This window comes from Phoenix dactylifera, chromosome 8 (assembly GCF_051530095.1).
Source record: "Phoenix dactylifera cultivar Ajwa chromosome 8, Ajwa_hap1_PhDact_Kaust_v1.1, whole genome shotgun sequence".
In the NCBI taxonomy this organism is placed as follows: Eukaryota; Viridiplantae; Streptophyta; class Magnoliopsida; order Arecales; family Arecaceae; genus Phoenix; species Phoenix dactylifera.
In genome coordinates, this window is record NC_143197.1 from 24,459,908 (window position 1) to 24,565,063 (window position 105,156).

The window sequence follows — 105,156 nt, forward strand, 5'->3', positions numbered from 1 at the left end:
ATTACATTAATATTTTTATGATCAAGATCATATGTAAAAGTACAACCACTAATGACTTTAGTAACGGCGATTAATCCCTGCCAACCTTAAGTTCCAAATGATGTCCATCCCAAAAATCTTCTGAACCAAAGGTAAGTTCCATTGGTTCTTCTACACAATAGTAGAAAAAACATTATCCACAGATCAAAAACAGTACAAACTATTAATATAAATAGGTTCATATTGAATCACAAATTTCAGACCATCATGCATAGCTTCACAAGTTGCTACAACAACTCGCCATGCCCAAGATGTAATTTGTGTAGCCAAGTTTCTTCAGGGATCAAGAGTGCCATACTTGCGTTGCACCAGCTTGACCCAAAGGGCATCATTGCATGTTTAACTCGCCATGCCCAAGATTTCTAAGACCCCAACCTCCTCCTTTCTTGGGCAAAAGAGCATTCTGCTAAGCCACCCAATGACCTCTTTCCTTCTCTCCTTTTAGACCAAATAAAATTTTTGATTACCTTAGATACTTCACCAATTGTACCATCATGAACCTAGTGGCAACTAACCGAAAATTAGGTATGGAGCTGAGAACTAACTGCACCAAGGTGATACTACCAGCTTAGGGGAGGGGGTTTTTTCTCCGATCAGAAAGCTTCCTATGCATTTTGTGAATATTATCATTTGCATCTTTCTAAGAAATATGATTAGTAGAGATGGTCGCTCCAACATAAGTAAAAGATTGATCAAAATTATTTAGTTTGGATTTTTTATAAGATTAGACTGAAAATCCTACAGAATTCGTAGATTGAGCCGCCCATTTAAGCATGGTTCGATTAATCAAAAATCTTCCAACCCAAATTCTATAAGAAAAAAAAAAGCCTAAAGGCTGGGATTTGGGCAGGCCCTTAGAAGATATGAGCTGGATAGACAAATAAGCCTAATTCTTATAGAATTTTCAACCAAAATCTGCATGAATATTCAAATAGAACCTTAAATTGAGATTTCTACAGACATATTAATCTTATTGCCATCTTCCTACGGAGTCCTGGAACAGAAAACTACATCAGCATAGAAAATGTGGCAAAACCTACTGATTAATTAACTAACTCAATCTCTTGAATTCTTCCATCCTCGGTCTTATGTTTAATAAGTGAGCACTTGACGGCAGAAAATAAAAATAAGGGCGGTAAGAGATCACCTTCTCTAATGCCCCTAGTATTAATCTCTTGGATAGACTTGCCATTGGTGATATGTGAGATGCAAGCCCACATCCACCAACCCAAACTTAGTGCGAGCTTGTTTAAATTTGTACCCTAAATCAAGAGGGTTACATGTCTATGCGAATCCATATTACACACATCAATAAGGAGTTTGTTTTATATTTCCATTGGATGTTCTCTCTTCTGTATGCCATGTACTTTGTATTTGTAATTACTCAAACTATAGTGCTTATTCTACATGTAAAGGGCTACATGATGTGGGTCTTGCCAGAATGGAAGCATGCTTGACTCAGAGAGAACTTTTAGTTACCTTTCAAGTCACGAGAACTTAGACCTAACCCATCAATAGATCGTGTTGAGTTATGTCGGACTGTAAAGATTTCTAGACTTGACCCGCGATCCAAGTCGCATTGGATCATGCAAGACCTAGATGCAATCTAGCTAGAATGAGGGAATCTTGGTTAGGACCAGGTTAGATTGAATTGCAATTCAGATGGAGTATTTAGCAATCATTTTATAGTCAAAAATAATAATCAATAATCATATACAAATTCATTAAAATGCTCGAATAAAACAAATTAGACGCCTATTTAAATGAAAACTCTTAAATATTCACAAACTACATTAGAATCAAAAAATGAATAATTGAGAAATTTACTCAAAAAATAATTGAGAAATTTGATGGCATCATAGATAACTTTCAATTGAAATGAATAATAGTTGTTTTCTTAAGAAAAAATGGATATTAAGAAATAATAGGAAATAGAATGAAAAAAGAGGCATGGTTGCATGAAGGAGAAGAATTAGTTTAACCAAGTATATTTGTTCGCCGAAATTGAATATGGAATTAGAAAGTAGACAGGAGTTTCTTTTATCAGGTTGGATCATGTCTAAACTACATTGCACATATTTTAGCTTGAACCAAATTAGACCTAAATAACCAATGAACCTAATAGGTCAAGTCAAATGGGATTGATAATTACAGAAACCAAATCTAATCCTATTTTAAGAAAATGGATCTAGACTTTGATAGGGATCAGAGCATGAGTCTTCAACTACAGCTTGGTTAGGCTATAGCGAAGGTGCAAATGAGCTGAACTAAGCCGAGTATCAGGTTGCTTAGCTTGGCTCAACATATTAATCGAAAAGTTTCATAGCTTTGCTCGAGATCAAGCTGCACTTTAGATGAACTGCTCGAGCTCGGCTTGACCAAGTTTTAACATGAATCTTCGTTCTCCAATAGAGTCATTATTCACACTTATTTACGAAGTCGAGCTAGCCCAAGTTGCAGTGAGTTTGTAGACCTGGACCGAAACGCATTCCCTAATGTACAACTTTTGCACATCATCCATCTTAGAGATGTGCAGCTCTCTCTTTTAACTTTCCCATATGCTATGTGTCGCATTGAAAAATGCACGGACATCTTCTAGAATATATGAGAACCGCCCATCTCTAAGATGAATGATATAATAGCTATCCATAATGGTACAAGACTCTGCGGTGCACCCTAATTAAAGGATCGGAACTCGGCCTTGGCAGTAGGTCGAGCCGGGTCCATTTAGGGTTCTGTTTTGAAATGTATCAGCTGACGGGAGGCCTCTCAAAACGTTATCCTGAGCCATGATACATGCACCATTTCCTGTTTAGGGCAAGTGCCAAGCAACGGTGATGACAAAAAGGCACGTTACAGAGGAAAGGAAGCAAAATTGGAGCACAGCGGACTTCCATATCTGCACCATCAATAATGGAGTACTCCCAGGCCAACGGCACCATCGTCTCCCCATTCTCTGACTTCCCCACTCACGAGCAGAACTAAATGGATTCCAGTCTGTTCGTCACCCAACTCCTCATCTCTCCCACCTACCCTCTCTCCTATATAAACCCCATTCTCCCCACCCATCCCTTCCTCATCACCCCAGAGACAACCCAACCCCTAATACCCATCTCATACTCATCATCACCATTCCCTCCCCATGTCCATGGCCATTCCACCACCCCCACTGCTTCCACTGCTACACCTGGTAGCACTCGCAGCAATGCTCTCCTTCTCGCTCCCCGCCGCCATTGCCATCGACCTCCGGATCCTCCATGCTTTCAATCCCTTCTCCAGCCTCCACCACCCTGATCCCTTCTCCCCCTCCTCCTTCGAGGCCACCCTCCTCTCCCTCACCTCCCACGACGAGTCCCGCCTCCTCGCCCTCGCCGCCACCACCACCTCCCATGCGCGCCGCAAAAAGGCCGCGCCCGGCGCCCCGATCGCCTCCGGTCGCCTCCTCCTCCAGACCCCCACCTACGTTGTCCGCGCCGGCGTCGGCACCCCTCCCCAGCCCCTCCTTCTCACTGTGGACACCAGCAACGACGCTGCATGGATCCCATGCACCGCCTGCGCCGGCTGCCCCTCGTCCTCCCCCTCCTTCTCCCCCGCCAACTCCTCCACCTTCCAACCCCTCCCCTGCGGCACCCCCCTCTGCTCCCAAGTCCCCAACCCTTCCTGCCCCTCCGCCACCGACGGCGCCGCCGCCTGCTCCTTCAGCCTCACCTACGGATCCTCCTCCCTCCAGGCCAGCCTCGTGCAAGACTCCCTCTCCCTCGCCGCCGACGTCATCTCCGGTTACAACTTCGGCTGCCTCCAGACGGTCACCGGCGCGTCCCTCCCGCCGCAGGGCCTCCTCGGACTCGGCCGCGGCCCCGCCTCCCTCCCCTCCCAGACCCGCCCCCGCTACGCCGCCACCTTCTCCTACTGCCTCCCCAACTTCCGCTCCCTCAACTTCTCCGGCTCCCTCCGCCTCGGTCCCGCGGCCAAGCCCCGTCGCATCCACTCGACCCCGCTTCTCGCCAACCCCCGCCGTCCCTCCCTCTACTACGTCAACATGACCCGCATCCGGGTCGGCGGTCGGCCGGTAAGAATCCCGCCGGAGGCTTTCGCCTTCGACCCGTCCACCGGCGGCGGCACCATCATCGACTCGGGGACCATGTTCACGAGGCTGGTGGCGCCGGCCTACGAGGCGGTGAGGGATGAGTTCCGGCGAAGGATTAAGGGAGGCGGGGCAGTGACGTTTCTTGGGGGCTTTGATACGTGTTATAGCGGAGCGGCGGTGAAGGTGCCGGCAGTGGAGCTGGAGTTCGAGGGGATGAGAGTGCGGCTGCCGGAGGAGAACGTGGTTATCCGGAGTAGCTCCGGGAGTACACTGTGCCTGGCGATGGCGGCGTCGCCGGGGAATGTGAACTCGGTGCTTAATGTGGTGGCCAGCATGGCGCAGCAGAACCACCGGGTGGTCTTCGACGGAGCCGGCGGCAGGCTCGGCATCGCCCGGGAACGCTGCACTTGACGGTGACTACCCCGTTTGCTGGTCCAGGGGGTTCTTCCAAGTATAAGGTGGGGAGAGCCTGGTTGCTTGCCCTGGCTCCTCTCTTCCATCTCCTCCTAAGCCAAAATAGTTTAGGTTAGGACTTGGGAGGGCTGCATTTTCTTTTACTTTCTCTTCCAGCGAGCGCTTCTACCGAGCTTTTTGGGAACTTCAAGCATGGGGCATCGTGCATGGTTTGGATCCACTTGAGAGTAGCCGTAGTTTAATGTTTCCATCAATGAATGATGTCCATGGTAGAGTTGGTGTGCTTTTATTTTAATTTAAATATTTTTTAAGATTTAGTGTTGGTGAGAAGGAGTTGTCTGATGCTCTCCGAGATGTATTGCTTTTTGATTTTTTTGGCTGTATTCGTACTCATATAGTATGATTCTTCTGATTTAGCAAAAAAAAAGTCTAAATTTTCAAAAATGTTCGTCTCAAAAAAAGCTCAGGGTGTATCCATCGCATCGCATGGAAGACTGTTTGTTCTTTCACGCCGTTGGATCATATCTTGCATAGATCTCGAAGCACTTTAAATATTTTTTTTATATATTTATATAAATCTTATAGCAGCGATGGTACAATTTGATGGTGTACGTATATTGCAAAAAGGAAGAACCTAGACCCTCCAAAGAATTATTAATTTATAGTTAATATAGTAGATGGCTAAAAAAGAAAAGTTTCGAAATCATCCAGAGCGTTGGTCTTCGACAGAGTTAGAGGTACAAAGATTCAAATCAATAACCTATATAGCAAACATATGGCAAACTAATATTGAGAAAACCTAAGCAAATATAAAGATTGATGAGATCTGGTATTAAATCTTAGATTTCAAAGTAAGCAAGTCCATGAATCAGAAATGCATCTTAATTTACTCGTATAAATTAAAATTTCCAACCAACTAAGAAGCTTTTATTTTTCATAATGATAATCTATAAATTAGAAGCAATAAATACTCTCTAGAAACACAAATTGAGAGGCGAATAGGGTGGTTGATTGGATCGTGTTAAAATCACCACTTATTCCAAAAGTTTAAGCTTATATAATAAGATAGATTTATTTATATATTTATATTTTTTTACACTCTTCCTCACATATGAGCTATACTTTTCTTTAATGGGCGAGCCCAACATGTAAATTTTTTTTTTTAATAATAGGGTTAAAGAGTGAGAGACAAGGTTCGAACTCAGGACCTCTACACTGATACCATGTTGAAATCACCACTTTTTCAAAAAAACTTAAGCTTTTGGGATAGACATTAAAAGAAAGAAAATCCGGCCCACATGTAAGGAGGAGTGTAAGAAAATTTAAAATATATAAATAAATCTACCTCATTCTATCAACTTAAGCTTTTAGGATAAATGGTGATTTCAGCAGATCGCCTCCTAAATGGCTCAGTATTCTGATGGTTGTTTGTGGGACAGACATGAGGCTACCCCTCTTCCTTTTCATCTTATTCTATCTTTTGACTTACATGAATATACTCATACTAGAGTTAATATGATCTATTCATCTTATCAAAAACACACATTGACCTCTGTGGAACCATGGCTTCCGTCCATATATGGAAAATCGTCCTCTCATCAACCTGATTGTCACACACCTTCCCCTCCTCCCAAATAACCTTTATTGATTGATGCAGCGCACATTTGCTATTCATTAGATAAATCTTGAATACTTATGCAAACCCGACTCATAATCTATATAAACTAAGAAACTATAACACAAATCTCTCAGGACTGACCACGAGCCAATCGTGATACTTATAATTAAATTTGAATAAATTTGAATCATAAACTTGATGAGGACGTCAGAGCTTGAACAGAGAGAATATAAGCACCGTGTGCATCATAAAGGAACCAAAAAAAAAAAAAAATTATGAAGGTTGAATCGCCAATAAAATTCAAGCATATTATGTTATTTTGTATGCTCCACCGCAAACATATGATGTTATTTTGCATGCTCCACTGCTTGATCAAGTAGAACGGGGAAAAATGGGGCGTTCAAAGGTGATGCAAAGAGGAGTATGGCAAAAAGGCGATCCAAAGAAATGAGTGTAGATTGGAAAAGCTTAAACTCCTGAGTACCTGCAATGTAACAATTCATATCAAAGTGCTGGATTCAAGAGGCAGCTGTAAATCATACTGGAAGCATTCGAGTAGGAAAAGTTGAGCACGGCACAAGCAGCAAAATAAGCTTCTCAGCAAACTGAACCTTTCAGAATAATTCTGAAATAAGCTATATACATTAATCTCCTTTTTCACTCGCAGCAAATTCCACCATGGACATGATGTTAATGGTTTACATTTCCCACCTAAAAAAACACATGCTTTAGATCCGAAGCTTCTTTCCAGGAATTGGGTCATCATCATAGTGCCCGGCATCATCACGACCCTCCTTCTCTGCCTTCTTCCTTGCAAGAAGTTTATTGATCTTGTGTAGCTCGTTGGTGAGCTTCTGGTCCTTGTTCTGCTTCCTGGTCTTCCGTCCATCTTGCATCTTCACGCCAAACTGGAAAGCAGCCTTTGGCATTGCCTCCTTTTGTTCATTGTAAGTAGCCCAGTCCTCTTCCGTGTCAAAGTCCCACCTATGAAGACGACCCTTGGCCTGTTTACAAAAGTGCAAGTCAGAAAGATGCCACTGTAGGTTTATTTCTTTAACACACTTGTATGCAAGTCGTTTGGCGATCCTCATCAAACAGCCAATATAATGCAGAAGGGATACAAAATTAGCAATGTTATTGGGAGAATCAGCATTTCTGAATGGATGCCGACATTACCCTACGAAGTGTCCGGGCTAAGCTTGGGGATTGCTTAAAACATTTTACAAAAAGGCCATGTCCAGTAATTTCAGGCAATATACAAGAAAGATGCTCTCAGGTTTGGCATGATGTAAAATTGAAACTAGAAAGAGAGTATATTCTTTAGCAAAAAAAAAAAGAGAGTATATTTGAAACATAAACAAAGAACAGTGCCATTGCCCCAGGCTATCTACCATGGTGGCAGTCATGGTATAAATCATCTAATTCAAATGAAATTATTAAAGTATAGCTGGTGATATTTGAGCTAAGTGGTAAACTTGCAACTCAGAGATAAATGCAAAAAAAATATCAAGTCATGATTGCATTAGCACCTGCTAAGCTACATATAGTACATGGATAGGAGTTACAAGTATTAATGAACAAACTGTGACTTGTGATTAGCTCAGAAAGTTCGTAATTACTAGAATATATAGGAAAATTTAACCGCTCTGAATTATTCAAAGAATCATAGGGCAACAGAAAAAGTTCATACCCTCCCACCCCACCCCCCACCCCAAAAAAAAAAACAAAAAATACCCTCCAAAAGTAATTTTTTTAAAAAAATTAAAGAGGTAAAAGAAAGAAATTTTATGACCATATCATGGAAATCATGAGTGTTCATCGTTAAAGAAAACTTTTACCTCTGATTATTCCATCTTGGCTTTACAAGATAATTAATCAATTAAAGTTTTACAGTCTATGAGCAACAAACACATTGAATATTTTGTATAACGTGCCAGAATCAGTTCCCCTAAGAATATCCACAGCAAATCCCTTCATCCTATATGCTCAAGTCAAGTTATCTTTCCAATTCTAGCGAACTTCTATAAGATCACTCTCATCTTTAGAATAGTAGTATGGACCTTGTTATTGTTCAAATAATGCAATGTCATCGTACTGTTGTCTCATCAATTTTACAGTCAAAGTTTAAAGAGGCTCGTAGTGATTTCGCAACTATCAGTACAGACCACATCATATCATTATCCATGTGATTATTTTAGAAATCTCCATTCTTATATATAATCAGAACAAGCTGCATATATGATCATGCTTTTTAATCTGCTGGTCATTTTGATTAATGCCTCATTTTCATCTTGTCCCCACTTTCATATACTCTGTAAATTTTATGAGATGTGAGTCACTAACCTCTTTAAGTGTCCTCCCTAATTTCAATACTAATTCAACCATGTCCTCATCCATCAATTCATCGAAAACAACATAAGACATGGAAGGCCAAATATAAATTAGTCATGCCTAATCAAAACTAACATAAAACCATTAATGTTCTTATATATCATATCAACATATATTTATTCCTTCACACAGCCAAAGTTAGCTATCATGTACCCTAATAATCATTACTCCAGTTCAATAAAAACCACATGCAAATTTGTTATTCTTGATACTTTCCAATACTAACCGAACAAAATGATCTCATGGTCGAACAATCTGACACTACAACAATTTAGGGTTAAAAAGTTCCCATTTGGTTCATAGCTGAAGTCCACCTCTTATATAACTTGTATTAGTTTATTATATACCAACAAAGTTGTTCTTGCATTATACTGTCCATTACAAAGTTAGGTTTCTATTTCTTAGTTCCTTTTCCCCCTGATAATCCAGCAAGAATGAGGGCACCAATTATTTTAACAAAATAGAACCACCTAGATACTAATAGAAGCATGATATCCACATTTTCCGGCAAGAACAGAGGAGGAGGATATTAAGTCAATTTAGTGCTAGATAGTTTAAATTTTGTTTATATCTAAAGTCCATCTATTCCAATTGTTTTAATACCAAACAAATAAAGTTGTTCTTGCATTAAATCGTTCATTATGAAGCTATGTTTCTATTTCTTATATCCAATTATCTAGGAAGAGTAAGGACATCAATCATTTTAAAAGAGAGAATGAATGGTCAAATTTCTCATGCTTATATTCAATTGCAACTTTTGCTGCACTTTTTCCCCATCCGTTCGTTGTCCATTTTGAAATCCCTGGATTTCTATATTTTTAGTTAATAATCTCATAATATCCATGCGAAACGGAAGTTTCTACTTGTCTGAGCTGTGGCATTGGAGATATCTCAACCAAGGTTCAAAAATTGTTGCAGTTTCAGGATTTCAGCTCTGGCTGAAAAAATGAGCTTCCATTTCACTGATTCAATGACTGGCCGTTTATTGCCATAGTTTCAGCAGTTCTACTTGAAAATTATAAAAGAACACAAGAACTATCAATTAAATTTTTTAAAAAAGAAAAGGTTATAGGCAACAATGAGTAATAGTATAAGACAAAAAGAAACAGAACATTTAAATAAAATATACAATTTGCAACCTTTGGGTAGTACACTTTACGTGATTTTGCATTGAAAAATGACCAAACATTTTTTAAAATTATTATGTTCAAAGAAATCATGCTTACCGTACATTAAATGATTACTATTTGACAACGATCTAGCATACAACAATCCCAGTATACATAAGGTTTGAGCTCTGGGATAAACTGTGTCAAAACATACTTTATTTATATCTATTTATGTAGTGTCTCTCAAAGTTTGGCAAAAGCTTAATTTAGAAAAAAAGCTTTCCAATGTTTAAGAACATTAAGGAATGGCAACATATTAGCATACAAAGCCATATACAAAATAAATTTGGTCACATAAGTTAGTTTTAAATGAAACTCCCAGACCAACCCCGATTTTAGATCGTTTCTGAAAACAAAACCTTTTGATTGATGAAACTTCGAATTATGATTTCAATCTCTGTAGCAGTAGTAAGACCTTACAGATTCTACCACCATCAATCATACAAGAGACAGAGGAGGTTACTCCAGATCAAAAGGTCAAGAAGAATTATTTTATATTAGAAAATTATAGCATTTTTAGCTTAAAAATAATTGCTTGGATAACTGCATTAAAAAGGCTTGCCTGAGTATTTAATAAGTGATTGTTATGATACCTTCTTACATATGAGCCAGAATTTGCATGTTCTTTATTGACATGTGTTGTATCCCACAAGCTTTCAACTGTCACCTCATTTATAGTGAAACAGCAAATGTAAAATAGTTACCAGACAAGATCTCTTATCTACATCTTTTTCCTGTTTCTTTTTGTGTTCTTGTTGATGAATCAAGCTTAGGAAAAACTAAAATATCTCATAATTAGATAACAAAAACTTTCTCCCAAGAAAATGTCCTTACTGTTGCACCAAAACTAAAATATCTATTATTTCTTTTTGTGTTCTTGTTATGATATCTTTTTTTTTGTTTCTTTTTGGGTGATAATCAGTTAGAAACAAAGAATTAATTAAATCTTGTAAATTATCATGATTAGCAAGGTTGTCAATTTACAATCAATGGTTACAACTGATGGTAAGTTCTGTAGATTTTTGCTCTTTCATTTCTTACGTACCTCAGCATATGGAAAATAAGCTAGTAGCTAATATCAGCATTCAAGTTTACTACCACCTATCAGATGTGGAGGCTTATAAAATCCTAACCATATTTTGCTCTTTTTTCATATTCATCTGCAAGTTTGATAGGTTAGCAGGATAAGACTATAAACTCCTAACCAAACTTAAAAAATGCTAGTGTCAAGCAAATGCAGTGCATATTAGGATTGATGCCTGCAATCCCCTATAAGTCATATTTTCATTTGATCTAACTATATTGATAGGTGTGCCTCGATTTTTCACATGATGCACTTCCCTTTCTTATTAAACAGTCTCCACAACCTCCTATAGAACTTCAATTTCAAAGGAAGAGTTCTCTTACCCGGCCACCCATGTCCATTTTTGACAAGTCGTCCTCATCATCACTGTCTATAACCTCGCGGTTATACTCTTGATAACCAGGGTAGCATTCAGAGTAACTTTCAGAGATAAAATTAGGATCTTTCTCCCGAGCATCCTTTTCCCTTAGTTGTTGGAGCCGCTGATCGTCACGCTTGAAAACCGACCCTAAACCCCGGTCTTTGTCTTCTTGAGTCATGAACCGTGGGTCCTGTAGTACATTTGTTCCAGCCAACACATCATATTCCTGGATATTTTGCTGGAGATACTGTTCAGGATAAGCCAACTGTTCAGCATACTGATAGTCTGGCCACTCTCCTTGGTATCCAGCAGCCACCATTTGAGCTTGAATGGCATCATACCCATTCTGCAACATGAAAGAATCATAGACATTTATTTGGACATGGAAGTAACAAAATTGTCTAGAGTAGCAAAGCATGTGGTATTTCTACTAAGCATGTAACAAGTTTGAAATTATATCAATCACAATTCACGAGTGCAAATGATCATTATGTGTGTGTGTGTACGATCAAAATTTTCATATACGTCAATCCTATATTTTAGCTGTCCACAGAATCAATAGATTATTATCTTAAAACAATGAATGCCTCACCACTTCTGACAATAAAGAATATCACATATAGTATTGTTATAAACTCACTGTTTGTTGCCAAGCCTGAGCAGGTTCAGAAGGTGGGACAGGACCATAAACAGGTTCGCTGAAGTAAGACTGCCTTTCTCGGCTATGTGGAGACTCTTCCATGTCATCCGAAACTGGGCTCTCGCTCATGTCCTTAGCAGGAACAGCATAGTCAATTCCATCTCCTAAAAATATGTCGTCTACTTCAGTTCTTGCAATAGGAGGGGGTGGTTTCTCTCTTCCATCAGCATTGCTCTTGCGAGGAGGTGGTGGTGGCATCTCTCTTTCTGGATCTCTCTTTGAAATGCGACCATCAGGTTGTCCAGGCTTCTCTTCATCATAATCATTGCCTACTGTTGAATTTTTCCCTGTCAAGGTAAAGAATAGTTGCAGAAAATGAAATTGATGATCTTAATCCCGCTGAAATTTTCCAATTTCTACATGAAAACATGCCACGCTTCAAAGTGCACCTTTCAGAAAAAGAGAATGCCCCTTGGTCATTCATATTTTACATTAACTCATTGTTTGCTAAGAATTACAAATTCTAGAATGTTCCCTGGTACTGGATAAGGCAATTTTTATGTTTTCTTACTGTGAATATGAAGCAAACCAAACAACAACAATAATCATTCGGCTTTACTCCACCTATTTGGATTGGCTTTATGAATCCTCATTTGCCAAGCAATTCTATCTAGGGCCACCTATGATGTTATTTCAAGTTTTTCCATATCTTTTCTCACACTTCCATACACATTACCTTAGATCTGAAATTCTTATGAAGCTAAACCATTAATTAATCCTTTCAGAAGCTAAATCATGGCACCTTTCTGTTAGCCATTAAGGCTAACAGAAAGGTAACACTGATTTTTCTTCTTGTTCCAACTCATCCCCATGAATCCTAATCTTTGCCTTATTCCATCTTCATTAGCCTACATCCAAGCAATTGAGGGACTTTCCAATGGGTCAGCATGAAGAACTAGAGATGGGGAAAAAGCATGGATGCTAAGCCTTAGGGTCTCTAAGAAAAACTTTATTCATATAAAGAAGGTACCAATATTAACTTCATAGGTATCCCCCCCACCCCTCGCAATATATAAGAACTTGTAAAAGAAGTTTACAGCAAGGTCATGTTACTTGAACTAGTAACTCAACTAGAAACCATGAAAAATACTCTAATCACACCAAAACCTGATGCCAGCTTTTGATCATCAGAACCACCAAACTAGGCTACCAGCAAAAACTCAACTTTGAAATAAGTACCTACATGTCTCAAAAGCATGGATTAGAAATGGGAAAAAAGACTGGATTAGGATCTCTAAGAAAAACTTTATTCATATAAAGAAGGTACCATATTAAATTCATAGGTATCCCCGCCACCCCTCTCAATATAAAAGAACTTGTAAAAGAAGTTTATAGCAAGGTCATGTTACTTGAACCACTAACTGAACTAGAAACCACGAAAAATACCATAATTTCACACTGAAACCTGAGGCCAGCTTTTGATCATCAGAACAACCAAACTAGGCTAACCAGCAAAACTCAACTTTGAAATGAGTATCTACACATGTCAACAGCAATGTTACTTGGAGCCTTGGACCCATGACCCAGGTGTCAAGTGTCCAGAAGAGTTGGACATGGAAGCCTCCAATTAATCAGACATGTGAGCACATCCGTATTAATGTGCCAGTAAATAGATATAGATGTGCGTATATAACAAATGATTTGATTTAATTGATAAAAGCATTTCTTAAATATTATCTTAGACTTGCAAACTTCTAGAAATAAGTGTGAAATGTCAATATCTAATCATGATGACATCATGGTCTGTTGACTTTTAGTGTCAGAGTTTCATTTAGTGTTCAGGTGTCCCAGTGCCAGACATGTCAAACAACCCAAATTTTGAAGGGTCCAATTTATACTGCTCAAAGGACTACTATAGTATGGCATTCAACTCATACATATGGCTTTCCCCATACCTAAACCCACTACAACACTAATCGATTCCTAAAGAAAATGAAATGGAAAACTTCTAAATCGAGTTACCAGCTAAGGTGCTCTACCTTGACCACTTTGAATAGAAAACAGCTAATGATCTTTCATCATTAGGCTCAATCTCAACTATAATTTCAAACTAAAATTTATGCCATCTTTTGAACATCACAAAGACTAAACTAGCAAAATCTTAAACTAGAAAACTTGAAGGACTTAATTGGGTTTGGAACAAGTATCCGCAAGCCTCAAACAGACTATCAGATTGTCAAACCTCAAAAAAAAAAAAAAAAGCCGGCTCGCAAGACTTCAAAGCCCTAATTCCAATAGTGTCCTTGGTAAATAATAAAGCTACTTCAGAGAAGCATCATGCAAGTTCATTTTCCTATATCTATTTAACTTATTACTTACAGATAGAGCGTATCTTGTGTACTTAGTTACTTACCATATCACCCTATGATTGCCATAAACATTTTAGCCTAGAAGTTAGAGTTGGCACCTCACTGACGAGATAGCAATTTTCTCGTCACTGACCAGATAGCAAAAGCGACCCAGTCCACAATACTTTAACTCAACATTACCCATATAGTGCTTTTCTCCTTTTCACCAACTAACAGTAATTAAGCAACAATTATTGCTACCATCATCCGATCACAATTAAGCTCTGGTCAATAACTTTGAACATGTTTCTGCAGTATCATACAAATTTCATAGGCAACGTATTTGAATATCCTACACCACCTTGCTAAAATAAAAAATCAGATATCCCTCGGTTTCACACCCGCTGACTCGTGAGAATTTTCTTTTTATAAACATCTACAGAAGAAATTAATGTCCGTCATATTAGAATTATAGCAAACATTTGTTTCTTATTTGTTATGCCATAAATGAGCTGTTATATGGTACAATCTAAGGGTGAGAGCTAAAGCAAAGCAAGTTTCTCTCCATGTTCCATGTGCTTTATTTTTTGGTGGGGTGTTGGATGGTGATGGATCACATATTCCTTTTTCTGTCAAATGGAGCATTGTTTTGAAGGGGGGTCAAATACATATGGGATAGATGTAATTTGTGAAAATGGTTAATATTGTACTAGTTGTTTTAATGGAGTGAGAACTATAAAAAAAAAAGCTTCTAGACAAATGTTCCCGCTTCAAGAACAACAAACTATGCCCATCTTTCATTCTTATCACAGTTTAAATACCTTGCAATGACCAGCATCATCAAATCCTTTTTAACACTCATGGTCTTCTTCTAAGGGTCCTTGCCCCAAATACAAGCCCCACCCTTATTATAAGGCATTTATGGCTTTTATCCTCCTTTGATTATCACAGATTAAAATTATTTTCACTTTTTCACTTTTATCATAAATAAAAATGCATACCTTTCATATCTTTCTCCTTTTTCTTCTTTTTGAGAACTTTTCCAGATGATCCAAGACGAAGATATTGCATGATTTTTGCAATCCTATCAAGAACAGAACCATCTACACTGACTGTAACCATTTCCTGCAGAATAAATCAAGTATGAAGCGTGAGTTGTTTAATCATAAAGAGAATATTAGCATGCAAAAACATGAACATATACCTCCAGAACTGGGCAGTCATCCTTGCTTCTATGAAGAGTAGTAGGGATATCATTAGTAAACCCATCCTCCTGGTAACAAAAAAACAAAGCACGCAAACAAATAAAAGAAAGCAAACACTTAAATTTACATGTATGTAAGAGATGATACAGTGCATGAAGCAAGACTTAGTTCCTAAGCTTTCTAGATATCAAAGGTGTGTCCACAAAGATTACACAAGCTGAAAGTCTAATGCATTGATATGAACAAAATCAACTAAATGTTTAACAAAGATGCTCAATTCATGAAATTATAAGAAACCCATTAAACAAAAGAATGAAAGGCCATTGCCAAACTGATGAAAACAGGAATGTGATCTTTAAGAATGAGAATAGAATAGACGCAAGTTTACCTAATCATGACTAAATTTACCTCTAACATTGATAAAAGGCAAATAATAGATGGAAATGAATTTGAATACAAAAGAACAAGAAAGATATTATGTAAAGGATAAATTAATCCCAAAGCTTCAAACAAAGCAAAAGGACAATTGGATGAGTTGAACCCCAATATAGTTGTGGAGTAGAGGGATAGATGAAGACAGAGGAAAGTAAAAAAGGACACTGTATTAGGGATGTTTAAAATTCATAAAAGGGCCAATTAAAACATTACAATCAGATACAAAGACAAAAGGCAAAAGTCAGTATTGGACGAAAGAGGGAAAAGTATTATGAGAAGAATTTAGGGGCTTGAGGAGTCCACCTCAAAAACTAGGGGAATCTAACATGATGCAACTAATATTACTATTTATTTCTCCAAATATCTCTACAGCAGACTGAGTTTGTAGATAACCCTTATGGTAAAGATGCGGTTTTCTATTAAATTAGAGATTAGAAAATGGTTACTAGCCAAACTTCAAGAGTAATATGAACTTCCATATAGAAATATTATCAAATTTACAGAACCATAACAATTCAAAGAACAAGACTGCAGCAGTGAAGATAGACTCATCAAATAGGAATATTAGTCCTAACGGAAATTATTTATTACAAATTCAAAGCTAAAACCAAATCACTGGAGAAATTAAACTTAACATGTAGGAAATTATGTGTCATGGAATACCATTACTCAAACATCAATATGAAGGTGATGTTTTACAAGTGCAGTGCTAGTAAAAGAACATCTGAAAAATGAAAAAGTGACTACAGTGATAATTGCCAGGCATTAAACGGGATACATGATGGTGGTGTCATATTTCAGTTAATAGCTAATATACGTGGTTCTTGAAAGTAAATGACTATATCAATGGTGACAACTTTTGTCATTGACGCCATAGAAGTCATTAAATTCCACCAGCAGCCAATCGAGAGAAATGCATGGATGTATCGTTGCTTAGGAGATAACAATCCAATCCAGCTGAAGAGACTGATAAGAATGGGCTGGTCCCACAAAAACATTAAATTCTCGAGGAGGGGTGAGAAGGGCTCTGATATGATACAACTTCAAGATTAGGACAGCAAAGATGCAAACAAGCTTGTTATCCTATCCATTATGGAATAAAATGGCCAATAGAAAGACAGAAATGATATGATCATCATAGTCATGAACATACCAATATGCAAAAAAAATGAAAGATACTACAACAAATGCAATACACAACATAACATGTATAGCAAATGAGTAGCAGCCTTTGAAATTTACAGACACTTCTTGATTGTGGGGAGAATCCTGTCAAGTGTAGTAAAGAATCCAATTTCTATCAAGTGCCCTCTATTGGAAGAACATGCCAAATGAAAACAAGCTAAGCACTTGTATGTCCATTACTAGAGATTTAACAATGAATCAGAGATATTACCAACATTTATGAATCCCATTACAAACGAAAAATAAAACAGACATGTCTACATCAAACTGCTTGCAGTAGTGGCTCATTCAACAACAGTGACAATCAAGAACACATGGTCAGTACTATGTAGAACTCTGATTGTTGAGAAACAATATGGTTGGAAGAACAGTGAGAAGATGGTAAAAAATTTCTAAACAAGGAAAATTAAAGGTCATACCATGTTAAAAATAAATGCCATCCGACCAGGAAGAAACATTTCATTTGCCTTGATAATGCTTTGCGGCTTAATAATCGATTGATATACTGACTGCAACAAGAAAATTAATTTTAAGTAGTCGCAAGGCTTAAGAAGATATTTTTGCTATCAAATTCTAACAAAGAGGCAAAACAAATTGATAAATTTCATTATTGTGTCAACGAACCTTTGCAATTGCAGTACGGAATGAAAGTGGTTGATCTTCCTTTGGTACCCTTTTACAAAAAGAATAAAAAGATTATCGATAGGTCTCTTCATGGTACAATAACTACATCAATTTTTAGGGAAGTGCAAATTAGAGATAGGACAACATAACATAGCAACAAGATTGCAAGAAAGCATGGGGTGCTGTGCTACAGCGAAATCAAATGGCATTTTACCCCACCACTGTTACAGATTGCTTCCTCACAAATTACCAATGCTATCAAAGAACACTAAAGTCATAAAAAAGAAGGGAAAAAAGGCAAAAAAGGAGCTCCAAGAGCATTATACAGAATCCAATTATAACCTAAACTAGAACATCATACCTAGACTTTCCATCCTTCCCATCTTCAGCATCTGGTTTCTTGTCAATTTCACTTCTTACCTTGTGAAGCAAAGCATAATCCAAACCTTTGACCAAATGTGTGTGCTCCAGATCGCCTAATAAAAATTTAATCAAGAAAAACAAGTTATTTCATAATTAAGAGTTTCAAAGCTGCAGTGATCCCATGAGAAACAAGATATCAAAACAAGTGGTACCCTGTTTCGAGCATGTAAACTAATTTATCCAAAAGATATTAGTGGACTAAATCAAGCTACAATCAACGTCAAAATGTTTTCATCAATCTTGATGGGAATCAAAAAATAGAAACTAAAATTTATCCAGATTTATGAAATTATCTACAACAGGATAAGTGATCAATATACTGATTTTCACAATTTCGGCCAACATCAACTTCACCTGGATATTCAAATTTTCAGAATTTCTGAAATGATAACACTTCTGGATAGTTAGATTCAATACTATCTAAGTTTCTCGCTCACAAAAAATAGAGCTGTCAACATTTCATTCGGGTTTCTGAATTTTCAATTGAATGTCTCTTTCGTGCACGCTATAATATTTCAAAAGCCGGACTATTTCTAGTGTTTAATAGTAATAGCTAAAGCATCAAGCAACTTTAGTGAAGCATCATTTCTAGTTCTTTATTTTCCATATGTGTGATATGATGTGAAAAGTGAGTTCTTGTTATGAAAAGTACCAACACCTAGAAATTATTCTAGTACTTTAACATGTTTCAGTACTTGTACAGTAATTGTCCAAATGTTGAGGGATTTAAGAGATTACGATGCCATACAGTCAGGTAACATAGATACTTGGTAGTCATACCAAATTTCTAGGTGTTGGTTAAAACATTGTGGTTTCACAGATATTCTTCAGTTTTGACAAAAAGTTTTCCAATCCAAGCTTTGAAAATATTTGAAAATCTAAGAGATATTCATATGCTTAGTTCATTTAAAGTGATTTCTACACCAACAACACGTGGTCAGATATGCGGTCATTATTCATCACCATTTCTTTTCTTTTTTTGTTTTTCTTTGATCTGTCCATCAACCTTTAGGCCTGACTATTTAAAACCCATTCATGGTGTAGGCTGTCTACCAATGTGAAAATGAGATGATGAAATCAGCAACTTTCCCTTTAAAAGTAATATAAAAGATGATGGGCACACAAACCTCCAAGATATTTGCTGTTCTCAATAGATATCTTGTGTGCATCAGCTAACCTGCAGAAGTAATGCAATAAGCACCACAAGTGCAAGAGGGTAAAAAAGAGGGGGGAAGGAGAGCGCAAGCAAGTGAAGAATGAAGGATCATGCATCATACATAAGAAAATGTAGAAATGATACCTTAAATCAACTGTCCCAGGAGGAGCCACTGCATGAAATGAACCAAGCTCAGTTGGCTCATAATCAGGGTTTTGATTTTCTCTGCGTTCCTTAGCACGATCTCGATACCTTGGTGTGTCTGGTTCTTCATGCTTCTCTTCTCTGATAAAAATAAGCTTAGTATAAACCTTTATAAGTACACCACATAAAAGTAGAAGGAAAAAAAATCCACAAGCATTAGTTTCTCAAATACCAAGGTATAAAGAAATCTGCAAATATAGATATGTTTATGAATTCATTGTAAAAAAAATCCAGAAATTGAGTTATTTTAGGCTACAGAATCACTTCATCAATCTGCAATATGTTTTCAAGCCTTGAAAATTCTCCGAAAACTAAAAAGTGATCTCCTCAACAGTGCCCATAAGAATCAATCAGACCTACCTTATAATACTACAAAAGAATGATATCTATGATGGAAAATAAACCTTAAATAGACAGAAGTAACTACAACCACACCTAAAAGCATGTGTGTGAATGATAAAAATCACCATGTGATAGTTGATGCATCCTGAATTTATTTAGAAAAGAAAAGTTAATCATAGGAAATTAAGGGAAGACAGTTAAAAAAAGTATGGTTTATCATTGGCCTACTAAATTCCCAAAAAAGTTCAGCATTTCAGTGCCTTTCTTAATGCACTAAGCCACTGTTTAGGAAATGCAGGCTTATGAACATGATTTACTTGTGTTAACATATCACAGATATTCGGATATCTATATACAATATGTATCCATATCCATCCATTTTTCTAGATCAGTGCCAGATTATTGATAAACTCCTCCCAACCTATCCAGAATAGAGTATAGACTAAAGAAACACACTGAAGGAACAATGCATCAGTATCTCAAAGTGTAAAGTTAAATGCATTAACCAGCTAGTGCATAATTGTAATATCAAACTGCCAATGTTTATCTTAGACTGCAAATTAGAAGGATCAAAGAATCAACAACAGTAAATGAAACATTTACAATTTAGAGAGAGAGACAGGAGAAAGTGCACATTAAGAGAAATGAGGAATGTAAGCCTTTTAATAACCAACAGTAGGATAGATTATCTGTATTAACCAAAAGCAAGTGTTTGAACACTTAAAACAATCTAATGCTATTCCAAGGTAGTTATGGTCAAAGTGTGTGACTTGGAAAGCATGTACTTATGAATCGAAAACCCTAAATTTATCCAATAATTCTTAACTAGTCAACACATGTTCCCTGACATCCCTCGTAGTGAAGTGTAAACTAGAAAAAATAACAACAAGCGATCCAACGATTAGAAGGTGGCAAAAGAATTAATACGAGACCAAAAATAAATTTTCTTTTCAGCTTTATACTAGCAAATAGAATACATATCATTCCATTTCCTAAGATAATTGCAAGTTTGCGATTTTCCTTCTCTGTAGCATAATAACGACCAATAAAAACCGCAGGTCGAGCAGAAGATTCCATAAAATGTTTCGAAGGAAAAAAAAAATTGAGAAGGTGAAGAAAAAGATAAATAGCATCGGAACAAAAATTAAAAAACAGGAGGACGACTTATGACTTACTTCCGACGCATCATCTTCTCCTTGTAATTCTTTCTTGAAGCCATTGCAAATTTCTAATCTCGAGATGCGAAACCCTTCTCTCCCTTCAGTTCAAAGCTCTCTTATAAGATGAAATTCATAATAATAATAATAATACAAAGAAAGGAACGAAGGAAGAAAAAAAATACCGACTTTTATGAGCGAAGTGAATAGCTCCTTAGACGGCACCTTGCTGCTAGGGTTTTCAATCTTTGTGTTTGAGCTACACTCGGGGTTAGCGAGATCGATTTGAGAGATCTGGAGTTAGGGTTGGAGAAGGAGAGGGCCTCGTGGGCTTTTCGCGTCCACGACGGAGAGGAGGAGATGAGATCCTTAAAACCTTTCGCGTGGAAGCCCCAAATCGGCGATCCGCGTGCGTCCGAACCGGAAGGGCGGTTCAGGTAATACGACCAGACTAACCGCCACATAGTTGGAATTTTTTACAGTTTTAGCGAAAACCATCGTTACCATCACCGTCGGATCAGACCTTATACGGACCGGGGGATACTTGGAGAGGTCAAAAATCTACTAACCTAAACCAAAATTCCGTAAGGTTGGACTGAATTTCTCATTAAATTACAAATTATATATTTTATTTAAATAAGCCCATATCAACTCAATTCATTTCCAATATAAATTTTACAGGAGGAAAAAAAAAACTATGAAGATTTTTTCTTTGTCATCCTACCGTCCAACAATTTCATAGATGAGATTTAGGTAGAAACTAGGACTAGCCTTTAGCAAAAGAAAAGAGTTGGATAGACCAACAGGCCCGATTTCTATAAAAAATCCAATCCAATTTTATTGAATTTTTCAAATAGGTAAGTTGAAAATCCAAATCTAAATCTAATTATTTTATAAAATAGGTAACCTAATCTGATCTACAATATGTTAAATCGAATTAAACAGATTAAACAGATTATGCATGGCTACCTCCTAATTTTAAAATATATCTTATATAATTTGCACTTATAAGCACTCTAGTAGTCTGACTGCTACCGTCTCATCCTCGATAGAATGATCAAGGGCTGGAAGGCAACAAGAGGGGAGGAGGGGGGCCAACATCTCAGGTGCCTTTTCATAAAGCTTTGGTGGGCCAATTCCGAAAGTAGAGACGATAGAAAACAGGCGAAACTCAAAGAAGAAGACGGAACTGCTAAACGACCTAAAAGAGGAGACTGACTCTGACCTTTCAAAGTCCTATCTCATCTGGTTGATAGTTGAAGGTACAGATGAAAACACGCCCTACATGCTTAGATGAGAACACGCAGTGCTTCGATGGAATTGTCCGATTGTAGCCCGACGCGCTGCTTCAATGGCTCGATATTGCCTATCTCACTTGTTTACAGCTCTTATTGGTCTTTTAGCGCTGCTTTCACATGATGCAATATCTAGGCCTCCTAGACCTGCTCTCTCGCCTAAGCCTCATAGCATTCATATTCCAAGCACGTTGATGGCCCCTCCCGAGTATGTAATCAACCTTGCTTTTTCAGTCCCGAGTTCTACTTCTCTTTTCCTACGGCACAGCTTTTGGCCTACCGAATTTTACCTAACCCAACATATATCTGCCTTCTTGTATGTATCAATTCTAGATCTCTACCTAGTGGCATGATCAAAGCCGATGATCGTAAGCTATGTCCTCCATCACGGTTCTTCCTTCTTTTCTTGCTTTGCTACCGTCTGTGGCATTTGTCCTGCAAACAAGCCTTTCTCTTCCTTGACTAGCAGCAGCTCCCGCTAAAGCACCCACCTTCCTTTTTTCTCGGGCATATCGAGAGGTTGGTCTAAATAGATATTTCTCATAAAAATGTGAAAGGCCAGGGGGAGAGGAAAGATAATTATTTAAAAAAAACAATATCGCGCGAAATTGAAATATAGTAAGATGCATGAATATATGAATCTTCGATGGAGGTGGATTTCGTGAGTCATAACTGGTGTTCTCTCTCTATAATATTACATATTTAAATTTAATTCTTTCAGAAAAAATATTTTTTATATATTTCTTTCGTAATAGGTATTTTTATATATCTTATACACAAGTAAAATTTATTATGTGCATATGCTTGTTAAATTTCAAAGACAGTAGCTTAACTTTAAACAATAAAATAACATGAACTACCAATCAAGATAAAATTAATCATTGTTCTATTACGACACAATTTAAAATTATAAAATTGCTTCCTGCCACATCATACATAATGCTCTGGATTTATCGGTGCAAATAATGTGGGAATCATCAAAGTTTACCTGACAATTTCTTTATATGAATGTTCTTTTTTTTTGCATAAAAGTTTATAGAACAAATTCCAATGATATAACAATCCATTATTTGGAAATTTGCACTGCCAAACCATATTAAGGCCTAAATAAATCATGCTCGGATTGAAGCGCCATATTCTAGGATAATTGGATATTGGGCAGCTTGGGTCATGAGAACAGTTTCGGGCATGGATTGTTGTTCCCTAATGAATACTATCCAATAGTAGATAAGATTTTTAAAACTGTGAGAAAAAGTTTTCCATGAGCACTCGATCTTAATATCATCTAGATTCAATGGGGAATGATGCTTGGTTCCATACTGGTGCTGAAATATTGACTTCCAAGTCTTTCTTTTCTTTCTTTATTTTTTCTCATACAAACTTTCTTAGGATCTTCCAACAAATGCGCCTACCAGTTCAAGACCTCTTCTTCCTCTTAGATGATGTGGAGAGGATGAAGGAGATAACCGAATCGGCAGCAAACCCCAAGTTACAAGGGGCAAGAATTTCATGGACCATGAGGCGCAGTTGAAGGCGAAGCCTAAAGAGAAGGGAAGGAAGAAGGGTAAAGACGCCTCCCTTGGATGACTGACTAAAGGAGTTTTTCTTGAAATTTGGATGGTTATGATAGTTTTTAACACAACCTTGGTCAAGATTGTCTCTTGACAGGAATTATTGGTACTTTTGTATGTAGTACAGTTGAAACACGGAGAGCGATATTAGGGGTGTTAATGGATCAGATTGGGTCGAGCTCCAAATTGAGTTAGGTTCTGAAAACCCATAACCCACCTCTAATTCATTCATATTGAAAAGAAACTAATCATTTATTTTGTATAGATTCATTTCCAGCTCACCAAACTGAGAAGGATTGCACTTATTAGTTGTATACCTGAGAACAGGGGTAATTGGATGTCTAAATAAAGTGAGAGAAAGAATTAATTAAAATGGAAAAGAAAACATGATGAATGTTGACACATGTTTTAGCTCCAATTTTTCTTTATTATGTTTTGATTTGTCTTCCTAATTCTGACGACAAATTCCCGGATAGGGCATAGAAAATTGTACTGTTGTTCCTATCCAAGCACATTTAAGAATTGATCTGGCCTATCATGACCTGTTGGTGAGGATGCAAGCAGACAAACAATCCAAATTAGGATAGTTTTTTGTATTCGAATCTATCTAGATATAGATGACATTTGAGCTTCCAATTAATATATGTAGCTGTATCTATAAAAAAAAAATAGATATAAATATGAATAGATAATTATCTGATGCCGGACCAATTTTAAAATGAAAGCAGGAGAAGAGGAGAGGAGAAGGAGGAAGAAGAAGAGGAGAAGGAGAAGGAAGGAGAAGAGAAGAAGAGGGAAACGTGGGGAAAGAAATTCTTTAATTCTGCATTAAAACCCTAATCAGCTTACAAGTTCCCTTTAAATAGGGCCCAAATACACAACTTGCATAAACCCCCCTTACACAGAAATAAATCCTAATGAACCCACAAATAACACAAATAAGCCCTAAAATGCAACTAAGCCCAGAAATAAAATAAACCACAAATAAACCCTAGAATGCAAATAAGCCCAAAAATAAAATAATAAAATAAATATGCAAATAAACGAGTCTGGCTCAATCCGGGGGCTCAGGATCATCTGGATGAAGGGCTTTGATGTCCCCATCAACTCCTCCCGGGTGGGAAAAACTCGACCCCGTCGAGTACAGGTCTGGCCGGCTGTCGTACTGCTCCAGAAGATCGGGGTCAATGCGCTGCAACTGTGCTTTGGAAATCCACGTCACATCAGACTTTGGTCGACCTTTCCACCGAACAAGGTAACGTTGGTAACCACCGTTCCTGCTTGAAATAACCTGCTCATCCAATATATGTTCTATTTGTTCTCTGCGTGCATGAAATTTGGGAGGTGGTGGCTCAACAGCAGGTAATAGGGCAGGGTATCCAACATAGGCAGGTATATCAATAAAGGGGTCAGAAGGCAGGAATATTATCTTGTTGTATGGGACTAAATCTTCAATATTAAATGTTGCACTAATCCCATAGTCATCAGGAAGATCCACAACATATGCATTCGAACTGATTTTCTTTAAGATGTTGAACGGTTCTGCACTACAAGTTTGCAATTTCTTAAACGTATCTGAAGAAAATCGTTCAAGCCTAATTCTTATCATGACGTAATCTTTTTCACTTAACTCTTTATAACGTCCGTGTAAATCAGCAAGGAATTTATATTTTAAATTATTAAAGTGACTACAGTTGCTGATTTCTCGATGCAATGAATGTGGATGTGATACAATTGATTGTGCAGACTCAAAGACTCTATACTGATGAGACATGAAAAATAGGTCTATGGGTTGCCTAAGTTTGTAATCATGCACTACTTCGAATGGACTCAAACCTATGGACTTGTTAACCGAACTATTACATGCAAACTCAACTGTCGGTAACATTAAATTCCAGGTCCTAGCATATGCATTCGGTCTGAGCCTATGATGTAGAAGGTTGGGCAGAGATGCTCCGGAAACTAGATCGATTGCGCGTTGGATATCATGCATTGGAGAAAGTGCATCCGGAAGATCATCAGGGAGTGCATCAGGAAACTCCTCTAGAAGGGAAACTACTACCGGGGAATGTTCAAGGTTGGACTCCGCATGGGTAACTTTAGCTACAAGTGCCAATTCAGATGATTGGCTCTCAATATCTGTCACTACCTCTTCCACAGTCGTGATGTGAAGTGGCTTGGTTGTACTTAGATCACTAGTCTCCCCTTGGGAATCATTTTGGACAAAGTCTAACTCTGTAGGTTCGTCTTCAAAGTCTTCTTCATAGTCTTCTATATTTGGTTCATAGACTTCTTCGACATATTCGGCCTCTTGGTTCCTAACTTCTGGTTCAGTAATCGGGTAGGTCTTAGTGGAACATTGGGGCGCTATATAGCCGAATTGTTGACACCTAGAGTATTGGGTTTGGTGCCTAGGAGAGTGGGGAAGGATTACAGGTGGTGCGACCAAACCGATTTTAGGTTGGGCTGTAACAGAGGTTGGCGATTTAGGGGTCCTAGAATGTTGCACGAGCTCACGGATCTCTTGTCTGAATTCTTTGTATCCAGCCCGTATGGCAACGATCTGTTCTAAGACAGACCTCAAAATGTCGGAATCCATGGTAGCTACAGGGGTTTTAGGTTGATTGAAATAGTAATCCATATCACTACAGGTTGGCATGCAATGATGACACTGGGTGAAGATGTGACATGCAGTGTCACTAATGAAACCCTAATAAATATGAAGCAAGATCAAATTTGATGCAGGACAACCTACTAATGCAATCTATTATGATTTCAGAAATCAGCAAGTCTTCACAATAATAACTTAAAATTTAAATGTTGCTGATTTTTTACTTCGGTTATTCAGAATTAAGGATTAAGATTATTCAATTTAAGAAATTAGATTGCAATCAAGTAGTACAGTTGTTCTGATCCTAAAGTAATCTGATCGAAGAATGCCGAGAAATGTCCAGATGCTAGGGTGTGCTAATTTAATATCTAGATTTTCAAAGGCGAATAGGATGGGTTTGAAAGTAGGGGCTAAATTTTGACAACAAAAGTAAGTTTTCAGAACGTGGCTATCATGCAAGAGAACTAGAACATAATTAAATGAACAAGCTCAAGAAAAAGTGGAAACCTATCACCTGTGGCGGATGCAGTCAACCGGAAGCGTCCGTTGTGGAGTCTCGAACACGAAGTTGGCGCCGGGCAGAGCTAGCTGGAACTGTGGATCCGGATCTGCAGCCAAAAGGGTTCTTGGGCTCCTGGAATGGACTGACGAAGGTGCTGGATCAGGCCTGAGATAGGGCCTGTGGCCGCTTGGGCCTGGGCCGCGCTCAAGGAGTAAAATGGGCTTTGGCCCGCAGCGGAGAGAAGTGTTGGCGGCCTATGGAGTGTGATCGGGCCTGAAGAACCTGCAGAAAACAATGGGCTGGGCGCGTGGGCGTGGGTCGGATGAAGCCCACAGTGGAATGGGAGACTTCAGAGGAGGGTTTGGTTTTTTTTTTTTTTTTTTTTTCCTTTGGTGGGTGGGTGAACGAAGATGATGAAGGGAGGGTGGTACACGGCGGAGGGAAGGGCGGGCTGCCGGCGAAGAAACGTCGGAGCACAGCGGAGACAGGGGAGGAGAGGTGGTGGGGCGCTCGGGTGGCGCGGGGTGCGGCGGAAGGGAGATGGGGGGCGGACTACCGGCGAAGAGACGTCGGAGCTCGGGTGGCGGGACGATGGCGGCCACAGAAGGAGGTGAAGCGGCACCGCGGGGAGACGAAGGGGCACCGCGGACTCGGCGACGGCGTAGCAGCGCAGGCGGCACGGCGGACACTATCAATTCGGAAACGGGGAAGAAGATGGTGGCGGCTTGGCTGCGACGGCTTCGACAAGGGCAGCGACGGCTAGGCGACGACGACGGCAGCGGCGGCGGGCGCCAGCAGCAGCGGCGGCGCAGCGACAGATCGTGGTGACGGCGGCGAAGACGGTGACGATGGCGGCGGCGGAAACCCTTTGGATTTCCTCTTGGCAGGACAGAGGTAAGTTTTTTTTTTTTTTTTTTTTTACTTTTTTTTTAACTCGGATCCGTTAGGATCCGGGTTATCGGGTTTGACCCGACCCTATACCCGTTATGGGTTTGTCACGTGAAATCACGTGTTTTTTTTTTTTTTCCTCCGGAACGGATCCGGGCTAGTGGGGCGGGCTAACGGGTCTGAGACTTACCCGTGGCCCTAACCTTCTTCAACCTCCCGATGGATTCGGGAGGGCGTCGATCTTCACGGCGGCGGCTGCGGGCCAAGGCAGGGATCACGACGGCGGCTCCGCGACCTGCGGCGGCGGCGAGATCACAGCCACAACTTCGTGGCCTGCGGCGAAGGTCTGCGGCAGTCCCCTCTATGGACCCGACGCCGTCGGTTGGTGGCAGACGCGAAGCACTCGGGGCGTCGGCGCTCTCGTGGGGACGCGACGATCTCCGGTGGCGAGTCGGTGGCGCTGCGAGGTGGAACGGCAGTTGGCGCAGACACGGTGATGGACAGAAGGGGAAATCTCTGGCGGGGCCCTTCCTTTGTTCTTTGTGACAACCCAGAGGGAGGATGGGGACCTGACCTCACTTCGAGGTGGTGACCGCAGGTGGCCTGCGGCGGCGAGCGGGAGTGATGGTGGTCGCGGGTGTGTCGGGCGGTGGAGGATCTCGCTGCAGGGGTTTCTTTTTTTTTTTTTTTTCTCTGGTGAAAACCGACAGAGGGGAGGGGGGGAGGGGTAGGGGCTGGTGAACACCGAGAGAGAAAGGAAGAGAGGAAACACTGGACCGTGGCTTTGGCAGCAGGGGCAAAATCAGCCTTGCTCTGATACCAAGTTGATGCCGGACCAATTTTAAAATGAAAGCAGGAGAAGAGGAGAGGAGAAGGAGGAAGAAGAAGAGGAGAAGGAGAAGGAAGGAGAAGAGAAGAAGAGGGAAACGTGGGGAAAGAAATTCTTTAATTCTGCATTAAAACCCTAATCAGCTTACAAGTTCCCTTTAAATAGGGCCCAAATACACAACTTGCATAAACCCCCCTTACACAGAAATAAATCCTAATGAACCCACAAATAACACAAATAAGCCCTAAAATGCAACTAAGCCCAGAAATAAAATAAACCACAAATAAACCCTAGAATGCAAATAAGTCCAAAAATAAAATAATAAAATAAATATGCAAATAAACGAGTCTGGCTCAATCCGGGGGCTCAGGATCATCTGGATGAAGGGCTTTGATGTCCCCATCATTATCTTATCTATATTCTAATATTATATTTGTAATCATGTTTTTATATAGCATTCATAAACTTTTAAAAAAATAAATGACCATCTTAATATACTATTGATTTAATTTATTTTCTATTCAATGATATACTCGATTTTATAGTCACGAAGTTTAACTAACTTATATTCAAATTTTCAATATCGTATTTGTCTTAAATAAATATGTATATGAATTTTGCATCCGATGCATCCACATCCATATTCCACCTGATGGATGGATGTGGATAACTAATATCTCTATATTCAATCCATTCCTCTCAGGCCCAGTGGCATAGCCATAAAAAACAAATCACTGAAACCTTTCATCCAAATCCGTTTATTTCATGTGGACTGGTGGCTGTCGATTAGAATTAGCACCCTTAATCTATATGACACTGAGAATGTGATTACTCTGAATTTATTAAGAAAGCACCTGTTAAATAATAATAAAACAATGGAACTAGAACCTGTCAACGTGTCAGCTTTCTTTGAAAAACAGAGATGGGGTCACAAATGTGTTTAGAAGTTTGAACAACGTCCATATCATAATCTTTAACCAAGACCAACCGAGATGACGACCAAATAGGATCAGGCCGAGTCACCAATTACAATCCATATGCAGCTGCATGAGATATGGTGATTAATGCATTTGCAAGATCCTTGAGGAGTCTTTTTTGAAGACGCTCTCTCTCTCTCTCTCTCTCTGCTACAAGGCCACCCAACGCAAACAAGACATCAGACATTGGAAGCTAGCCCATTGAATGTCTCATAGTAAAATTGTCTGAAAAGAAAGGAATAGAAAAACAAAGCCATCAGCATGCAATCTCAACCTTAGTGTTTTGGTGGATGACAGAAATAGCTGATTTGCAACAGGGTGCAAATGCAATTACAACCCCAACATTAGATGCTTACAATAAGCTCATAAGAATAAAACAGGATCAACTTGTTCTGTCAAGAATGCCAAACAAACCCAAGATCCGTAAATGACCTATATAATTTGCAGTAACTGCAGCTATAATGTTAAAATAGCGACTGTAGAACTCCTTAAGCTGGAGGAAATCTGGTGAAAGAGAACAAACATAAGTGAGAACCCAAGCCTATGACAATGGAATACGCCTATGTTCAATCAAATATGCCTGTTGTATCCAGAGTTGTTTGAGAAGCATGTGCGACAGATTATCAGGGATCTAAACACAAGATCCTCTTAGGAATATGTGCAGAATATGATGCATACACGAAAATGGATCAGCCCCAATGATGGTGTTGCAATCGGGTTTCTTTATTTCAATCTCACAGCCTGCCGAGTCTTGATCATTCTCTTTACCGATCCAAGCCAGAAGTTGCACTCTTCCCAATCACTTGTTGTTAATTGCACCTGCCACCATCAAAATTAGCATACAAGACTGAAAATTATACTTGCATCTAAGTGTGCAGACATGATCCATGGAGTTAAGCAGGAACCGTTGTTACCAAGCAGCAATAGACTTCAGGCTGCCGGTACCAGTAATACTGGACTTGGTCTACAATATAAACATTTTTTTCAAGAGAACTGAACCCATAAAAGAGCAATCTTGCTCTTAAATTTAACAAAATACTGGAAAAAAGACTTTCTAAAGTATTCTCAAGTACACATTAAGGCAAAAATCGTAATTAGATTCAGACATCAAAACAGAGTTCTCTTCAATATTTGAAACCACTGGCTTTTATTCATACCGAAAATTCTCGATAATAAAGACAGCTTTCTAGAGGCAAATTAAGTTGGAAAAGTTTAAAATCTAGAATCCAATATGCTAATAAGCTAATACCTGGCAGTAGGCAACTAATAGGAAGTTAATATCTTATATTTTATTTACAAATAAAGTGATTCTTCATTTTTCATCTTTACTAATATTATGAGGCAAACTCCAGATTGGACATCCTACCACTACACACCTTTTCAAGGGCATTTTTGTAAAATATCATTTTTTTTTCTTATACGCATCCGTATCAGGCTAGCACTCTCACGTCTTTGTTGAAGAGGAAAATAAGTTTAGCAACCAAAAAATGCAAGCCCATATATCAAGGTAAAAAGTTCTTGAATCCTGAGTTCACAGCCATCCATCCTATTACTCACATGCGTTGCATGTGCCACAGGAAGGCTGGTAGCATTTGGCAACATATTGAAGCTTGCATTTTTCAATAAGACACTGGAACTCCCATTTCTCTATGAAAAACATCAGTAAACCAACCAAACATATGTGAAGAAGAACACCACTTTGCAGCAAATAATTAATCTGAACACCTGATAAATCATATATTTTGCTTTCCTACTCCAATAAGTTTTGAAATAGTAATTCAGCAATTTAAAGCTCACCTGGATTTGCAAGGCCCCAACAAAGTCCCCAGAATCCAAAGCCTGGCAGAGCTGACGAAGCTTTGATGCAACATTAGGAGATAAATCTCCAGAATTAAGTTTCGCAAACAGAGACCCAATTTTCCTTGAATTATCCTCAATCTCCCGTTTTTTAGATGGATTTGCACGTGAACCTCCAAGAGCTTCTGATGTTTCATTGAATAGTCTTGTCAATGTTGTGACAACAGGTCTCAGCTCAGCTGCAGGTAAACAACCATGATGTGATAAAATGTAAGTTAACTTTACACTTATACAATCTATTTTTGTTATAAAAAGATGCCTTCATAAACAAGGTTCTCAGAAAGGCACCATGGATGGATAGTCAACCATCAAAACATCTGCATGAATTTTGTACAAATAGTGATGTTTGTATAAATATACATAATTGCATTGCCAATTAAAGATATAATGGAATTATCAGACATCATGGATAGTAATTTGAGGCTCTTGATTTCAATGAACTAACTATTGGTGACAAGAAATTGCCACAAATAACCCAACAAATGATTAGATTTTGGATACCAGGAATCATTTAGTAATTCTTCAACTACCTGATTGTTTAATATTTTCCATAGCAGAATTTTCAAAAAGATTTCTACATTCCATGCTACCTTCCTCCTACATCATTTACTTCTTCAACATGGTTTGTGGAATCACTAAGAGTATAGAGGATTATCATGAGCATTTAAGACACTAAATTCTACATAGATCATGTGGGCCATCTCCAGCCAGGCATTTTAGACTACTGAAGTAAGCAAATTTTAGGAGTTTTACATCTGAAACAACAAGCTAATATCAAGCTTGCCATGCTCTTCTGGGCCACACTTCCCAAGTAGGACAAGTCTCAAAAAGTAGTTTGGTTGATCATTTTTAATATTGGGGCTAACATGAGTTTGTACTTTGTACAAAAGGTCATGTCCCACGTTTGCAGCACCTTTTGAAAGAACTAAGCTGCTAGATAATTTTCCATTGCAGGCTGGGACTTGGACAGACCAGGTCTTCTGCAAGCCCTTCTGATGATCAGGCAGAATCTAATGTTTCTTCAGATAGTCATCATAATTGGTCACTCTAGTGCGACACTGATTAAAAATAAAACATAAAATGAAAAGGAAATTTACCGGTTACATTTGAAGTATCAACAGTTTGCACTGTAGGTGGAGGAGCTGGAGGCGCAGCAGCTGGTTGTACTTGTGATGGTTGGGCTGGACTTGAAGGTTGGACAGGACTCGCACTAGGCCTTGGAACAAAACCTGGAGTAGTAACTGGCATAAAACTCCCGGGCGCTGGGTTAGGTGCCATAACTTGAGCAAACTTGTTGCCAGGAAAATTGGCTGCTTGAGATGAACCAGGTTCTGGTGGTACAGATTGATATGCAAGGGAAGCAACTCCCTATAACAAACATGAAAAAAGAAAAAAAAAATCCAGTTAATGCAATATACCATAATTAATAGAAAGTGGAATTTGACATCAGAGTTATACAGACCGAGTATAGCTGAGCACCTAAGGTGGGTTGCTGATATTGTTCCACGTTTCTCATAGGTAGGGGGGCTGCAGGAACAAAGGGCTTCACTGCAGGCTGTGTACTGACAGGGGGAGGGGCCAAACTTGGCTGAAAATCATAACAAAGTCATTGGATAATTTAACGCAATATGCATAAAGCAAAAGTGTAGCACAACTTTAAAATAAAATAATCCCTGCTATTCTTAAAAATGATAATCCTGTGCCAACAATTTGTCAGATCCCATTTAGTTCTAATAAATATCAAAATTGTACTCTTTAGAATCAAACTAGTGAAGAAAGATAATCCTTGAAGATGTATAACCATGTGTTACATAAAAACAGGGCTGTTCACAGGCCACATCCATGTTAACTAGTTACTTAAGCTAAACTAGAAGTTGGATAGCAGAACCTACCAACAGCAACAAGCAAGAGGGGAGAAATATGCATAAATTATTAGAAGACCACTTTTTTCACGCTTTATATATGTTGTAGTACGAAATGCGACCAAGTCCAATCTCAAAGAACTTGTTCTGAGAGGGTTTAATCAACTGAGACCTTCACCTGACATGTCTAAGAAGATTGGTGTTGCTCCCAACAGGTCAGTATCCCTTTTGAGTCTCATTGTCATGAATTTCATCAAAAGTTCTTCAAAGAAATCCATGAAATGGAAGATCTCTCAATTGAAACCTCCCAATTGAGGATATACTCAATATAGAAAAGACCACCAAATTCCAATAGATCAACCATCACATCCAAGTTTTGATCTTACTTCTCCCTGTACAAGCAAAGCTTCACATCATGCAGTGAAGAAGGTACTCTCCTTATTCCCCATTGGTATCCTTGGTTGATAATTGACATTAAGGAATTAAACTCAGAGATGTTCACAAGCCAATAACTCTCATCTATTACAATCTTACAGATACAAGTTTAACAAGAGGCCCTGAACAGAATCACAAAATACTCTAAAACTCAAGCGGCAAAAAGAACCACGAAAAAATTACAAAAAACAATAATGAACTAGATACCATAAAATAAGCCTCAATGGTATCAGGGCTTCTACCTAATTTACAATAACAACTCTTAAAAAATTCTTTCCCCCTTTAACTCTCATTAGTTTCTATTAGATATGAAACTTGATCTAACTTCAAACATTTTTAATAAATTTAACTCTAAACAAACTTTTATCATGAATTGGACAAACAAGAAGAGCACTCTCATCACAAGTGTACCTTAAGTCAGACTGGGGAACACTTCTTTGCATAAAAGTCCTCCATATTAAAGTCTAGTGCAAAATTTGCTTAGTTTGAAGAAAAGCATAGGAAATATAAAACGTGATCACCTCATTCAATTTGAGGTATGGCTCTAAATGGTCCATATTTGGGTCTGATCCACATAATATCCAGGTCCCATATAGACAGGCTAATTTGGTTTCAGCTCGAAAGTTTATCAAGTTTGAATTCAAATTACCTGCACGTTGCATTATGGATAACTCATCCAGAGATCTTCCAAAATTATGGTTTTAAAATGATTCTCTCCATTTTGATGAAAAAAAGAAAATCCAAACTCATTACTAGAAGGTCGGCATCAGTAATTCCCCCTCTACTTACGGTTAATAACAGTACTAATTAAATAATTGGTTTAGATTATTTGGGTTTTGAAGTTGTCAACATGTTATAAGCTAACGGTGTATAAAAGACATATGGCATAGTATGATAATATGCTATGCATATGCCGATGCATAAAAATATTTGATACTTGTCCTAGCCTATATATATATATATATATATATATATATGCAAATATGCATGTAAAGGATGTCTTAAGATATTACCAGAATATTATAGAATTAATTCACATCAGACCAGATCCGAGTCTAACCCAGAAGACTTTACAAATCTAATTTGAGCATCCCAATAATTTAAATGACCCACACCACAAACATTGTCGTGACAAGAAACAAATTTAAAAAACTCAGAGAAAAAGGACATGCACTGAAATGAGAGGATAAATTAGTTAGCAAAACATTAAACTGAAAGACCATAAATTACACATTACTTGGCTTTAGTTGACAGTCTGCCATCTAAACCCAATATCAAAAAACCAATTATCACTATTATGTAATAATGAAAAAGATTTAATAGTAACTAATAAGCTTTCTTATTTGCTGGAGCACGACAGATAAAATACCTTCGGAACCTGTGGTGCCTGTGATGGTAGAAACATCTGTGGAGATTGTGCTGGTTGAAATGGCACAGGATTGATGTACTCTTGGAACTGCTGCGTTTGTTGCGTCGGCTGATACACCATATAAGAAGAACCAAAAGACTGCTGGTAACCTTGACCATATGGACTACCAGGAATGCTCTGCTGTTGTTGGGACTGCAACTTGTCCTGGTACAAAACATGAATGGTCCCATATTATGTCAAACAAGACATTGCCATTTTACTAAAAGAAGTCATGACCTGTTTCCCATGTCCCGCATGCCTCCCTGGGAAAGTTTTAATATTAATTGAATATAGTTTCCTTCAAACTGAGACTAGAAATTATGGCAACATGACATGGTAATAGAAGTAAAAATATTAGACCAGACATGTGGGAAACACTTGGGACAAAGTTTGTTCATGCCTTCCATAGACATCCCATGCATCCATGCTCCAATAATTTCCAGTGGCTTTCCTAAAGACACTCGATTTATAAAAATGGGAGAAATTATCCATTACCCATCTTCTATTTCCCTCTATTGTATTGCTTAACAGATTTGTATCATAACATGACAATTTCTATAATCAATGTTACAGAAAAAAACCTGATAGTAGTGTTGAGAACTGTCGACACTTCTGAAACTGGACTGTTCTGCACCATACATAGAATTCACTTGCTGTACACTGCTCTCATAAGGATAACATTTGGTTTCTCTCTCTGCTAAAGATCATCAGCATCAAAAAAGGACAGAGCATATAATTGCAAGTCAAAAACATGATAATATTATACAAAAAAATGCATGACAAATCTAGGTAAATAAACAAATATATTTCCATGGCACAATCAATGTAATCATACCAAAATGCAACATGTAAAATGCATGGAAGGACATCCAGGTTCTTATATACACGGTTCGCCATGCTCAACATATCTAAAAACAGGTATGTCAAAGCTCAAAGGTTTTTTGACTTTCTATTATTAGATCATAACAAATGATGGCTTACTCTTTCAAAAAAGCCGTTTATTTTGCAACCACTTGATGCATAACTTTTTTTGAATAAATTTTGAATGAGACTTATGGACAATGTGGATCATGATTCATCAATTTGGATGTTTTTCCATGCAATTTTGGCATCAAGCTATTGCTTCACAGCATTATGTATGCCATAGGAACGTTACAGAAACCCTCATAAATGGAGTGGACCAATTTAATTTCTGGTCCGGAAGAATCCAATTCTAGTAAATTTTACTCCGGAGTTTTCAGCCCCCGTATTGGCCCCCTAAACTCATGATTTCATAGTTGAAAGATGCACATCTAAGTGATCCTTAGCTTGGAGTTTAGTCTCGATCTAGATCTTAGTACTCCGAGTGCTGTAATTTAGTAGCATACTTGTCCTCCGGGTGCTGTAATTTAGTAGCGTACTTGTCCAGGCTTGACCCACCCACCGCCCTCCTTCCCATCTCTCCGGGGTGACCAGCTCTTGTGACTATGGCCAGATCCTTCCAAGGCCCCAAGCTAAGGCGGCTAAGTTAAGTCCTCTTCCCGCCCTAGTGTTGCCGCCCGGCTTGGAAATTTAAAAAAAACAATCATATAAAAAAAAAGTAAAGACAGTTGTCCCTTTCAAGGCATTATTACTTATTAACTTAACAAATCTTGGCTTAATTTGCGTTGGCTTATATGTATTCGACTTATCCCTCGTGGCTAGGAAGGAAATGCCACTCCTTCTACCTTCTAATAAATTTGGATTGTGAGACATTAAGATTCAATCTGAGTTACGAAAAAAAATTATATTGTTATTAATCGGATATAATGATAAGATTAAGATTATCTTAATTGAAATCTCACTGTACTTTACTATAGTATCTGACAACAATTATTAAGAGGGTTATATCATAATTAAAGGCGGCGAGGAAAAGAAAAAAACCTCTATAAAGCTCGCTTTTGATCTTTGGGCATTCAATTTTATACAACATGGTTAATAACGTGAATTCCCAATTTTGATGGTACAGAATGTATCCGGAACTGATGGTTATAACATTGTAGCTTGACTTTGTAACATGTATATATATATATAAACACATGAAAGACGAAAATTATTTCGTTTGATTTAAGGTCTGCAGATCCACTGTGTTTTGGTCCATAATGTATTAAAATGTTTACACATAATAAAAGATGTTAATAATTGATAACCATGGTTAACTATGCATTTTGGTTGTCCTAAATCTATTGATATTGTCCATCTGATTTGCATTCAATGAAAAGGAAAGGAACCTTGAAAACATTTTACATTGGTTTTCTACATCATTCCAAATATCATATTTCATGACTGTTAGTATGGACATTCAACACAAATAAGCCACCATATTCTTTTCATCAGAAGAATTCTGGCCATCTCCTATGGCAGAGTTGCAGCTCAAAATATATAAGTAGATAAATAGAGAGAAAATATTAGTTCCTTTGCTCTCTCTCTCTCTCTCGCTCTCTCTCTCTCTCTCTCTCATTCCTCTCTCTCTCACACATACCGGCAGATACAGACATTTAAACAAAGGAGAATCAAATATTAATAATACATTAGCTAAGCGAATCAAGTTTGTGAACCACTGTAAAGGTACCTCCTATCTCTCTCAAAAATGATTATTATGTTAGAGATAAGGAGAAGGCAAAATCAAAAAAATAGGAATCTTTTAATTTTCAAATGCACATAAGCATTTGGCACATTTATTTTATTAGTCTCTAGGTTAGAGTCTCTTATTCAATTTCAACCCTGATAGTCTCTCTCACCAGTAAGCATGCTCAAATATAAACAAACTGGTTGGATCCAATTTATTATGAAAAGAAAATCAATTAGATTTCTACATTTATGTCACTTAATGAAATAAAAGGCAGAATTTCTCAAAAACATCAAAAAAAATGAGATAAATATGACTTGTCAGACTCAGCAACTATTAGGTTAGGGGTGTGAGTTGCTGGGCATGGTTCGGAGGGCTATACCTTAAGAAGCATATAAAGATGATACAAGCATTAATCCTTATGTATCAATATCGGTCAAATTATGAATGAAAGATCTGCTTAAAGAAATCCTAACATTTTGTCAAAAGAATAATAATGTTGAACTGACCACCTTCATCAGAGAGTGCAATGCGATCCCGCAAGATGGCAAGCTCGTGTGAAGATTCATCTGACCCCAACAGTTTTAGGTATTCCATTGCAGTTGCAAGAAGCCCTTGACTGGCTAGCAGTTCAGCATAACTTTCAACAAGCTTAGATAAAGAAGCACTAACCCGTTTGTGTCCTGTTGCAAATACAAGGACTATGGTCTTCTCCATCAAATCCTAGATTAATTCATCAGACCTGTCAATATCCCAGTAAACATCGCATAAATTTCTTAGACATACGTTTCAAAGTAGGAACTCACCTGAAGAAGATCAACATAAGTTTTTCCTTCTTGTTCGGCTTTCAAGTTGCATGACCAAATTTCTACAGTTCTGTCAACATTTCCAGCACATATATAGCAGAGGGTTGCAGCAAGTGTGTTACCACCAGTCAATAGTCTTGTAGCAAGTTTATCACACAGGGCAGTCCATTCATCTCTCTGTGCAAACTGTAATGCAATTATAATTCCCATATTATCAGCATGGTGGATATGCGAACCATTTTCACAGACACCAAGCCTATCGCAATATTATAAAAACAAGAATGAAGTTTTTAATCGAAGTACTACACATTAGTTACAGCAAGTGTTTCAGTCAACTAGTCATATTAAGATGGATCCCTCTAATTCCAAAATCGATCACAAACTACATAACCCAGAAAAAAATTAAATAAGAAAAAGTTATGAATATCATAAAGAATTATGAATTTGAAAATAATAGCAACCAAAAGTAGTTTAGTCATATTCTAAACTTACTCATATTAAAGAATTGAGAGATACCAATTTCACAACCAAAATCAAACAAACATTCTTTTGATGGATCGCTACAATGACAGGATCTTTTCAGAGTCATGTACGGTCATGGCATGATTATGACAAGAAAGTGAAAAACTGCATGATTTTCAGAACTCTACCAAGAAAAAAACCTCCAGCTCAATTGAAATTGATTCTGCATAAATTGTGAAATTCCACTCAGCCTCATATACAAGAATTTAGTTTAAGCTTAATTCTACTTGAGATGGGGTTGTTCCACTATATGAAAGGAAGAATTTTAATGAACCGAAAGAGGATAAAACGCATGGACTTCCACCTGGTTCAAAGCCTTGACTGAAAGTAATTGTGAAAAAGGATCTGCACATTGATGCAAAGCCTATGCATGTTTCATCCATAACTAATGACTTTTGAACTGAAGCTGTCAACCAAGGTCTGGCGAACCATGCCGAACCAGCCAATTCGGGGGATAGCAAACCAGACCAGTGGTTACTGACACAGTTCGGTGGCTCGAATAAAGACGATAACCCTCCCTCTCCCTTCTGGCTCTCCTGACACTTTAAGGTTCGAACCCTCACCTCCCCTCTCTCTCCTCCTCCCGCCTCCTCCGACCTCTCTCTCTCTCTGTTAGGGTTGGCTCAAAACTCTCGTCGCTAGATCCAGCCTCTCTCCTATGTCGAAAAGCCCGTCGAAGCCCTCCAACGATCAATCTGGCATCTCACCCTCGAAGCCCGACAACATCCCGTCCAGGTGAGTCTCCTCTCTCTCTATCTCCCCCCTCCCTCTCTCTCCCTCTCCCCCCTCCCTCTCTCTCTCCCTCTCTCTCCCTCTCTTCATTCCTCTCATTCTCCCTCTCTCCCTCCCTCTTCTCGTTTTGGTATGGATGCTTCAACACAGTACGGTGGAGACCCGTACGTACTGAACAGGTCGCTAGCCGATACAAGCTTCAATACCGGTCCAGCAGGCCTTGTTGTCAACCACTCACATACTTTGCATTACTGATATACATATATGTTTCACCTAGAGTAAATAATAGGCCAAAAACTATACAAATGGTTCGAATTTTGGATTGATATAATCAAGGTTTAAAGACTTGACTTTGGTTGAATCCCCACATAAAAATTTGGTGGTTCAATTTCCAATATAAGTAATTAAGGATGAAGCTAATCAAATAATACAAAGATATGTTAACGCAAAAATGCGAAAAGAGAAAACGATAAGAGAAAAAATACAGAAACAGAATCATTGAAGAGCATAATATGTTACTTCGTGTGCATCATTTTACTATTTTCAAAACTTTGTCAATTAAATTTTTTTAAATATGAGAATTGAGAAAAGATATTAACAGAAAAAGAAAAATCGGAAGCAACACAAGTATGGAATATAGACGTCGTTTTTAAAGTATAGTAAAATGTTTGGTGGCAATATAAAGATAATTAGAGCCAAGCTGCCTTGCATTGAGTCTACCATCTACAGTAAATAATGAAACTGATAGATGACAAACAATAATGACTATGTAAGTACAACCGTTATTAACCATTAAGTATCACAAACCAATTCTGATTATAGAATTACTAATTGAAGTACAAAAAAAAGAAGCTATAAAAGATATTTCGTCACTAATAATTTGACTTGCTTATTTAGGTACTTATGTGGAAATATGTCCCCAATTACAGATTTTTTTTCCAAAGTAAGAAAAGATAATAAATTTTAAAAATCATTTTCCTAACACTATTTTTTCTGTGAATTTAGAGACTTAGAAAAAGTAACAAGATTTTGTGACCATAAATGTTAAAATGTAATAAATCTGCACTTTTACTAAAAAAAAGTAATGTTTTTATTTACCCTTACTCTTTTAGGCTGCATTTGGTTTAAGAATATGAAAAAGTGGAACAAAAATAGCTATTCCTTTGGAATAGTTGTGCCACAAGTTATTCCTATTTTTCTTTGGCTACAATTTCTGGAATGACTTAGCTAGGGTGTTGTTATCCAAAAAAAGGTAGGCATAAATAATGGCTTTCTGCTAGGATTAGACTTGAGCAAATTAGCCCCAACCCAATTTCGGTTAGGCCTACGCAGGGAATTTTGGCCTTGGGTCAGACTAGGCCTGATATTGCAGCCTAATTAATTTTCCTACTGGGTTGATAAAGAAATACACCTGGCCCAGCCTGACCTGAAGCTAAATATATCCAAATACTTATTATATTTATTAATATTAAATATAAGCATTTCTTTTACCTACTTCCAGTTCTCAAACTCTGCTTTTGCATTGCTGACATAGAACAACTTCCCCATTTCCATGTAAGATCCACCTCCTTCGCACTAAAACCCCCCAAACCCCCTCTTTCTCTCCAAGTCAGAAGAGAATGAACCGCCACATGTCCAACTTCTTTTACCACAAAATACTTACAACTTTTGCCCCTTCTCTAAAAAACAAAAAAGAATGTTTTAGGCAGACATAAAGCTCATTCCGAGTCTAATGCCTGCTTCACTCCCAAACCAAACACTGCCTTACAAAAGTCCATTCCTTAATCTTGCAGATTTAGTAACATGTAGGGCAATTTAACCATTAATACTCTACTCAAATAATAATAATAATAATAATAATAATAATACACAGAAATGTTTGGAAAGAAATTATCTTTAGCAAGTACCTAAATTCTTCTAAACCTATTTGGAAATCACAGATCCAAGTTTTACTTATAGAAAATGCATCAAGGAGACCCAATCTATCATCCTTATTCAAGACCTCCAACTACCCAAACCGAGGCCTACATGCCTTGTGCACGTTGGTTTTATCCAAAACCAACTAATATTTGACTGCAATCTATCGAATTTAGCAAGAAAAACCACCATAAAATTATTAACCATAAAACTGGAGCAAGATTCCAATTAGTTCTGGCCAACCAAAGCTCAGACCATGAAAATAAAATTGGTGAGACAACCACTATTATCATTCTCAGGGTCTTCCCAATATTTTGCTTGCCCCATAGTACACTAAATATAACTGATGAGCCACAAGACTCTGGTCTTTTGTCAATTCTTCAAGATCAAAATGAGAATTTGAAATATTCAAACATCTACATCTAAAGGAAGACAAAGAACTACCATCAATTATCTAGGGAATAAATATACAGTATCCTAAAGTGCTTTGTCTCTGGAGGATATGCTGCAAATTTCAACAGCATGGAAACACAGAGGACGCTTGTCTTGCTACCTCACATTCTCCACATATTACTATGAAGAGGTGCTTGTAGAAGTTATGGCCACATGCCAGTAGGTTGATTTCAAAGAAGCACTCATTAAATAATAAATCAACATGTATAGCATCTTTGCTCGAAGTGCCATTAAATTAATACTACCATTCCGTACAAACAATTTACTGTTTTACTAGCACTTTTTTCAATTTTATTAATGAACACCTTGGTTAAATGTATGATCGTGCTATTAAATTAATACTACCGCTCTATATAAACAATTTTCTATTTCACTAGCATATACTTTTCAAAATTATTAATGAACACCATGGTTAAACAATTATCAGTTTTCCTTTTCTATTTTCTTGAAAAGAAAAAAGATGTTGGCTTTTAAGATGAACAGATGATGTAGAATTTGTCAAGAATTAGCATCCAATAACCTAAAACCCAAGGAAACAACCGGGCATATAACAGGGAAACCATGAATTGTGTTAGTACAATATTAAATGCATTAATTAGTACCACTATAGAAACAATATACATCAGTTTCACTTTTCCTATCAAGGTTTTAAATATCATGGGATGGAGCCATCTCGGTTTCTCCATAGAACAGGAAGCCCCGCATCCCAACACTCAAGATGGTAGATATCCTATCGCATTACATTCCATTCCATTTCCCAACTCGTTCCATCCTGACACTCAGGACAATGCCCTATCGCAACATTCGGGATGGTGGGATGCCCACATACTACCAGTATTTCTACTTGATTCCTATCAACAACTTTGCCAATATAATAATACTAAAAGCATCTATTTACACTTTAATGGGCATGTCAGCAACTTGGAAGAATCCAAATGTGCAGTCATGTCAGGAATTATCTTATGGTGTATCAAACAGCTTACCGTGCACAGAAGAGCAAGTGTTTCTTTCCACAAACTCAGCGGCCTGGTGTTCACGAGGCTCATTAGATCATTACTCGCCATTGCAGAAACAATCTGCAAGTAACTGAAACCAGTGAGACAGATCACTGAGAGTAACATATCAATTTCTAGACAGAAAAATAAAATTTGCAATTGTTACCCTGGTGTGAGCACATCTATAATAATAAAGAAAAATAATAGAAAAAAAAAAGATAACCATGCAAACCTTTAAATATGGTAGATGACTCTTCTTAAGATACTGATCAAAAGTACTTTCCCATAGTGAAGGACTGCCCACATGAGCAATAACCAATGCATCAGCCATTCTATTTGCAGATATGCACTGTAGAACTGCTCCCTTGTAGTCTCCAACAACCAAAGCACGTTGAATATTTTCATCAAATGAAGAGTCAGAACTTTCCTGATGTTCTTCTGGTCCTGCTAGTACTTGTTTACCATTAGAAGAGTTGACTTCTTCAGTAACTAAACTATCCCCAGAAGGTTGGGGATTGCTGAAAAACTCCTCCCCATGATCCATAGTGAATGCACTTCCTTCTCCACCTTCCATCAGTCCACCTTTATTTGTTGTCTGCTCATCAAGACTGAGAGTGCATGTTAGTTTGCCAAGATCATCAAGTGCATTTAGACTGACTTCATTAGGTACACTGAAACCAAGATGAGCAAGCAATTTGGTCCTAGCTGTTCCTTCTTCCTCAAACATGACTTTTAAAAAACCCCAGATTTCTCTGTCATCCTCAGATCTGTTCAAGGAATTGAGAAGAATAGTAATATGCAATCTCTAAGTTTATCCACATATGAAATGCTCAAAGCACATCTTGAGTTCAATCTTTTAAAGTAACCTACTCAGAATCCTGAGACTTTTTATTGCATAAAGCTTGCAAAGAAGTTTTCTCTCCATTCTGCATTGCAGCTTGAAAATCAGTGGAGCGGCTAACCAGACTATGCTCAGTAACCAAATTATGCACATAAACCTGAAATTTTAGAAAGAATAAATTAAAGCTGCTAGTGGCATAATAAATACACAGAGCTAACTATTTTAGGCTTACCTGAGAAGTACAGGAGGATGCACCTAGTGTTGATGGACTAGGATGAAAAGAAACAAGCTTGCCTCCAAAACCAAAAGATGCACCAGCTGGACGCTTCAACCACTTTGGAGCTCTCAATTTTGCTGCAGAAATTTAAAAAAATAACATTAAGACAGACAAGAAATTCAGATAATAAAATAGTTCTATTCACCTTCCACATGAACGAAAAGATACAGAAAAGCTGAACTACAGACACACAAAAAAAATGATGAACCTATTTGGCTTTCTATCGGTCCATCAAGAGTCAAAGCTTATATTATTTGCCAAATCATGTCAGGCACTCCTCTTAGTGCCTCCAGATGACATAACACAGTATAGAAGTATATAGTTTACAGAAGAATCAGTGTGTAATAAGCTTTGCACAAAAAAGAGGAGGAACTCAAGATAGTGCAAGTAGGGGACATGGCCACCTTGTACTGACCTACGCTACAAGCCTACAAGTTTTCGTGAAAAATATAATGCCTGAATAACTGCTTGATGAAAAGAAATCCTTGAGCCGAGCAAGAGCGACATAAGTGAGGATTTCATTTATGAAAACTTAAAGAGGCTTCAGGATAAATAAGCTTTTCCATAAGGTTAGCCTTGTTCTGCTATTTGGTGGGGCTTATCCAGTAGGAATTTTAGAATTTCAATTACCATGCACCAAATGTCTACTACAGTAGTTTTAAATTTCTCTGCATTCTATGTGTCTGCAGCCCAATAAAATTTAAAAACATCAAGAATGAATGCTTGCAGAAGGAACAATAAAGCACCATGACAGCACAACTGACAATTATTGAAACAACCTAGTGTTAACTCTCCACCTGCATCCTCGCTTAGGTCCTTCACTAACAATGTTGGAATAACACATTGACTACAGCAATACTCGTGAATTATTGTGACAAGCATCATTTATAATCTAAATAGGATGTTAAATTAGTGATTTTTTTGATAGATAGTTTACCATGGAGACATGACAGGCAAACCAAGTATACCGTTGCATAAGATATGGATAATACTTTGAAAGTACCATTGTTTCAAATGCCAGCCATGCTAGCAGATATATAGTTATATACCAGATCAGCCACACTGGTACATCAGGCTCGCCCTGCCCTGGTTGTGGTAAAATGGGTGCCTGAACCACATATCATCCCATATCAGGGCGAACCGAGCCAGAATTATTCAGTACCAAGTGGGACTCCCTTTGGGCAGAGGCATTGGGGAGGTTGCCATGACAAAGACTTGTGCTTCCATAGCTTAAATTGCCGGAATAATCATTCATTAGAAGCTATTATGTTGTTTCCAAATAGGCAATGCCATCCCTACTTTACTTCTTTTATTTTTACAAAAAAAATGACCAAAAGCTAAGGGAAATTCGAATTTATTAGTAATGGATCATGTTTTATGTTCATTATATGGTGTATAATTCGAGATCATGAATCCCTTCATTTGTTAGATCAGTGTAGAAGTATACTATTTCATCTTGACAATCTTTAATATTATTCATTAGTTCACTGATTTAGTGTAAACTAATTATATCTCAACTGTTAATGCACAAATATATTTTTTTAGTGAACCATAAACATAGTTGTTCAATCTTTTTTTTATAATAAGTTATGTAATATTATTTATTAGACAATACGACATCAAATAAGAACAAAAAAGCATCAATGCACACAAAATAAGATGTACAACCATTTTTGTGCACAAAAATGGGCATTAAAACAATAAAACATAAAAAGGCAAATAAACATGGATTTGCCAAATTAGGCAGTACTAGGGGCATGCTAGCCAGCTCAAGTCATGATGACTGGTACATTGTGTTGGTGTGTACTTTACTGACTTCAAGATGGTACGCCCTCATACTTTAATATTTAGAACCTTGACTATGCATACATAAATACATATAGACATATAATATGAATGTATGAATGCAAGTATATGTGTGTATATATACACATATAAATACATACATATACATAGAGTTAGATTACATACTTCATCTTTCTAAATTCAAGATCCAAACTGTTGAATATGATCTATACTAAAAAAGAAAAAGCCAAGAAACCAAAATTCATGTATTTTTGGGATCTCTGACCTATCAAGTAGGTACAAAAATGGAAGCTTTTAATGACATGATACTATGTTTTACCATGACATAATGATCAAAACCTATTGAAATTAAATCTTCTCAAATTTTAAGATTTGTAAATCACGATTTATAAAGTGACTTCAATGCTCTATCATGTATTTTACTACACCAGTGCAATTGATACTCTTCATTTTTTTGTATGCATTTGATACATAGGTTAGAGACTGCCAAAATATATTAATTTTAACTTTTAGGCATTTTTTTCTAGTGTAGATCATGCTTGACATTTGGATCTTCAATTTGGATAGTCTATCGTTGATTTTAAAATCATCAACTCGTTGAAGGAGTTAACATAAATTATGTAGTCTAACTCACATGCATGTATAAATATATAATACATACATAAATATATAGGTAAATATATTTACATGTGAAAAGATGTGCATGGAAAAAAATGCGATTTGACTTCTTTTTTTATTGTCCACTATAATGTTCAATGTGGGAAGAACACATGCATCATATTCATACAAAGAAACACTACTTTCGAAATCAAATGAGAGATGTTTCAAGGATTAAATATTTAATCCAAAAAAGTTTTGCTAGATATAAAATGAATATAAATATGCAAGGAGCTTGCATACAGAAAACAACCCTTTGGAATATATTACAAGCAAAAATTACCATATATGGAGCAACAATATGATGAATTTGAAGTCTTGTATCAATTAGGCAAAAAATACTTGCCTGGCGCACCAAACTCGCCCTCCCCAACAACCAACCTGCTACAAGCCTGCATTAAAGAGATTTATGACTTGCAAATCATCATATGTATGATATTACATAGAACATGCCATGAAAGAAGGGGAGTCAATGAATGTGCTTAAAGCCAAATAATCAATTGCATGTATCCTATAACCAGACCCCAAGACTCTTTTTGCATGAAATACATGAATCATGATGCATAATCATATTTAGGACATAGAAAACAAGAAAGAGAAAATAGATATTGGTAAAATTAATGATTTTCTAGCAAATGCAATTGCCAATCAACTAACATTAGTTTTTGTTTATTTTATACGTAAACAAGGTTGAGCATCAGATGAACACAAGGTCTCAAATTCAGAAAAATTGTTCTACTTTATTAGGTTATGGAAGCATGTCCTTGATGGGAACTAGTATTTTGGTTAGGATTGTTATAATGAATCCTGATGAGCAAAGCGTTTGCTTTCCCTATTTTAGTTAGAAATCAAAATGAATACTTTGGAGAACCAGAATACAACTTGTTCCCTGCCTGCGCTTGTAATGCTAACTGGCCTAGATGGTTGCATAAATTGATGAAATAAAATTTCTAGCCCAAGCAAGATTTATTAGCCTTTGTTACATCTCATATGAAGAAGGACCTTCAAACTCCAATACCAGGCAGAAGATAAGAATATCCAAAGGGATTGTAGAAGCCTAGAAGGAAAACAATGACAAAGATAAGAGATTATGAGGGAAGAGGAAGGGACGATGCAGAAGTTCTTGACCATCATTGATGAACAGTGAAAAACTCCACCCAAATGCTACAAATGTTTTACTAATCCAGTAGTAAAAACCAACTACTTGCTTGTAGTCATCACATGCTCCTCATATGCTCCTCATTAGAGCTTATGACGAGAAGAAAATGATAAACCGTCATATCTATATCCTTGGAAGTTGGAACAAATTCCAGCTACGCTTGGCTCAGAAGCAATCTAATAAAACTTCAAGCTTAATATCAAATTCATAGTGGTGTGATTATGAAGAATAAGCGGCAAATCTGACCTGAGTCAAGAAAAGAAGGCATATTTAGCCACATAAATGACCTAAAATCATCTACTACAGCTAACACTACTACTCCCACTGTGTGCCATGGTGACGTTTCAAACCTGTGCAGTCCTCTAAGCATTAGGCAAATTCACCTTATTCAGACTTTGATTTTGATGATTATGAATTGTTGGAAAGCTTATCCAGTACACAGTGACAAACAAAGTCATCTTCAGATCTAAAATGTGCTTTTTCTTGGTGAAACTTCTTTCTCAGCCATTGTTATTTTTAGAGTAATGGATCCCACTTCATGGGCCAAAAAACAACCACTTCTATTTCATCACATCCTCACTGCTTGAAACAGTTCCCCATATGCTGGTGTAGCTGACATGGGTCATTGATACAGAGATATTGTGAAAAATGAAACCTAGCTGATGCTATCTTTTCTTGAATTTGCAGCTCTCTAGAACCATAGAAGAAGAGTGCCATACCTCCAGCCTAAGAATAGGTGTTTTCCAGTGCTAGGTGGGCTGAAAAACAATCATATACAATCATACAACCATGACATATCAAAGACATGCACAACATCTAAAAGAGTTATGCCAGACTACAGATTGTCCTTATGATGATCCATGGAGAATAAGGGAAAAAAAGTGGCTCCTGCCTTGTCCTTTTATGCAACAAAATTAACAGTAATTGGGACGCTATCAAGTTAAGTCAGACCAAGTGCCTACAATTCTGAACCTAAATCGTTTAGGGGTTTGGGTCTAGATTTTGACCCAAAAAAATACTGATCCAAGAATCGGGATTCTGGACAGGTCAAGGCCCAACTTGCAGAGATTTCACCAGATTCATCAGGCCTATGGGTTAGACTGTGGCATGTTAAGACCCATACCCTACCAACATTGTTCGTATTTGGTTCAAGTACAGATTGCCTGTGCCCCAAGTATTGATAAGATTTGGGATATAAATGATCATCATACACATAACAAACTCGAAATGATCAGCCCTAAAGCTTGCATAAATAAGGAGCTATACGTGGCATGCCACCTTGGAGGGAAGAAAGGGAGATATTCTTTGGCACAAGCTATGTGAGGAATGACTGCAATAAGGAGGAGGCAATATGCTACACTTTAGTTTGTTTATCATACGCTCTCTACATAGAATTCTCATTTATCATGTGGAATGAAAGTTAGAGGAATAACTGACTAGAGCTAGGGTGATACTATAGTAACCTGGAATAAGGAAGGCAGGAGATGGCATTACCTCAATGTTGTATATGCCAATTTTTACATCAAAAGATGATGCTGATATGACACCGGGGATTTTTGGATACCAGTGAATATCAAAGTTCCAGTTGTTGCTGGCAGGCAATTCACATACAGCCTATCAAAAAAAAAAAAAAGAAAAAAAGAAAAGGGTTAATATTTATCAAAAGAATGCAACATCAATAGATGTCTGTCTTCAGAACAACAATAAAGATGAAAAAAGACAACCATTGCAAGAGTTCATTTGAAGTGTGTTTGACAAAATAAAATTTCTCCCTACCTCCCCAGTAACCGTATCCCAACAAATAGTCCTATTGTCCTTGGCACATGTGAGCAAAAATCCACTGTCATTAGGACACCATGACATAGCAATGACACCTGGTTTATTCAAGATAACAAGAGATGGTATCAAAACCTGCATCGTCCAGTCCACTTGTGTATGTGTTCTGCATATATTTGTGAATGCATGCATATGTACGTATATATGCATATGTTCTAAAATTGGCATTTAATATGAAAGATAAAGAATAAGCATGAGGGAAGAAAGTCTTAAGCACAAATTAACATAATTGTATAAGCCATATAGACAAGCTTACACAACAAACCATTATTTTGAATGAAGTGAGAAAATGCAGCCCAGAACAGAAAAGATTCAGAAAATGTAGCCAGATGGTTCATTATCATGCATTCTCTTATTCTCATCTAGTACCCCATTCAAAGACTACTAAATTATGGGTCTTCCAGAAAACATTTTTATTCAGAGAAATGACATTGATGCTGTAAAAATTTCTAGCCTTTCTTCAATTATGCTTCTATTAGTGAGTCATTTTCTGAGATGAATTAAGCATGTTGAACTTTTTTCAAAATCAAAATTATTGAGATTTTCTCAAAGTATAAAAATTGTCATACATGTTCGACAGACAATCTAGGGAGACTTGCTGTGTTTTTGTTTTTGAGGACGATGGCAGGGGAAATATTAGAATAAATTAAACAAATTCAAGAAAGCTGGAAAAGAATCATATCATCATAAAGAATATATAGCAGAATAGTTTTTGCAGAACCAATGGTGAGGTAAAATATACAAAGGATATCGTTTCAAAACAAAGAAGAAAAGAGACAATGCAACTGCATCCATTTTTATCATTTTATTTAGCACCAGATCCTAGTTGAAATAATTGTAAATAGATCAAATTACAAAAAGAGGGTTTTACAAAATGACAAGGATGGGATCGTCTGACCTTTTGTATGTCCCACAAACTCTCTTAATGGTGATATTGTTTTTCTCACATCCCAAACCTGTAAAGAATGGTTGGATCAACCAATTAAATGCAACATAATGCAGAAACCAAATCAATACTTAAAATAATAACTGGTAGTAATGGTATCTATTGAAAAGAAATAATACTCTCAAAGATGGTGAACTGTCATCATCAGATGACAGAATTAGTTGGGTGGAAATGTCAGGATTCCATTGTAAAACAGAGCATCTCCTTCTACTTGAATCTGAAAAACTGTTATGAAAGCATAGAAGACATTAGCTGATGATGATCAACTACAGAAAATTAGGGCCTTGGTGCAAATTAGAATGATATAGATCTGTCAAATGACCATCCACTTTATGACCATAAAACTTGCCTTGTAACTGGTTTCTGCTGCCTCAAGTCCCAGACAACTGAAAATGCAGAAGATAGGGTGATGCTTAATTCAAAAAATTTAATTGAAGATATGCACGTGATTTTCAGTATATCGCAACAGTATACAATACGAGGGTCAAAAGAAGAAATAAATAAAAATATCTTCTTCATTACCTGATATCCCATTGTAAGAAGTGGATGCTAATATATGTTGAAACTTGGGATTCCATGACACAAAAGAAACTTCAGTTTGAGCACCAGAGCCAACACTCTGCAAGAAAATAAGAATTGGAATTAACTTTTTTAGAAAAAGAACTACAGTTGCCTTCCCCACTAACTTTTTTAGAAAATGAACTACAGTGCCTTCCAAACTACTTGTACTTTTAACTCACATAGGCATGATAGCAGAATCATGCAGATAACAGAACAGCCACAATTTCCATGTAAAGATTCATTTTTGGATGATCATTGAATAATGGACTTCATCTTAATACCACACTTCTAACAAGGCATGCTTATCTGTAATTCCCCTAGAATGCATTTTTACCCCTTTACATGCAAAATAAGGCCTTCTATCGACAGAAGTGACTGCCACAATTTAGGAAAATACGCTGCTCAGTTGTCTATAGTACTGATTGGATACACCACGATGGTTCATATGCCATAATTCTCCAAAACAGACTTTAGGCTTACTTCATACCTTATGCAAGATGTCAGCTTGGTTCAACCCTCCATAGATCAAGAGTTTTAAATACGCATTACTATTAAAATCAAATTGACTATTACTGATTCATATCAGACTGATGACTTCCAGCATGCAACATCATATAAATGCATTATCTGCCTCAATGTTTTTCTAAAATGCTGAACCTAATTCATATCGTTTATTTTGTTTAAGGTCAAGAACAAATACATTTCTGCATTTCAATGTACGTGTTGCTTTTTGCTTCTAAAGAAAATGGAAACAAAGAAGAGCATAGAAAGGTAAAAGTTAAAATTTTTAAATACGCTTAAGAAAGCAGAGAAGAAAAGAGAATTGTTGGTGTTGGGTGGTGTTCTGTTTTAGTGGTAATTTGGGGGTGGGTCAGCAATCTAGGTGATGTGAGTTGGCAGTTGAACCAGTGATAGCAAAGACCAATCAACCTAGTTTTTGACCATGTTGTTTTGGCCTTTGTTAGGAAGTGACAAACTTGGTAGTCATTATGGCACCAAAGCTAAGAATGTCCATGGTGACAAGAAAGGTGGTGGTAACAGTGCCGACATTCATGGCAGTGCTGGCAGTGACAATATTGGAAGTAATGCCATTGATGTGACTATGGCGATGCCAACAATTATAATGGTACAGTGGCATTAGTGATGGTGTTGGTGGAGAAAGCATTGGCATTGTCAGTGATAGCATTGGTGGTCAGGGTCGGTATATGTGCTAGGAGATGTATGTTCTTATGCTATCCAGCTTAATTTAGTAAAATTTCCCCTCAAAATCTCATCCTGTTCTGAAAAGAAAATCAATGCCTAAGAATTACCTAATGTACAATTTTTGTTCTATTTTTTTTGTCTTCTATATACAATTTTGGAAACTTGTTTTGACTTATTTTCTTTTCTTTGCTAAAAGACATAGTGAGAAGGACTTTCAAGTAGAAATGTAAAAATCTTCTTTCAAATATTCTTATATTAATATCTTGTACATGTGAAAATTCTCCAGGTTTGAATCTTATCTACTCAAATCTCCAGAGATGACCTAAGAACATAAAGAACATCATACGTCATCTCCTTTAAAAGTCATTTAGCATCTTATACAAAAAGCTCATAGTTAGCATATTACTATTTAACTTTATAACATTGTTGAGAAATGAAGATCCTCAAGAGATTCCCACACGTGTAAGTGGAGGGGCTGAATAAAACTCTGTTTGCACTGATTTGTCGAAATGGCATTCAGTTGGTAACACTATAAATTTATCATTCGTTAGACAAAATATAACATTTCTTTTCTCTCAGCATATCAACTGATACTTAAAAAGGAAAGAACAGTCACATATAATAATTAATATTGTATAGAGGGCAAAATTAATGTTTAATTGTTATAATTCTATTAGGAAGATCTAAAGTATTGTGCAATTTAAAAATAAAAAGGGTAAAATTATACATTTTATGAAAGAATAAAGATTAAGAATGCAAAATTATTATTCTGCAGAAGCTTGATATCATCATAGGTCACAAAACTAGCAGAGTATTGTGGCTGAAGGATGAAGCATATGCTAATACACTAACAGCCTCGCTAAATAAAAAAGTTGACGTGAAAACTTGCCTTCAGAGGTGGGAAGAGATTAGGCTCTGTAGGATTCACCAGATCCCATATGCAAAGTTGCCCTTCATCAGCCCCAGAAGCAAGCATATTTGGTGCATGCACACTGAATTCAAGGCCCCGGACCTGCTCTTAAAAGCCCAGGTCCAAAAGAATACAAAATCAGAGTTCAAAGACAAATAACAATAATAGGAGCATGGTAGAGAAACTATTTTACTTACTGGTCCTGTGTGCTTCTCAAGCCTTGCAACGAAAGCATTATCTGGACTGTCTGAACTGCAATGCAAGTTTAACTTCTTATATTATCAAAATATGTGTGATTGTCAAAGCTCATTGGTTGGATCCTTTTTTTCCTTTGAAACCAAGAAAAAAAATGAAACTAAAAAAAAAATGAAATTTATGAATTCAAAGTTGAAGCAAAACAAGAAAAATTCTCAAAGTAGACGACTAACCGACATTATACATAAACCCTACCAGAGAATTAGTCACCATAATAACATCAAACTCCGCCGCAACAAGAATTAATAAGCAAAGTGTGTTTTTTATCAAAAAGAAGTAAAAGATCGGCATAATTTACAAGCAAACACCCTCTGAGTCTATCACCCAATTTGCCAAACATGACAATACGCAACAAAAAAGAAAGATGAACTAATCATAATAGTCTGATCTTAGTCGATTTTTGTCCATCCAACGGGCTAGGAACTGTAAAGAAGATCGATCTTGAAGCAAATCTGAACGAGAACTTACAGTGACTTGTTCAAATACCTAATCAATTTGAGGGGATTCCAAACACCGATGCTGCCATCACAAAGGCCGCCGGCCACGAGACCCAAGGAGTACTCCTCGGAGGCGAATCCCGGCCTGCCCCAGGAGAGGCGGTTGAAGCGCTCGCTGCTGGGGCAGGCGCCGACGACGGGGAGCTCCTGGGCTTCGGACTGGAAGTCCAGCTTGAAGATCTCGAGGTTGGCGGAGGAGCTGAAAGAGAGATCGACGGCGCCGGCCATGGTGCCCGCCGCCAGGTACGGCGCGTCGGGGGCGAAGGCCGCCAGGGCGGATCGCGGGGCGCTCTTGATGCACGCCATGGCGAGCGGGGAGAAACCCTAGCTCGGCTCGGATCTTTCGTTTCTTCTTCTTCCTCCCGATCGGTCCGGCGGTGAGGGAAAAGAGGAGAAGCGAGATAGAGAAAAAGGAAGGATGGACGACAGGCGAACAAAAAGGCTTGACGGTTTTTGGACGGTGACGGGACTCTGTTCCGAGTTCGGGCGTTGGCGCTCGTCTTCCAGTCTTTCTCTCCCATGCGCATGCAGTTTATACGTTCATATTTGGGCAAGGAAGAATTGGGAATTGCACGGCCACAAATGGAACCCAGGCCTTGGCCCAAATTGATAAGGCTTAGCTTTTCAAGTACTGGGCCAGGCCGAGCTTGAACTAGATAATAATAAGGATGAGTAGGTGATTTTCCAGAGTGTTTAAACCTAAATAAGCATTACTATAAAGAGCATTGTTTTCGATATAAAAAATAGAGAAAATCAACCACAAAAGAGAAATAGATTTATTTTCTCAGATTGCTGTTTAAGGAAACAAAAAAATTATATTAACTCTTGATCGAATAAAAATATTATCTTTAGTCAAATATTTTTATTTTATTTAGGTGATAGTGGAGAAACTAAGTAACAGTCGTAATAAAATTAATAGTTAAACAGATTAAAAATGATTGTTGTTAAAAAAATGTTATTAGTGCGTATAACATAATGGACCTACCGCAAGACTGCTATCATCATTGTTATTTAAACGATGCTTCTAATCAATATCTTAAAACCCAATTAGGGCTGACCCATTTTGGCATTCAAATTATGGATTTGTGGCTCCACTACAAATTGATTGACTGAGCCATGATATCATAAATAAATATGATAAAACTTAAATTCATAAAAGTTTAAAATCTAATGCTAACTTTATGAATCAAGTATGAGGTCCTTAATTAATAATGAGTGACATGTATTTTTTGTAATTCATAATCTTGAGTATTATATATTTTAAAATTTAGCAATCTTTTTTTTTATTTGCACAAGTATATAATTTAATAGTAATACAAACCGATACAAGATTTTTAGTGATTATACAAAGTCTAAGCATCCTATTCAAGGTTAGCTCATATATTATAAATTTTCTTAAATTGTAGTTTGATATTTTACTGTTAAACTATTTTTCATCGTACCTGAGTAATAGTACATATTTAGATGTTTTTCTTTGCTTGTATCAAAACTATATTATTAGTACAATTAATGATATTACATTCCTACTATTTTTTTGGTAAAAATATTACACTCCTGTTATTCATATATGTTATAAATTTCTATAGGTTGTATTACAATATTTTATAGTTACACTAGGATTTTTTTAAATTATACGAGACTAATAATATGAACTTAGATATATTTTTACTTGTACAAAAATTGTAATTGGTAGAATAATGATACTGTGCGTCATATAACAGAACTCAAGTTTCTTGGAGATTGTCAGCTCGAATCCCTTTCATATTTAATTATCATATTATTATCTTGACTAGTTTTTGTTTTTGTATCTCTACCATGCTAATTATTTATTTAAGATTATTTTCTTGATTCATGTAAGTTATTGTTATCCCTCCATGTATGTCGTTTGAGCTACATGCGAGACTGATATATTAAGTTTGATATACATTACTGGCTCTTGTTTGACCCTTATAGATATTTTATTGGACGGATAATGATGAATTAATCGGCATGCTTTGGATTTTATTGCTTAAATCACTTTGACTGATTACTATAATAAGATGATGCATCTCATAACAATACAATCCCGAAGAATTATACTATTTTCAAAATCAAAATGAAAAATTGACCTATTAAATTTTATTAGTTTTATTTTGCTCTTCAAAGGAGTAGATTAAATGACGAAGTCCATCCCAACTTGCAGGAGTCAGCTATTTTGTCTCAATCATCCATAACAAAAAGAAAGTTTATCATGTTTTTGAACATCAACAAAGTCTTTCTTACGTGTTAATTAAAGTCAACTAATACCAAATAACAATATTCGTATTGTTTCTAACTCAATGAAGTACAATCAGTACTTGGACTCTGGCCATTGACAAGCTTGCATGTCACAGATGGCTTTCTGTTGATCTCGTAGTACTCACACTAAAAAATTTTCCAAACAAGATTAAACTGAATTTTCCGTATCCTATCTACCTAGATCAAATCATCCCATGGAATAAGATCTTCGAATGAACAATTGGATTCATCTGAGAAGAAAGTTTGCAGGACTGTATATGACACAACCACCATCCTCAATCCAAAATCAGAACAGTTTCGATTAAGTACACTGGTTTTTCTCTTTATATATAAGATTTAAAAGGTGAAAAAATACGTGTGTGATTACAAAAAAAATAAATAAATTGAATCATGTTATAGATTGTCTCTTCCGCTTCAAGTTGATGGATGTCTTCCTCGAGAGTACGTACCGATGAGCTCGAAATAAACGCTTTCGAAATCGAGCCAACTCCACCATCACATTCTGCCCATCCAAATATACCTCCTTGGTCACCTGCCACCCCTTGGCATTCATACTCTCTGGGTCTTGCAGCACTGGATCGCCCTTTCCATACTCCCTATACAATGAGCTCTCCCTCGGCAGGATCTTATACGGAAGATATCGCAGCCCCATCTTCTTCGCCGGCTCGCCGTAGTATGTCTCCGCCGCCCAGTCGGTCCCCAGCGGCACTATTTGGATGAACACCGATCCTGGCCTCATGAACAAGAAGTGCGTCATCGCCGCCCCATGGACTCCCACCATGGCGTCGCACGAATTCAGCGTTTGATAAATCTTAGCAAGCTCGGTGGTGCGTTCAGGTCTCAATACCTTCACCTCGAAACCGACCCCTTCGGCCAGTTTCACCAATTCCCTCTCGTTCTCGATCGCTCTCGATCCATTTCGCGACACAACTACCAGCTTTGGCTTCTCTTTTGCCGAAGGAACATTCCGTTCTGTCGCTGGTTTGAGCGACGGCGCGCTCGTCTGCTCTTCCGCCCTCACAATTGTTCTGATTCGAGGTGTGTAGGCCTCGTCGAGCAGCTGGCGGAAATCGATTATGGTCTTGTTGTTTTCCATTCTATCGGAATCCACCGTGAGCTCATCATGGATGCGGAGTCCGACGATGACTTCCGGGAAGCAGTGGGTTCTCCGATCGTTGGAGTAGTCGATGGGAGGATGGTCGGAGAGCCGAGAGACTACATCGCCGTGCTTGGTCATCCACCAGTCGTGGTACTCGAGCATGACGAAGACCACCTGCCGGTTGAAGTGCTGGGAGGTGATGTAGAGAGGGATGATGCCATCATTGAACTCATGGTAGACGTTGCCGGTGTACCCACCGGTGGAGAAGACAACGGCGGGAACGTCATGGCGGACATCGCAGCGGTGGTTCTCCAAGTCGTCGGCGCAGGCGGTTCGTAGGCGGAGCTCATCGATGGTGTCCATGATGCTGGTCTCCCACTTCCTCGTATAAGGCCTGATCTTTTCCTCCATGGAAGGGGCGGCGGCGGAGCTATTGCCGAAGAGGAGGATGGAGTTGGAGGGCGAATGAGTCCGAACGTCGCCTCGCATGAAGCAAACGTCGGTCCGAAAGGCGGTGCGATCGCAGCAGATGGTGTTGTTGGCAATCGAAGAACAGGGGACCGGTCCCCTGTTCTCTTCTTCCCTTCTCGCTTGGAGTACCGGCTCATATTCCGTCCCTAAAGAATCTGTGCGACAAGAGAGAAAGACATGGAGGTTAAAGACGAGCTGACAAAGGGAATAAAGTCAAGGGAGAGGGACAGGGAGAGGGAGGGGGAGCTTACAGAAGAGGAGTCGAGGCCCGAAGAAGCAGCTGCAGGAAAGGAGGGAGAAGAGGAAGAGGACACGGAGGGCGGCAAGCTTCGACTTCCTGAGATTAAAGTAGTCGTGGTACATGAACGAAGGGAAGTGGTGAGACTCCATGAAATCTGGCTGCTGCTGCTGCTGCTGCGCTTCGCCTTTTCTTAGCTGCTGGAAATAGCTGCGGTGGTGGTGCACCATCATGTATTTGTTCGACCTTCGAAGAAGAGAAGATGGCGAAGGGAGTAATGGTGGAAGAAGAAGGGAGGAGAGTATGCTTGGAGCGTTGGTGGTTTGGTTTTAGACTTCTTGTTTGGGTGATGAGGGGGTTTCAATGGAGTAGAAGAGGAGGAAGGGAAAGAGAGATGGAAACAAACCCGCGTCTGGGTTGGTATCAGGAAGAAAGTAGGGGGTGGCGTGGGCGACTGGAAACGGTCAGGGATAGATGGGATTATGTATGGGGTGCAAGGCTAGAATAAGAAAGCCGCGGATAAGGTAGGCGGTGACGCCGAAGGTGTGTATTGGGCGGGCGTCGTCCTTGTTTGGCTGAGTCATTGACAGCAGCTGGTGGGGAGAACGGTTGATTTGTCAAGGGGAAAAGAAAGGCATCCAGAAACCCAGAACGCAGAGAGAAAAGGGCTCTCCGCGTGGAGAAGTATTTCTGTGGACCACGGAGATGGGAACCGCCGAGCTAACTCAGCGAAGCACGTGGATTGTGACGTGACCCAAAGCCCTGGCCAGAGTTGGCGGCTAGTGCCAGCCGTCGGGAACCTCAACTAGCCGTTGAATCGTATGGATGAAGGCAGTGGAAAGTTCCTATTTTTATATCCAGGTTCTATTTCTTACGGGCTGAAGCGGTTTGGTAAAGTAGGAATAAATACCCAGATAAGTTCAAGAAAAGTGGAGTTGAGTAGAAAATGATTATGAGTTTAGATCCGGCTCGATCCAGGCTAGAACTAGAGAGGTTTCGTTCTAAAACTATTCCGCATTCATGTATTATGGAACAACAAGTGAAAGTTATATTCTTTTTATTATTATTATTTAAGAAAATTTATTGGAGATGATTGAGTGGATTCTACAGGAGGGGGTCAAGGTTGTTCAACCATCCGCTTTTAGAGGATGTTCGGGGATGGGACGACTACTATAGAAGTGTGATGTCTTATAGGTTATGCATATGTTCCGAAAGACGAAAAGAACTGCTGATTGGATCGCCTCCTTTGCCGCTAATTATTCTGAAAAGATTTTCTGAACCCGCTTTGTATCTGATTCTCCACCTCCGTTGAGTATTTTGTCCCTTGACTCTAAAGGTAGTGCTATATAGTAATGTGATGTCTTACATGTTGTGCATGTGTTCCAAAAGACGAACAAAACTGCTGACTGGATTGCCTTCTTTGCCGCTCATCATTCTGAAAAGATTTTCTGAACCCGCTTTGTATCTGTTTCTCCACCTCCGTTGAATATTTTGTCCCTTGACTTTGAAGGTAGTGCTATATAGTAGTGTGATGTCTTATAGGTTGTGCATGTGTTCCGAAAGACGAACAGAACTGCTGACTGGATCGCCTTCTTTGCCGCTCATCATTCTGAAAAGATTTTCTGAACCCGCTTTGTATCTGTTTCTCCACCTCCGTTGAGTATTTTGTCCCTTGACTATGAAAGTAGTGCTATAAAGTAGTGTGATGTCTTACAAGTTGTGCATGTGTTCCGAAAGACGAACAGAACTGCTGACTGGATCGCCTTCTTTGCCGCTCATCATTCTGAAAAGATTTTCTGAACCCGCTTTGTATCTGTTTCTCCACCTCTGTTGAGTATTTTGTCCCTTGACTCTGAAGGTAGTGCTATATAGTAGTGTGATGTCTTATAGGTTGTGCATGTATTCCGAAAGACGAACAGAACTGCTGACTGATCGCCTTATTTGCCGCTCATCATTCTGAAAAGATTTTTTGAACCTGCTTTGTATCTGTTTCTCCACTTCTGTTGAGTATTTTGTCCCTTGACTCTGAAGGTAGTGCTATATAGTAGTGTGATGTGTTACAGGTTGTGCATGTGTTCCGAAAGACGAACAGAACTGCTGACTGGATCGCTTTCTTTGTCGCTAATAATTCTGAAAAGATTTTTTGAACCCGCTTTGTATCTGTCTCTCCACCTCCATTGAGTATTTTGTCCTTTGACTCTGAAGGTAGTGCTATATAGTAGTGTGATGTGTTACAGGTTGTGCATGTGTTCCGAAAGACGAACAGAACTGCTGACTGGATCGCCTTCTTTGCCGCTCATCATTCTGAAAAGATTTTCTGAACCCGCTTTGTATCTATTTCTCCACCTCCGTTGAGTATTTTGTTCCTTGACTCTGAAGGTAGTGCTATATAGTAGTGTGATGTCTTACAGGTTGTGCATGTGTTCCAAAAGACGAACAGAACTGTTGATTGGATCGCCTTATTTGCCGCTCATCATTTTGAAAAGATTTTTCGAACCTGCTTTGTATATGTTTCTCCACCTCCGTTGAGTATTTTGTCCCTTGACTATGAAAGTAGTGCTATAAAGTAGTGTGATGTCTTACAAGTTGTGCATGTGTTCCAAAAGACGAACAGAACTGCTGATTGGATCGCCTTATTTGCCGCTCATCATTTTGAAAAGATTTTTCGAACCTGCTTTGTATATGTTTCTCCACCTCCGTTGAGTATTTTGTTCCTTGACTCTGAAGGTAGTGCTATATAGTAGTGTGATGTCTTACAGGTTGTACATGTGTTCCGAAAGACGAACAGAACTGCTGACTGGATCGTCTTCTTTGCCGCTCATAATTCTGAAAAAATTTTCTGAACCCGCTTTGTATCTGTTTCTCCACCTCCGTTGAGTGTTTTGTCCGTTGACTCTGAAGGTAGTGCTATATAGTAGTGTGATGTCTTACAGGTTGTGCATGTGTTCTGAAAGACGAACAAAATTGCTGACTGGATCGCCTTCTCTGCCGCTCATAATTCTGAAAAGATTTTCTGAACCCACTTTGTATCTGTCTCTCCACCTCCGTTGAGTATTTTGTCCCTTAACTCTGAAGGTAGTGCTATATAGTAGTGTGATGTGTTACAGGCTGTGCATGTGTTCCGAAAGACGAACAGAACTGCTGACTGGATCGTCTTCTTTGCCGCTCATCATTCTGAAAAGATTTTCTGAACCCGCTTTGTATCTGTTTCTCCACCTCCGTTGAGTATTTTGTCCCTTGACTCTGAAGGTAGTGCTATATAGTAGTGTGATGTGTTACAGGTTGTGCATGTGTTCTGAAAGACGAACAGAACTGCTGACTGGATCGCTTTCTTTGTCGCTCATAATTCTGAAAAGATTTTCTGAACCCGCTTTGTATCTGTCTCTCCACCTCCATTGAGTATTTTGTCCCTTGACTCTGAAGATAGTGCTATATAGTAGTGTGATGTGTTACAGGTTGTGCATGTGTTCCGAAAGACGAACAGAACTGCTGACTGGATCGCCTTCTTTGCCGCTCATCATTCTGAAAAGATTTTCTGAACCCGCTTTGTATCTATTTCTCCACCTCCGTTGAGTATTTTGTTCCTTGACTCTGAAGGTAGTGCTATATAGTAGTGTGATGTCTTACAGGTTGTGCATGTGTTCCGAAAGACGAACAGAACTGCTGACTGGATCACCTTCTTTGCCGCTCATCATTCTGAAAAGATTTTCTGAACCCGCTTTGTATCTGTTTTTTCACCTCCGTTAAGTGTTTTGTCTCGACTCTGAAAGTAGTGCTCATGCAAAACTAGTGTGAACTGTCAGTGTAAAAAAAAATTATATTTGCTTAAAAAAAATAAGGACTTTTTGTCGTGGAATCATGTTCTCTTTCTTTCTTTCTTTATGAAGTATGGGCAAATTAAAGAAGTTAGTCGTAGGGATGTTTCCGTCAGGAACAAGCAAAAGATACAAAGGAAAGAGTGAGATGAAGAGGCGTGACTATTACAAATTCAACTTTTTAATATTTTGGAACCAAATGCAGTAATGGGATATGAAAAGATTTTGAAGGCCAATTCACGGCACTTTTTTGGTTTATCAATGGATGCCTCGGATTCCTTGGGGTGCACCCCTTGATCAGGTGCTCCACATGGTGAGATCCCTTGGGGAGCACCCTACTACATTAGGAGATGAGAATTAGGACCTTTTCTCCTCGGTCAAGAAAACACCTTCGAAGGAACGGCCTTTTAGGAATTTCAGTTATTTTAGACTCTCAAAACAAGCTTTTTTAAATAATACACGATACGGCGAATTGGCCTCTACATCGGACGTATCAACATAATAGCAGAATCACACCGAATATAGAATCCAGTACTAAAATAGTGTACCTCAATTCTTATAACCTTATCTATTCCATTTATAGCACATATCTTAAATAATATGCATTAATATGGAATTTTAGACCATCCAGAATAAACTTAGTGGAATCTTCGTCCTGAGCCCTCTTCATAATTCCATGAGCAAAATACTATTCTATGCATTGACATTAGAACATCTAGAGACGCGGGAACTATGAAATTTTTCATGCGAAGACCTTCTACAGTATATACTTTGCCATTAAGTCTTCAATGAGCTCTTTTTTGAACTTTGAACTCAAAAAAAAAAGGGAGAATTTTAAGCATTTTTTAAGGAGATGTCTGACGAAACGTGTCATTAAAACCAAAAAAGCTTTTTAAGCTTTTCAGTATCAGATGATCGTGGCAGGTGTTTCATATTATTGTTCTTCTTTCCATAGAGGATCCTCCACAACCCAAGTTGTAGGGATCTCCTACAACCGGGGTTGTGCAGCATTTGCACTTCCGTCCTCCCTTCTCATATTACAGGTCATTCAACCTCCTTTTCACGATGCGCAACTTGGCATCTATTGCTCCTAATGTTTACAAGCCAACAGCATTTTTGCCTCAATTTTTGATATCTCGATTTTTGAAGTAGAATTGGGTGCGGTCTGGGCAAGCATCATCTATGCTAGGCGGGTTCTGAGGGCTAACAGTATTGCAGCTGAGGGTGACTCAGTCGCAGTTGTTGGTTGGATCAAGTGTCAGGTTAGGACGGTAGATTCTCACCGTCTCTTGTATAACATTTGAAAGAGCTCAAGAAAGTTCACTTTATTTGCAGCCAGACACACCTACCAAGAGACAAATAGAGTAGCGGATTAAATTTTTTGCTATGTAGTGAAGCACTCGAAAGACTTTTTGTAAACTACTATGTCAGCCATCTCGATCGCACTCCTTACTGTTTTATTTTTTAATTTTTTTTAGATGTATTTATATTAAGCATAAATGATCCATCCGTCTTATTAATGTGTGTAGTTTTGATCTTTCCATGCTTTTACCACTGTGATTGTCACCTTCAAGCGTCACATCTGGAGAAGATTTTGATCGTCGACGTGCTGTAGAGAACGACGAAAACCGAATAAAAAAAAAAAGATAAGAGAGAAGCTTTGCGTCAAGGGCATGTCTACAGTGATTCTTTGGAATATCTTCTCTAAAGAAGAGGTGGAATAGATGATTCCAGACATAGTAGCTAGCATCAATGTCACAATCTGAAAGGCATTTCATGCACAAATGATAAACAAGCACTAAAAAGTAGCATTTATCTTTGTGACACCAGGCAGCTGCAGCATCTTTCTGGCTTCTAAGTGAAATCAGATGAAGGACTTGAAAAAGGATTTCTACTTTTAATATTGCTCCAGAAAGCAACAGGTTCAGACCATCTAGTTGATAAAAATTCAATCAAACTAGGTGTTTTGTCAGCTCAATCTTGATCGACACAAGAATGCAAGCATTATTGGATGAACTAGAAGGGGCATGTCGGTATCATAATGCAAGAGTGAATTTTTCAAGCGTAATAGTTTTCACTTCGAGGCGTTTAATCCGTTTTTTTTAATATTGATTTATCTAAATTGAGTTCAACAAATCGAATTCAAGGAACAGACTCCCCTTTTGCAATAGATGTATATATATTATACCTTTGTCCATTGTTTAGATAGATAAATACAAGGCGTGGTATCTAGTGTAAATGTAATAATTAAAAATAGTTTTGAGGTGATGCTTCTAGTTTCCTTGGAAAGTATAGTCAATAACAATTATGATCAGAAATATATTATGATATTTGTTTTTAAGAGAATTGAGCAAAGAATGCATGATGCTATCTGAAGTGTAAAGTTGTATGTTAAACAAAATATTCTGAAACTGATTAAAAGATCATCAGCATGTTTGCTTTATGTAGTAAGTAGTAACCCTAATTATATTTTAATCTTAGAGTTGAAATACATGATATTCTATATAATTAATATTAAAAAAATTACAAGGACAACCCAAGCCTATCCTAGAGACACTGCTTCGACTTTAAAAAGTTTCAAACAGATTCTTCAAGTTTCCAAACTATTCTAAATTGAACCTCCAGCTCTCCGACCAGTACACAACGTTAGCTTGCTGTTACATATGACCAAAATATCCCCGCTCGCTTTAGAACGCGGATAAATAAAGTGGTTTGGAGTGCTTTGAGATTTATGTGACAAGTGATCTTTAACTATGAGCCATATACCCAAGGTGCTTTGAGATTTATGCAGTGCATGAATGAAGAGGTCAGAGTACTTTGAGATTTGCACAATAGGTGATCCAAAAAATTTATTGATCCTACGAGTGTTTGACCAAACCAAGCAAGTTGGTTGATATTAGAAAACAGCAAGATCAATCAGAAAAAGCCTTTTTGTTTTCATCTGCTTGAAACTATACCAAAGAATAACTATCTCAAGTGTTCTACAATACATTCTTTTCTTTTTGTTTTTTTCAGAAAAGGAAGAGCTTGAGCTCCGCATGACTTCATTAAGCTTATGAACTTATAAAAGTGACAGTATTCTAAAATAGAGTGGCTCGCAAAGATTGCATTATAGTTTTAGCAAAAAAAAAAGGATTGCATTATAGTAGGTAGCATGTTAAATTCAGCAAAATACTTCTCGGGTGCTACTCTTCTCTCGGTCTGGTGAAAGAATAGTCCTTTCTTGATGCATTCTTGTCGAGGATGATCCAATTGTTCCTCTCCACCAATATATTCTATGGAACAACAATGACTACTAAAGCTTTGACCTATAAGTATAGCAAATTATATCCTACACCGTATGTACCAATGTGGCTATGTATGGTGCCAATCAGACCGTTTCATTCCCATAGGCCAATCACCAAGATGAATATATGATGAATGGAGACTACAAAAATGAGATGACCTTGTTGGCGTGGTGCATGACCGCATGGTGTGTGCGGTTTGGAATATAATTTCTTCGGAAGTATCCTCCGAAACCATATGGAAAAGGTAGAAGCCTCCACCTTTGAAACCATCTAGAAAAGGGCTCCACTTGGTCATTGGGACCCTAGGTTGGGGACCGTTGAGAAGGAAAACCCCGCGACAAGCATACAAAGGTTGCACAGCATGCGGATTGAGACATTAAAAGCTGCGTCGAGAGTTCGCATGAATTTGGAGACATCGGCAAGAGCATGGGCTAGCCGTTGAATCGTTTTCATGAAGGGAAGGGAGAGTTTTAATGTTATTTTTAAAGGATGTGGAACGTCTTTTTAGAGTTATGCCATGGCTTCCGGTTTACAGGTTCAAGTCTCGGATTCATTCTGTATACCGTAATTAAACAACAGTTGTGGTGATCCACATTAATGAGGTGCACCTAATAAGACCGACATTGAGGAACGTGGCAATCATCAAGGATTTTTTTTTTTATGCTAAAGCAGGTATTTCATTCATTTTGTATGCGAATACACCCAATAAAGTCAGAAAACAAAAGATCGCGAAGTGCTCGAGGCAACTCTCTCTCTCCGGCCCACATAGTACTTTCGGAATGACTGGCCACGTAGGCAGCCACCCAATTCATATTTCCGTTAGCCTCTCTAAATACATGCTTGGCCTCGAAGGCTCTTCCATCCCATACCATTACCCAGATGTCTCGAAACAAGGGGTGATCCAAGCCAGCACCCCTCGGACCTCCCTAGATCCAGCTGATCATAGTGGCCAAATCCTCCTTTAGGATGATTGAGCTAGCATGTAACACTTGTTGTGCATGTTGAAGGCCCATCTAGACAGCCCTCAACTCCGTATTAGAGACCGAAATGTTGAATAACGAACAGCCGCCTACTGCCACCACCCAACCATCAAGTTTCTGAATAGCAAAATAAATTAAGAAGTCAGTCTTTTTAGTTAATATAAAAGATGGTAACATATTTTTGTCATCAGCAAAAAGGATAACTCCTTATTAGTTGATATTCGTCGCTATGAAGCAACATGCGCTTCTTTCATTTCTAACATCGTAGGAGTTTAAGAGGTTGGTGTGATCAAACGATGGTTGGGTGAATCATTAAGTACCAGACAAGTGCAATGATACCAAGTCAATGAAATAGCGAACAGCCTTTACTCATTTTTTTTGAAAAAAATGTAGTGAATAGAAAGGAAATGAATAGAAGGGTTGCTTTTCTCACCTACTCAAGTTTTCCTCGAGGTCAGAATCCAGCTTTCTACGCTATTTAGAAAAGTAAAAGACTTTGAATGATTCATTATTTTGGACAAATATTTGAATGAAACTTTTTCCTTTTTAATCTTTTAAATGTGGGTGTGGTAGGTCTTTGAGTTATAAACATGGCCACCCTCACATCACAGGCCAAATCTTTCTGCTTTGGCTGCGTCACCCTTTTTTTTTTTTTTTTTTCTTCTGTAATTTAAACGTTTTAACTTGGCATCACGGTTAGGACCCTTTTGGTTGTAATTTATGGAAGCATTCTGGGCGTGCTCGTCCTTTCCTATGTCCAAATTAATAAATTCTAACCACTTGATCAGCACCTTTAAGTGCATCCAGAGGAGTTATTGATTGTTTGTGTCATGTTGAAGACATATTCTTTAGAGAAATATATAAACATTACCTGAAAAAAAATGATAATGGAGTGAAGTCTTATGTCAAACGAACAACAGCTTCCTCAAGTGATGACCTTAAAATGCCGCAGGCACAGAAGAACAAAGAGGGGCATCCATTACATCATTTATTAAAATAAGACATATACATAGATCATGGTTGCTATCAGCATCAGCATCACAACCTAGAAATTTTGTTTATTTATATATTGAACAAAGCATTCAAGCAGTAATGTTTATAATGGTGACACCTAAACCATCTTTTGACTTTGCTTCATCAATTTTGATGAAAGGCTAATAGAAATTCGACTTCTATATCAATCTAGATAATGCCGTCACAATAAGTTCTCAATCATATTAGGTGCGTTGTCAATTTAGCTTACAATGACCAAAGAATATCAGCAATATTTTTTGAACCTGAAGGGTTTGAAACGTATTCACCATCTCCATTGGTCTTTAAGCAACTAATTTTTAATTTAAAGAGATTTTCAACCAAATTTTATAATTGACAAAATTTCTCAAACACTTTTGACTTTTCTCTAACAAAATAAATCTAGGTATATCTAAAAAAATCATCAATAAAGATAACTGTATACTTCAAATGCATGAGTGTGGAAGCATAATTGTTTTCTTGACCTATGCATTTAGTCCATATGTTTTCAGTAGTTGCAAAGTATTTTATTACATCGGTCCATTTTTTCAATTTCAAGAAATTGAAAAAATGAATCCATTTCACTCTCATAATGCATGCATTTCCATTATGTCTCTCAATTATTTAGAGAGACTATTCTTGAAAAGAAAAGAATTCTAAGACAAGCACAAAGGAGCTTTTCCAAAAGAATAAAAAAGCCTATATACAAATTAGTTGTAAATTGTGGACTAGTCCACTTCTCATATGGAAGCACCCATTCTCTCTGAAAAAGAGTGGATTAAGAGTTATCATCCTTTGGTAGATATTTAAGCTTACAGTGCAATATTTTAAAAGAGCATTAAACACCTTATCTATCATAACTCTCAAGATTGTCAAGCTGGGGCTCTTATGATTCCTCAAATTAGAAAATGGTAAAACAATACAAAAATCTCACACAAGAAAGTTACACAACTGACATGTAGCGAATTTGAGAACAAAGTTTGTTGTATGATGACTAAGCTTACAAGAATGAACACATATAGAGATCTAGATTTGGAAAAGACTGAGCTTGCAAAAAAAAAAAAATTACAATTGGCTTTTGATTGTAGAATGGTCAGGCTTGATATGGGACACCTGTAGATTGGTACGGGAGTTGACCTCCTGCCAGATAGCATAAGTATATCGAAAGGCGAATAGTGCAACAGATTGGGTTGCCTCTTATGTTGCCTGATATTTCGAAAAAGTTATTTGGACAAGCTTAGCTTGCATCCCATGCCCATTGTATTGTTTACTTTCACTTAATCTGGTAGATTGTACTCACGTTAGAGTTATATAAAATGAAATGCCGATTTAACCAAAAAAAAAAACAGTATTCTATTTGCTCTCTCAATGATTATCTGTATTGTGTTATATAATAGTTGTCAGTTGGAACTCTCATTGAAAGAGTATATCACAGCATGACATTTCCATCATGGTAGCACTACTCTTCTCTAGTATATAGAAGCCTTTCTTTATTTCTTTTCCTTCATTCATGGTTTTCAAGCTTGGCCAAGCTGTTACTTTGTATCAGAATTAGCTGATCAGCAATATGGCATAGATAAAAAGAACTTAAACTCCTATTCTCTCTATTGATATAAAGTGATATATCCATGATATACTAGCCAAAATGATATCAAGGGTTGGAAGTTTTGCAAAATATAAAAATAAAACTATTTTTGTTATTTGCAACTTTAATATAATTTTTTAGCACACTCAACTATGCTCTTGCTCCAGTGATCAAAATAAAAACTGTACAATTGATATTAAAATCATCCAAATGATGTTTAAAACTCTCTCTCACACACACATATATACACACACACACATATAATATATATATATATATATATATATATATATATATATATATATATATATATATATATATATATATATATATATATATATATATATATATATATATATATATATATAAAATTTATAAAACTAATAATCAGAGCTTCTAGAGGAGCTTTTTACCAATTTGTGCAAACTTTTTTTATGGAATTTTGCAAGTTTGTGGGATGGTCAAGCTAGCATTGTAGAGGCTTGACATTTCTGTCATAGTGAAACAGAGATACACATTTTCATAACAAAGTTTATACTAATTCTAAAAATTAAGTTAACTATATAGTTCAATATAAAAACTGCATGAGTTTTAAACTTGTTTTTGAAAGTTCTAAAAATAAGTTGCAATGCTTTTGATCCATGGATCTAGAGCAAAAGCTCATGCTACTTATAGGGTCAAGGGCATTTTCATCTATCAAACAAGTCCCATCTTGCAAAAGGAAAATAGGGTGTATCAAAATTGCAAATAGCAAAACCTTTTTTCCGCATTAAATTCCTTAATGGCTTTTACATTACTATAACTTCATATTAATGCTAAAATCCATAATCAATGTTACCTGCACTTTGTCTTGGTCTATGAATATTAATTATCATGACATCTGGATGCTTTTAAGCTTTCTTCAGCCTTCGGCATCGTCATAGAACAATTTATGATTCATCTTGCTATGGAATGCTGATTGAGGTGGCCAAAATTTTAGCTTTTAAAACTTTGCATTTTGTGGACCACCACATCCATTAAGTACTCCCATATTGTATTTGCGCATTCTAAGTACCAAGTTCTAGTTAAAATTACATTGCCAAGATGATATTGAATGCTCAAATACAAAAGAATGGATGTCTATTTGGATTTTGAGCTTTTGGCTCTTGATGCAAATCAAAAGAATAGGCTCCCAAGATACTTGAAGGTTGCTAGGGATATATTGCGCGCTTAAGAAGAAACAAATTCAAACACTAATGATTTGGCAACATTGATTGATGCTTAGATATTCCGATGTATATGATGTATTCTTGAAGGATTCGACATCTTTGACATAATATCTTGCCACAATGGGACAATGCTAGTGAGCTATTTGATATTTCAGTGAAAATGCCCATTAGCCTTACTTCTTCCAAAAGAAAAGAGGAAAAAAAGCTTGAGGTTGGATGCTAAAGACTCATGGATTAGTTATCTTCGGATCATGAAATGACCATGTAACATTATTTAGATTCAATGGCAAAAATTTATACATTGAAGATGGAATCCATGGCTGCAAATCGAACACCAAAATCTACTACTATAGATGTTAGGCTATTGGCCAACTGAACAACTGGTTTTGATCATTGAGAGGCTGAAGAAATGAAAGCTATACTAAAAGAAAAAAGAAAAAAAAGAGGACATTTTCTCTATCACACTTGTTGTAGATTTGAACAATGACAAACAAATGGATAAAGGACAAATTTTAAAATAATCGATATAAATCGTGCTGAAGAGATCTCTCTCTCTTTTCTTTTCTTTTTTTTTTTTTTTTTTTTGTGCAGACGTCTACCGTCACCCGCTTTCTTAATTTTTTTTGATGATATATCAAAGGTAGAGCTGGTGCTGGGCCTGGGAGTCGAGCGGGGACTTCTTTACGACGAAGGAGAATGGAGAGGATGTCGACAAGATTCCGATCCATCAAAAATCCCCACCCACCTTCTTCCCCGGCCGATAAAAGGAAGGAAGAGACCGCTTCCTCTTCCTCCTCCCCTGCTCTTCCTCAAAAGCAGAACGGAGGAACAAAAGATCCCGAGACGAAACGAGCATCCGCGTGGTCCGTCTATTTGATCGTTTCTTCTCGACTGCCCAAGACCTATGTGGGGGTCACCACCAATATCATTCGCCGGTAATCCAATTCCCCTCATTCCCTCGTCTTTTCTTTCTTTCTCCGTGCTGATTTGTGATCTTGACGCAGATTATTTGACAATTGACCGTTATACTTTAGTTCTTCTGATTCAGAGAAATCGATTTCTTAGAAATAACACCATGAGTTGTAGAATTATATGTATCGTTTTGATGATTTGATTCGGAGATTTTTTTTTTTTTTTTTGAATTAGCATCATGATTGTAGCTTAAATGTGACTCAACTTTTACCGCCACGGTTGTAGAAAAAAGGATTTTACAGTGCATAGATTACAAATAATGAAGGATCGAAATTCCTTGAAGCGAAAAAACATAGTTTGTATACCCATGGGAAGGTGAATGGCCTTATGGAAGCTTATCTTAGGAAGAGACAGTCTTTGTGAAAGTTATCCTAATCCCATCTTGCAATTCAATGCTCTGTAATGTTTGATTCCTAGAGGCTTGGATATTCTCTGTTAAGATCTGTATGAACATGTTTTTAAGGATATTCTACAGCTACCTCAGTCCTATGTTTCGTGTTTTTTTTTGTTCTTTTCTTTCTGAGAATATTGATGAGAGTGCTGCAAATCATTTGATAAAAATGATTTTCAAAATGATGTAATAAGTATCCATGCCAAACATTTGGGGGAACACCTACTGAGGTTTGAGTAGAGGACCTCCTCCTAATGGATGCAACAATCGGGTTACAGTGTTACATGGACATGGACACATGACCAGATCTGAAAATATGTCCAATTGTTTGACTCGGCATGAGGGGACAAGAGTAAAACATTATCTAAGGATGAACTTGCATTTATAATTTACAAACTCAATTAAGATCTCCAACTAACCAAATGGCAGTTAACGAGTTGTAGAAAGCCACATGTTTGGAAGAGGAATGTTACCTAGATAATGAAACAAACCACCCATGACATGATTTAGTTGATCGTGTATGATCTTAAAATTGGAAAAAAAAGTTTATCACTACAATGAGCATCAGGGAAAAATAGTTAAGATTTGCTTTTACTAGGGAATCTAATAAAATAAGCAGAGATGAAAATTAGATATAGAAGTGGATATCTCTTCTTGAGTTGTAGCCTAATAAGTTGCCATGTGATGAATTATAGATGTCTTTAAATGCTATTTTGGTTGGGATGATCTCATACGCCTTTTATAGGTTTTATTAGTTCAGGCTTTTACTTGTTGGTCTTGGCAGTTGGCTCACTATATAACTTCTTAGCTTTTACTAGATGGGCCTGCCTAATTGGGTATTTGATTTGGCTTTGCTACTTGCACTTGCTTGTTTGATCCAAACACCAAAGTTAATTGAATTTGATTGTTTAATTTATCTGCTTTAATTTGGATGCGATTATGATTATGGGAATGAGAAATTAAAAAAGACCTGCAATAATTCAAGTATTGAGTAATGGTACCAATGGACAGCCAGTATGGCAGCAAATAACAAAGGGAATGAACTGTATGCTTTTATACAGTCAATACAATTTTGGAATTGAAATTTTCTACAAATAAGAAGATAGAAGCATGCCCAGTAGACCTAGAAGGCTAAACTTGATCTTGTTCCATGAAATCATAAAAAGCCTTGTGAAAATGGCCTAGAAGGCACTTAGATGATCAACTAGGGACTCTTTCATTTCTTGAAAGAATGTCATATATAATTTCTGAAGGACAAGATTCTAAATGTTGGCTATTCTTAATTAATTAGTAAATTCTTGTATATTGATTGAGAATTGACATTGAACTTGCTCTAAAGGACTGGTTGCGCTAGAAACAGGAACACGAGTAATGAGAATCTAGAAGATATGGATGTTAACCAGCTGCTATGAAGGCCTAAATGGACTGGTTGTGGGCTGATTGATGAGTCGGCACTTAATTAGCTATAGGGTCGGCTGGATAATGGTTAGCAGGCTGCATCTGGCAACTTAGTTAGTAGCTGTATTAATCTGCAATCATGTAAAAAAAAGAAGAAGAAGAAAAGAAAATCTTAAAGGAAGTTGAACGTAAGAATTGAGACTACTCAAACCTTTAATAAGAACTACAAGAAATACTTAATAGTTTAAGTTAAAACTCATTTTCTCAGATGTAAGGTATTAGTCAAATATCTGACCCACACATTTATTAGATGTATTGCTTGTTGAAGTTCAAGTCTCTGTCTGCACCGCAGTCATCAGATTCTCAATGCCATAAGATATAATTTGCATACACATTTTCTTTTAACATTGTTCTTAGATGAGAATTTGACGTCATTAGTTCAGTTATTGAATATAGATGTTCATATACAACACAGTGCTTTTTCTTGAACTTTCATTCTTCAATCTAAATGAAAATTTGATGTTCCTGTAGTTTGAAACAACATAATGGTGAATTAAGGGGTGGGGCAAAAGCATCTTCTTCAGGAAGGCCTTGGGTTCTTGCATGTATCATCCAAGGATTTAAGGACCAAAGTGAAGGTAACTGATTGTGCTTTCCCTGCTTTTCTTTTGTCTTCTATGAATGATCTATCATTTCTTTCTTAAAGATAGGAAGTATTGGAAAATCATTACTCCAGATTTTAGTTAGGTAGATATTATGGTCTTATCAAGGAAAGATGTTGTTTATTTGTTGAGATGGATGTATGGTGATACAAGAAAAAATAGAATAAGAAATGCAGCCATCCATAAAAAGGTAGGTGTAGCACCAATTGAGGACAACTTGAGCGATGGACGATTTAGATTGTTTTTATATGTACAATATAGGTCGACGGATGCACAATACGAAGAAGTGATTTGATGCATGTAAAAGAAATGAAGAGGGGCAAAGGTAGACTGAAAATCATATAGGATGAAGTAGTAAGCAGGGACTTGATATCTCAACATCTTACAAAAAAATCCCTAAAGTGAGCAGAATGGAGGAAAATGATTCATGTAGCTAAAGGCACTAGTTTGGGATTAATGCTTAGTAGAGTAAATTTTATGGATTTTTTGATGCATGGCAAGGCAGAAATTCCTATTCTTTTCTATAATCTGCATTGCAATTGCATTGGTGCTAGAGAATGTATCATAGAAAGCATGTCACCATTTGTAATTCACTATGACTGTTTTTTTCACTGCTATTTGCCATAGAAGCAGATCCCTGTGGTTGATATGAACATATATGATTCTTAGACTTGTCTACCATTGGGTTTTGGGCCAAATATTAACCAAATATGCATGGCAACATTGAACCGGTGGTTTCCAAAGTCATAACATGGCCGTTTAAAGTAGTTATGGATGCTCTGCTGCATGTGATAAACTAACAAATTATTCAGTAAGTTGAATATAATAACCAGTGAATGGACCAAATATAATAGAAGAAGCAGGTGTATTTAGGAGATCCTAGAGGAATAATGAAATAATGGGCACAAGTTCAAACTGCATCCATGCAAGATCCTAGGGTGACAAGTTGATTGTTTCTTCTGGAATAATATAAAAACTAGTCTTTTAAGAGTCAAAAATCAGATGCCACAATTGATAAAGCCTTTGAGAATGCTGAATGCCTCAACATGCCAGCAAGTGTTTCAACTTTCAACTGTTTTATTAACAACTGGAAAGGGATGGTGGCTCTTATAAGGTAAGGTGTTCCTAATTGGTTGTCGAATTTGACCGTAACCATTGAATAATTACCCGCAAGTTGATGTCATTCAGTCATTCTAATGAGGTACCTATCATTTCTAGCTGCTTTATATGTTTGAGTTTCAATATGAGTTGCTTAAATTTTCTTGTTTTGCTTCTGCTGTTATATTTGGATGGTAGAAATTGCTAGCATGATTATTTTAAATTATATTTTTTTTTAAAGTTACACCAATAAACTAGTAAAAACTAGTTATGTGTGATCCAGCTAAAAATCTAAGTGTAAGGTGCTTTGGGGCATCTTCACTGTATTTTTTTGAGTCTGATGTGAGTGGTTCAGTTCCCAAGATGAGCTAAAGTAGATGTCGAGCATGTTATCCATATACTTGAACCTACAATCAAACACCAACCTCAATTTGGATGCATAACCTACACATAAAAAACAATAAGACTCCAAATCGTAACAGTGTTATCAAATAGCAACAACCTCATGATGTAAGAATATTAAGCAACGGCTTTATGCTCAATATTATTATAATATGAAATCTCCCAAGACCCAACCAAGAAAGGCTAGCCTAAAGGTTATAAATTATGGTCCTTTGCCCTGCTTAAGTACCCAAGACTTCCCCAGCATACAACCGATGTGGGACCAAATATACGCCTACATGGGTCCTCACATATTAGATGCATTCAGCATGAATAAACTTGAAAAAGGAAAAGGGATGTCAAAACTTTATATGTTCATTGAGGATAAGGTGCTCATAACTGAAGCATATATAGTTCTTTCAGTCCCATTTAAACGAAAATAGGGGGCTCAAGAACAAACCATTTGATCCTGCAATTAAGTACTGTTAGTTGAAGGAAAAAATGAGGATGCGTATTCTTTGTTTCTGTTAACTTTTCCAGGTAATGAATTATCTGTATATCTGCTCTCTTTTAGGAAGAAAGCTGATTCTGTGACAGAATAATTGATAGGTTTCCTCTTCACTTCCCCTTGCTTTTCTTAATTTCTACGCCTTACTTTTGTTGCTGCTTAACCTTATGCTATTTATTAGCATTTGTTTTGTGCTTTATCATTTTCCCATCAAAGATTGCTCACTGGTTCTGTCTTCGTTTTCATCTATATTTAGCTTGTGTATTTGAATCAAAATGGAAGGGCATTTCACGAAAAATGCCACGGAAAAAGAAGGAAGGCTGTGCCTTAAATTCATTGTTGGAACACCGTGAAGCAGCTTTGAACAGACTACGAGCATCATTTGATTGCAGCTTCTTACAAGTCGAATGGCAATCTATCTCATCTTGATTTACTGCTGCACTGAGCAATACATGGAATTTTTCTGGAAAGAATTTGTTAATATTTATTTAATAGAGTACCTGGGAGAGTCTCAATTTGCTCCATTTGCATTGGGAACGGAAATGGCACTAAGATGCAAAAAGGAGTCCAAAAAAGAAATGTGCAACTCTTAAATTATTTTTTGCGAGAGAGAATATGTAATTGTATCAACAAAGATTTCTTCAACTGAGCTAAAATTTTATGCGCTACAATTGTGTCATTGTGGAGGATCCTTGTTGATTTCTGTTAATTGTGCTTGCCTAATTGTTTTATATGAGGGGCCTTCTTGATTTCCCAGTCTTTGCTAGAACTGAGAGAATGCATTAGCTAATAGCTTGGTGGAACAATTTAAAGGATTGCTGTCCATTATGTATTTGAGAACTTGAATTTCTTCTTATATGCGTCCCTTCATCTAATAAAGCAAGTTGCTTTGGAACATCTTTACTGAAAACAAAGCTGCAACATGGAGGTCATGTCAAGATTGTTGCCAACAACAGCAAACAAGGTCATCAGGAATAAAATTTACGTGGGCATTACCCGGAAATATTTTTTCATTTCTTCTTCCATAACCAAAAGGTAAATACTTCAGCTTTCATTTTTAAATGCAAAAAGGTTTTCTGACTTTAGTCATTTGATATATATCTTGATTAAAATCTGCGACAACCTTATGAAACGAAACTACTGCAGAAACCTAGTGCATGGCCTGACTTAGTCCACAAATAAATTGTTGATGCACGCCATATTAAGTTCCACAGAAACCTTATGAAACCAAACTAAGCCTTGCAGAAACCTAGTGCATGGCCTGACTTAGTCCACAAATAAATTGTTAGGTGCATGGCATATTAAGTTCTACCCCAAAAAAAATGCATTATCTAGTTATCCTTTGTTTAACTATGCAGTATTCTATGATCTCGGTGCTTATGGTGTTCCTTGTATGATGTTTTAAGCTTGATGCATCTGCATGACTCTTTGATTATAAATGCATCTTTTATGGATCATCCAAACTTAAGGGTCTTATAAATTCTACAGTGTCTTCATTAGTTACATGATCAACGTAAATTTTCTGGAATGAAGATTGCTCTTCCACTCCTGTAAGTTACATGAGATATTTGATATTTCATGCATTGATTGCAGTTAGAAGAATGATCTTCTTATGCTGGACATGGGAAAGGCTAGTTGTACCAGTTAGTTGGAACACCATAAGGGAAAGATTTTGTATACAGCAGGACCAGTAATGGAGTCACAGTTTTGGGACAGACATCCTTAGTCAAAATTAATTTTAGATTGAGGTCCATATTTAAGCTCAAAGCAAGGATGGTATGTTATTTGGCATGAAATCTCGAGAATGTATACAAATGAACGTAAATATTTTGCAGAACATGTTTTCATTTTTTTTCCTTTTCTTTTATTTTTTTCCCAGAGTGCAGAAAAGTTGGAGTTCAAGTAGACTGAGCAATGTCAGAATGTTAGTACTCTATATTGTGGGAGGCTAATCATTGATGTTTTAAGAGTGAGGCTTTGCTAGTTCATCTTGCCCAAGAGGTACTTTGCTTTCTCTTTATATCATTTTCACATGGCTACCCATATTTGTTGGGTGTCAAATTCTTTAAATTATTCTTGTTCATTAATTTGACCTTCTATTGCTTATAAAGTGTCAAAATCATCGAGGAAGATTTACCATGGTGGCCTGGTCACAATTTTTTTCCTTTTGACCACAAGAAACCTGGATTATGTCAAATGGTAGAAGGATAGCATTCTATAAGAAGCTCAATAATATGAGTTTGCAAGAGCCTTTTGTTCTCTGGCAGATACTGGCATGAGAAAGATAAAGAAAAAAATTGTCATTGCCATCAAACTATTGCACTGGATTTTCAAATATTTAGTATTTCCAGAATTTACTTACAACAAAGATATCCTCAAAAATTATGATTGGGGAACCAGGTATAAACTTCTATTCAACACTTTGTCTAAGGCATTCTATTAAACTCCTCTCTTCCCTGAGTCTTCTTAGTGCACTGCAATGAATTTGTCGAATTCTCTCCCTAGAAAGGTTTAATAATCTCCCAATCTCATCACATGATCGAGCTGTCTCACCATTTAATCCATAGTGCAACCTTATGATGTATTGTTCCCTTCCATTCAGTATCTTGAGAAGCTTCCCCATGTTTTGTAACATCTCTTGTCGATTGACTATAACTTCTGGTCTTATTTCATCTGGCCCTGGGATGATATCCTGCTTTCAGCCCAATTAAGAAAGTTAGAATCCAATTTGTAAAAATTTCTTGCTTTTACAATGCATGAATGCAACAAAATGTTAAGCAAATATGACCTTTAGAGTCAATCCTTGTTTGTTCACAGGTTGATCAACAGAGATCGGATGTCTGCTTCTCTCACTTATAATTCGTACACTAGAGACACCTATGCCGGCGAAGTCTGCAATTTCATCATAAGTGGGGTTTCTCCCTAACTGCCTTCTTAACAAAGACTTAGATTCCATAATCTTGTTCATTGCCTCACACAAATTCCCCTGCACAAATGCTAATACTGCATTAAGCAATATTTTACTTGCGTGAATCACAAAGATAGCAGCACAGAGGCATGGAACACAGTACTATAAGGTAATTTATGAAAAAGGTGATAATTACACCAAACGAAGCCCATCAAAAACTCAATTAGCCATTTCAGTTCTGTAGAAAACTTACTTACAAGTTGAACCCACTAGTGACCCAACTACAAAACCCGACTAGTAAAAGATAACAACTTAAAGAACCTACATATAGGCTGTAAGTCATGCTAAGTAAAATATATCAAATGGGGCTGCTTTATAGATCATTGCGTGGTCACCTTATTAGCCTACAACAAGAAAAGAGCTCCATTTCTATACCTAAAAATCATGCACCTTCATTTTATTAGTTTCAATCATAAAATCAAAGGTCTCTTATTCCCTGATGCTTATTATAGGAGTAGAACTTCCCAAATTTGAAGTCCAAATGTCCTTTTTTTCTTTTCTTGTTTTTGAGAGAGAGAGGGAGAGAGAGACTTGGTTAAATCATACCATGATTGTCTTGTCTCCTCTTTCAAACATGTTGAGTGCGTTACTAAATCACTACTTGGTTTCTTGAAGAGTTGGAGTACTTGATTGTACTAGTAAACTATCAAAGTAAGATCATCCTCTCATAAGATTCTAAATTTGAGGCACGAATAAATGCAAGTCTGATCCCAACCATAAACCACATAGGTTCAGTCAAATTGATTAGCAGATTTTCTTTAAGAGTGGAAGTTCATCCCCTAATTGATATTGGAGGATGCCTCCAAGGCTCCAAAGTTTATACTTTTCATATTGCAGTTCCTTTTAATCCAATCTGAAAGATTCAGCGCCATCTAATGTTCTAGAATATACCCGTGGTTGAATAGATCCAGCAGCTAGAGCAATAGAGAGTACATCTCACCTAATTTTGCTGGTTGTACTTTGTGTTAGTTTCAACATATTTCACTATTGTTTTCATTATTATGCCATTTACTTGTAAGTTGTTATTAGAAGTATGCCAGTTTTCTCATTTTAAATAGGCCATTGGGTGGTATCATATGAGCAATCATGGTCATATTCAATAACAATAACAAAAGGCATTGGTAAGGCCCACCAGCCACCACCCTTGTGCCAGGTTGGTTATAAAACTGACTTAAGAATTGCCAAGAGTCTGAGGTCGGCACTTGATATGGCAGCTTGTAAACAGGGATTAAAAGAGGTATTCTTAAGTAGCTCCTTTTTTGAATGATACAGATAAATTTTTAAGTCGGTAACTATTGAATTACCAGAATCATTAAAATTATTTTTCTGTTAAATATTTTCTTCCATCAAATATATATTAGAATTCAATAGCTTGGAGTTGGGCCAGGAGGACCAACTCCAAAGCCATCCAGATACAATTCATCACCTCCGCATACAATTTATCACCTGAGACTTCGAGCAACCCCCACCCACTTTTCCCAAAAAATTAAAAAAAGAGAGAGAAAATCAGGCTTATCTTGCATTGGCAATTTGGAGATAGACCAACCTTGGTAACAAAACCATAACTTTGTTTCCTTCAGTTCTTACGTTTCTTATTTTTGCAAATTGTTAAGGTACCAAAAGAAAAATATTGTTATAATTACATACCGGCATTCTCACCATCCTTGATTTGTTCGCTATAGCTTTGAGAATTGCTTGCCTGATCCACCAGTAAGCATATGTTGAAAGTTTATATCCTTTCTTGGAGTCAAATCTCCGTGCACCTCGAAGAAGTCCTATGCATCCTTCCTGAAATAGCTCTCCATAATCATATGAATAAAATAACAGTATAAGGTATGTCCAGACTTTTCTTTTATCTACGGTGAAATGCCCTAACCGTCATGAGTCTTGTCATTTAAGCAAGGAAAAGACTTTCAAAGATTTCTTTGAAAATGCTTTCCCCCCAGACGTTAGTTCTCTAACCTTTCCAAGATTTGACATTAGTTAGACAAGGACTTTGAATGGTTTATGTAAGACGAGGTTTTAGATTAGGTTATCAGGTTTCTTCTATTCTTGCTTTTCTCATGACGGCTATTTCGCATTGGAGTGTTATATGTTACTCTTTAGTGAAAGGGATACTAGCTCCGTGATCTAGGATTTGTTCCAACCTTTTCACAATGTAAATATTACATTGATAATTCATTTCAGAACTGTTTGCTTGTCTAAGTTGTGGTATAATTCTGGCTATGATTATGGTTATGATTATGATGGGTTCCAAATTCTCATTTGTTAGACATACCGACATCAATACTAATTAATCTCCATGATCTGACAATTTTCAGGACAGGGAATACTCTTTAGCAATCAGATATGCCACCTCTCTGTCCAGCAACTGTCAGACAAAGTTTGAGGTCTTGGTCAGCTTTGTAGACGCTGGGACCATCAGACCCAGAACGTGTTCCCCTACCTGAGATTTTTAAGAGAAGCATGGGGTTCAACCTGGATGAGGTCCTGGAGGCCCAGTCCTTTGCCTTGATACGGAGTTGCAATGGAGACAACTAGCCGCTTATAGCTGAGGGTGATCCTCTCTCTACACTCCCTGGCCTTCAGCAATGTCCTTTCACTGTTTCTCCTCTTCATGCTAGCAGAAATGGCAGCACATCCTGAGTCCAGAGGACTGCAGTCTCTGATCTGCTTGCCTGCAGTCTCTAGCATGGCCTCTTGCTGTACATTTTAAAGAAAATATGTTAATCAGTTAATTCACATTAAGTACACATTTTGATAAATAGGGCGGTATCTCATTTTTTTGATGGTCTGGTAACAAATGATGTGTTTATTTCAGAATTTAGTGGTTATATCTTGGGTCCTCAAATTTTTCGATAAATTAGCAATTGTCTCTCTACACTTGTGACTGGTTGACTTTCTCTGTCCATGTTAAAAGGCTGCTAGATTAAACATTGACAATGCTAAGGCCTAAGAAACTCTAACTAGGGACTCCTGATTAAAGTTTTAAGTACTCCAGAAAATGATACCTTGAGATAGTGAGAGAACTCAGCCTCTTCCCTTGGTGTAAGATATCTCGATCGCTCTGACCTGGATGAGCATCCTTCCATCAAGTACCTGCTGGAATACTCATCAGCTTCATCATCGTCATTGATTGATAACTTTCGGTTCTTTCTTCTCTTCCTTCTCCGCCTCCTCCATGCAGCCATGGCATTTTTCTTGAAAGCCCCTTCATACTGTTCTAGTTCCATTTGCTGCTTCTCGTGGTTAGCCTGCATCGATGACGTGATCTCACCGAGTGCTAGAGCCAAAGACATGGCATCCCTGGCAGCCTGGAGCGCAGAATTTGCAAGCTTCACTGCTTCAGTTATGGCAGCAATTGTTGGAGGCTCCTCAGACACTGAATGGGAACCATTTCCGATGGTGGAAGAATAAAGTGAGGGTGAGGAGACTGGGATTTGAGCTGAGGGCTTTGGAAGCACAGCATGGGGTGGAGGGAGCGCAGTGTTCAAGGAGCATGCACGTACAACCATCGGGTGCGAAGGTGGTATGGACTGGGTAGAATGTGAGGCTCGTCCAGAACACTATCCTTCCTCCCCTCTCCATAGCTAAGATATTTTGTGACTTGCGATGGAGGACCGTTTGTTTCTTTGTGGAATAAGATAAGGCAATTGAGCTGAGAATTTAAAGCCCACCTTTTTTTGCCTTTTCTTTTCCCTATTTTGTAGGACGAAGCTGTCATCAATCCTGCCACATCAACTGAAACCTCCAAAATTCTCTACGAGTCCAAGAGATACAGGTTATGGTAAAAATTATTCTTATTAAAAGGCACAAAAAAAAAACTCAAGACTATGAAAACTAATAACCATTAAGTTCCTATGATGTTGGATTCCCAGTCTTGTAACTGTTGCTCGTAATACACAGCAAGAGATCTATAGTTTGAGCAAGTACCCTGATCAAGGCTTGTTACATGGCCAGTACGACAGATCCGAAACCAATCCTATTAGATTGTAAACCATCTGTCTTCAGCTTTAAATAAACAATAAAAAGAATAAAAACTGAGAACCCACTTACGGGATACCCCCGCCCCTTTTTTTTTTGATATGTCAGAGCTACAACCAGCGAGGAACAAAGCTGAGCGCTAGGCACAGATCCCAGTATGCAATGACATGCTCATTCGTACTTGTTAAGGTCACGCTTTGGATGCAGTCACATCTGAAGTGGACTCACTGTGGAAAACATGCATATGGTTTCCTGCACCCTTGGTATATAGATGTAGTTCATGGAACACAAATAAGTTACATTCATGAACAAGCTTAAATAATTTTCCTTTGAAAAAATATATATAGTAGCATCAACTTAATGTTCAGCCGCCAGTTAACAAGTTCAAAACTAAAGACTACATATTTCAGTTCATAGTCTCTCCCACGAGTGAAAAAAAAAAAAACTGAAAGAAGAGATGGTTAATTTGTTTTTTCTGCAACACCATTCTCCATAGGACCTTCAATCTTACCATCATATCCGTGATAAGGAACCTCAATCATAGGGTGTGGTATCGGTCGTTCACCAAAATCTTGAGGAAAGAACTCAAAATCAGGCCCAAAATTAAATCTTACTTCACAGTTAGGTTGGTTAGGGAGTGTGTACATAGAAGCGGCAGGGTAGTATCTTCCACCAAACAGGTCCGCAAAGGCAACCCCTTGACATACTCCATTCTTGAAGAAGGATATCTCACTGCCTGCATAGATACATATAACAATTAGACAGCAATTATGATGGCATCACATTACAAGCAGCAGCGCACTGATTTCCAATTGCTTGAATGCATGTTCCGGACATTATTGCAGTGACCACAATTAGATGATTTTATAATCCAAAAATATACATATCAAAATTTTGTTCTCTTTTGGAAAAAACAGGAGTTACTTGGGAAAATGGAAAAGCACAACAATAAAAGTGTTAGTTACTGTTGTTATGACCGTGCTGTGACACAAGAAATCAAAATAGGAAGATATCCTTAAATGCTTATACCCTACCCAGCAAACATATATCAAATCCTAACGTATTTCTCTGACAAAGGCAAATTTTTGACACTTAACAAGAATAATGAAACAACTACATGAGAAACTTGAAACGGAGGAAGCTAGAAAACAAAGCTCAGCAGAAGGTTAAACAGCAAGACAAGGTTTTTGAGCAAGGCTAAAGAGAAGAAAACAAAGCATCTCCGAAGCAATTAAAGGAAACAATTAAAAGAGCAAGCCTAAAGAACTTTTTGAGTAACTACTACCAAGGTTTGTCATATTGACCTGGACCAACCATACCATAATGTACCGGTATGGTATTGACGTTCAATTTAGTATATGAGCTGAATTAATTCATCCCAGTCTAAACTAAGCGGAACCATCCGGCACCGATTTGCAGTGCCCGGTTGGGGCTAGACCATAGCTGGGAATTAAAAAAAAGTGTTCAAAACCTGTGTTGATACGGAATGCTTATCATGTTGTACTGAACTAATAATGTACCGGTATGGTTAGTACCGGTTTTGCGGATCTTGGATGCTACACACTAGGCAAAAGATTTCAACTATTATGAAGGTCCATCAAGACAAGCAAGAAATTAATCAGGATATGTGCATGTATATGTGTGTGTGTCTCTGAGAAAACAATATATACAAGCAAGCCACGGTTTGTTGAGAAGCATACATGATGCCAATTAAGAAATATACTAATTAATCTATGACTCAAATTTCAACAAGCTTAGGCCTTACAGTTTGCTGACAATGCTACATCAGATCTTGACAGGGTTGATTAGAACTTTAGAAGACAACTGGAACTTTTGGCTCTGCTGAAGATTGTGTAAAACTGGGTCATAATGTTCTCAATCATCCCCACTAGGGACACTAGATTGATTGTTGTTAGATGCTTAGAGCACCTAATCTTACTCTTAATTCATTGAATAATCATCCCCATAAAGGATGAGAAAAAGTGGCCGATAAGTTAATAAGCCATCTGGAAAAGGAGTGGTGCTTGAGATTGTCTTTAAAGAAATTTCTAGGAATTCTGAGCATGGCATGATAGGGAAATTGAGTCGAATTGGGCAGATTGATTGGTCCTATTGAAGGTCTTTTTCCATGCATCAAGATGAGTACTTCATACTCACGATATGAACAAAGTGGCAAATGCAACGACTAATCAAATTATGAGCAAAATAACAGTCAAATGAACCTAGCTGGTATAGACAATCATACTTGTGCAAGCTAAAGAAACTATATAGGATGAACTACTTGAGAAACTGCATCTGGTGTAATCTGAGAAAAAAAAAAGACACAAAAAATGTTAAGAAACCTTGTTGATGTGGAACTAATCCAGGACAGAGACCTCTAGAAGTAGTTTCTTTAGAGTTTTACCACAACGTGCTCCTGCAGATTTGATAATAGTCCCTTGTATAACATCTACTGCATCGGAAACACCTATCAAATCTCAGACTTGATAATTATTCTCTTGCATAACCGGCAACATTTCTCCATCATTTGTTCAGTATTTTTTCTTGTAGATATATATATATATATATATATATATATATATATATATGTATGTATGTATGTATATATATGTATATGTATGTATGTATGTATATTGCATGAGTGAAACTTGTCCATGACTCATATTACATGCAAAATAATTTATCACATACTTAAGCCATGCTTTGGTACATAAAACAACCACAGAGTTACCAACCCACAATGCATTACCAAAGCAACATTAACTTTATTATTTTTGAAATAAACTAACTAACAATCTATCTAAAATCTTCTAACAGGCAGTTCCTATGGAAGTATGAGCAGTCAACTTTCAAAAACAGTGCTGCTCAAGAATGCTTGATGTTCCCATAGAATGAAAAAAAAATGAAAACATCGAAATATATACAAGCATGTAATTAGATGTCATTTCTACCCCTATGTGATAATTATCAAAAGAAAGGAAGCCCCCTAAAACAACTTAGCAAGTTAATATGCTCTTATGTTGCATTATCCCTTTAACTAAACAATTATTAGATTATCAAACTACTTAAGTTTATCACTATTACAGATCAAATTATCCTCCAAGAATTTGTCCAACCCCACGGTGCACCAACATATAGACCTAAAGCAATAAAAGGATGCAAGTTAAGCAGTGAAAAGTCGAACCTGTTTTCTCATTGTTGATTATTCAAAGACCATCCATTAGTCATCATTAACAGGCTCTTTCCCAGGTTGAGACAATTCAAACTAACATGCACTCGAGATACACAACACCTTGGCAGCAACATGGACACAATTACATGAAAAACATAAAAGCACTATCCATTTAAATAGTTAATAATCTCCATTTTCTATTGTTGCTTATTAGCATGTGAAAATAAAGAAGGTTGTGATTCCCATGAATCTTTTAGAAGGATAAGTTAATTAAAAGCAATGACTTTTATAATAACTGGTTAATCTTCTTTTAGAAAAATTCATCCCATGAATATTAAGCAGGTTGTGCTAACAGCATGAAGTGATCCTCACAGGCCTATCCATATTTTAAAAAATCACTTTTTATAGAAACTAAAATTGCCGAGAATAAGTATCAAAAAGTATCCAAATGAACAAGATGGACTGCAAGAATTCCTCATTTTATTGTAATATCATCATGAAAACCATGACCTTAACTAGAAACCTTATTTTATGTAATTGGAGTTGGCTTTAGGCTCATTCCACCAACAACCACTAGCATCATCTTATCTGCATCAGCAGACCCTTCCTAAGTCTCTTTTTCCTCCAAAGATCCTTTCACGGCTCACCTGGCTACCTCTAGACTCGATGGCAAGCGACACCATTTTCATTCACATTCTATCATCTTATAATAATGCTACTTTTATGTACTATCAAAAGTATACACATTCGTCTCCTATTACTGTTGGTGCATGTCTGCCTTATCATTATATACCTTAATGCTTTTTATCTCAAGCATGAAAAATATATAAGCATCATATATGATATACCATAATACAAACCACAAATAAGCATTACCAAAGCATAACCATGAACGGATAATGTTAAGCACTAACACTTACCATACAACACATGTCAGAAGTCTCTTCTAAAGTAAATGTTTACACAGACTATATAACTAGTAAAAGGTATTGCTATTAACATCATCTTTTTTAACAAATGTAACAAAGTCTGGTGCTTTCTGACCTTACAATAACTGCAAATCCTTATCTTTGAAACTTGATACCAAAAAAAGCAAGAGAGTTTTTCAATCAACTGAATTGGCATTGCAAGCAAAAGACAAAAGTCATTATTTGAACGTTAAAGCAGTTATGAGAAGATATAAAAATAAGAAAAGGCTAAAAAAGATCCTTATCTTTGAAACTTGGTGCTAAAAAAAAGCAAGAAAGTTTTTCAATCAACTGAATTGGCATCGCAAGCAAAAGGTAAAAGTCATTATTTGAACGTTAAAGCAATTATGAGAAGATATATAAATAAAAAAAGCCGAAAAAAAGGCCCACTTATACTACCAAGAGTTCCTCCTACTTTCCTAAAGCTATCAAAACAGATATAATTAAAAACCCTTATCCCATCTCTTTGGGATTGGCTTCATGAATTTTGCTTCGCACTGACCCCTTTTTAAGTCATTTGTTTCTCATAATACCTAATCAGAACTTTTCCTGAGACTCACCTTCCCCCCTATCTGCCTACAAGTTACAGCCAAAGTACCATACACCTCTTCCTTGCTGAGAAACTGTCTGCTTCATTGCAAGTAACATATAAGATCCATATCCTAAATTACCAACAGCATCTGCTAATGAAAAACTAACAAAAATAGGCAGTATAGGAGAACATCTGATTTCAAACGAGGTCAAAAATAATCTAATAATTGGAGACGAGGACTTCAGCAATAGCCACTTATATTCTGTAGATAATAATAAGAATATATTTCATTCTCATATATCATTAATAGAAAATACAACTAAACACAAAAACCTCCACAGATATACTTCAACAAAGTTTAATCTACAAAAGAACAGATACTAAATAGCGAAAAAGAGAACTCTATAGCAAACAAAGACAACAATGAGACCAGGATGATTATTCAGAGACAACATAATTCAGTTCAGGGAATAATCGCCAAAGCAAAACCTTTCCAACCAATCCAATTCTGCACAATGAGAAAAGAAAAGAAAAGAAAAGAAAATAAGAATCTCATTTCAGAGAGGAAGGACTCACCAGGAATAACTTTGGGAGGTTCATCCTTCCCATCCGCCGAGTAGACATATCTCTGTCCCTTGTACCAAATCAAATGCGGCGGCTTTGGAGCATACGAAGCTCCATCGGGAAGGTTAATGTAGAACCCAATCACATCCCCCTCACCGTACCCTTCCTCTCCATACTTCTCCCTCAGGGCCTTGTGAATCTTAGTCCCATCCATATCCCTGTAACCGAAGCTATTCCCGTCGTACCCCACGGGGGCCTGGAGGTCCCCCTTCTCCATGGTCCAACCGAGCCTGGTGTGCCCCGTCTCCCCGAGCCTCACCACCTTGATCTCGAAGTACCAGGCACCCTCCATGACTCCTCGGGTGGCACGGACCATGCGGTAGCCCTTGGTGCTGCCGGCGGAGAGGCGGTCATCGCTGAGCTCGACCTTCTCGGCCTTGTAGACGCGGGAGAGGCAGATCTTAGCCTCGGAGGAATCGTCGGACTTGTCGGGGAAGCGGGGCATGGGGGTCATGAGGACGGTGTCCTCGGGGCCGGCGTGGGTGATGGCCTTGCTCTTCTTCTTGCCCTTCCGGGAGGTGGATTTGGTCCAGACGTTGTTGTTCTTCTTCTTGGGCTTCTTGGCGGCGACGGCGGAGGCGGTGGGGGGAGCGGCGGCAGGGGAGGGGGAGGTGAAGGAGGAGAGGGGCTTCTGCTTCTTTCGGGCCGAGGCGGCGCCGTCGACGTCGTCGTCGTCGTCGGTGTCATCGGAGGGCAGGGGTTCGGCGGCGGAAAGGTGGGGGTTTTCGGTATCGAGGAGTACGCCGTTCTCTTTGGCTTCGCGATCTTCTTCTTCTACCAGGGGTAGATGCGGTGGGGGCAGTGGAGATGGCAGCGGAGGGAAGGAGGAGGCGGGGAAGTCGGCGGCCAGCGGCGGCGGCGGAGAACAGGGAGGAGATGGCATTGGAGGATGATGGGAGGGGATGTGGTCGAGGGCGTCGCTCCACTCCTCCTCCTCTTCCTTATCAGAGGCTCGAAGGTTGTCCATCGGAGACAGAGAAAGAATTGGAGTATATGAGGGAGAGAGAACAGGAGAATTTGTAATGGGATTAGGAGAGACGGAAGAACGGCACTCTCACAGGGACCAGTCGCCGACGGCAATGTCTATTGCCGGACGATCTCAAATGGCGATTGAGAAACCCTGCCGGTTTGGCTCACGCGAGAGAGGCTTGCTCGTTCTATGTTTGCGAAAAATCCATCCGATCTAAATTGGATGGTTGAGATTCCATATCGGTGATCTAGATCTTGATTTAGATTAGACTATCGATTATTTAAGCTATTAGATATTATCTATTATTTTTTAAACTATATATATATATATGTGCCAAAAATTATATCATTTAGAGATAGCAAATTACATATTATTTAAAACCATCCAATTCTTTCATTGTTTGCTGCGTAAGCAAAAAGTCAAAAAATTATATAACTTTTGGTGTGTGTGTGTATAATTTAGAGATAGTAAATCGTATCAAATGGCTCAGATTATTGATGTGGGATATTTGATCTAAGCCTTACCAAATCGAAGTGAAGATCCACCGCAACCAACTCAGTTTTTCTATCTACTTTTCTCAAGTTCAAAATCAATAATGGAGCACTCAAATTAATCTGATATATTCCATCAAAATATTTGGAAACCAAAATTCATAAATTTTGATATTGTCTGATCTATGCATCAAGTAGACACAAAAATAGATAGTTTTTATTGTACTACTATGATAAAGTGGTTATACCGAGAATATATTTGGTTGATCAAGATCTATATATAGATTGAAAATTAATAAAATTTGATACTTAGATTATAAGAAAATATAGCCTCATATCATTTAATAGTATATTTTTGCGTCCACTCGATGTGTAGGTTAAGGACCGCAAAATACATGACGCTTGTTTTCTAGGTATCTCTAGCGCATCTCATTGTCTGATTATTAATTTTTTATCTGAGATAAGTAGATACTTATCCTCTTGATAAGGCCATAATTGATCCCATAAATATATTATATATAATTTATTTTAAAAAATAATTTTAAGTATCAGAGAAGGAACGCTAATCTTTATATTTTTATAGTTTATGATTAACATAAACATACTTTAATCAACTAAGATTGTGTACATAGTTTTGAAAAAATGGATACAGTTTTATCCAAATATATATATTTATAAGACAAGAAATGTAAATATAGAAAAGGGGGCACGGCGTGCCTCATAAAGGAGCATATCCTAAGAGAACATGAGAAGAAAATATAAATACAAAGAAATTGACTTTATATACCTTTAGTTCTCTTCTACTATTATAATGTCTATTCTTTTTTACTATTATTATTTCAACTCTATCTATGCTTCAGAATTTATAGAGGATATGGGTTACATGACATTTCAAAAGAAAAATAGGTTATTGTAGAGGTATTACAGGAGGGGTGCATATTAATCACCATAAAGGTATTACAGGAGGGATGTATGTTGGAAATAGGAAAGTTTTCATATTAAATATTGGCACACTTATATATCTTCTAAGATTTATTTCCTGTATCCTTTTGTAAAATTAGTTCCATTTATACACACAACCATATATATTTTGTGCAGCTACTAGAGATTAAGAACAAAATGGCTATCCAAAATCAAAGATTAGGTATTCCAGTAACAAGACCGGATATAAATACCTGCAATTCTCGGTATTGGACTTTAATTTTTCTTAAAATATATTTGGGACTGTGAAATAGAGAGTGTTTGAAGTTGGATTGTTTGAGAAAATAATTAGTGTACTAAAAATCATGGCATATATTACTGTAATGGAAAGTGTGGCTATTCAGATAAACCCTCACAATGGTATTTACATAACATGTTACATTTTGTTCTAGAGAAAGATGGGCAAGGGCCATTTTTTTCATTTCATATGAATATTAAATAAAAACAAATAATATGTTACAAAGACATTTGCAACAATAGAAATAATGATAGGTCACTTAAGATCCGACCCATTTGCACTCTTAATAGGTGAATGATATGAAATAAACGATAAAGGCCTCCAAAGCTAAACGGAACCCTGGGATCGCAGATCATCAATGGGCCAAGCCCGAATCAAAAAGAAATCTGAGCCTCAGGATTCGGCCCCTGTTTGAATCCCCGCAACGGGACGGCAGAAGCCCATGGAGAGGGACTGTGTCCAGGAATTTATCCTCGGGGGATCTGTGTTCGTAGAAATATATGTGGACGGTCCAGATTGGTGAACCCTCGACTCCGATGGGGTGAAGAAGAGCTCCGCTTTAACGCTTTTATATCTCACCTGCACATTGGCGGAGAAAACCGGAACTCCAAGGTAGGGCTCCATTTAGGTCAATTCATCTTCGCGAGCGAGAGAAGGGGCGACGCTGCCGAGCTCGGCACCAGGATTTGGGACCCCATAAGAAGGTCAGCTCTCCCCATCTCCTTCTCCTTCGCTCTCAAAGTATATGGGCTGTGTGGATTTGAGTTGTTCTTAGGTTTTCTAATTCTGCTTCTATGAGCATCGATTCCATGTTCGCGGGTTGTGATATGATCTTTTGCTTTTTGCTTGGATTTTAGATGAATTATTGAAGAAAACTTAGATCTTGGATGCTCCATTGGGTGAATGATTGGATTGTGATAGCTGCCCTATTAAAACTTGTAGTTTTTAATTCGAAGCATTAGCGAATCACCTGTAGTCAATTTTTGTTCATCCAAACGCATTTCTTGTGATTCGATCGTAATCGGTTCCCTATTTGTTTGATGCATTGGTGAATCACATGAAATCAATTTTTTTGTTATCCAAACACGCCTGTGGTGACCTTGACACCCAGCATTGCCTTCTTAATCAATAATCGCATAGTGCCCTTCGAAGCAATTCGTAGTTACCCTACTTTGCTGTCAGAATAAGTTGAAAATATGTTTGGACGCGCACTTCTGAAGTTTAAACTCGCCTCGTCTTTGGCCGTTCATAGTCAGGACTTATTTTTATGAGACCCATTTTCTTAATTAGTATCGGTACGAAAACCCCCTTGTGTCTTGTAGTTTTCCTTGACATGCTCAACACTTGATAAGTTTCATAGAGCATTCTGCTTACATGCCATTTGTTGATTTCTGATGCTCTAATGGCCATATGCAGTATTTACTCTCTCTGTCTCTCCCACAGATGGGCTTAAGCTTAGCTCTTCCAGCCAACTCAATGTAGGGGTTACTAAAGTACTTATCTTCTTCTTCTTCTTAAATTTAATGATTTCTTTCAGTTTTAATATTACTAAACTTGATAGTTCTCTTGATGATTTCAACCCTCTAATTGTCAAATTATTGCTTGATGAATTTAGAACTCTTGTCGCCAATATTTTTTATTCTTTCTTTATTAGGAATATTATGGGAATTCAAAGATATGCAATGATTGTAAAAAGATGTTAATTTTGTTTGATCTCTCTTCCATGACTTATTACTGGCTTTTAGGAATGATCCGGGATATTGGACAAAAATGATGCAGGTGCGAGTTGTTTGGTGTTCTCTCTAGATGGCAAGGAAATCAAGCCCTGAGATAGATGATGAACTTTTTAATGAAGTTTATGGCAAAGAGTATACTGGGCCACCAGGATCAGCTGCCAAGAATGTGTCAACAAAGGGAAATACAAACAAGAGGCCTTCTGCTGGTACTCAGTCTGACGAGGAAGATGAGCCTCGAGATCCTAATGCTGTTCCAACTGATTTTACTAGCAGAGAGGCTAAGGTATGGGAGGCTAAAGCTAAGGCGACCGAAAGGAACTGGAAGAAAAGAAAAGAAGAAGAAATGATCTGCAAAATTTGTGGAGAATCAGGTCATTTTACTCAGGTATGGCGATACTGTTGCTGTTGAAAGCCTTTTGTGAGAAATATAAGATTGTCATGGAACTATAGTAGCGATCAAACTGCATTGCCTTCTTACATGTGCTATCACTTTGTCCATACATATGAGTCATTATGTATGTTCTTTGCTTTACCCAACTTTATCATGTGTAGTATTAGAAGTTTTTGACAGTTTGTTAATCATCTTGATCGTGTTATTATGAGTGACAGGGCCATTGAAATGTTTGCCCAGATGCTCAAACAGCTTAATGATGTTGAATTGTTTGAGTGCCCATTTAAACTGTCTAGCCTTTTCATCTGCTTAACTTCCTTTTTAAATGATTAAACAGCTTCTTAATTTGCTGAAGAGTTTAACAAATGAAAGAGTGAGCAAATGCAGTGTCTGATAGAGCTGATGTTAATTCTTCTGCTGCATATGTAATTTTAGTGTACTACCTAGTGCGGTGTTTTGATGTTGTTTTGTTGCATGTATGTATGTTTAAGAATATTTCATTACTTAAGTATGAATTACTTGATATATGAAGGCTGCTAACCACATTAATGACTCATTACTGCTTGAGGTTTAATTACTTGTTTTCTCTCCATTTCCTTCAAAGATGATGATAAAGCAATGATCTTGTCAATAAAAAAAGAAATTCCAATTGATTTGCCATTTACATGCTTAGTAATGCATGCATAAAGTTTTTTTTTTTGTAATTTAATTTAGTCTTTGTATCTACTCAACCTTTTAGCTATTTATGTAAATGCTGAAGAAATATATAGAAAAATCTGGTATGCTGAAGAAATATATAGAAAAATCTGGTATGCTGAAAATTATAGGGATTGTCATCATAAGAGAGTGCAGGCGCATAAGATGAGTGTAGAAGAGATAGTAATGCTTTGGTGAATCTGTTGCCGAACTAGGAAGGATGAAGTTAAAAAAAAGCACACATATTGGAACATAATCTAGTTTAAGGATGCAATTTGAGAAGAAGATCTATGGTCTTTGAAACAAGGAACGCAGGAAAATGTCTGGAAGGATTGATACCGAAGCTGGAAGTGCAAATCAAGATGGACCAATGTAATGATGAAATGTTTGAAAAAGCTTGTACTTTATCATAAAAAAATGTTGGAAGGAATGCAATGATGGAATGTAATGATTGGAATGTCTTCTCATATAGGTTCACTGTGGAATTTATGTATATAATTTCATTGTGCAACAGCTTGTTCTCAGCAGTTTTTGTACATCATCATTATACATTTATTGTTTTTGCTTTTGATTTCACCTATTCCTTGCCTTCTGTTACAGGGATGTCCATCTACTCTTGGAGCTAACCGTAAGTCAGCAGATTTTTTTGAAAGAGTGCCAGCAAGAGACAAGAATGTAAGAGCCCTTTTCTCTGAAAAGGTGATAAGTCAAATTGAAAGGGATGTTGGTTGTAAGATAAAAATGGATGAAAAGTTTCTGATTGTCAGTGGGAAAGATAGACTAATACTGGCTAAAGGTGTAGATGCTGTGCACAAAGTGATTCAAGAAGATAAGGGTAAAAGTAGAAGCCCTACTAGTTCAAATAGGATGCGATCTAGATCTCCTGATGAAAGTCTCAGGGGTGCTGAAATAAGACGTTCTGAATCTCAAAGGTCTCATTCTAGTCCGAGAAATACATCACGCTTTCAAAGCAGGGGTTTCAATCAGGACAGGCATGTTCAAGATCATGTACGTGAAGGTTCACAGAAATTTTTGAGGGGTTCTTCTCAAGGTAGGGTCTCCATGCATAATGACAGTTGCGCAAGTTTTTAAGATGTGAAAATATGTAATGATGCTTTTTCCTAGTTTCTCTTTTTATGTGATATATCTTTGATAAATTACATGTTGAGATGTCCTTTTTTGCAGCAAGAGGTAAGTCCAAGCTTTATGTGTTCGAATATGAAGTGATTTTCTCCATGGTTCTGGGTCAGACAGATTTTGATTATGAAATTTTTTACTGAAAGCATATCCCGACTTTTATGGGTTGGATGAGCTCACAATTTCTGTATACTATCTGGCATCATCCCTCCTTGAATATAAGATAGACTCTAGTTAAAGCATCAATCTATCTTAGACATCTGGAATTAAAGTGCGATATCGCTTACATATTCTTCGTTTCGCGAAGCTTATGCTAATGATGGAGGAAAAGGCCGTCCAGCCCGTTCAAAATCTCCACTACGCTCCTCTTTTGGTGGTGATGTGTATAGACCTTACGGTGGGCACAGTCATAACACTGGGTTGCACAAGAGTAGTAACTGGGATATTGAGAGGCATGGAATAGATTCTCATTCTGAACACAAATTTGACTTCCCTAATTACCCGCAGACCTTAGAAGAACTAGAAATGGAGTTTAAGAGGGAGGTGATGGAATTGGGAAGGGTCCATGACCAAGAAGAGGATGAAGAAAACTACAAACATCGTGAGGTATGATTCTAAACAGTTTCTGAACTGTAACTTGATGGATGCTTTTGGATTGATTCTTTTCAGCTTGATTTTTTTATAAAAGAAGGTATTCAGTGGTATGCAGCTGGATGCTAACTTTTGCTATCTCGTACATGTATTCCATATAATTACATACATAAACATCTGCGTTAATATATAAATGTACAAATATTTGTGTGCATATGTTTGTTCATACATATACACGAACACTAATATGAAATGATTGAATCGTGTGAGATGATTTGCATCAGACATGGATGCGTGTATTCAGCCTTCATATACACAATTTATTTACACAAATGTCACCATATACATATTGCTGTTTATGTATGCAATCTTCCTCCGTACATCAACACACATTGAATACAAGCTTAGATATGCTAAGGTCATAATAAAGATGCATAACTTAGAGTTCTGCACATGCCATACAATCCTTAACATCCTCAATGCATCAAATGTTCACTGATGTCCCATTTGTTGGGCTTGGATTATTTTTTTAATGGATGAAATGAATGTTGTACTTCTCCCTTTTGTTTATAGGTCACTCATAGGGGGCTGCTTGCTCCATGAGGTGTGTGCAAACTCTAACTCTGGAAAAACATATATTATCCTAGCATGTATGTGCTCGTGAGGAGACGTAATTTGTTTGGAGGAGTGCACACAAACACTTGCTTTCTGACAGATGGGCGAATATTGACGCACTAATGCCACTCATATTGATAGCGACCATAAAAGTGACAGGGGAGACTAACGATCAAAACTAAAAAATTGCATTTTGATGAATAATTTTATGGGGAAATTTATGCATTCAAAAATATCTCTAATTGATGTTATAACTGACATGAAAAAATTCAAGTTCTAGAAAAGGGTATTAAAAGAACTTTTCAAAGTAACTAGAGAGCACCCTTCACTCCCATAGGGAAGAATACAAAAATGAATCCCAAATCATATGATTTTACAATAACATTAGTAATTATTATGATTTTCCATTATAATTTTTTTAGATAGTTTTGCTTGACAGATTTATGTGCTTTGTTAAAAGTTTATTTGAAGACAGTTATGTGCTCTAAATTTTAACTCTTCACTGCTGACCGCTATTGTAGAGTTGCTAATGTCATCAGGTGTACTGTGACTTTTAATTGGTAATATGGGGAAGAGGTTCATAATCAGTCTGCAGTCCAGATAAACTCATTGAGTTTCTCATATAGCTACATTATATTTTGGAGATGTCCAAAGATTTTAGTGAGGAATACTTTTTTTGAGTACAAAGCTTAGAAAGGTCATGTTCTGTTGAAGTTAATCAGTTACGGTGTGTAAGAGGTGCTATTTGGAACTCTGTTATTCCTTCAAATTGTTACACCCTATGTTCAGAGTTCTGCTCCATAGCTGATCCCATTTTGATGAGAATATGCTTGGATGCAGATGACTTGTGCTTGCATTGTTCTTTTGTGTCAGGAATATCTTTTATTGGTTTGTAGATGGGCATACCCTAAGTGCTAACTGGCTCTAGTTTGGAATTTGGTGAAGTGGCAGTGAATTTCAATGTCAGGCTCAGAAGTCAGAACCAGTTGCAATTATATTTTTCAATAATTAAATGAAATTTCAATGCCAGGCTCAGAAGTCGGAACCAGTTGCAATTATATTTTTCAATAATTAAATGAATTTTAACTAGCAGACCTCTATATAGGTTAGTTAAGTCTTCTTACTGTTATGTTATTAGAACTTTTTTTGTTTTCTTGCTAACTAAAATTTGAAGCAAAAAAGGCTCGCCTACCTCAGGACATTCATTGAGTAATAGAATATTTCTACTTTGGTTTCTTAGGCAGGTCAAACACTGTTAATATTCTATTGTATTGTCATTTGATGCTTAACCTGGACTCTGAAACTTCTGGAAATTCTCCAAAACAACACTAAACTCTTGTTGAGCCTTGTATAAATACATTAACCTCATATTTAGTTAAGTAATCCTCCCTCCTAAACTGCGAGGCCCATGAAAAACTGTGATATTTTTGGTTGTGAGCCATTATGTCCTGCTGCACAAAGCTCATTAAAAAAATGTTGTTATAGCCATCATATGCTTGTTCATTTATGCACTGTCCATCTAAGTATTGTAGGAAGGCTATTACTGCAGTTTTCGGACAAGGTGGCATTATAAGGTGCTATTATTTAAGATAAGAAGTAATTGACATGGAGGAGGAAGAAGAAATAAAATGGTTAATATGTTTTAAGTTCACAAAGCAAGACTAATTAATACTTAACCACTTATAAATTAATATAAAAAGTCATGTTCACTTGAACCCTAAGTGATGCAGGAAAAATAGATCAACCATGTTGGGTCACCTCATTTTTGTTCAACCTATCTTGGAACGCCATAATTAGTCAAAGTCAAATGTCAAATAACATATATTAGTTAATAAGTTGTTATACTTTAATTATGCATTCATAAATGTAGAGTGTGTCTCCTAGGTTTGTTAATTGTGGTTCATGCATGTGTCTTTTAGAGTTAATGGAAGTATTTATTTATTGGTCTTTTGGGAAGTTGAGTGGTATTAATTAAGGGATATGAAGGGTTGTGTGTTGTTTATATAATTGATATCTATTAAAGATAGTGAATAATGAAAAATTAGATTTTGCATGTCATTGTTTATTAAATTTAGTGGTGGATTCCACTTGTTATCGCCTTTCCTTCTACTTCCTTCTCCTTTATCTTGATCTCTTTCCCCTCGTTTGCTTAATTTTCTACCGTTTCCGGTGTCATTAAATGGGGACAATTACAATAAGTTAGCCTATTAGTATTGTAACTAAATTTAAAAAAGCAACTATTATAAATCAGGGAAAATTAGAGGGGCACCCCCTCAACTAAAGGTTTGTTCCAAAGACACTCCCTCAACTTTAAAAAGTTCCAAATGGGTCCTTCAAATTTTCAAATTGCTCCACACCGGTGCTTTAGCTTTCTGACTAGCGGACAATGTTAGCCTGCCGTTACATATGATCAAAATATCCTCGCCCTCTTCAGAGCATGGATGAGTGAAGGGTTTGGAGTGCTTTGAGATTTGTGTAGCGGTTGATCTTTAACTATAAGCCATATACTAAGAATGCTTTGAGATCTGTGCAAATGGATGAATGAAGTAGTTCAGAGTGCTTTGAGATATATGCGATGAGTGATCCTTAACTATGGGCCATATACTAAGGATGCTTTGAGATCTATGCAGGTCGATGAATGAAGAGGTTTAGCGTGCTTTGATTTTTGCACGCTTTGATATGTGCACGGCGGGTGATTAGTAACTATGGATATACTAAGTATGCTTTGAAATCTGTGCAGGCATATGAATGAAGAGATTCAGAGTGCTTTAAAATCTGTGCAGTTGGTGATCCTTCACTATAGGCCATGTACTAAGGATGCTCTAAGATGATGAATGAAGGAGGTTCAGAGTGCTTTGCGATCTGTGCGGTGGGTGATCCTTAACTATGGATCATATACTAAGAGTTCTTTGAGATCTATACCAGGACTTTACCCCACAAACAACTAATATGTAGGAATTTTGGTCATAATACAATTTTATGCTACTAGATGATGGTCATATGGTACTATTTTGTTAATGGAGATGAACGGCAGGATCAGTTTGGAAACTTGAAGGATCCGTTTGGAACTTTTTAAAGCCGAGGTAGTCTCTAGGATGGGCCCTAAGTTGAGGGGGTCTCCTTATAATTTTTCCTATAAATTAACCTACTGGCACTGTAACTAAATTGTGACAAAGGGTTCTCTTCACTAGGCTCTGGCAAATTATATCTAACTAAACATAGAACAATGCTTCTCACAAGCATTTGTAGTCCTAACTCAATATTATGTACTTATAAAAATTGTCAGTACTGATCATAATCTCTTCTTATTTCAACTTTAGGGCAACTCTACTTCTAAATGGAGAAAAGTAACTGATTCAAAAAATCTCACTTCATGTCGCAGCTGATTAGGTTGACTATGTTACACAATTCCAGTTGCACTTTATTAAAACTGATGTTAATCTGTTTGCATAGCCTACACATCAGCCACTCTAATTGTTTAATGGTTTTCTTCTTATCAATATGATGATATGATATCAAACTGACAAGTTTTAGATATTCTTATTCTGTAAACCTGTTACCTGTATAACCATTTATTCTCTTTTATTTAAAATCACCATGGTATATAATTTTAATTGTCTTGATAGGCCTAATAGACAAGATCCTTACTTCTCAGCATGTTGAAACAGGATAAGGATGTGAAGGTTACTGGTAATAACCTTAAAATTCACTTTTTTGTTCTTGTTCTACTGAGGAAACTTATTATAAACATAGAGAGGCATATCATTATGAAGTGTTAGGGAGGTGTGGAAAGGTGTTTAATTTTCCATGCAGATGATGCTCTTGGTGGCTGAAGTTTGATGAATGAACCTGAACCCATTATACAGCTGGGAGCCATTAACAACAAAATAACATTCAGAAGGCACAAATTAATGGCCTGATAAATTTGAAACCAGATTTTAGTTTCATTACCTGATTCCTGACAGTAAAGAGATATTTTATTTGAAGAGCATAGATGACCAACCTTGTGGAGAGTGCCTGGATCGAATATAGGAGACTCATGACAATTGTGAAAAAATATTTGTTACATATTTCCTTGCTTGCATGCTTTTTGCAATGTAGACAATTTCATGCAAGTTTCTAAAACCTGAAGCTAAGCGCAACCATAACCATTAAGCCTTCACCTACCATATAACCTGATTTGTAGCTGGTGGATCAAAACACAACTCTGTTCCATTTTGTATTATTTTCTGTTCCATGGATGAAGATGATCTGGTTAAACTAACGTCCTTGTTTAAAGGAGACACATCATAGTTCCATCTCTTCTGTGATTGCACAACCTTGCAAATTAACACAGTTTCGTTTGCTTTCCTAAAATGATGCATAATGTCAACAGTTTTTCAGTTTTTTCTCCCTCCCTACTTCTTTATAGACCATAACTTTTACCTTTCTAATTCACGAATAACCTTATCAATTTAGAGAATCTGAAGATAAGGCTTTTGATCGTGAGTGGTTGCATAGTCCTTGTCATCAACTACTGCCATATCTTTCCTGGACTGGTTGTGCAGTAACTGCATCATTCCTGATGATGACAATTACTGATATTATTTTGTTTTTGGCCTACCAGATTCTTACGTCCATTTCCATTTCTTATTTTTTGGTAAATGCAGTGCATAAGAGAACTGAGTGAGAATTACATGAAGAAGCTGGTAATCATGAGGGGCATGCACAAAAGACAGTGGGAAGAATTTCTTCAGCTTGATATCCAAATGCGGCAGCAAGCACAGCAGACAGCTTATAACCAGCAAACTTACCCAGGTTATGATCAGGCCTCACGGAATGTGCAATACATGGGATCTGCTTTACCTATGGATTCAAGAAGCAGATACCCATACCCTGGTGAGAACTATTCAGCTCCCAGGCCTCATGATGCTTATAGTGAGTTCCAGCATCAGAGGCACGAAAGTTTTGGGAAGGCATATGGACGATATTAAGTAGTATCGGATCTGGTGGTGAGTTAATCTATGTCATTTTAGCTCTTCCTTAGTAGGAGTCCTACATTTGTCATTGCTTCCCCCTATTCTCAATGGATTAGACACAACGTATCTTGAGAAGTTAAGAGGTCATTGGTGGCTTTTGGAAATCACTGACCTAATCTATTCCTGGAAACTTGAATTCCTTAGAGGCCAGTAGTATGAATTTTGTCTGCAAGTTTGTTAGAGAATGAACTTTGATGGGTATTGTCCGTTTCCTTTCTCTGCTTTGTACCTAAAACACTTCCCCAAATTTTCAGGGTGCATCTATGGGGATTCAACATCAATGCAGGATGCTGGTTTCATGGTAAGTACTTGTCCTCTACGTTTGAGTTTTTAAGGAGAAATTAGTCATAAGTCTTGCTACTTTTCTCTCGAACAGAAGTGCATTTCAGAGGACTTTTGGAGTAGGGGAAAAATGGTTTGCATTGGATGTTATTCGATAACTTCTCCTTCCATTGGCATGAGATATGGGTCTGTCTTGTTCCTAGGGATATCACATGTAGTTGGAAAAATGTTGGGTACAGTGATATGTTCTTTTCCTTCTTAGATTGTAAACAGTAGCAGATTGATCTTGAATTCTATATGATCCATGTGCCATATGTGGACTTTCATAAGGTTTCTTGCTTACGCTCTCGAAGCAAAATATGCGAAATCTGTAGGTATGTTGGTTTTCTGACTGATAAAGGGTAATCTTGGTAGGGAAACGGTGTGAACTGTGAAGTCTCGAACTCATTCAGAGTGTTAGTCATGCATGCTGAATTCCCATCTCTCGACTTCCCTGGTATTGCTCACTTAATGACCCTGTGCATCATATCAAAACAGGCACATCTCACTACCGAGCAAAATATATCATTCAAATGTTGACACGAGCAGAGCTTGTGGGATTTTTTCTGGGATTAACTGGTCGAGCCTTCCTCTGTAGCCAATGGTTGCGATAAAAGTTCGCGCGCGTGTGTGTATATATATATATATTATGGATTCATGGTAATGAATTGCCAAATCCTGATGCCTTTGAAGTAGCAATGTTAGGCATGTTGGAGGTGGGAGGTTGTGAACCCTGAGTCCTTGGATATTGTGAAATGTTAGTGGCCCAAAGTGGGTATTGGTAATTGCTTTTCTACCTTTTATTAGTGGTGTATCCTTGAGATGATATCCAATCAAAATTCACAAGCTACTTCTGGATGTTATGCGTAGAAAGAAGACAAGCTGTTTCTGCTGAGGCAGGTATTGCATGTTTCTGCTTGTGATATCTTATATTGGCTTCCCCTGTATTCGTGCTATTGCCTAAAAGCTGTGGGGCATGCATGGTCCTGGAAGGCATCAAGGACTTGAGCACATCTCTCCTTAGGGAGGCGTTAGATCACATTGATGCTTGATAGCAGGTGACGCTTGGCTCTGAGGAGGGATATTCATCTGAAGTTTCAGCTGTGGCGACGAGCAACCGCTCTCGGTATTTACTTTGATCATGACATGGTTGAATAACTATTTAGATTTGTTTTGGGTGTATTCTATGAGCTTTCATGAGAAATGTGTTGCCGTCTCATTCTCTCGTATGATGTTATCAAAATCTTATTATCGATGGCTTCTATGTTTGGTGAACTTGTATCCTCTGTTTCCTCCATTTTCTCTCTTGGTGAATTTGATTCCACACTCTCACTCGGCCACTGTATCCAGACAACTGAAAGCCCCATGTAGAATAACTCAGCCTCAATTATATGCTAGTTGTTCTTACATACCCACTAGAACGACTGATATCTCACATTTTTCAGCCGAAGTTACTTGTTTAGGTTCCTTTGTAATCTAGAATTGGGCTCAGACGGGCTGCATAGATCATAGCACAATTCTTAATTCCATTCTTAATTCAATTCTTGAACATAATTGATTGTTTAGGTTCCTTTGTAATCCAAATTATCCCTCTCAGCCAGCCAATCTGCTGGTTGAATTCATTCCCAGTGAGTACGAGTTGCACAAAATTTCTATGGTGAACCCATCAAGTGCAAAGTCTTTCAGAAGGAAAGGGTTATGATGCAGAGTGAACATATGATCCAATAAATGACAAGGATTGCATGTCGTTTTGGCCAAACATATGGTGTTGAACGATCACGATGGCATGCACAACTCAGCTAAGGGTATGGATTTGTGCAAGAGAAGTCTAGCACCGGCATTTAATCCTTGTTAACGGACATATAAAAGTTCACTTTGATCACACGAAGGAGGGTAAGCAGACCCTGAAATAGGAATGAAGTGGCGTGTATGAAGCCTTGAAGACTAAAACTAATTTAGGGTGTGTTTGGTTCACGATGGAAATCGAAATTAGAATCGGAGTGGATTGGAATGAAAATTGGAATGACCAATTTTAAATAAAATTTTCAAAAATTAATTAAATAGAAGGGTATTTTTAAAAATTATTTTTTTGAAAAAAAGAAATGGAATCGAGTTTTGAAGGATTGGGATATTTTTATTTCCTACGAAACAGGAATGAGATGGGACTCCCTCCAACCAAAGAATTGAAGTGGGAGTAACTCATTCTCATTTCCATACCGAAGCTCAACTCTTCCCAACCAAAAGCTCCCTTAATTCTTTCAAAGCACAATTTCAATCCCTTCAAGGCCTGTTTGGGTACTTCTTGCCCCGTCCAAACCCCAACCTACAGTTTAACTAGAAATACTTGATTGAGTCGAGACCATATCAAGCTTGAAAGATTGATGCCCATATTCTTTGTCAATAAAAAGTAAAAAATGGACCCATAGAGGTCCTCTTTTCCTTTTGCAAGATCCAGGCTGGACCATAGATTGAGTCGAGCTCTTTCGAAGATACTGCATCTTTTCGGAAACCAACATTCTCTTTCGTAGAGCTGCAACTCTTCTGAAAAAGATGTATGATGGCAACAAGATAATTTAAAGCATTTAAACCAACTAAAATTAGGAGATAAGAAAAATTCAAATACTTTTAGAATTAAAATTTTAACAAAAGGAAATAGTTTTAAAATTTTTGAAATACTTAACACATGCGGGAGGGATAAGATTGGTTTTTAATTTTCAAGATTCAAATCTTTTTATAAGTTAAAACTCCAACCCACAATCCGCAAACATCTTGCAGTGAAAATATTTCTTTTGGTGCCAACATTGGTGTAAACACACGAAATCGTATCAAACTAGGATTAGTACGAGCGGAGTTAGACTCTAACTAGGTTTCGCTCATCGCTATATATATTTGGTGTTCCTCTCCGCTCCTTTGGTGCAGTGCTCATATCTCGGAGGCTAAAGCTAGCTTCTATCATCTTCTTGTTATTTGGTAGAGCTGTGTAGTTATATAATGTTGAATGATGCATATGTTTGTGTGTGTGTAACAGTCTTGCAAATAATCCGGTATAGTTATTCTCTTGAAAATAATAAGTTATTTATTTTCTATTATAATATAAAAATTATCATATTATTTTTATGATTTAATAAAAAGTATATTGTAATCAGACTTCAATAGCCATACTTGGGGAAGTAAGCTGCCTATTCCTTCATACCATTAAATATCAGACTTAGATTGTCTTACATACATCATCATGTTGTTAGTAAAACACTAACAAGGACATAATCAAAATCAAATTGTTCGGAAGCTAATGTTAAATCTAGATAGTGGTTGCTAGAGACAATCCAACTAATAAATATGCACCGGAGCTAAAAGTTGAAGCTAGTAATTTTTTACCATGTTACCTAGGATCCTTTTGTTCTCTTGGGATTTAAACATAGTCTTTGCATGCTCGGGAAAACTTCGTCAAATTCCCTTTGCATGGTCCAGCATTCGCTTGATATCCAGAGAACAAGGCTACAATCATGGTGAAGGCGAGGAGCAGGGAACCAAACTTGAACCTTGCCATCTCTCTTGATCTATAACAAAAGCCGATGGTCATTCTTTTCTCTCTACTACTATTTGTAGTTTGGTTCTCTAAATAAGGAGAGTTGAGTTGTATATATAGAGGGCAGCCTTTGGAGGATAGAGGCCATGCATCATGCAAGTTGGTATTAATGACACTTGTATTAAAGTTTATTTGGTCACGAATTTTTTAATCATTCGGATGCCCCATTATTAAAGTTCATCACTCATTACACAACAAATATTAATAGTGTTGGTATTAACATACTCCAGATTCATTGCTTGACGTATAACAAAAATTTAGCTATCGAAACATTCTATTAATTATAATTTATTATCTTATTATGTTACATTTAGGAATATCGGAAAAAAAAGGCTTATGGAGGAGGAGAAAAGCTTTGCAGATGAATGGAGAGGGAAGGACGGCTTGACAAGAAAGAAGAGAGGGATACGGGTGGACGATGCTTCATGTATTTTTTATTTTTATTTTTATCAATTACATGACGGATGAACTTCGTTAGTACAAGGAGATCCCATCCTATACTGGAGGATTTTTGTTCTACTGGAGGTGAAAGATGTGGCATAAATATTTTTGTTCGGATTTGTTTGCACAGAAATCTTATGAGAGCATCTGCATGTAAGCCATTTATCTTTGCATACCGCCTTGTACTGACTCCATTCATTCGCTTAAGTATTTTACCAGGGCAAGTTCTTCTTTGAAA

The 105,156-nt window shown here is 37.5% G+C and overlaps 8 protein-coding genes across 27 annotated transcripts; 3 read left to right on the top strand and 5 right to left on the bottom strand.

Moving 5' to 3' along the window:
- The first annotated feature begins 3,044 nt into the window (after positions 1-3,044).
- Positions 3,045-4,667, top strand: LOC103719226 (aspartyl protease AED3-like). Its single transcript, XM_008808367.5, has one exon. The coding sequence runs from the start codon at positions 3,182-3,184 to the stop codon at positions 4,535-4,537; it is 1,356 nt and encodes a 451-aa protein (XP_008806589.2). The 5' UTR covers positions 3,045-3,181; the 3' UTR covers positions 4,538-4,667.
- A 2,085-nt stretch (positions 4,668-6,752) lies between these two features.
- On the bottom strand, positions 6,753-21,317 carry SMU2 (RED family protein). The gene is made up of 12 exons (XM_088703152.2): positions 21,072-21,317; positions 20,901-20,983; positions 19,324-19,464; positions 19,151-19,200; positions 17,962-18,076; positions 17,601-17,649; positions 17,396-17,485; positions 15,356-15,424; positions 15,153-15,276; positions 11,804-12,150; positions 11,126-11,509; positions 6,753-7,162 (listed from the first exon to the last, which is right to left on the bottom strand). Exons 2-12 carry the CDS (start codon positions 20,942-20,944, stop codon positions 6,887-6,889), a joined length of 1,689 nt encoding a protein of 562 aa, XP_088559278.1. The 5' UTR covers positions 20,945-20,983; positions 21,072-21,317; the 3' UTR covers positions 6,753-6,886.
- An 8,420-nt stretch (positions 21,318-29,737) lies between these two features.
- Positions 29,738-54,657, bottom strand: LOC103719227 (protein transport protein SEC31 homolog B-like). Of its 13 annotated transcripts, none has more exons than XM_088703155.2 (23): positions 54,049-54,604; positions 53,523-53,577; positions 53,305-53,427; positions 51,174-51,270; positions 51,001-51,037; positions 50,771-50,876; positions 50,604-50,661; positions 49,646-49,743; positions 49,364-49,483; positions 47,057-47,102; positions 44,203-44,324; positions 44,000-44,127; positions 43,362-43,896; positions 43,118-43,210; positions 38,511-38,696; positions 38,217-38,427; positions 35,699-35,814; positions 35,079-35,282; positions 32,875-33,000; positions 32,510-32,780; positions 31,353-31,591; positions 30,234-30,374; positions 29,738-29,780 (listed from the first exon to the last, which is right to left on the bottom strand). In XM_088703155.2, the coding sequence occupies exons 1-22, from the start codon at positions 54,381-54,383 to the stop codon at positions 30,279-30,281; spliced, it is 3,402 nt and encodes a 1,133-aa protein (XP_088559281.2). In that variant the 5' UTR covers positions 54,384-54,604; the 3' UTR covers positions 29,738-29,780; positions 30,234-30,278. The 13 variants fall into 13 exon arrangements, with proteins under 13 accessions (XP_088559281.2, XP_088559279.2, XP_088559283.2 ...); XM_088703153.2 differs by having other exon boundaries at positions 38,214-38,427; XM_088703157.2 differs by lacking the exon at positions 29,738-29,780 and having other exon boundaries at positions 29,796-30,374; positions 35,699-35,811; positions 54,067-54,657.
- Positions 54,658-56,649: 1,992 nt separating this feature from the next.
- Positions 56,650-58,657, bottom strand: LOC103719214 (xylan glycosyltransferase MUCI21-like). The gene is made up of 2 exons (XM_008808340.6): positions 58,176-58,657; positions 56,650-58,079 (listed from the first exon to the last, which is right to left on the bottom strand). Exons 1-2 carry the CDS (start codon positions 58,393-58,395, stop codon positions 56,743-56,745), a joined length of 1,557 nt encoding a protein of 518 aa, XP_008806562.3. The 5' UTR covers positions 58,396-58,657; the 3' UTR covers positions 56,650-56,742.
- A 12,000-nt stretch (positions 58,658-70,657) lies between these two features.
- Positions 70,658-81,260, top strand: LOC103719215 (Excinuclease ABC, C subunit, N-terminal). 2 transcript variants are annotated; one of them, XM_039124711.2, is made up of 6 exons: positions 70,658-70,983; positions 73,341-73,447; positions 75,715-76,493; positions 77,052-77,234; positions 77,338-77,459; positions 80,748-81,260. In XM_039124711.2, exons 1-3 carry the CDS (start codon positions 70,745-70,747, stop codon positions 75,885-75,887), a joined length of 519 nt encoding a protein of 172 aa, XP_038980639.1. In that variant the 5' UTR covers positions 70,658-70,744; the 3' UTR covers positions 75,888-76,493; positions 77,052-77,234; positions 77,338-77,459; positions 80,748-81,260. The 2 variants fall into 2 exon arrangements, with proteins under 2 accessions (XP_038980639.1, XP_038980638.1); XM_039124710.2 differs by having other exon boundaries at positions 75,715-77,234.
- Positions 77,737-82,538, bottom strand: SIG4 (sigma factor 4). Its single transcript, XM_008808369.5, has 5 exons — positions 81,438-82,538; positions 80,905-81,129; positions 80,074-80,214; positions 78,247-78,444; positions 77,737-78,150 (listed from the first exon to the last, which is right to left on the bottom strand). Exons 1-5 carry the CDS (start codon positions 81,939-81,941, stop codon positions 77,869-77,871), a joined length of 1,350 nt encoding a protein of 449 aa, XP_008806591.1. The 5' UTR covers positions 81,942-82,538; the 3' UTR covers positions 77,737-77,868.
- A 194-nt stretch (positions 82,539-82,732) lies between these two features.
- On the bottom strand, positions 82,733-88,836 carry LOC103719216 (protein TRAUCO-like). Its single transcript, XM_008808344.6, has 2 exons — positions 87,659-88,836; positions 82,733-83,146 (listed from the first exon to the last, which is right to left on the bottom strand). The coding sequence occupies exons 1-2, from the start codon at positions 88,671-88,673 to the stop codon at positions 82,872-82,874; spliced, it is 1,290 nt and encodes a 429-aa protein (XP_008806566.3). The 5' UTR covers positions 88,674-88,836; the 3' UTR covers positions 82,733-82,871.
- Positions 88,837-90,915: 2,079 nt separating this feature from the next.
- LOC103719217 (uncharacterized) lies at positions 90,916-102,162 on the top strand. Of its 7 annotated transcripts, none has more exons than XR_003387907.3 (7): positions 90,943-91,090; positions 92,166-92,507; positions 93,810-94,260; positions 94,654-94,952; positions 100,202-100,543; positions 100,825-100,871; positions 100,947-101,181. XR_003387907.3 is itself a non-coding variant. In XM_088703162.1 (6 exons), exons 2-5 carry the CDS (start codon positions 92,193-92,195, stop codon positions 100,523-100,525), a joined length of 1,389 nt encoding a protein of 462 aa, XP_088559288.1. In that variant the 5' UTR covers positions 90,916-91,090; positions 92,166-92,192; the 3' UTR covers positions 100,526-100,543; positions 100,825-101,181. The 7 variants fall into 7 exon arrangements, 1 of the variants encoding a protein (XP_088559288.1); XR_015968189.1 differs by lacking the exon at positions 100,947-101,181 and adding an exon at positions 101,390-101,692 and having other exon boundaries at positions 90,952-91,090; XR_015968190.1 differs by lacking the exon at positions 100,947-101,181 and adding an exon at positions 101,267-101,299 and having other exon boundaries at positions 90,952-91,090.
- The last annotated feature ends 2,994 nt before the right edge of the window (positions 102,163-105,156 follow it).

Coding starts and splice junctions, on each gene's coding strand:
- LOC103719214 (XM_008808340.6), bottom strand. CDS start 58,395: ATGATGGTGCACCACCACCGCAGCTATTTCCAGCAGCTAAGAAAAGGC. Junction 58,080..58,175: donor CGGGCCTCGACTCCTCTTCT/GTAAGCTCCCCC, acceptor CTTGTCGCACAG/ATTCTTTAGGGACGGAATAT.
- SIG4 (XM_008808369.5), bottom strand. CDS start 81,941: ATGGTTGTACGTGCATGCTCCTTGAACACTGCGCTCCCTCCACCCCAT. Junction 78,445..80,073: donor CAAGGATGGTGAGAATGCCG/GTATGTAATTAT, acceptor GCATTTGTGCAG/GGGAATTTGTGTGAGGCAAT. Junction 78,151..78,246: donor AACAAGGATTGACTCTAAAG/GTCATATTTGCT, acceptor GGCTGAAAGCAG/GATATCATCCCAGGGCCAGA.
- LOC103719227 (XM_088703153.2), bottom strand. CDS start 54,383: ATGGCGTGCATCAAGAGCGCCCCGCGATCCGCCCTGGCGGCCTTCGCC. Junction 49,744..50,603: donor GTTTGTGGGACATACAAAAG/GTCAGACGATCC, acceptor TGAATAAACCAG/GTGTCATTGCTATGTCATGG. Junction 43,897..43,999: donor AAAAAGTCTCAGGATTCTGA/GTAGGTTACTTT, acceptor TTCCTTGAACAG/ATCTGAGGATGACAGAGAAA.
- LOC103719217 (XM_088703162.1), top strand. CDS start 92,193: ATGGCAAGGAAATCAAGCCCTGAGATAGATGATGAACTTTTTAATGAA. Junction 92,508..93,809: donor AATCAGGTCATTTTACTCAG/GTATGGCGATAC, acceptor CTTCTGTTACAG/GGATGTCCATCTACTCTTGG. Junction 94,261..94,653: donor TTTGAGGGGTTCTTCTCAAG/GTAGGGTCTCCA, acceptor CGTTTCGCGAAG/CTTATGCTAATGATGGAGGA.
- SMU2 (XM_088703152.2), bottom strand. CDS start 20,944: ATGGCTTCAAGAAAGAATTACAAGGAGAAGATGATGCGTCGGAA. Junction 17,650..17,961: donor GGGAAGGATGGAAAGTCTAG/GTATGATGTTCT, acceptor TTTTTGTAAAAG/GGTACCAAAGGAAGATCAAC. Junction 15,277..15,355: donor ATGACTGCCCAGTTCTGGAG/GTATATGTTCAT, acceptor TTTATTCTGCAG/GAAATGGTTACAGTCAGTGT.
- LOC103719226 (XM_008808367.5), top strand. CDS start 3,182: ATGTCCATGGCCATTCCACCACCCCCACTGCTTCCACTGCTACACCTG.
- LOC103719216 (XM_008808344.6), bottom strand. CDS start 88,673: ATGGACAACCTTCGAGCCTCTGATAAGGAAGAGGAGGAGGAGTGGAGC. Junction 83,147..87,658: donor ACCTCCCAAAGTTATTCCTG/GTGAGTCCTTCC, acceptor GTATCTATGCAG/GCAGTGAGATATCCTTCTTC.
- LOC103719215 (XM_039124710.2), top strand. CDS start 70,745: ATGGAGAGGATGTCGACAAGATTCCGATCCATCAAAAATCCCCACCCA. Junction 70,984..73,340: donor ACCACCAATATCATTCGCCG/GTAATCCAATTC, acceptor ATGTTCCTGTAG/TTTGAAACAACATAATGGTG. Junction 73,448..75,714: donor ATTTAAGGACCAAAGTGAAG/GTAACTGATTGT, acceptor ATCTATATTTAG/CTTGTGTATTTGAATCAAAA.